Source organism: Marmota monax, unplaced genomic scaffold, assembly GCF_021218885.2.
Source record: "Marmota monax isolate L192 unplaced genomic scaffold, Marmota_monax_Labrador192_F-V1.1 WCK01_AAM20220418_F8-fsc00022, whole genome shotgun sequence".
NCBI lineage: Eukaryota > Metazoa > Chordata > Mammalia > Rodentia > Sciuridae > Marmota > Marmota monax.
In genome coordinates, this window is record NW_026695215.1 from 3,318,882 (window position 1) to 3,463,060 (window position 144,179).

At 39.3% G+C, this 144,179-nt stretch overlaps 1 protein-coding gene across 1 annotated transcript; it reads right to left on the reverse strand.

The window, feature by feature from the left end:
* Positions 1–5,050: 5,050 nt before the first annotated feature.
* Positions 5,051–84,270, reverse strand: Gpr149 (G protein-coupled receptor 149). Its single transcript, XM_046431968.2, has 4 exons — positions 82,828–84,270; positions 81,737–81,929; positions 75,376–75,824; positions 5,051–11,199 (listed from the first exon to the last, which is right to left on the reverse strand). Exons 1-4 carry the CDS (start codon positions 83,806–83,808, stop codon positions 10,627–10,629), a joined length of 2,196 nt encoding a protein of 731 aa, XP_046287924.1. The 5' UTR covers positions 83,809–84,270; the 3' UTR covers positions 5,051–10,626.
* Positions 84,271–144,179: the final 59,909 nt, after the last annotated feature.

The window sequence follows — 144,179 nt, forward strand, 5'->3', positions numbered from 1 at the left end:
TAGAAATGGGCACTACAAGGTGAGCAAACTTCCCTGGTAATAAGTTAGAAGTGAGCATAGAACAGACCTTCATCAGGCAGGAATGGGCCCAGTTATGGGAAGATGCCTCAAGAAGCACTCTAAGTCCGAATTCAAATCAAAAGAGAGTTTTATTTACTTGGCCAGGGATTGTCACTCACTGCAGAGACAAGATCTGTGGGAGGACAGCAGCTTTCTGGTCCATCGAAGGAGAATATAAGCACAAGAACCACAACTCAGTGACTTGCTTATTGTCATGTAAGCTAGCCAATCATAGACTTAATCACTAAATTAAAACATTAATAAGTGGGACCTGTGGGCTCTAGGCAGGAATGGAATTTACCAATCAGCAAGTGAGAAACTGATGTGACTCCATTTTTTAAAATAAATAAATAACAGCAGCTTCTACCTCAAGGCCTGTCCTAAGGAAGGGGGCGTGACCCTTACCTTGGAAAAACCCACAGAGCACTCTTAAGCACATACCCACCCTGCTAAGTTGTTTGTCTGTAAATAACAGGAGAGGTCTGCAGCACCAGGTGTCCCTGACTCAGTTAGGCTAGGTGAGGACCCATAGCAATCCCCCTAGCAACCTCCAATCAGCATGAGACAGGGAAAATACCTGGAATGCCAGATGACCCCCAAGTAGTTTATGGTGGTTGATATGTTGGGAAACCATGTAGTTTAGCATGCCTCTTGGCCTAAACCAATCAGTTCAAACAAATCCCCCTATTGTACTAACCAATCACACCTACCCAACTTGTTCCCGCCATTGAATGTGCTAATCAATGTTAAGAGTTGTTGTTTGATTTTCCCGCGGTATGGAATGATTTGCTGTGTGATGTTGTGACTCATAGAGTATTCCCCCCAAACCTATAAAATCTCACTGAACAAAGGACCAGGACTCACTCCCTGGTATCGCTGCATCAAGAATGGTTGTGAGTCCAGGCTCAAGCTTGCAATAAAGACTCTGTGTGATTGCATCGGATTCGGCTCCTGGAGGTCTATTGGGGGTCCCACGAATCTGGCATAACACAAGCAAGCGATAAAACAGAAGCAAAAAAAAAAAAAAAAAGCATTAGCTTTGCAGTTCAGTTGACCACAGTCCTGGGTTCAAGCAGGTGTTAGACAGTCGCATCCTGAATTTGGGTCAGGGTTGGTTGGGGGCGGGGGGTGAGAATCTACTTCAAAGTCATGTAGACCAACAAGGGCATTCAAACCCAGGACATAGCTCACTAGGACCACCTCTGCATCCTGAGTAGGGTACAATTTGTGGGGTACAAAGTACAGAAAGATAATTTTTTTATAAGAAAATAGCTTTCATTTCAGTTTCTCAGAAACAGCTCTTTTAACAGTTTTTAAAATAAAGAATGCAGCAAAATGGAGTCTTAGGCCTGTCTATGACAGTTCTTGCTTTATAATTGTCTTATCTCATTTATCAAAATCTTATATCTATAATCTATATCTTTTGTTAATCTATAACCTATAACTTACACTCTTATTGATTGTATTTATCAGATCACACTACAACATCCAGGTAATGGTGTAATCACTTAACCATAAGATATAGGATGTAAGCCCCAGGAAACAAGATCTAAAACACGATAAGGTTTAGATAAGTAGGCCAGTGGTTGTAGATAAGTACAGGCTAACAGGCTAACATGGTATGAATAAGGTTAAGTCAATGTAGCCATAGTAACCCCTCTATGAACTTGTTATGTAAGCATTTTTTAAGATTAATTAATTTTTAATTAATTAAAATTAAATTAATTAAAATTTTAAAAATTGTTTGTTTGTACTTCATGTGCTTGCCCACCAATGTACCAGGATGTATGCCCACAAATGTGGTCAAACCCAGCATGTGGTTGTCTGTTTTTATTTTGTTAACTGCTTTCTTAGCCCCTGTATTCGGCTTGCTTGCAACTTGCAGAGTCCATAGGATGTGGTTTTCTTCCTTAAATACTCTGGCCACAGACAGCATGAGGTTGTTCTCCCTTAGGGTCCCTTGGACTCTGTGAGGGACAGTCTTTGGCCAGATAATAAAAATTCTTAAATTGGCTTTTAATTTGGACTTCAGAGTGTTTTCTGAGCAGGCACCCCATAACATTCTTGAGTTTGTTTCCAACATCAGTTCAAGAAGAAGAACCTGTGATTCAGTGCGTGGTACTAAAAGTGAAGAAATGAGTTCATCATCTGTCACGAACAGCCTGGACCGCATTTACGTATGTAATTAATTTTACGCTTCATCAAAGCACTATCTTTATTTGCCACCTTTTTCCAGTAGTCTAAGAGCAGCATGTGTACCCACCTGCAGTGCATGGCACCTGGGAACGTAAATGAACAGCACTTTTAAGATCTGGACACTCACTTGAAATCATATACTATCAACCAGGACACTGGGGATTGGTACAAACTATTCTGGACTGATAGATTGGCTCACACAGGCTTTCTGCTTACTGGAGAATATCCAGTTCATTCATAAGTCTAACTGATCCACAAGTGCTGGAGATACCCACTGAACAAGGCAAGTGTGATGAGCTTTCATTTCTTAGTGCTGAGTGGGAGGTATGGGCAGAAACCATTGTGCTATGAACTAAAGGGAAATGCTGTAGGCCATCCAGAAGGCCAGATCACTCTGCTCAGTACTGAAGCTACCTTGAATAGATGATATTTGAGTTCCTGAAGTCTTATCTATCCCCAAACTGAGTCTCAAAAGAACTAAAGAGAGCTCAGTTGTTGTAAATCCCTTGGCTAAGAAAGGAACCAGAAAAGACCAGAGTCTCCTTGTTGTAGAGCTGAGATTTTCTGAGAAACAGGCAGCTTGAAGACAACCCCTTCTTCAAACCCTGAATCTTATGGTCAATTCAGAAAGATTTCAGACCTGCTACTCAGAGTATTAGGAATGAGTTTATTGAAGGAATAGGGGAAGAGGACACTTAAGGAAAAGAGTGGATACTCTCAGAGAGGAGGACAGCATGCCTCTCCTGCACTCCAGTTTTACTGGGAATCTCAGAGAAGTTTCCAGAGAGTCCTGCCCAGGACCACCTCTTGGCTTTTGGCTGATAGCAGCATGATATCAGGTTGTCAAGTACCCACTGCCATGGCAACTCTAGGTCATCTTGGCCCATGCTGACCAGTTTTAATTGGAGTCTTAACCTACATTCTTACATATTATATTATTGGGAAAAATTATCCCCAGCTTCCTGAGTTTCAGGATCTGGTCACAAGAGTCTCCTGGGTTTCTCCCATTGGCGTTGGGGCTGCATTTTCTCCTGCAGATTAGTTTGCTGAGGAATGTGACCTGTCCTGTCTACTTAGGCCAGACCAGGCTGCAGGTAAAGTGCTTCTTGGAAAAGAAAGCATGTGGGGATCAGCACAATGTTTTATAGAATTATTGTCTTAATCTCATGTTCCCATATTTGCATCTATCTGTCCACAAACATCACTAGAGACTAGGAGTCAATACTGCCTAAGTATAAAACTATCATAGCTCCCATCTATCCTGTGGACCCTTTTATCCTCCCTAAAATTATTCATTTTCCCTAAAGTGTCCTGTCCTTCTTCCCTTTCCCCTCCCTTATCAGACAGGAAAAAGTTGGCCCACTTTATGCATATTTTCACTTTCATGGTTCAGTTACCTGTGGTCAACTATAGTCTAAAAATATCAAAATAGAAAATTCCAGATAAACAGTTCTTGAGTTTTAAATTGTATGATAGTCTTACCAAAATGCTGGAATCTCTTACTGTTCTACTCTGTCCTGCTGGGAATATGAGTCACCCCTGTGATGTATCCACATAGTGTAGGCTGCCGGCCCTGTACTTAGTTAATTGATCCAGCGTGGTGGTATTGGAGTGCTTGTGTTTATGTAACCTTTTGTTTTGTTTTGTTTTTTACTTAATAATGGCCCCCAAAGTGTAAGAGTAGTGCTTCTGGCACTTCAGATGTGCCAAAAAAGAAGCCATAAATGAAAAGATGAAAGTTCTCAGCTTAATCAGAGAAGGGAAAAAAATCTTGTTGAGGTTGCTGAGCTATATGGTAAGAACAAATCCGTCTCTAAAATTGTGAAGAAGGAAAAAGAAACTCATGCTAATTTTGCTGTTGCACCTCATACTACAAAAATTACTGCCACAGTGCAGGATATGTGCTTAGTTAAGATGGAAAAGTGGTTGCGTTTTAGGTGAAGGACATGCACAGAAAACATGTTCCTGTTGATAGCAACAGGTTGCACCCAAAAGCACCGCGTCTGGCTTCACCTCACAATGTGGGAGTGTTTCATCTCAACATCATTAGAAAGGTAAGTTCAGAACAATGAGATAGTCTAAGAGGGGAAAGAAAAAGAAGAGAGATACCACATTCATATCACTTTTATTACAGTATATTTCATAATTATTTTATTAGTAATTAATGTTAATAACTTAATTACCTAATTTATGAATTAAATGTTATCATAAATATGTTTGGATAGGTAAAACATTCTTTATCTTGACATGGTGACATTTGGGTCTGATATTTATGAAGGTCTAGGAGTAGGTTTATTGTTCCCTTTGGAAGATAAAACCCTTATTTGACCCCTGCCTCCACTTGGAGATAAGGATGATGGGAAGACATGGTGATGAATGTGACCCTAGCTCTGTATAGATTATAAAAGTATGGATATTTGTGAGGAAGGGAAAAGGGGGAAAAAGGGAGAAAATGTTTCTGTGTCACATCAGGAAGAATATGGAAAAAACTTTTAAAATAAATTAGTAGATTCCCATGTTCAATTTTGGAACAAACTGGACATTTTAATTACCTTGAAAATGAATTTGTAGAGAACAGCTCTTCCTAACTACAACTGGTACAGTAAAATCATAACTAACTTAAAATCAGCTGGGCAAAGAAATTGACCGATTTAAAAAGTATTACTATGGTTTTTACTAATTTGTTCTCCAAGTTCCCTTCTTGCTAGGCAAAAAGGGAATAGTGGGAACCTCTTAAAATTGCTAGCTAATGTTTGTCGATTTCTTCAAACCAATCTTTTTGTTGTCATTACTGTTTTTGGTTTTTTTTTTTTTTTTTTTTTGTACTGGGGACCAAACCCAGGGGCACCTTACCACTGAACTACATTCCCAGCCTTTTTATTTTCCATTTTGAGACATGGTCTTGCTAAGTTGCTGAGGGCCTCCCTAAGTTGCTGAGACTGGCTTTGAACTTGCAGTCCTCTGCCTCAGCCTCTTGAGCTGTGGGATTACAGGTATGTGCTACTGTACCCAGCCTCTTTAGACAGTCTTGTTTCAGGTAATTTTGAAGTTCCACTTCCTATTAGGCTTTTTTCTCTCTGTTCCCTTTCTCTAAGAAGGGGCATGATTGAGATGTCTGGCATCCCTGGCCCTGTCATTGACTGCTCTTCTGAGGCTGCTGGTTTGATCTGGTGCTTTGGCCTGTGCTCATTAATGAAGTTTCTACTAATGTACTCATACCCATCATTGCCTGGTGGTTGGCCCTGGCTAATTTAGTCTTGCTTCAGGAGTTGTGTCCTGGGCCCCCTGCAGTGGGCTTTCCCTTCCAGTTGGTTCACTGGCAGGTAGTCCACCTGAGACTTTCAGCTTCTGGCTCACTTTGCTTCATCTCAGCAATCTCTCTGGCAAAAACACTAGCTAGATCATCACCTGCCTCCTCATCTCTTGAGCAGTAGTAAGCAGCAGCTTCTGCATCTCTTCTAAGCTACATGTGTGGGGAGGAAGGTTCTAAAGTGCAGTTACAAGTATTTTTTTTTTTTTTTGTACAGTGAGCCACCTGAAAATTCGGTGTAAAAACAATCATTATGCTTATGTAGTTTATGCATCAGGAATTTGGACAAGGCATAGAGAAGAGAGTTTTTCCTTGCTGCAAGACAGGTGGTATCTCTTCTGGAAGGCTTGCTAGTTTGCATCTAGAATCATTTGGAGTCATCTTCCCTGGAATATCTGCTGGTGCCTGCAGGCTTTGGCTGGAGCTTGGTTGGCTGTGGGCTGGAAGGCCTCCTTGTAGACCTTCCCTTGGCTTCCCTGTGTGACCTCCTTTGAGCCTTGCAGCATGAGAGCTGGGTTCTAAGAGCAGGTGTCACAGAGCAAGGAGGAAATGTTTGGCATTAACTAACCTCAGAAGTCACACAGCATTTTACTAGTTGAGACGGTTACAGATGTCCATCTGGGACCACATCTGGAATAAGACCCAAGGTCCATACCTAGCCTACAGGGCGCTACTGACCTGCCTTTCCCTTCCTCACCAGTCTGCCTCCACCTTCCAGAACTCTCTCCCTCTCTCACTTATCTATATTTGTGTTGACCTCCTGGATGGTTCCACAGCATCCACAAGCACCCTCCTGCTTCCAGAAACTTGTGGCTCTCTTTGCTGGGCTAGGATTTCCCGAGAGAATCATAGTATGCATCCTATTTTGAGTCTCTTATTCATGAACCTTTCCTGACTGAATTATTAGAAAATGCACTCAGTATTTTCCTTTACTCTAATTTTTTTCCTCAGCACTTACTACCTGATTCTGCTTTTAGTTGGTCTCCTTGGTACTTAACACATGCATGCATGCTCACATGCATACACACATACACATTCACTACTCTTGATGGTGTTATATCCAAATAAATCCATCAGAAATTGAGTGTATCCTAAGCTGAAAATGTGTTTGATGCTCCTAACTTGCCAAACGTCATAGCTTAGCAACACGACCCTCCAAGTCCCGTTGTCTGCCTGAGGATCCTGAGGCTAACTGGGCACTCCAGCACAGTGATGCCTCCCAGCTTCTCAAGAGATTAACCTACCATGTTTCACTAGCCTGGAGAAAGGTCAGAAAATTAGAAGTATAGTTTCTGCTGAATGTGTATGGATTTTGCATATTTTTCATAAAGTCAAAATTTTTAAATGGGATCACTATATGTTGGTACCATTTATATATGTATATATGTAATGTGTAGTAAAGAACCTGATCTTATCCAGAGAGATGTAGTCTCTAATGCCCTGCAATGTCATGCTTGATCAGGCTATCTTTGAGGGCCTTGGCCCAGACAGACAGTAATGATGTGATTGATAGTGGGGGCTTTGGGCAACTTTTTGCTGGCTTGACCTTCAAAGGGGCTGGAAACTAGCATCAGTCTGGTGAGCAGTCCATCGTGCTTACCTCTGCCCCTACTGTGATGAAGCCCATTAAAGACACTGGACTCAGTTTCAGATGGCTTTCCTGGTTGGCAGTATTCTGCATATGTTGTCGCACACCGATGCCAGGGAAGTATTGCTGTCCATGACACCACAGGAAAAGTGCAACACAGATTCCACACTTAGTTTTCCTAGATTCTGCTCTATAAAACTTCTAACCTTGGCAGATTTCAATTTGTAATCTTTTGCCCATAATAAACCATAACCATGAATGTAGTTTCCCATGAGTTCTATGACTCCATCAAGTGAATATTCAAACAGAACCCTGTGAACTTGCAGTTGTGTCAAGAGGGAGGCAGGCTTATGTGGTCTGTGTTCACCAACTGCAGTTCCTCGACTCACAGAATATGTATATTTATGTATGTATTTTGTTTTTCTTCCCAGTTACAATTCCAAGTAACTAGAATAATTTGTAATGTGTACTAGTCATCTATTGTAGTGAAGAAATGAATGGAATTAATGGAAAAGTACAGAAATTAAGAGGAAATCTGTGAAATCCAACCCTGTAGGATCATGTTAAGAAAGCCTCCAAGAGATGCATAACCAAGTTCTCCTTTATTATATTCTGAAAAATTCTGTCTTCAGAATGAGTTGCCTCTGACAGTCACAACTTTTGGAAGTTTGGAAGATTATGTGTTTTTATTATTCAAGAGGTGTAGGAATTATGTTTGCAGTTTGTAATGTCGCCACCAGATGGTGACATTTTTATTAGGTAGCAAGTTGTTTTTATCCTCAGATACATCAATTTATGGAGAAAAGAGATAAGCTATCCAAAGTACTTCCTAATAAGAGCAACTATGTGATCATATTTTACAAGAGTAAGAGATCGGAATATATCTATCACAAGATATCAGTAAGGGTAGTTCCTGTGCCAGGAACACGTTTTGATCATTAGAATCACTCTAAGGAGTAAACAAGCCTGAGCAGACTGTGTAGTGAACTTCCCTCTCCACTGTCCATGTGGGTCTGGAGGAGCCACATGTGCTTGCTCACAGATCTGCCTGGTCTTTCTTGCAGACCCAGCCGCTGTTGGTTTAGGGGTCGAGGTGTCACAGCTTAGCCTTATGCTGTGATGAGCAGGTTTCTTTGGGCTACATCATCCCAGTACTGCTGCAGTACAGCAGAATTTTGAAATGTGCCTCTTGTGTCATTCAGTACCAAGGGCTGTTCAGGGTATATCCTAGTGGGTTTCGTTTTATCAGTCCCCAGCTGTGTTCTTCTCCAGTGAAAAGAACGTGGAAGACAGCAGGGAAGTGGGTGCTGTCTTCTAGCCCAGTTCCTCTGCTCTTCTGACCTGATTTCTATCGTCTTTCCATTCATTGTGCCCAGTTAAAAGGGGTTTGTTTGCATTCTTTACTGTCTCTTCAGTTTTATTATGATCCTGTTTCTAATTTCCTTGTTGCCCAAAACTGCATTTTTAAGTAGCAGTATCATATACCTCTTCTTTAGAAAATGATATGTCTACATTTATCAGTCTGTCTTTTAAGCATTATTGGAATATTCCATTAACCTTTATTTTTAAAAGACATTTGATGTTAATGATTGATAACATTAGACTGATTTGACATTTGTCATTGTGTTAAAATTTGAGGTATGCCTTATTTAAGACTTGATTGCAAACATTACTAATGGCATTGCATTTGCTTCCCAAATTTAGATAACAAGATATTGAGTAGTTATGTAAAACATGGAGAAAGTCCACTGAGATCATCATTTTGAAAATTATTTTTTCTTGGTGGCAAAAAAATGCCTTCTGAAAATGAAGTCATCTGAAAGCCCATTTGAATCAGTTTGGGATTTCAGTTGGTATAATTAAATCACCAAAACAAGCTGCTCCAGGGAACAATTCACTCAATCTATAAGTTAATAAATGAGGTGTAAGTGAGGTGGGCCACAAAAATGTCATTTCAGTAATTTTGGGAAGTAAGTATTTAAGTGACATATTTAATATCTGCATACAGAAGAGAAGGATAAAGCAGTTTGAGGAAAAATCACTTCATAATGTTTGAAATATACATCATAATAAACTGACAAAGGAGATTTTGCAACTTAATGTATTTTGAAATTAATCTTGAAAAGTCTACCTTAAAGTCATTTAATAGAACATATTTTGAATCATTTCTTTGGGAGAACATATCTTTGGGGAAGAAAGAAAACAGTGCTTCAACTTAAAGTAATATTTGAAATAAAACTGTGCTTCAAGAATGTCTAAGTAATTCACCCAACTTGCACCTTAGGGACACTTTGTTTTAGACTTAGAGGGTTTCCCTCTACTTTATCCTGCACCTCTTAGGACTTAATCTGGAAGTTTTCCCAAAAAAATTCCATTCAAATAAACCAGACAGTTCAGGATGAAGTGTACAATTACAGCCTTGTTGAAGCTTGGATCTTAAAAATTCAGGTAGTAGGGTCTTGTCCCAAGGAAGGTGCTGTTGGGAGGAAAGGGTGACTCTGTAGGGTCTGGTGGAGGGCCTTGGGTGGTTGGGACATGCCCTTGAAGGGGAGTGTGGGATGGGTCCTTCCTCTGTCCCTTGCGCCCTGGCTCACCCTGACCTGAGTGGCTTTGCCACATGCTGCTACCATGATGTGCTGCCCAGCACATCTTTAAATACAATTGGGCCAACCAGTCATGGACTGGAGTCCCTGAAATTGTGAGCCAAATAGACCTTTTCTCTCTGTAAGTTGATTATGTCAGGTATGTATTATAGTAAAGGAAAGCTAACACAAACTTTTACAATAATATTTGAATTAGAGACTACCTTGAATTACACCTGTAACATACGACATACTAGTTTTATAGGCTAGCTGTTACATTTGAGAGAGAGAGAAAAATAAGAACCAGCATTTATAGAAATGAAAGAAACAACTATTTATAAACTAGAGACATGCGTATTTCCAAGATGGAAGCTAATTTGCTTTTAAACACAAGAATGTATTTCCTAGACACAGGTGTAAAGATAACACAGTAATTGGAATAAGCTTGCTTTGCTAACCACATTTAGGCAAGGCTCTTCAAATATAACTTGAAGTTTTGCTACATTGCTTCCATTGTCAAAATGCCTCTTTCCCCCTTTCTGTGAAGGCCAACACTGGGTGTAGAAACATGTGCGTGGGATCAGTATATGCACATGACAAACACAGGCAAACACATTAGTAAACTAGGCCAGGATTTGACTTAGAAAAGATTTTTTTAGAAATCAGATAAGACAGGAAATCATTTAATTACCACAGTGTGTGATCTTAGGTAGCACATAAGATGCACTCAGTGTCTTCACTGGTTCCAGTTCCTCACACTGAGCATAATCAACTAGTAGAGCAGTGAAGCTCACACCCACGGGAGATGGCAGGACCTCAGCCCTGGAAGGAGGGCTGGTGCGCAGTGTATGGTGGCAAGGTCCCCTCTGCCTGTTAGAGAAGGCCCATTGCTAAGTCCCCTTGCCTTCCTCCTCCCTCTTCCTGTAAGCTTGATTGAGCAGCTGGATTTCCTCCTGGTAGCCCTCCCTTTCCTGGTGCTGCCTCTTGCTGTTCTGTCTGTGAGCTTCCACAGTGTCTGGAATGGAGATGTTGATGTCTCCGTCGGGATTGCTGGTGGGTAAAAAAAGGGAGTAGGAAGCCGACTCCCCTAGATCACATGAAACAAATCTGTTCTCTTTCCGTGAGTAGCGCAGCGACGGGGATCTGACTTGGGTGGAGGACTGGCTGATGTTGCTGATGATTGACACAGTGTCCAGGGCCTCCTCATTGTCGCAAATTTCAAGAACCTCGAGGTGTATTTTCACACTGGTGTCCGCAAATGTGGAGTGAGACTCCTCTGAGTTTGGTTCATGGCCAACGCTTTTAGATCGATAGACTTCTATTTTCTTAGAGGCCGGGGTTATTTTTTGCCCTTCTGCGCTTACCTCGTATGTAGAAAGAGAGAGGGTTTTCCCCGTAGGTGCCTGGAGAGATACCGTCCCCTGGAATGCACACAAGGGAATGGCGAGCCCACCACCAGCACGCTGCGGACAGAAACAACATGTTGTTATGGAAAATGAGTCTCTGAGAGTGGCATATTTACAAATTCATTTTATGCATCAGAATAGTAAAATTTTTCTCTTTCAGAACCATTTCCCTAGAAACTGTTTATAGATGTAGGAATCATGTCACAAAAGTACCAAGCTCAGTTTCTCCAAGTTCAAATACAGCCTCTAAATGAGCACAGTCAGGAACCTTTCTTTGAAGATAAGAAGCATATTTCCACAGTTGAAGGCAAAATGAATGTACTGATGGGAAGGAATAGACGTTTCTAAGCGAAGAATTTGGGCATAAAATTGAATGCATATTTACAATATGGAGTTGCTTTTATATGTTTGTTACATATTCATTTACATTTAAAAGTTTGCATAGGTTGAAAGAAATGCCAACTGCATTATCAGCCTGTACTTTTTTTCTAATTAGTATGCCTGAGAGAATGATAATTGTACAATGGTGACTCAATTAAGTACAAAAGCTATTTCAACTTTTTGGTTTGAACATTCCTAAGAGGAACTAAATGTCATCAGAACTATGCTGCAGTGGCTTTCTTTCCAGAGAAACCACAGTCATTAAAGTAACCCAACAATGGAAAACCCCTCTACATCACTGCAAAATCTTTCATAGAAGTTTAAACCTTCTCTATTATACTTTGTATATTGTTATTTTTCAAACCATACTCACCACTGAGATATGCTTAAGAAAGGAGAAGAAAATTAATTCTTGTGAAAGTCTGTGCTTCATATTGCTAATTCATCCCTTTATACTTTCAACTGACCCTTTTTTTCCTGCATGTTAATTAGTCTCACAAGCAGATGGCAATATGCAAAATTTCCCTGTGCAATGGTTCTCAAAACCGAGTCCCTAGACCATCATCATCACCATCATCTGATAACTTGTAAGAAATGCAAGTGTTAAAGCTGAATGCTAGACTTCCTAAATTAAGACACTCTGAACACAGGGTCTAGCAGTCTGTTTTAACAAGCCCTCTGGGTGATGCAGTTCCCTAGTAAAGTTTGAGATACATTGCTCTAACTACAGAAATGTCACAGTTCAGTAAAAGAAGGGTGTGTTGGTCTGACATTCTATACATGTGCTTACTACCCCAAAGGCCTGGATTTACCTAACTGTTTCTGTCTACCAGGGGAATTGATAGGTAGCTACTGGTGTTTTACCTATTTGGGATGGCCAGCCTTCCCAATTTCCCTAGGACTGTTATAGCATTGAAATTTCTGCATTTCCAGAAATCCCTCAGTCTTTGGCAAATTGTTGTTGGGCGGTGGAGAGTGGGAGCTTGGTTACCTGTTTTCCATGGACATTTTGTATCTAGACCCAAGAAGAGTGACTGGAGGAAGCACAGGATCAGGTCCCACTTTTGGAGAGCAGCTTGGGTTCTCTTCTGTTCAGAGAAGTCTGTATGACAAAGTGTACCACAAACTTCTTGGGTGCTTTTACACTGTGCTCGTTCAGTGAATTTCGGGACTATGAAGAATGCATTCTGGTATGTGTATGGCATGTCTCCAGATTTTCCTAGTTACTCCCTGTGGAGAAGTTTTGAATTCCATTTATCTATAAATGGACCTGGGAACCTGATTTCAGGGCCTTGTACTCCAAGGGGCCAAAAACTTTAACAGCATATTCTATAAAGTTCAGTTTGGCCTTCTGCCGAGGCCGAGGACTTCATCAGCTCCACTGAATGATGTGGCTGAAGCTGGAAACAACACTGAGTTTCACAGCTGTACATAGTGGTGTTTGGTGGCAGCTTTTGGCAAAGAGAAAATGGCCTCCATGTTTATTAATCTATTCATTGAACATTTGCTAATTGTTATATGCCAGAATCTTAGCAAGCATTGGGAGTGCAGAGATCCCACAGATGGTTGAACAAGTAAGACATGTCAAGATAAAACATTTTTAGCTTTAGGTGTAGTAACTGAGTTACAAACCAAGTTCTATGGGATCCAAAGAATGATTACCTCTGATGGAGAGATTAAATGTAGGGGTGGCACTTGAAATTGACCTTAAGAATTAAAAGATTTGTAGTTTTAAAAGCCAGCCAGCCAGCGAGCCTGCCTGCCTGCCTGCCTATCTGCTTCCTTCCAATACAAAATGTAACAGGATATTGAGCCATTTTAGCTTATTTACATACATGTTACACTTCTGGCTGACTATGAAGAAGAATTTACAGCATCACATTGTGAAGCTAGTTTACATATATCCTTTTAAAATGACATAAACATCAGTGTTACCGTCCTTAGTATCAGACTTTACAGGCCTTGATTTCTGAGTGACATCTCATAAGTTGAAGGACTATCCTAAAAAATGTCCCAAAACACTTTTGTTATCAAAGACAGAAACTACTGTATTATTTTTTAAATCAAACTTGAATGAAACATTACTCAATCAGAAAATCCAACTGTCATGTAGTAAAACTTATAAATACAGCTTTCTTTCTTTATTCTGAGAGTAAATCTGAAAACTGAACTCCCTTACATGACACTTGGTTATGAGAAAAAAAAATCTACCTCAGTGCTTCATAAATAATTTCTAATATTTTTTACATGATGTGATACATTATGTAAACAAAGTGCTATGGACTATACTAGCTTAAGACAAAAATATGCTACAGAAACTTAGTTACTAGGCAGTCCTCAGTGGTTTAGACATGTCTGTCTAGGGAGAATTTTCACTAGATCATTTACCATGTAATCACTTACCATGTTCTTATGTGTACCAACTTGTACCACCGATAAGCCATTAATATAAACCAAATGATATGATGAATTTCTGTGCATCTGATTTTATATTTCCACATAATGCACTTTGCAATAACTCCCCCAAGATAACCTTCCCTTCAAAGGAATAAACCAACCTCACTAAGGTAGCAAATGACAGCTCATTAAAATTGGCATTTCAGAATTGCATAGAGCCGGGGTTTGGTTAAGTATAAAGCCTGATTTTCCTGAAATAACACACAAAGACCTAAGTTATTAAAATCATTCTGAAGCATTCTCAATCAAATGGATGGTCTCCATTTAAAAGACATAGGGGCAAGAACACAAAGACGACAACAAAACAGCAGCCTGGTTAAAAATGTGCAAAAAACTTTCATAGATAACTTCTCTAAAGAAGATCTACAAATGGCCAAGAAGCATAGAGAAAATGCTCAACATCACTTCTTACTAGGAAAATGCAAATGAAGACTGCAGTGTGATACCACATGGCACCTGTTGGTCTGACTGTTATTTTAAAAAATAAACAATAAATGAGGAGGATGTGTAGAAATTGAAACTCTTGCACACTGTTGATAGGAATGTAAAATGTGGTAATTGCTACAGAAAACAGAATATAAGTTCCTCAAAAAGTTGAAAATTGGAATTATCGCATGATCTGGCAATTCCACTTCTGGGAATATACTGCAAAAGAATTTAAAATGGTCTTAAAGGAATATATGCACACTGATGTTCATGGCTACATTATCTGCAATAGCTAATGTGGGAGCCATCTAAGTGTCCACTTGTTGATGGGTGGTTAAGGAAAATATGATATATACATATAATGGGATATAATTCAGGATTAGAAAGGAAATTCTGCCATATATTACAGCATGGATGAACCTCAAAGACATTATACTAAGTGAAATAAGCCTATCGTGGGAAAATAAATACTGTATGATTCCAGTTCTATGAGGTAATTAGAATAGTCAAAATGTAAAGATAGGAAGTAAAATAATAGATTCTAGGGACTGGGGAGAAAGAGTAATGGCAGAAGAGGCAGGGGGTAATTGTTTAATGCACATAGAGTTTTAGTTTCACTAAATGAACAGAGTACTAGAGATAGATGGTGATGGTCATGGCATCGTTATATAAATATACTTAGTACCACGGAACTATACATTTAAAATTGATTAAGATAGTAAATTTTACGTGTATTTTACCACAATTCAAAAATTAGGGGGAAAATTAGAGACAGATTATATAGAAACAGATATGAGCATCCATTTATACTATTAATCCAAAATTGGCAACTTAATTTCAGCAAAACAGTATTACCTGTCATTTTAAGCCAATTTATTAATTACAATCATGCTGGGGTGTAAATATTTAATGTATAAATTTGCTTTGGTTATAGAGTTCATAAACAGTTACTCCATGTGATTCATGCCGCAATATACCCATGCTGAGTTATTATGAAAATATTGGAGAAAAAGTTCCTTAACCTGGATAGATCAAGGGATAAGAAAATCCAGGAAACTTCCTATGTCATGACTCAGTTTTTACAGATGAGTAGAAATATCTGATATAAATGCTTTTGTGTAACATTCTTCTAGAGGTCCTAGCTGGGCAAAAATCAAGAAAAAGAAATAAGGAGCATAAATGTTGAGTAGAAAAAGACAAGAATATCTTACAGACGAAATAATTTACAGATGAAAATATTGTAGAAAATTCTAGAGAAGCAAATCCAAAAAAGAACTCATTAGGGAGTTTAGTAAGGTGACTGAGTGCTAGATAAATAAACATAGCTTTTGCCAACAAAAAGCATATTTTAAGTTGGTCCTATTCAGAAATAACAAAGCTATAAAAGTGTGTGACACTTTATGAAGAAAACACTACAATAATGAGAAATCCAGAAGAAATAAGAAACAATGTTTTCTCATCAGAAAACTATATTTAGATACAAAAATTTGATTGAAATAAATTTTAATCAAAAATCCCAAAGAAATTTTATTTTGGAACTTAAAAAATTCTGCTTAAGAATTATTTGCTGGAATAAATATGCTTGCAAATAACCAAGAAAATTGGAAGCAGACTAATGAGGTGGATTTCCAAATAGAAAATGAAGTTATAGTAGCTAATAGAGGGTGTTAATGGCAAGATTTGATAAATATGTAAAAGAGGCTAGACAGTCAGGAAGCTAGTTTAGTATATAATGAAAACGGCAGTTCAACGTATGTGGGGTAATTGTCCTTTAAACAACAAACCCCAAAATCAAAATAAATAGGAGAAGGATTCAAATGAACTTTTTACATGTCATCAGCTGTACATTACAAAATTAGATCCCTTTTCATTTCACGTGAACATTTTTAAAAATTGTTAATTCTTTTAAAAGCCTAGGTCAATGAAAACTTTTCAGATCTAGACTGAAAACTGGGAGTCATGAAGTAAAAGATCGACAGATTTGATTGCCAAAAAAGAACAAAAATTGAATTTCCCCTGTAGAATATATAGTATAAACAAAGGCAGAAGGGCCACCGGGAAGATACCTGTAGCCTAGGTAAGAGAGCATTTACTAGTTAAAATATAGAGTTACTCTGAATCAATGATAAATCTCCAGCAGGAAAGTGGAAAGGGAAATTAAGAGTAAGTTTAAAGAAAGAACAAAACATTCAAATACACAAAAAGATTATCAATTTCACCAACAATAAAAAGCAAGTAGAAACAATGAATCATCTTAATTTCTCAGATTGCCCTCCATGAAAAACAAAACAACAACGACAACAACAACAAAAAAAAAACTCAGAAGAAATAAAAAGATTGATGTTATCTTTAGGGTACATTTTTGACCATATTTGACTGCAAAACAAAACTACATATACTTACCAGCAATCTTATTTTTGTGAGTCTATTCCACCAAATGTCAGCACATGGTAGTGTTTATTTCAGCACTTTTGTAAGCCCCTGGTCAGAAACAACCTAAGTATCCATGGTTTGGGAAATAATTTAATACATTGTGGTAGAGTTATATACTGGGAACTCTGCTGAATGAATGAGGTAAGGCTGTACAGGCTGCATGGGTAAAACCACTTCCATACAATTTACATTGTAAAAGCCAACTGCAAATCTATATTATAGTTTTCTTGTAGAAAAATACCCACCAGAAATCAAGCCAGAAAATTATTCACGTATAGGAATAAAGTAGATACACAGTACATCTATACAATAGGCCTAGAAAAATTTTTGAAAGACTACCAGACAATTGTTTTCAACATTACTTTATGATTTTTTTCATCTCTTAAATTGTATCATTTTTTCTTTGTTACTGTGTTTATTATTTCAGTTATGGAAATGTATTGGGTAGTGGAGGAGGCAGAGACTCTTACTCATGATAGTGTCAGCCCCAGGCCTCCAGAGCTGGATTCTGAACTGCATTTGGAGTTTGCTTTCTTATTAGGTTAGGAAACAGAAGATACTCTGGATGGAAGGTATGTCTCAAAATCTTGCCCTCATGGTTCGGTTGATTGGAATAAGAGTCCAAGTTGGGGTATATAGCTAATTTCTTATTCACATTTTAAAGAATAGAAAATGCCACTAAAATAGTTGAATTATCACAATCTATTAAAATAATCTTCTAGCTCTAGTTAGACAAAAAGTTACAGCATTCTCAGAGCGCCAGAGTCTATAATAAGTCAGAATCTCCTCCCTAATTTTACTGGAAAAACTGTTTTATAAATATTCAAGTTCAGTGTCCGTCATTGTAAATGTAAGAGTTCTGCCTGGGGAAAAATAGAGAAGGAACATGAATCACAACCATAGTGCCCTGCTGTCCACGGATCTGCAACTCATTCAGAAGTTCAAGAACAATTTTGAAAAGACACAACAGCAAATGGCAATAAAGCTTTATAAGAAAATGAACATTAATTGTGTGAAGTAAGAGATAATACAAAAACCTACCAATACTGGCTTAATTTATCTTTACACTGGTGCTGAGCTGAATAGTGTCCCCCCAAAATTTGTGTCTACCCACCTCTGTGAATATGAACTTTTTTGAAAATAGGGTTTTTGCAGGTGCAATGAAATTGAGATGAAGTCATTGAATTCAAATGGGCCCTCACACAGCTATTGGTATCCTTAGGAGAAGAGGAAAATTTGGACACACACACAGAGAAGTTGGCCATGCGAGGATGCAGATAGTGGTTGGATTTATGTAACCACAAGCCAAAGAACACAAAGGATTACTGGGAGATACAGAGAAGCATGAAAGGGTCACCCCTAGGACCTCAGGAGAGTGCACAGCCCTGCTGACACCTGGATTTCAGATTTCTGGGCCTCCGAACACAGATTTCTATTATTTTAAGCCACCCAAGTTTGTGGTGATTTGTCTAGCAAAAATGCAATACAATGTTTTATGCAAATAGGTACAAAAATTTATAGTAAATGACTTTATTTTGCAAAGTCCTACAACTGCCCACTTTTTCTTGGAGACAGGCTATGTGGTTGCTTTTCTCCATTTCACAGAAAATATAATCTCCTCAAGGGAAAAGAACATTTCCAGTTGATCTTTATTTTCTCTGACATTTGTAACAGTACCTAGCACATAGCAGGCCCTCAAAAAATATTTGTTGAATGATTATAATTATGCATGAATAAATGCATCTGTAACATTGACCTTACATGATTTTTAGATTCCATATTTTAACTTTCTAAAGCACAAAAAAATAGGATCATTTTTTAAAATATTGCATTTACAACTTTATTTTTGTATTTTGACAGTCCTATGTAATATGTATTGGCAGTCATAAGTGCATCAGAATGTTATATTAGAATGTATTCTTTTTAAAAATAAAATATATAGAACTTAATTGCATGTGAAAATGTATTGCATGATAAAGAATGATAGATTCAGAGAACATAAAATGATTCATTTCATAGTCTCTGTTTTCTTTCCATCAAAAAGTCAATGAATTAGCATATGCTGTCAGAAATAATGATGATCCATTATCGCTGTAATCCTGAGTGGGTGGCAGGGAGCTTTTTTATTTGGAAATGAAAAGCAGTGTCTAAACCTCACAAATACTTCAGGAGGGGGAACATGCCATGTGAGCACATTAGCACAAATAATCTACTGCGTTATTTGACTCAGACTTACTGACCTTGGGTACATTGAATACTTTTTATTTCTTTGCTATACACCTCTAGGTGAATTCAGGGTGAAATTACAATATAAAAAGAGTTGCTTTTAATTTCGCTCCTAACAAGGTGAAATATTCTGTTGATCTGAATCACTCAACTTCAGAAAGATATAATATAGCAGGTAACATCATACCCATTTTCAATGATCTGGGAGGTGGTCATGGGTTTTCTGCCCTGGAAAGGAGAACTGTATCATTAACTCATGAATAATCCAAGTGATTGACAACGCAAATATAAATAAACTCATGTAGATGACCTATAGGTGATTTAGATGACTTTTAGTCTCTAAAAGTGTACAAACTGAGAAATTTAAATCAAGCAAGACCACCTAAAATGGTTTTGGGGAAAAGGGATAGAGACACTAAAAGGAAAAAAGTAGAGTGAGAACGTGGTGAGGAAAGGAAAAGCCAATGTTTAATCATTTGCTCTTTGGAGTTTTACTTAGTAAGTAAAATTATGTGGTTGCTGTCTTTCTATTTACTTATTTATTCAACTCCCAAAGTTTCTTTGGAGTATACTGTCATATTCATGTAAATATTTGGTAAACCCAAGTAAGAGCACACAAGAGCTACTCGAGGCAGGATAGGACAGCTTTGATCAAAGGCCACCACTGGCATGGAAAGGGCCAGGCATGTGAACACACTTCACCATTAGTTCTCCCAGGCCTTAGGCCCATAAATTAAGCCTTTTCTTTATAATGATACAAAGCCTATAACTGATTTAAGATTGATATTCTCATAGAAAGTACTTATTGATACTGCTAAACACAAGCCACAGGTTAGACTTCTTGCTGAGCACCTCCACTCTCATAGTTAATATTCACATTAATCTTATGAGAGACATTGATTGTCACCATCACACACACAGATGATATAACTGAGTTGTAGGTGGTAAAACAAATCATTTCTTGGCAGAGTCAAATCTAAATCCAAAGTCACTTTCTCAGATCCTCTACTGTTAGCCATTATGCTATTTCAAGGTGTAGTGAAAATATGGGTGGCCTCTCACTCTCCCACTGCAGCTAGAAGCCTGAGATAAAGATGGAAGACATACCACTCTCTAATTCCTGCAGTGTCTTGTGGATATAGGAGAGAGAAAGCATTTATTCACATTAGGATGTGAGGGCATATTCAGAGAAGAACCATAAGAAAATGGCCTTTAAAAGGTAGTTTTAATAGGCAGAAAAGTGAGACAAGCATGTTCTAGGCAATTGGAAGTTGGGAAAATCACATAGGAAGTGAAAAGTGGGTCAGGACAGGTTTGACTCAGTGATGAGAAGCTGAACACAGATGTGAATTTGTTTGTAACCCACAGACAAGGAAGAACCTCTGTTTCTTATTTCTATAATTGTGGAAACAAGTCAGATACACTACTACCAGGTGCTGCCCTAGGCACTTTGCATGTAAATCCTCATTTAATGTAATTGTAAGCATGGTAAAAGCATTTTCATTTTACAGATCAGAAGGTCAGGTGTGAAGAGGTAACTAACTTGCAGGGTTCCATAGGAAATTGAGGTTGAGTGGACTGGGGATATAGCTCAGTTAGTAGAGTGCTTGCCTCATATGCACAAGGCCTTGGGTTCAATCCCCAGCAAAATAAATAAATAAATAAAACACAGAAGGAAAGTGAGGTTGGAACTCTGATCTAAACTAAACTCAGATTCCAAAACCTTTCCAGTGTGCCTCTCGGGACCTAAGAAGACAACTGAGGATCCTGTGAGGGGTGGATTGGAGGAAGGACAGTGGGCTGGCAGGGGGAGCTATTAGAGATTTTAAAAATCTCATGTGCAGAGAAAGGATCTGGACTTCAGTACTGGAAGTAGAAGTGGCAAACCTGGTGAGGACTTGAAAGGCAGTAGAACTCTTGGGATTGTGGACTGTGGAGTCACGTGCACTGGGCATTAAACCCCATGGTCACTATCTCTGTAATCCTCAACTTTCTAAGCCTCAGCCATCTCATGTGCAGAACGTGAATGTTAAGCGAGTGAATGCACCTGCAACAGTAGTGGGACACCTCACACATAGCAAGTGCTCCAAAGACGTTAGTTGTTTTTGGAAGGTGAAGAGAGAGGAATCCAAGATGGCTTCCAGACTTCTTTCCCCATGCCTGGTACCAGTGGTTGAGATGAGGTGCTCAGGAAGAAGTAGGTAAGTCAATGCTATAAAACAATGTTTTATCTCCTGTTTAGCATGTTCCTTTTATTCTTAGGATCTAAATAAACCAAGTAAAAATCAGAGATTAGCAGAATGGATTGAAATCATGTCCAAACTATGTATCATTGTAATAATGAGTTGGTAGAATATAGAAGAGTAGGAACAGACATATTATGCAGAAATCAATCAAAGGAAACAAGAGTGTCCATATTAATATGAGAAAAAAAGAGACTTCAGAACAAAGAAAATTATCAGCAATTAGGAAGATTATCATGGAGTAGCAAAAGGATCAATGCACCAGGAAGACATAGTGATCCTAAATGTACATATAGTAGACAACAGGGCTGTAAAATAATAAGACAAGATGGTAGAACTGAAAGGAGAAAGAATCAAGCTTGCAATAAAAGAGACTTCGACACTCCCTGTGGACAACTGATAGACTACATGGATTGAAGATTAACACCATCCACCAGTATGATCTGATCACCATCTGTAGAAAATTTTATAAAAGAAAATTCCACCTAACAACAGCAGGATACACTGTATTTTCAAGTATTCTTGAAACATAAACTAATATAGACCATGTCTGGGCCATAGAACAAACCCAGATAAATTTAAAAGAAATTAAATTATACAGACTATTGTTCTCTGGTCATAATGGAATCATGGTAGTAAAAAATAGCAGAAAGATAACAGGTAAATCTTCAGACTCTTAGAAACTAAACAAAACACCTATAAATAACCCATGAGTCAAAGTGTAAGTCATGAGGGAAATTAAGAAATTCACTGAACTGAATTAAAATAAACACGTCAAAATTCATGCTAATGCAGTTCTGACAAGGAAATTTAAAGCATTCAATCCACATACTAGGAAAGAGAAATGGTCCCAAGTCAGTAATCTAAGCTCTTACTTCAATACATTGTTTAGAAAAAGGACAAAATATACCAAGCAAATATCAAGGAGGAAATATAAAGATAAGGGAAGAAAACAATGAAATTGTAAACAGAAAAACAACAGGGGAAAAAAATCCATGAAAAATAAAGTTGCTTTTTTTAAACAGATTAATAAAATTCACAAACCTTTAGCAACATAGATTAAAAAAAAAAAAGGAAGACACAAATTTCCGGTATTAGGAATGAAACAGAAGAAGTCAACACAGAATCTGCAGACATTGAAAAGATAGGAAATATTATAAACAATGTTGTACATTTAAATTTGACAACTTAGATGAAATGGACTGATTCCTTTAAAAACACAAAAACTACCACAACGTTCACACTATGAAATAGGTAGTCTGAATTTCCTTATACCTATTAAGACCACAGCAATCATTATTTTAAAATGCCAAAAAAGAAGTATATTCAGGCCCAGGTAGTTTCACCGGAGAAATCTATCAAACATTTAGGGAAGGACTAATATAAATTCTGTAGTCTCTTGCAGAAAATAGAAAAATACTTCTTCATCTATCTAATAAACCAAGGCTTGCCCTGATACCAAAACTACAAAAACAATAAAAAATAAATAAAACTACAGATTGATTTGATTTATGAATATAGATGCAAGCATCCTTAACAAGTACTAACAAATGGAATTCAGAAATCTATAAAAATAATTATACACCATGACCACATGGAGATTATTAAAAAATGCAAGGTGGGTTCAATACTCAAAACTTGATTGATGTGATCAATTAGTAGGCTAAAGAAGAAAAATTACAAGATCTTATCAATTGATGCAGAAAAGTATTTAGCAAGATCCAATATCCATTTGTGACAAAAACAAACTCAGAAAACTGGGCATAGAAAAACAACTTCCTCGCTTTTATAAAGACATCCATAAAACTCTAGAGCTAACGTTATATTTTATGTTGAAAGACTACAATCTTCCTAAGACCATATCAAGTCGAGGATGTAGGTGCTCATCGATTTTATTTAACACACTGCTGGGAGTTCCAGCCAGTGCAGAAAGTTAAGAAAAGGAAACGGGTTATACAACAGGAAAGGAAGAAAGAAAATTGTCACTATGTGGAGATGACATGATTAGTCTAGGTAGAAAATCCTGAGTAATCTACAAAATACTCTTAGAACTAATGATTAGACTACGCAGGATTGTAGGATACAAAGTGTATGTACAAAATCATTGGTATTTATATGCACCAATAATGAACATGCGAACATAAACAGTTGAATATATGGCGCCATTTACAATTGCTGAAAAAAGTTACTTTGATGTCAATCATACAAAACACATATGTACTTACATATTGGAAACTACATGGCATTCTTAAATCAATGATATGAATAAAAGAAGACACCTATAGTGTTCATGAACTGGAAGATTCAACTAATAAAGATGCCAATTCTCTCCAAATCAAAACATAAGTTTGATGTAATTCCTATCAGAATCCCAGCAAGACATTTTTGCAGATATTAGACAAGAGTCTTTTAAAATTTATATGGAAAGGCAAATTAACTAGCTAAAACTTACTCTTAAAAAGAATGAATATGGTGGTAGGAATCAGTGTTCCTGTTCCTAATTCCGGTAAAGGTACAATAATCGACACTATGTTGTTGATAGAGGGCTAAACACACAGATCAGTGGGATGGAATGGAGAATCCAAATGTAGATTCACATACATACGCAGCTGATTTTCTACAAAGATAAAGAAACAATTCGGTGGAAGAAAAAGAGCCTTTCTTACAGACAGTGCTGGAGCAATTGGACATAAATAGAGGAAAAATTAACCTATATCTATCTCATACTTTATTCAAAATTTACTGCTGAAGTCAACAAAATGTAAATATACAACTTCTGTTTTAAAATGTAGCAGAAAATCTTTGAGATCTAAGGCCGGGCAAAATGTTGTATTAAGACTGGAAACCAAAATCATGATTCATAAAAGGAAACTCAATAAGTTGGACTTCATCAAAATTAAAGACTTGGGTTTTGTGTTAGAATTTGATGCAGTAATTCTGTGGTTGGACCTGAGATTCTGCACTTATTAAAAGCTCTCAGCTGATGATGCTAAGGCTGTGTTTCACATGCCAAACTTGAATATCAGGAGACAATAAAATGCTTGGCTCCTTACAGCTCCAAAATTACATGACTTCACAGCTAAGTAGTTTTTGTTATTTTATAGTATAAGCAATGTACAGAAGTAAAAGAGAATTCAATTTCAATTTAGGGAATAATAGAAATCCCCTAAATGCCTGCTTTATAGCTAAATAGAATACAAAACAAAATCTTACCTTTTCAAATACCTTTAATATGTTCTAAAGCTTTTTTCAAATTTTTATGGCAAGTGATGAACCTCTCTGATGAAAAACTGGTCAAGTGCAGCATGAAACCATTCTACACTGACCTTGTAGGCACAATACGCGCTGCCAAAACCATTCTACACTGACTGTATAAGCACAATAAGCGCTGCTGAAATGGATGTGTCATTTCATTCACTTTACTTCACATTTATGGGAATTGTGTTCTCATATTTTCAATTCATACTTTTAAACTTGTCTGAGTCCACAAGCACAGCCATCACAGGCTATAGAAAATCCTACAGAAGTTTTGAATTGTAGTATGTCATTACTCTTGGGATTATTAGATATGTTTTTTTCCCTTTCTCTGGTCTAATAGAAACTAAATCTCTTGCCGCTAAAAGTGACATTTCAACTCAAATGTGGTATATATTCAAGTTTATTTCCATATACTATCAGGTTTTTTTCCGATTTTCTGAGATAATTGAGTAACTTGAAAGGAAGGGCACACTAATTTAGAAAAATAAGATGTCATCAGAAATAAGTGGATCCTAAGAATTAGAATGATTTTGATTTTCCTTCCTGCCTTTCTTTTCTTTCTTTCTTTCTTTCTTTCTTTCTTTCTTTCTTTCTTTCTTTCTTTCTTTCTTTCTTTCTTTCTTTCTTTCTTTCTTTTCTCTCTCTCTTTCTCCCTCCCTCCCTCCCTCCCTCCCTTCCTTCCTTCCTTCCTTCCTTCCTTCCTTCCTTCCTTCCTTTTTCTCTTTTGGTCCTAGGGAGTGAACCTAAGGGCACTTTACCACCGAATCATACCTCAACCCTTTTTATTTTTTACATAGAATTTTTATGTGTTCTTGTTAGTTACAAATAATAGTAGAATTTATTTTGACAATATTATACATAATATCATATATACATGGAGCATAACTTCTAATTCTTGTGGTTGGACATGCTATGGAGTTCCACTGGTTATGTATTCATATGTTAACATAGGAAAGTTATGTCCTATTAATTCTGCTGTCTTCCCCATTCCCATCTCCCTCCCTTCCAGCCATTCCCCCCACCCAATCTAATTTAGTGAACCTCCACTCCTCCCTCCCTGCTGTCTATTTTGAGTCAGCATCTGCATATCAGAGAGAACATTTGGCCTTTGGTTTGAGGGGATTGGCTTAATTCTCATATTATCATAGCCTCCAGTTCTATCCATTTATGAGCAAATACCATAATTTCATTCTTTTTTATGGCTGAATAATATTCCACTGTGTTTTATTTTTTATACTTAGATAGGGTCTTACTAAGTTGTTTAAGGCCTCGCTAAATTGCTAAGGCTGGCCTTGAACTTATATCCTCTTGTACCAGCCTTCTGAATTATCAGAATTATATGCATATGCCACTGTGCCCAGCCAATTTCCCATATTTTAATGATACACATTCACTTAATAGGGGTGTTGTATCAGTTGTAAATATTCTACTAAAAACGACTATAAGAAAAAATATTCTTATATCTTTTTGGCTAGATTAGATGAGGAATAAAGATATATTTTTATTTGTAAGACATTTTAAAAAGATAAAAACATTGATTTGGATAAGACTTCTATGCCAGAAAAGGTTCATTGATGGTGTTTGTGAAAGATGATGAGAATGTTTGTGTCAGCATATTGTAGCAAAAAAAGCATCAAAGTAAAAAACACACCTACGGAGATTAGGGATGTCTTGGGACAAGGGAATGGTGACAGGGACTGAGTAAATGGGCACACTAGATGTTGGAGTGATGAACATGTCCTAAAATGGATCCACAGGGATGTTTACAACCCAGTAACACTAGAAATCACTAAGCTGTGTGCTTGAAATGTGTAAATTATACAATATGCAAATATTCTTTGATAAGTTGTTTTTTTTTTTTTTTTTAAACTGCAGTGACATTCAGGAGACCCTGAAATACAACACTGTTCCACCACTAAATAGGTGCATGACTGTGCAAACAGTATTCTCACTAAAGGTCTCTGTCTCATTATCTATGAGGATGGGGTAGGGTTAGGTGAATCCCAAAGTATTTTTTTAATGTAGTTTAGTCAATATAAAAGAAAGCACTTTCATTTCTTGACAAATATCCAAGGGATGCTCCTCTAAAGGAAACTGCAATCACAAAATTTCTATTAATGATTGCCAAGAGATATTATGGAACTAAGACTTCTGAGGACCCTATTTTAATTAATGAAACACTTTGGCTTATGGAATGTTGTTATGCTTTCAAAATTTCTGAAATCCAAGCCACTATGCATGCCACAGTGAAAACGTGTGGTGAGAAAGCATAATAGGGGAGAAAGTGAAGCTGATTATAAACAATGTTTTATGTGTGACAAAGACCTTTGTAAACCTAAAAAGAAATCAATAAGCAGGACTTACTAATGCTTATGCTGTCTTAACTTAAACCCTCCACCAATAGGACACATTTATTGGGCACTGGATACTGCTAAGAGACCTTGTGGGATTCTGAAAATATGGGTACCTATTGGTATGCATACGTGTGTGTGATATATCTGTGTGTTTGTATGTGTGTGCATATAAAATAATTTTAGTTAACTTTTTGGATGATAAAATAATATGTTACTGATTAATTTTTGAAACCGATACAGTATTTGAAGAATATGAATATGCACCAAGCATTCTTTAGGTTATAGCAAATTAAGAATGACTTTTATGTGATTTTAATGTTAAAAATTCTTAATCCTTATAAAAAAAGGATTCATCTTATATAGTTTATATGGATCCTACATGTTAATCTGAATAAATGCAATTTGCTTTAAAAATTTTGCAAAATGGAGGAAAATTCTCTAGAAAAGTCTTTGATATTTATTTTTTCGACAGCTATTTGATAAATCTAATATTTATACCAAAAAAAAAAAAAACAAAAAACAAAGGACAATACTTGGCGTTATCCTCTGTGGTTTTTACCTGTTGGTGCAACTAACCTGGGAATCACCATGATGCCCTCCCTGTGTGCCAGACTGGAGCTGGCCAAGAGAAGAACTAGGATGGAATATGGAAAGTGGAACCAAGGCAGTGACCATGACATCGATGGTCTTCTCACAGGCAGGCAGAGACAGAAGAAGAGCTGCCTACTGGAGGCCAGTTTGTCATCTTCTTTCTGCTCTGCAGTTCTTCTTCCTGACTGTGGCACTGAGACTGTCAGTGGCCACGGATGCACCCCCAGAAGCTTGGCTATGGACACACAGTGACAATAGCTTCTCATGGACAGCTCTAAAACCTTTTCTTCCTTATGCTCCTTCCGTGACAAGACATATTTGGCTTCTCACACTGAATAGGTGGGGCTCCACCTCTAATCCTCCAACTTGTCCTCATGACCTTCACTTGACTTCCCCCAAACTCTCAGATCAATTTCTTATCCTATAATACTCAGTGCTTCTGTTCTAACAGGAATTCCTATTTGCAAGGAAAAGGAAAATCCAAGCACAATAGTTTAAAACAGTGATGATTTTTAACTAATTCGAAACTCCAAACACACTCTGCATGAAGGTGGAAAAACATGTTCCAATCACAGGATCTCCCTCCGCCAGTCATAAAATGAAGAATAAAGGAACGGCCATGGATTTACTAGCAACAATACAATAAGGCAGAGTTGGGTCCCAAGCATAGACCTCTAGAAGTAGTGGTTACAGAAAGAGGCAAAGCATGCATCCACCTCCACAAGCAGCTGTACATAAAGAAGATGACTTCCAAGGGCTCCAAGAGTTTAGACCATAGCCTCTACTTTGGCAAGAGGTGATTTGAAGTGCTTGGTTGTTCTGCAGACTGTTTCTGCACACAGTTCCAGAGATCTATGCAGTCAGAACTATTTTCATAACACTGCTAAGGCTCTCTTTGCCGTTTTCCCTGTGTTGACATTTTAATTGATGTTGCAAAAACAGTAATGGATAAAACTTCCGGAACTTCAACATGAAGCAAGGCACTGATCCCAAGTGTTATTGGTAATCATTGTATATTTCATAACTAAAACACAGAATAAAAAATAAACCAAGGATTTCTTTGATGAAGGAGAATATCATCTCCCATTTTGCAAATGAGGACACTGAGATACTTTTTAAAGGTCAAACAGACAGTAAGCAGTAGAACTGGGATACTAATCTGGGCAGTATGACTCCAGAAAAAAATAGTACAATCTGATTCATCCATTCACTGTATTTTTAACAGAGTACTTAATCAGAACCAGGCCCTGTTCCAGGAACTGAAGACAAAGAATAATTATCCATCTATCCATCCCTTATTCTCTCTGTGCATGCAGAGAAATCTATGTTTTCTTTTTTTGCCAGTAGTATGATTTTTAGTTCAGTTGCCTCCCTCCTCTGAGTACTTTTTGGTGTTGCTTGAATTTTAAAAATAATGAGGATATGCTATTTTGTAGAAACAATAAAGTAATTATTCTTAAGACAAAATGGAATGCAACTCGTTTTTTTTTTCTTTTGAAGAAAATACAAAGTAAAATTTCAGGTCTCAATTCAAAGAGTATAAAAAGGAAGCTTCATTCTTTCTTCTCACTCTTAAATTTTCTTTACTCCCACTACTTTCATAGCAATAGAACACAGTGCATGGAAAAATTATTTTTGAAAACTAATTTGGAAGACAAGGTCTACAAAATCTACCCATCCTACTTAGCAAATATTAAAGCAATCTTTTTAAATACAGTATTAAAAAGATTCTTTAGAAAAAAATTAACTTAAAATCCTACTAACATTATTGGATCTCAAAAATGGAGAATGCTAATGACGAATGTGCACCTGTATGCACATGTCTTAGAAAGTAACCACTTCCCTTCAGAGGAAGGGAGGCCTGTGAAGGTGAAATGCCATCTTGGACTGTGGTAGTCCCTCTATACACAGGGTACATGTTCCCAGATCCCACTGGATGCCTGAGACCATAGGTAGTACCAAACCCAAAACTTACACCATGACTTCTCCGAAATATGCATACAAATGTAATACCGGTGCCATCTAAAGTTAACTTATGACTTAGTTTGGATGCGGGGACAGTGGTAGTGGCCCCTTGAGGCCTCGGAGTAAAAGCATGGATTTCTTTTTCCCTTCCTCACAATTTCACAATTTTACCTCAGAGCCTCGCGGATTCAGCATGTGATTTATTCATTTTTTAGATTTGGAACTTCAGTCTTCTCACTTAAAGGAACTATTTTATGACTTCTCTGTCTTATTCAAATGGCCAGCATGACTACTCTTGTGCATTGAACCAATATTAAGTAAAATAAGGATTGCTTGAACAGAAGCACTGTGATACCAAGACAGTACCTCTGTCACTAAGAGAGCTCCTAAATGACTAGTGAGCATGGATGAGGAGGGACAGGGCGGGTTTGCACAAGATCCCATTTCTACTCAAAATGGCACATCACTTAAAATCTATAAATGTATTCATTGCTTGAATTTCTATTTAATATTTTTAGACTATGGTTGATTGCAGGTAATTAAAATTGTGGAAAGCAAATTTGCAGATAAGTGGTGACTGCTGGATTCTTCTTATTCCTTAATAGAGAACAGCATATACAACATCAGGAACATATTCAAGTCCTTGACCTAAAATATCTGTATGGTTTCCTCGGAACATGTTTGCTAGTTTTTTTTTAATTGATGAAATTACTAAGATTTCTGTGTTAATATTTTCTGTTAAATTTGTTTTAATTCACATTAGTTATTTGCATAGTGGACCTATGCATAAATGCATGTTTTAGTTTCATGAGGTAAATACTGTTGCTGCTCCAAAATCTGTTTTTTTAAAGTTCTGAGAAGTTCATAGCAGGTTTTTCTCTGTTAAACTGGTAGGGTTTCTGCACAAATGGAATGTGCTAATGAGACAGTCTTATGAATCTAACATAGGGCATCTAAGTTCTTAGGACCAGTGATCTCTGTATTACAAAAGTGTTTGAAGAAAATTAAAGGAGCTGATTGGAACTATTTGTTCTTCTGGGATCCAAGCTTACATCTGTCCTTCAATCTTTTAATCCAGTATTTTCCAAATTTGAATCTTAATTTGGTGGCAAACTGACCAAATAAGAATTACCTGAAGGGCTAGATAATAACACAGGTTTTCTTACCTAATTTTGTAGTTATGATTTGTATGCTTTTTTTTTTAATCTCATGAAAAGTACAGTATTCAAGTCCCATGCATCCTGGATCCATTCCTTTCTAATGTGTCAATATTAAGAAAGGAGCAGGAATATCAGGCCCATTTAAAGACACTCCACTGGAGAAGTATTACACATGGGATCACTTGATGATTCACATTATCAGATAATCTGTGAAAAGTCCCTTATAAGAACGTTGTGGATGGAGAATGCAAAGGTCTTGTGAAGCATAAAAGCATGACATGTTCAAGGAACCCAAATTAACAGAGCAGGGTGTTCAAGAAGAAGGAGTCGAGGGGGAGAAGAAGCTAGAGGACCAATCAGGTAAGCCACATTAAGGAGTTTTAACCTTTGTCAGGGGTTGACACAAAGAAAGTCACATTTTTTTTGCAATTTTTTTTCTGGGCTGTGATGTGTAGAATAGACACCAGGGATTCAAATAAAGAGATAGTAGGAGATACAGAGTAAGGAGGGCAGTGAGAAAGAATGGTGAGTAGAAGAGCCACCAACAATGGTAAGACACTGGCATGAAAAGATGTATTTAAGGTACAGAATTTGATGTGAGTTGCAACAGAGAAAGAAGAGAAAAGAATGTTCACTAAATATCTAGCTTGGGAAACTGGATTGATGATGGGTTTCAGTTCTTAAGAGAAGGAACACAGGTGAGAGGCAAGTTTGGGGGGTGCGGTAATTGAATCAAGGGAGCTCAGGAGTTCAGCACTGAAGAGCTGAAATTGAAATGCCTGTGGATCTCCAGCTGGGTAAATAGCAGGAGGTTGGATATTGGAGCCTGAGGCTCAGGAGAGAATTGACCTGGAGTATGTATTTGAAATGAAATTGCATCAGAGGAGTGTGTGAGTGGGAATCAGGTCCGAAAGGACACAGACATTGAAAAAATGAGCAAGAGATGGGTGAGACCACAAAGGAGCCTGGGAAGGAGTCCCTGAAGTAGGAGGGAGAAACATAGGGAGGTGTGACGTCACAGAAGCTCCTGAAATGCATAGGATGTCAGGGTGGGACAGCTCATCGGTTCCTGACTACACAGGCATGCAGATGAAAATCTGGCCACGGCCATGGGATCACTGCCAAGGTGAACGTGTGGGTTCTTCCTTCAGGGTTGGCTAATGAAACCAACACTGAAATGCCCCTGGGAGATTTCAGAAGAAATCCGTGAGCCTTCATCAGTGTTTACCAAGGACTCCAATTAAATAGCCTCAGTTTTAACTGTCAGTTCCAGTTTTATCAAGCCCTCTTTTATAACATATGTTGGAACTGGTCATTCCATTTTCTGAGGTTCAGGAAATGACAGAGCTATAGCTCATCCTGCCTCCTCCCCTCTTTACACTGAAGACCTAGACAAGGACCTACGTGAATTGGATCCAGAACTCTTTTGTCCTTTTCTACCTTCCCAGAAATGCTTGGTCCAGGCTAATATCAACCCCTGTCCATCAGACTGATGTGTGGGATTTTAGGTAAGGTAAAATACCATGAAGAGAGAAGATGGTTATTCATTTTATATTTTCAGTGCATTAGTGAGTGTCTGGAACACAGTTGGGCCTTAATAAATATTTATCCAATTAACAGATAAAAGGAAGAGGAAAAGAGCATTCATAATCCTTATGTTGATAAAAAGGATTGGTGTGGGGAAAACCCATAAAAAAAAAAACTATTAAGAAAATCCCTTTGGGTGCTTGGAGTTGGTTGTTTGACCAACTTTAAAGAAAAGAAAAGAACTCTGAGAGAGAGAGAGAGAGAGAGAGAGAGAGAGAGAGAGAGAGAGAGAGAGAGAAAGAGAGAGCAATCACATATTTAAGGTGGCACACACATGTCTTAACATCCCTGAGTCCCCAGAGGGCAGGTGGTTGGGGTGAGGACTCTAGTCCCTCTTGCTGCCCAGGATTAGAGGGATGGTCCGACTCTCAAACTGGGATTGGTCAGAATGTATGAAAAGGAATGCCCCAGTGTTTCGCTAGCAAGAAGGAAACACTGCCATCTCTAATTTATTTTAATTAGTATGTGTAGGCCTACTGGGGATATTTTAAGGAAGAAATCATTCTTGGCACACCTGGAGGAAGCAAGGGAAGGTTGAAAAGTGTTGAGGGATAACATCATCAGAGAAGTTGAGCTTGGTCCTCAGAGAAGCACAAGAGTGGGCTGTGCAAACTCACTGCGGTCCAGCCCTCACCCACCATCCTAAAGCCTGTCGTGCAGGGGCTTCGTAGGCTGTTTCTCTGGCTATCCCTCCAGGCTATTGGATGTGGTACAGTTGGAAAAGATGTAAATATTAGAAACTAGCTGTGTGGCAGCTTTGACAGAGGTTTGTTCCTTGAAATTTAAATATCATATGCTCCCTGGGAAATATTTAATATAAAATTTTAATTCACCCAAGAGCTAGTTTTTAATATTGCTTGCTTGCTTGTTTTTTTTCTTTTCCTACTAATGTACTCTCTCTTTTAAAATGCAACTTAGAGTTAAATAGGAAATGTAACCTTACAGCATTTAATAAATGATTTGAGAATATTTCACCCTCAATAATACCATGGAAAACATTACAGTTAGTAAAGATTGTGTTTTTTTCAAATGATGTTCTTCTTTTTAAACAGATTTTTTTTCTCCCCATTGAACTTATATTCAATACCATTATCATCACTTACTACAGGGTAGTTTTGTCAGTATTAACTCTGTATAAATTCTGGCCTGAAATACCTTTAGGTTATTTTGTTAACTTCAAACTGGAACACTATTTTCACTCGGGGACCACAGGTATCAAAATATTAGCTGTTAATATGCTAAATGTATCCTAATACTGAAAGTTATTATGCAATAAATTATAGTCCTCAGTGGCAGTCAGGCTTAGCAAAAATCATAATAGATGAATTATGCTGAAAATGGATGGATATTCTTGTCCCTGATTGTGAAAAGTGTACAGTTAATTATATGTGTCGACTTGAGTGGACTTGGCCAGGCATGGTATCTCCCTGAAATCCCGGGAACCTGAGAGGCTAAGGCAGGAGGAGAGCAAGTTTGAGGCCAGCCTGGGCAACTTAGTGAGAAGCTATCTCAGAATAAACCAATCCTCAGTATCGGGAAAAACAACCAACCACTCCACAAAACCACTACCAACAACAACAAAAGGAGTGACTGGATTAATGAATGCCCAGATGGCTGGTAAACATTATTTATGGGTGGTAAATTAAGTATGAATAACCCAAAAGGTGGCTCCCAATGGTGGCACCAGAACTGTTGCTTTGTCTAGATGCCTGTCTTTATGGCTATTCCAGGTGTCCAAGCAACCGTGCCACACCTCTTGCCCCATCTTCATGAAGCACTTTGTGATTCTCTTGTGCCTTAATTTAACTAAAATGTGGAGAGAGCTGCTTATGAAAGATAAACTAAAATAAACATTTGTGCTGATGAGAATCAGTAGACCCTAATGTGGCATAGGAAAATATTCCTTCCTAATGTGTTTGTGTAAATAGCCTCTTTTACTCTTCAAGAAGCCCTTCAATGCCAGATTAAATTTGAAATGCATTCATGAATTGCTCCCCCTACTTTTAGAAATAAATACATTCCAAATTTAATATTTGGAGCTAATATGTAACACAAATTAATTAATTTAGGGTCAAAATTTTGTGTCTAGATAAATTAAATTCAAACTGCCAAAATGTGATCCTATAAAAGCATTTACGAGTTTGTTATTCATACAGAGAGTTTTGCTGTGTGAGTGTTTTTTATTTTCTTTTTTTAAAAGAAAATTCACTTGCTATTAGGCCAGGTATCCAAATAAATCTCAAGTAAACCCAAGCCCAGCTTCTCCTGAGCTAAGGCAATGTCAAGTATAGGATTTAAGAAATGGGAACAGCAAAGCCAATGACCAGGCTCTAGGGACAGAAAACTGAAGCAGACTTCCTACAGCTATTCTGTTCTTTAATCTCACAGGTATTATGTTCCAAACCAGTGTTTTCCAAATCTGAGTGCATACAAAGATCGCTTGGGGAATGATTTAAAAATGCAAATACCAGGATTCCACACTCGGAGATTTGAGTTAGTTTATGCAGACATCGTTAGGTAATCCTAATGTGCAGCTAGAATCACATGCAGTTTGAAGGGCCACTTTTGTAAACAAAAACTGGAAAAGGCAGTTCAGTGTGATGTCATGATTGATGCAAGTGAGGCTTTCCTCCAGTTAAAATATTGAAACTACTTGGCTTCCTTGAAAGGCCACTGTGAGCATCAGAGCCAGCTATGGACACCAGCACTTGCTGTCATTCCCATGAACTTATCTATTCCATCCACTCTGCCACAACCTGACAGAAAAGAACCCTTGAATGGATGTGCCCTGGATGCTCTCTGTGCAGTTTTCCAGGTAACAAAGCATCTCAATGCTGCCAACCGACAATTGCTGGATTACTTTGATCTGAGAAGTCAAGATTTTTCACTTAATATTTTCCTTGAGTGTCAACAAAATAAAGTTTTAATCTTTGATGTGCTATATTTAGAAACTAATTCAGCTCTGTTCTTCAAATATTTCAGGGTTAGTTTTTCTTATAACTAACAATTATTTTGAAATATTCCATACCATAACAGAAATATCTGATTGCTTTAAGTTATTGAAAGTCTTTTTATTTGGCAGTGGTAGGAGTGAGGCTATGCCACATAAAAGGATATGTGGCAGAACTCACTTAATTTATCTAGGTTTAGTTGAAGAAATAAAAGTAATGATTTGAAGCCCACCTAAGAGAGAGCAGAGAAGTCCTCCTGAATATATTTAGTAAATGTATTTTACTCTAGGTGTAATATAAATAATCTTCAATTTATTAAATGACAAATCATAAGGATCATTTAGATTTCTTAAATTTTCCTAAGAAAAAGGTTCATAGGAATATTCATATTAATTAAATCTATTCAAAGAATATATTTTTGATTATATTGAAGTAAAAGGTATCCTTCCATATATTGTCAGTAAGAATATATACAAATTCATTTAGTATATGTAAAGCAATTTATTAATAAAAATAATTTATGGGGAAATTAAAGTATATGTATTTTGTGTATATATAAATTATATATGTTATGCCTATTAAGAACTATGACTGTATTGTAACAGTACTGCAAAGTATATTTAATAAACTGAGTCTCTCAATGAAAATAATTGGAGCCCATAATAATTAAAGAATTGAAAAAATGAAATACAGCTGTGAAACTTAAATTCTGGGGGCTTAAGAAAAGCTTTTAAACTAAATAATTGATAAACCAATTCCAATCAGAAAAATATTTACACAATAAAAATAAAATTAACAAAATTTTCCTTTAAAATTGCTGATATATTGGTATATATATTCAATTCAGTCATTAAAAATTTCTCCTTCAGGGAATTGACTTTAGATGAATTGTTCTGTTTTCTATCTGGGCTGGAATTAGTGGGTAGGCTTAGGTCTGGGATGGGGGTTGCAAGATCTGAAAGAGGAAGAAAAGCTCTGGCTGGGACTACAGTGAGTGTGACGCAGGACCTGTGCGCCTGGGGCCAGCCTACAGGAAAGGGGACACTGCAATAAGCCTGGACAAGTGGTGGCCCTGTGCCTCAGGCCACTTCTCTATGTCCTGCTGAATCCCAAATTGCTTTAAAAACAGTGAGGTGGACCTGCAGAAGATTAAGTGAGTTGACCCAGCCTGGAAGAACTGGGGACGGTAGGGACTGAAAACCAGGGGAGGCTGAGGAGGCCACACTAAGCTCAGTCAGATCACACACTGCTTCTTGGCTTCTTTGAAGCCAAGAAGGCCACACACAGGAGATGCTTGAGCAGTGCTTGAACACAGGTTTCTCTCCCAGGAAGGAAGCAGGATTTCTCCTTCTGATTTTGCCTGAGCCATCCACAGCTGTTCTGGAATACTCAAGAAACATTCCTTGGCTTGGTACCATTAAGTGTGGACTCTTGAAAACTCTTGTCAAGTCACTCATGGCCTCTCTTGTGCCAAGTTCTGACTGATGCTATGTGTGGCAGATCCCCCAGGACTCAGTCCCCTGGGGGACTGGTACATGCTGGGCACACAGAGGTACAATGACGTCCCTTGTTCCTGGAAGAGATGCTACGGCCTAAATGTCTGTGCCCCCCAACTCATGTGTCTAAATCCTTATCCCCTGGTTGATGGCGTTAGAAGGTGCAGCCTTTTGGGGGCAGTTCTGCCCCTATGAATGGGATTAGTGCCCTTATAAAGTAGGCCCCCAGGAGCTGGTTTGCCTCTTGTACCACAAGTGGACACAGCAAGAAGTGGGCCACCTGTGAAGCAAAAGGCAGTCCCTTACCAGGTGCTGGGTCTGCTGGCGCCTTGACCTGAGGCTGCACAGACTCCAAAACTGTGAGAAAAATGTGGTTATTTATGGCATTTTGTTACAGCAGCCCAAGCAGGCTAAGAGAGGAAGAAAGAAAGAAAGCCACGTATAAGAGAGTCATGGAAGTAAGGGCCTTTCCTCTCCGAGTGCTGGAAGTTCGACAGGGACAGAGAACTCTGAAGATTAAAAATCTGCAGGCATTTTCCTAAAGCTTTCCATGAGGCTTTATTTCCAGTAAATTAAAATTAAAAAGCAAACTTATAAATAGCTTTAACTAGTAAAGAAAACTGTTTTGTTATTGTTTCTATATTTTCAGGCTCTTTTAATTATGTAAAACAGGAATGCCTTAAACATAAAAAAGGATTATTCAAAAGTAACGCCTACTTGATTCATTAATAATCACAAGTGTGTAGCTCTGCAACAGATATAAACAACATGGAAAAGAAATACCAGCTGAGGTGATCACATAGCTGTCGTGGAACATAAAGCTGGGATGTAACTGGGCTGGGGAAGCCCTAATACTATGAAGAGAGAAACTCTTCGAAGTGGAATCTGGGGACTGTCCAGAGTATGAAAGAGAGCTAAAGACCATAGCATTTTAGGGTGGAAAAAAACCTGGGCTCATCTAGTTCCAGGCTTTGTCTTTTCTCAAATGCCTCATTTTATAAGAGGGAAAACAGAGAGAAAGCCTGCCCTATGTCCCAGCACCAGAGCCAGAGTCCAAATTCTGCCCAGCAACAGGAAAGCCACCCTTGATTCCAGGGTTTATGTGCCTTAGCTAAACTGCTCTGTGCCAAGCCAGGGCTAATTCAGGTGTCTTTCACTGGAATTCCATTCTCAGGCTGACCACTCTCTATGGAAAAAATGTAGAATCATTATTTGTGCTTCTTTTAAGCAGAAGGTAATATGTGAGCCATTGCTATCTCTTCTTTGGCTCTCCTGAAAACTTCTGTGGACTGAATTGATATGTAAGTTGACACGGCCTTGAATGCATGTTTCTTATCTTATTGTGAGTATGGGTGAGTACATGCTTGTGTTTGGGAAATATATATTATGAAGATATGAATACTTTTTTTTGTGGGGGGGAGATGGGGATCCTCCAGCCTCCACCACCCAAAGAGCTGGAATCATAGGTGTGTGCCACTGTGCCCAGCTGTTTCTCAGTTCAAGTGGGTCATGCACATTTGAGTTTCTGAGTTATATCTGGGCCATTTGTTGTCTGGAGACTTGATTCTTATGTGTTGTTAGCCAGAGGCATAATTTGCTGAAAAGAAACTCACAGTATGTCTGGTATGAGGCAGGCCAAAAGTAATGAATTTAGAAGTTATCCTACCTGATTACCATCTCCTATCCCAGGAGACCCTGGAGATGTAAAATCCAGAATGGGTACCTACTTTTTGTACTGTGTGTGAGCACTTAGAAGCTTAAAACTCAAAAGAAGCAGTACAGCTACAGTCCCCTTGGGTAAAACTCTTTGTATAATTTCCAAAATTCAATCCTTGTCTTCTTTGTGAATAACTGCCTACTATTTCCACAGTTTCTTGGAAGAGTAAATAGGTAAAACAGTTGAAAGTGAATTCTGGAAACTGTCACTCTGGGTAGAATCTTGACCATACTATTCATTAGCTGTGTGGTTTTAGTGGGCTTTTTGTTGTTTCTTTATTATCAAGTCTAAACTTGGACTCTACCCTTAGGAACTGGTAATTGGCCTGGAAAAATACAAATAGCTCTGACATGTCCATTGCAATAACTTTGACAAATTTCTGTAATTATCTGTAATTATCTGATTCTTCAGGTGCAGATAAGGGGAATGATTAGTGACTCCTAACAAATATTAGTTGAACGTGAATAAATACATATTTAAGCTGCTTCATATTTTCAGCTTGTTTTACCTCAATTGTTATCCTTCTTTTCAGTTGATAGAGCTGAGATCCAAAAAGAGATCTCATAGTAGCTGAGACTCAGAAGTTGAAAGTTCCAGTTTTGAGGCACCTGAGTCTAACTCTAAAGACCCAGAATCACAACTTATATAGTAGCAAAGAGCTAGATATCTTTTCTGAGGATCCAAGAATGCCTGTCTGCCTTTGTTTACAACAGTGTCAGTGTTGTACCTGATGAGGTACAGGCCTGACCTCAAGGGTATACCCTGCTGAGGGGTGGGAGGTGCTGACTCACAGTGGGACTCTATGATCATAACAAAGAGCCATATACAGATGTTTTAAAAGAAGAGGAGCTCCAAAACCAAGCCTGTGTCCTTGTACAGGAAGCTCTTAATGGTGTAAAGCAATTCCCTAAAGCAGCGTGCATCTTATTCTCAGGAAGGGACGACCTCCCACTTTTTGATTCCACTAGGATTTGCCTTAGAGAGACTGTGTTCTGTAAATAAGTTATTCCTGTGAAAGATGTTACTAAAACCCACAAAATTAGGAAGCTGGTAGAGTCTAAACCATTTCCCTAGTTCAATCATCTGCTATCTCCAGGTGTCTCATTAAACTTCAAAAGTTGTGACTTTTCCTTCCTCATAGGATTGGTGGAAAACAAATGAACCATATCTAAAGAGCTAGAATTTCCTTTTTTTTTAAAGTTGTTCATGGACCTTTATTTAATTTATTTATATGCAGTGCTGAGAATCAAACCCAGTGCTTCACACATCCTAGGCAAGAGCTCTACCTCTGAGCTACAGCCCCAGCCCTAAAATTTCTTATAGTACCATATTATCTTTACATCATGGAAGTTCTAGGCACTTTCCAGAGTACTAAAACATCTATCCTGAAAATAAAAAACAAAACAAAATTAGAAATGGTTTTGCTCAGCCTGTATTTCAGGCCTATGCTCTATGATTACATTTGATAAAGCTTAAGAGCAGACACAACTAAATTAAGTGGTTTAGGGGTATACACAAAAGTGTTAAAAGCCTAAAAAAAGAGGTGGGAGATGATTGTCCCAGGAGTTTGAGCACCATTTACCTTTAGAAGGGCTTATGGGGGCATGGGGGTCAACTCACCAGGATGATTTAACAATCATAAATATATATGCATCACACATCATAGCACCTAAATACATAAAGAAAACTGTAGCAGAACTCAAGACAGGATTAGACTGCAAACAAAAGTAGCAGGGAACCATGATGTCTTACTTTCAATAATGGGTAGAATATTTGGATAATAAGATCAGTAAGAAAACTGAGGAACCAAACTACGAATCAGGGAGCTGATTCCATGGAGCGGTCACACAGAATAAATTCTTCTCAAGTGCCTTTGGGACATTCTTCAGGATGAATAATATTTTAGGCTGCAAGACAAGTTTTAACAAATTGAAAATGATCAAAATCATGCTGTGTCCTTTCCAATCACAGTGGAATAAAACTAGAAATCAACAGCAGAAGAAAGATTGGAAAATTCACAAAATTTGGAAATTAAACACCACCTACTGTTCCAGTAGCAGATGAGAAGATAGAACTAGATTTCAGCTACTGAAATGAGAGTTAAGATGAAAAAACTATCAAGCCGCTCTATTCAAAAAAATTTATTAATATGTATTTTTTAGTTATAGTTGGACACAATATCTTTATTTTATATATTTATTTTTATGTAGTGCCGAGGGCCTTGCATGTGCTAGGCAAGCGCTGTACTGCTGAGCCACAACCCTAACCCTCAAGTTTTGTAGCGATGGAAACATTCTATGTCCTTATTGTCTAGTGAGGCAGCCACAAGGCATGTGTAGCTACTGAGTACCTGAAATGTGGCTATTATTACTACAAAACATATTTTAAAATTTTATTTAATCTTATTAAATTAAAAAAGCCACATGTGGCCAGTGGCTACATTATTAAGAAGTGTAGGCTAGGTCCCAGAAATCTGAGAAGAAATGGCCAATTTAGATTAATTAGGTTAACTCCTTTAGACCTAAGAGAGGGATAGCTGGGTCAAATGGTGGTTCCATTCCTAGATTTCCAAGGAATCTCCATACTGCTTTTCATGAGTGTGCCTTTTCCCCCACATCCCCACCAACACTTATTATTGCTTGTATTCATAATAGCTGCCGTTCTGACAGGAGTGAGATGAAATCTTAGAGTAGTTTTGATTTGCATTTCTCTAACTGCTAGAGATGTTGAACATTTTTTCATACATTTGTTGATTGATTGTATATACTCTTCTGAGAAGTGTCTGTTCAGGTCTTTGGCCCATTTATTGATTGGGTTATTTAATTTTTTGGTGGTTAGCTTTTTGAGTTCTTTATATAACCTAGAGAATAGTGCTCTATCTGATGTATGAGGGGTAAAACATTTGCTCCTAAGATGTAGGCTCTCTATTCACCTCACAGATTGTTTCTTTTGCTGAGAAGAAACTTTTTAGTTTGAATCCATCCAATTCACAATAGCTAAACTGTGGGACCAACCTAGATACTCCCAGTAGATGAATGGATTAAAAAAATGTGGCATATATACACAATGGAATATTACTCAGCAATAAAAGAGAATAAAATCATGGCATTTGCAGGTAAATGGATGGAGTTGGAGAAGATAATGCTAAGTGAAGTTATCTAATCCCCCAAAACCAAATGCCAAATGTTTTCTCTGATATAAGGTGACTGACTCATAGTGGGGTAGGGAAGGGGAGCCTGGGAGAAATAGACGAACTCTAGATCATAGGAGGGAAAGGGAGGGGCAGGGGGTTAGCAATGATGGTGGAATGTGATGGACATTATTATCCAAAGTACATGTATGAAGACACAAATTGGTGTGAACATATGAATATGAAAAATTATGCTCTATTGAAATGAAAAATTGTGCTCTACATGTGTAGAAGGAATTGTAATGCATTCAGCTGTCATTTATTTAAAAAAATAAAGAAAAAAGTAAGCTAAAAAATAGATTAACTAGGTTAACAACTATGAGTTATGCCAGAACAAAATTGAGAATAGTTTTAAATACTGTAAGACTTAAACAGAAACCTAAAAGTCTTCAATGCAGTATACAGATGTGTGGATGTTGATTGAATGGCATGAATCTGTAGCTGCCCAAGGCCTGAAGGTAACTGTCTTCTAAGTGGAATTCCATCTCTCAATAGCTTCTGTCCACTGTCTATTATGCAAGGTGACTTCTCCCTTCTTGTTTTGTAAAAGAATAATTTTTTTTTCTCACAGATTGCAAGACTGACATACAATGCCTCACATGAGGAAGTCTACAATTCGAAGAGCAGGAAGAAAAGATTATCATTAAACAGATACATGAGGTGGGAGGGAAAGGGAGAGAAAAGGGAAATTGCATGGTAATGGAGGGAGACCCTCAGTGTTATACAAAATTACATATAAGAGGGGAATGGGAAAATAAACAAGGAGAGAAATGAATTACAGTAGATGGGGTAGAGAGAGAAGATGGGAGGGGAGGGGAGGGGGGATAGTTGAGGATAGGAAAGGTAGCAGAATACAACAGTTACTAATAGGGCATTATGTAAAAATGTGGGTGTGTAATCGATATGATTCTGCAATCTGTATTTGGGGTAAAATTGGGAGTTCATAACCCACTTGAATCTAATGTATGAAATATGATATGTCAAGAGCTTTGTAATGTTTTGAACAACCAATAAAAAAAAACTATAATAAGGAAGATTGTTTTAAGCTGGAATGTTTTTGAAAAAAAAAAATGAGTGCTAGGATACTAACCAGCTGGGAAGCCAAAACAGGCTTGAAGTTTAACACACCAGCCTAAAAAATGCGATGAGTAAGACTCCCAGGAAGAATTACATTCTTACAATGTAAGCAGAAAGTTAAGGAGGTAGATTTGGGTAACTAACTTTAAAAATCAGGTTTTATAGTAACTTTGAGAGTGGGACTAATCTACGGTTGCCCTAAAAAAGCCCACACTCTGATAAGTAAAGGTGATATTCTCCAAACTTTGATGTACATAGCCAAAAAAAACCCCAAAAGAGCTGGGGATGTGGCTCAAGCAGTAGTGCGCTCGCCTGGCATGCGTGCGGCCTGGGTTCAATCCTTAGCACCACATACAAACAAAGATGTTGTGTCTGCCAAAAACTAAAAAATAAATATTAGAAAAATTCTCTCTATCTCTCTCTCTTAAAAAAAAAACCCAAAAAACAAAATCATGGGAATCATTTAAAAGTTCTTTTTTTTTTTTGATAGGAAAACACATCCAGAGGCTTCAGAATGTTTAATATTTGAAAAGTATTTATCAACTAATGCTTTCCCAGATCCTTAGGCTTAGATAGTGACAGCAGCTAGCAAGAATTATAAATATGCTTGTGATTCTAATTTTGAATCTAAGGTACTGAGGTCATTTAAATTCTGAAAGACTCTCACTGGAACATTTTGTACCAAGCAAAACTTTTTACATTCCCCTAATGAGCTTTAATTTATTCAGATCAAGCTTTTTATTTATTAGGGAATATTTGTAGAGTGAGGGATCAGTGTAACTACTCTCATTTAATAAGACAGAAAACAGACACTAAGTAAGAAAGGCAAGCTTCTAAGTAATTGTTGAACAAGATTCATACTCTTTTTTTTTGGGGGGGGGTAGGTACCAGGGATTGAACTCAGGGGTATTCGACCATTGAGCCACATTCTTAGCCCTATTTTATATTTTATTAGAGACAGGATCTCACTGAGTTGCTTAGGACCTTGCTAAATTGCTGAGGCTAGCTTTGAACTTGCGATCCTCCTGCATCAACCTTTTAAGCCATTGGGATTGCAGGCATTTGTCACTGGGCCCAGGTCAAAGATTTATACTCTTAAGAGGCAGGGTTAGAAAAGGTCATGGTAAGAGAAACCAGGCAAGGGAGAGGTCCAGGTGGGGCTTGGAGGAGGACAGCTTGTGTTCAGACACTGGATGCTACCATGTGTATTTTATACTGGATCTCAGAGACTGCACTACACCAGTCATGTGCTGCAGCTGGCTTGTTCTGGCTCATGAAATATTCAGGAATCTTGTGAGCCAGTGTTTAAAAATTAAATTATATAAACCTATGATATACTATAAAATATATGATACACATTAAATTATAAATTAAAAAGCTACATTTAAAACAAAGGTAATAAATATCAAAACTCACCACTCCACATTGATTCTAATTTGCTGTTATCTGTGATCTTGGGATGACATGCTCTTTTTATCTTGGAAACACTGTAATATGCTTGTCTCTTCCAACTCTGACTCAGTGATGTCCCTTTGGTAACGTGAAGCCAATCACAGTGAGAGCATTTATTCCAAGACACTCAGCAAGTGCTATAAATCAGAACCTGACTTATTGTTTTATTGATTGTCTAGACTTAAGAGAGTAATGGGAAAAAGTTAATAATACATGTTAAGATTAATACTTTGTCCTGCTTGTAGTTATTACATTGTAACCAGCATAGAAAATTATGTATATGAAAACTATTATTTGATTCAATAAGAGAGTAACTTACATTATTGAAAAACGAGTTTAACAAAAGTCTTTGTTGTCTCACTTTCATCTTGCTCATTGTTGTGTGGAAATGTAACCAGCATCATGCTATCAGTTGCAACTATAATCTGACTTTGGATATAAAATTTTGCTAAAAATCAACCAAAGTATTCTGAGTATGAAGTGGCTATATGGAAGAATCAAGTGGCTATTTGTAGTTAATGATATGTAGTTAATGATACATTAGTAGTTAATGATATGTAGTTAATGATACAGTATATGTTATATGTACATATGCTTTATATAGTTAATACACACTTTAATATCATTTGTAAATTGTGTGCTATGCATCCTTTATATCAGTTAAATTTGTCATAAATGAATATATTTGCATCTACATGCATAAATGAATAAATGTGTGCGTAGACACACAAGTGCACACACACATTTTGCCTACAGAGCCAGTTAAATAATTGCTACACACCCCTGAAATGTTAATCTTAGTTCAATTTACTTATCTATTAAAACAAAAATAAACATCTTCTGTGACTAGGAAGAGAAAGAATAAGACCAGGCAATGAATGTCTAAAGTTTCTTTCTACATTGTTAAGTAATCATGAATAAAAATTAAAACAGTATTAGGTCAAATAAAAGACCTACTTTCTTGTAGTCCTGACTTTCTTCAAGACTTAAAAAGGAAAGAATGTTCTAAATGTAGAAAAATTGAAAGAATTCCTGCTAAAAACTGGAACAAGACAGAGATGCCCTCTTTTACCACTTCTATTTAACATAGTTCTTGAAACTCTAGACAGAGCAATTAGACAGATGAAAGAAATTAAAGGGATATAAATTGGTAAAGAAGAACTCAAATTATCACTATTTGCTGATGACATGATTCTATACATAGAAGACCCAAAAAAATTCCACCAGAAATTTTCCAGAACTGATAAATGAATTCAGCAAAGTAGCAGGATATAAAATCAACACCCATAAATCAAAGACATTTCTGTACATCTGCGACAAATCCTCAGAAAGAGAAACTAGGAAAACCATCACATTTACAATAGCCTCAAACACACAAACAAAAAACCTTGGAAATCAACTTAACGAAAGAGGTGAAAGACCTCCACAGTGAAAACTACAGAACACTAAAGAAAGAAATTAAAGAAGACCTTAGAAGATGGAAAGATCTCCTTTGTTCTTGGATAGGTAGAATTAATATTGTCAAAATGACCATACTACCAAAAGCACTATATAGATTCAATGCAATCCCAATCAAAATCCCAATGACATTCCTCACAGAAATAGAAAAACAATCACGAAACTCATCTGGAAAAACAAGAGACACAGAATAGCCAAAGCAATCCTTAGCAAGAAGAGTGAAGCTGGTGTCATTACTATTCCAGACCTTAAACTATATTACAGAGCAACAAAAACAGCATGGTATTGGCACCAAAATAGACCTGTAGATCAATGTTATAGAATAGAGGACACAGAGTCAAACCCATATAATTACAGTTATCTAATATTAGACAAAGGTGCCAAAAACATATAGTGGAGAAAAGATAGCCTCTTCAACAAATGGTGCTAGGAAAATTGGAAATCCACGTGGTGTAACAAAATGAAATTAAATCTCTCTCTCGCCATGCACAAAACTCAACTCAAAGCAGATCAAGAACCTAGAAATTAAATCAGAGACTTTGCACATAATAGAAAAAAAAAAAAGTAGGCTCAAATCTCCATCATGTCAGATTAGGCCTTGGCTTCCTTCATAAGACTCCTATAGCACAAGAATTAAAACCAAAAATCAATAAATAGGAGATGACACTCCATGCCCGGAGATCTCTTCTCTGGACACAGCCTTGGTTACGTCAGACATGAATTCCCAAGCTACCTCCAAGGTCGCTGCCACTGAACCAGAAGTCTCCTGTCAATCAACAGCCACCTCACCACTACTGCCATTGTTGCTGTCTCTGATTCCTCTGCTGCCAGCCTGAGATAGCCTGGAGGTCTTCTTTCACAAAAGAAACTGCTGCCCCGGATGCATCTGAAGCCAACACTGCTGCTGACCGCTGGAGATTGCCTGGTGACACTGCCCCCACAGCTGCAGCTGCACTACTGCTGACACACTGCCTGCTGCCCAAAACCACCGTCACTACCACTGCTACTACGGCTAGAGGACTGCTTCAGAGAGATTCCAGGTTTGGTTGCACATGGCTGCACCCAGCTGCACCCATTTGGGGCCACCAGCCAAGGCCTGGGACCCGGATGCTAGCAGGTTTACCACCACAAGAGTCTCTTTCTGGGGATTCCAGCTGGGACCTACAGGTCCAGTGCGGGGGTGCCTGTGGGTTGGAGGAGCCTGGGGTCTTCCTGCTGAGAGTGCTGTTGGCCTTTGTCTTCCTGCTGCATATTGAGGTTGCTCCTTTGCAGGAGTCTATCCCTGGTGGTCTCTCTGCAAGTGGGAGCAGCACTGAGATCTTGGGACTGCAGTGTGACTGAGCCTGAGGTATCTGAAGCCCAGATCAATGAGATAGAGACTGGGTTTGTGAGCACTGATGTAGGTTTGGTGAGAATCTATTGAACACTGACAGAGACAGTTCCACTTTCCAGCAAGATTTATTTTATTTTTATTTTTTGATTCACTAATCTCTCTACCATATTTGGAACAGAATGTTTTTTATCCATCAGGTGTGGAGGACAATGATATATGAGTGGTGTTTTGTATTCTTGTTGTGTTCTTATGTCTTTAAATTTTTTCTGTGTTCATATTCTTCCTCTCTCTTGTCTATTTTCTTTCCAACTTTCCCCCATCCAACAGCCAATCTGTTGGCCCTTTTTCCACTCTTCCTGTGAAATTTTATTTCTAGCTTCTCTCTTCCTCCATAGCGAATATTGCATACTACACTACCTCTGTTCTCTCATCCACCATTTGAAATTGTAAATCATTTAAACAAATATTCTGTTTGTACTATAGATAGTTATTGAACTCACCATTTTGATTTAATATGAGAAAGCAGTAGACACCTTAGTGGGAGCTATTAGGTTTAAGGCTATATATTGTGTACACTGGGTGCTATTGATATTGATCTCACCAGTAAAGGCGAAGAGCTGAAAACCTTCAGGGACACTATAGGTCTACAGGGTAGAATTTATCCTGCTTTAGATCCATACTTTTAGATGGGAAAACACATTAACAGTATGAAAAAACAAGGGAATAAAGCACCCCAAGCAAACCAAGATGCTTCAACAACAGAAGCCACTGATTACTCAGTAGAAGAAATGTCCAAGAAGGAGTTCAGATTATATATAGTTAAATTGATATGTGAAGTAAAGGATACTATAAGGAGTGAAATCAAAGAAAAAATACAGGAAGTGAAAGATCACTTCAATAAAGAGTTAGAGATTGTGAAAAAAAATGAGCAGAAATCCTTGAAATGAAAGAATCAGAAAAACAAATTATAAATTCAATAGAAAGCATCACCAAAATACTAGACCACTTGGAAGACAGAACCTCAGACAATAAAGACAAAATGTATAATCTTAAAAGTGGAGTTGAATATGCGGAGAAGATGGTAAGAAACCATGAACAGAACATCCAAGAATTATGGGATAACATGAAAAGACCAAATTTAAGGGTAATTGGAATAGATGAAGGAGTAGAGATACAAACCAAAGAAATGCACAATCTTTTCAATGGTATACTAGCAGAAAATTTCCCAAACCTAAAGAATGGAATGGAAAATCAAGTACAAGATTCTTACAGGACCCCAAATGTACAAAATTACAGAAGACCCACACCAAGACACATTGTAATGAGAATGACTAACACAGAGAATAAAGATAAAATCTTATAGGCTGCGAGAGAAAAAAAAATCAAATTACATATAGGGGGAAACCAATTTGGATCTCAACTAATTTCTCAACCCAGACCCTCAAAGCTAAGAGATCCTGGAATATTGTATTTCAAGCTCTGAAAGAAAATGGATGCCAACCAAGAATTTTGTATCTAGCAAAATTAAGTTTCAGATTTGAAAATGAAATTAAAACATTCCATGATGAACAAAAATCAAAAGAATTCACAACTAGAAAGCCTACACTACAGAGCATTCTCAACAAAATATTCAATGAGGATGAAGTGATAAAAAAAGTGAAAACCAGAGAAGGGAGGATCTACACTAAAGGGACATTCAACCAAATGGGACACTAAGACACATCAAAAACCAGAAATAAATCAAAATGACAGGGAATACAAATCATATCTCAATAATAATCTTGAATGTTAATGGCCAACTCATCAACCAAAAGACACAGACCGGCAAATTGGATTAAAAAGCAAGACCCAACAATATGCTGTCTTAAAGAGACTCACCTCATAGGCAGAGACATCCACAGGCTGAAGGTGAAAGGATGGGAAAAAAACTTATCACTCATATGGATTGCATAAACAAGCAGGGGTTTCCATTCTCATCTTGGATAAGGTAGACTTCAAACCAAAGTTAATCAGAAGACACAAAGAAGGACATTTCATACTTCTCAAGGGAAGTATATATAAGCATGACATAACAATTATAAATATTTATGCCCCAAACAATGGAGAATCTATGAACATCAAACAAACTCTTCTCAATTTCAAGAGTCAAATAGACCACAATACAATAATACTGGGTGACTTTAACACACCTCTCTCCTACTTGTCAGATCTCCCAAACAAAAACTAAATAAGAAAACTATAGAACTAAATAATATAATCAGTAATTTAGACTTAACAACATATATAGAATATTTAAACCATCAAATTAGCAAATATACTTTCTTCTCAGAAGCACATGGCTCTTTCTCTAAAATAGGCCTTATCTTAAGCCACAAAGCAACTCTTAGTTAACACAAAAAATCAGAGATAATACCCTGCGTTCTTTCAGACCACAATAGAATGAAATTAGAAATCAACAATAAAATAAAAATAGAGGCTACTGTAACAAATAGAGACTAAATAATACACTATTGAATGATGAACGGTCAGTAGAAGAAATCAAGGATGAAATAAAAAAAATTCTTAGAAGTAAATGAGAACACAGAAACAACATATCAAAATCTCTGAGACACTATGAAGGCAGTACTAACAGGAAAGTTTATTGCATTGAGCTCATTCATTAAAATAATAAAAAGTCAACAAATAAATGACCTAACACTACATCTCAAAGCCCTAGAAAAAGAAGAACAAATCAACATCAAAAGAAGTAGAAAACAAGAAATAATTAAAATCAGAGCTGAAATCAAAACAAAAGACACAATTGAAAAAACAAAACCTTGGTTATTTGAAAAAATAAATAAAATAGATAAACTCCTGGCCATGGGTTTATCTCAAATTACTAAACTCAAATTACTAAAATACAATATGAAGAAGGAAATATCACAACGGACACATCTGAAATACAGAAGATAATTAGAAACTATTTTGAAAATTTATACTCTAATAAAATAGAAAATATAGAAGACATAGACAAACATCTAGAGACATATGACCTATACAAACTGAATGAGGAGGTCATACATGATTTAAACAGATCAATTTCAAGTAATGAAATAGAAAATGCCATCAAAAGCCTCCCAACCAAGAAAAGCCCAGGACCAGATGGATTCTCAACTGAGATCTATAAGACTTTCAAAGAAGAATTAACACCAATACTCCTCAAAGTATTCCATGAAATAGAAAAGGAGAGAACCCTTCCAAACTCATTTTATGAGGCTAATATCACCCTGATAACAAAATCAGACAAACACACATCAAGGGAAAAAAAACCTTCAGATCACTATCCCTGATGAACATAGATGCAAAAATTCTCAATAAAATTCTGGCAAATCACATACAAAAGCATATTAAAAACATAGTGCACCACGACCAAGTGGGATTCATCCCAGGGATGCAGGGTTGGCTCAATATACGGAAATCAATATATATCAACATAATTCATCATTTTAATAGACGTAAAAACAAGTATCATATGATCATCTCAATAGATGAAGAAAAAAGAGTTTGACAAAATACAGCACACCTTCACGTTGAAAACACTAGAAAAACTAGGGATAGTAGAAACATACTTCAACATTGTAAAAGCTATATATGCTAAACCAAAGGCCAGAATTATTCTAAATGGAGAAAAATTGAAGGTATTTCTAGTAAAAACTGTAACAAGACAAGGATGTCCTCTTTCACTACTTGTATTTAATATCATCCTTGAAACTCTAGCCAGAGCATTAGACAAAGGAAAAAAAATTATAGGGACACAAATAAGCAAAGAAGTCAAACTACCACTATTTGCTGATGATATGATTCTGTATCTAGAAGACCTAAAAAATTCCACCAGAAAACTCCTAGAACTAATAAATCAATTCAGCAAAATAATAAGATATAAAATCAACACCCATAAATCAAACACCTTCCTATACATCAGCGATGAATCCACTGAAAGAGAAGTTAGGAAAATTCTATTTGCAATATCCTCAAAACCAAACCAAACAACAACAACAAAAACAAAAATACTGGGAATCAATCTAACAAAAGAGGTGAAAGATCACTACAATGAAAACTACAGAATACTAAAATTGAAACACGGAAATTGAAGAAAATCTCAAAAGATGGAAAGATCTCCCAAGCTCCTGGTAGGGAGAATTAATATTGTCAAAATGGTCATACTACCAAAAGCATTATACAGATTTAATACAATTCCTATTAAACTCCCAATGACATTCTTCATAGAAATAGAAAAAGCAGTCATGAAATTTATTTGAAAAATAAGAGACCCAGAAAAGTAATCCTTAGCAAGAAAAGTGAAGCAGGAGGCATCACAATACCAGAACTTAAACTATACTACAGAGCTATAGTAAAATAAACAAACAAACAAACATGGTATTGGCACCAAAATAGACTTGTAGACCAATAATACAGAATAGAGGACACAGAGACAAACCCACATAAACACAGTTATCTCATACTAGACAAGGGTTCATTCACTGAATCCTAATCCTAACCCTACATTCACTGGAGAAAAGATAGCATATGCAACAAATGGTGCAGTGAAACTGGAAATTGTTACATAGCAAAATGAAATTAAACCTCTATCTCTCACCCTGCAGAAAAATCAACTCAAAGTGGATCAAAGACTTAGGCACTAGAACTGAGATCCTGTGTCTAATAAAAGAAAAAATAGGCCCAACTCTCCATGTTGGTCTGAGATCTGACTTCCTTAATAAGATTCCTAAAGTGCAAGAAGTAAAATCAAGAATCAATAAATCTGATGGATTCAAATTAAAAAGATTCTTTTCAGCAAAGGAAACAATTAATAATGTGAGGAAAAAGCCTACAGATTAGGAGAAAATCCTTACCACATGCACCTCTGATAAAGCATTAATCCCTAGGATATATAAAGAACTCAAAAAACTTAACACCGAAAAAACAAATAACCCAATCAATAAATGGGCTAAGAAACTGAACAGATACTTCACAGAAGAAGAAATACAATTGATCAAAAAGTATATGAAAAAGTGTTCAACATCTCTAACAATTAGAGAAATGCAAATCAAAACTACTCTAAGATTTCATTTCATTCCTGTCAGAAGGGCAATCATCAAGAATACAGGCAACATTAAATGTTGGCAAAGAAGTGGTGAAAACTGTACACTCATACATTGCTGGTGGGACTGTAAATTTGTGCAACCACTGTGGAAAGCAGTATGAAGATTCCTCAGAAAACTGGGAATGGAACCACCAATTGACCCAGATATCCAACTCCTCAGTTTACACCCAAAGGACTTAAAATCAGCATACTACAGTAATGCAGCCAGGTCAATGTTTATAGCAACTCAATTCACAATAGCTAGACTATGGAACCAACCTATGTGTCCCCCAGTAGATAAATGGATAAAGAAAATGTGGCATATATATTCAATGGGATATTACTCATCTTTAAAAAAGAGTGAAATTATGGCATTTGCTAGTAAATGGTTGGAATTGGAGAATATCATGCTAAATGAAATAAGCCAATCCCATAAAACCAAAGGCTGAATGTGTTCTTTTATATGCAGATGCTAATTCACAATACAGCAGAAAAGAATAGTGCTACCTTAGATTAGAGAGAAGGAAGTGATGGGAGGGCAGGGGAGGAGATGTGGGGATAGGAAAGATAGTAGAATGAAACAGACATTATTACTGTATGTATATATGTGACTATATGACCAATGATTCTGCAACACGTACACTCAGAAGAATGAGAAATTATACCCCATCTATGTATGATATATCAAAGTGCATAAATGCATTCCACTGGCTGGTATAACTAATTAAGACAAATAAAAAATATAAAAAAGGAAAATGTTATTAAAAATTTTTTCCTAGAGAAAAAAAGAATCAACAAATGGGATGGATTCAAATTTCAAAACTTCTTCTCAGCAAAAAAAAAAAAAAACAATCAGTGAGGTGAATAGAGAACCTACAGAATGGGAACAAATCTTTACCACAAGCACATCAGACAGAGCACTAATCTCTAGGATATATAAAGCACTCAAAAATCTTAACACAAAAAACCCCACAAATAACCCAATCAATAAATGGGCCAGACTCTTCTCAGAAGAGGATAAATAATCAATCAGCAAATATATGAAAAAATGTTCAACATCTCTAGCAATTAGAGAAATGCAAATCAAAACTATTCTAAGTTTTCATCTGACCCCCATCAGAATGGCAGCTATCAATAATACAAACAACAATAAGTTTTGGCGAGGATATGGGGGAAAAGGCATACTCATACACTGCTGGTGGGACTGCAAATTGGTGCAGCCAATTGGAAACCAATATGGAGATTCCTTGGAAAACTGTGAATGGAACCACCATTTGACGAAGCTATCCTACTCCTTGGTTTATAGACAAAGGACTTAAAAACAGTATAGTACAGGGACACAGCCACATTAATGTTTATAGCAGCACAATTCACAATAGCTAAATTGTGGAACCAACATAGATGCCCTTCAGTAGATGAATGGATAGGGAAACTTTGATATATATACACAATATTATTCAGCATTAAAAGAGAATAAAATAAGAGTATTTGCAGGTAAATGGATGGAGTTAGAGAATATAATGCTAGGTGAAGTAAGCCAATCTCAAAAAGACAAAGGCTGAATATTTTCTTTGATATGAGGATGCTGACTCATAATGGTGATGGGCAGAGGGAGCATGGGAGAAATGGAGGAACTTTAGATAGGACAAAGGAGAGGTAATGGAAGGGAAGGGGCTTGGGGGTAGAAAAGACAGTGGAATGAGTTAGACATCATTACCCTAAGTACATGTATGAAGAAATGAGTGATATGAAAATACTTTGTGTACAACCAGTGACTTGAAAAATTGTGCTCTAAATGTGTAATATGAAATGAATTGCATTCTGATGTCACATATAACAAATTAGAATAAATAATAATTTAATTAAAAAGACTATAAGCAACAATAATTGTTGGCAAGGATGTGGAGGAAAAGGCACACTCTTACATTGCTGATAGGACTGCAAATTGGTGCAACCAATCTGGAAAGCAATATGGAGAATCCTTAGAAATCCACCTTAGAATCCTTAGAAACCACCATTCGAACCAGCTATCCCACTCCTTGGTTTATACCCAAAGGACTTAAAAACAGCATACTACAGTAACATAGCCACATCAATGCTTATAGCTAAAATGTGGCACCAACCTATATGTCCTTCAATATATGAATGGATAAAGAAACTGTGGTATAAATACACAATGGAATATTACTCAGTGTTAGAAGAGAAAAAAAAAATCATGGCATTTGCAGGTAAATTGGTGAAGTTGGAAAATATCATGCTAAGTGAAGTAAGCCAATTCCAAAAAACCAAAGCTAAATGTTTTCTCTAATGGGGGGTGGGGTGGGGGAGCATGGGAGAAATGGAGGAACTTTGGATAGGCCAAAGGGGAGGGAGAAAAAGGGAGAGGGCATGAGGTCAGGAAAGATAGTGGAATGAGATGGACATCATTACCCTAGGTGAAGACACGAATGGTGTGACTCTACTTTGTGTACAACCAGAGAAATGAAAAACTGTGCTCCACTTGTGTACTATAAACTGAAATGCATTCTGCTGTCATGTAAACAAATTAGAACAAATTTGAAAAGGCTAGGTATGGAGCTCAGTGGTAAAGCACACTAGATTCAGTACCAAAAAATACATAAAATTTCTCTTTAAAAAATGATTGTCATGTTTATCTCCTTGTAAAATACCTCACAGATTATAATTAAAATGTTCAGCTGTTAGCCTTAAAAAAAAGGAAAGAATGTTGACTCTAAAGTGAAGAACTTGCTGGGAAAGAAACTTCCTTCATGGAGTGGATAAAATTGTGTGGATTTCATCTATCTCTATTTTTCTTGATTTTATCAATTATTTTTTCTTTAAGCTACAAAATAGATTCTTCAGAATGATTATTTCCATCTGTATCTGAATTGAAACCAATATGATCTCCCAATATACACAGCTGAGTGCAGGAAGCTGAGAGGACAATTTATAAAGAAAGAAAGAAACAGCAAAAGCCCTGTAGTCACCATGAGAGGAGGCAAGCAGAATAATTTCCAGAATTGGAATTTGGCTAGAATGGCACATCCAAGCCCAACCACCTCCATATGTCCTCCTGGATCTGAAGTGATCGGCAATGGCCATGACGCATTGTTCCGTGTGGGACTGACTCAAGGGAAGCAGTGTCCCCGTCCAGGGAAGCTTCTTCCATCCTCACCACCAGTGGCTTGGCAGGCTGGAGAAAGGCTGGGTAAAGGTGACCTGATCCGTTTTCACCATCTGTTCAAGTGTGGAATTGTGCCTCCTCCCAGTGACAGAGCTAAATGTGACTCCGTTAAAGATGAGAGGAGGAGGAAGGGATCTAATTACTTGGTAACTTTGGTCTATAAAATACGTAGGAGTGGTGCTCCAGCTGGGTTGCTCAATGGAACCACTTGTTTAGGAATCATCAATGCCAGCGACAACCTGCTGAGATGCTCCTTTGATTGGTCTGAAATGGGGCCTTTCTAAGGTACCTTGTATGATTTTAATACCCAGATGGGGCTGTGGACCACTGGCTGGACACAGAGTGTTTTCCTTTAGCAGGTGCTCTCCAGAGCTCAGGCTCGTGAAGGACAAGTCAGAGCTCACATCTGCAATGTGACTATCTTGTCAGAGATTCAGGATATAATGATTTTCTTACCATCTTTGTAAAATAAGACAAAACAAAGCTAAATCTCATGTAAAAGACCTATTTACAATAATATTAAAAAGCCAGCAAATTTTATGAAACTAATATTTTATACATAAGAACAGCCAGGTCTGGTAACCTCTTTTCCTGCAAATATTTTAAAATCTTCACATCATTTTTTACAATGAATGTTATCATCTTCAACTTCAGAGTAGGCTTGGAATCCTCCTTTCTAATCTCTGCATCCTTTCTTGGAACTAAAATTCTCTTGGACTTGCATCTCTGCATTGGAATCTGAATTCCCTGAGCGTGTTTCCTGAGCTGTCGGCAGCAGCTTTCCTCTGCTCCAGAGATTGATGATGCAGTTACTCAGCTAAGACTGTTGGAAGTGTTTAAGGGAATGGCCTGAGGTGTTACGTTGGCACTATTATTAGGAAGTATCTGACACCCTGGGTGTTCTTCACAAAGAGCAGAAAAACAGTTCTGTTACTGAAACCTAAGTTACCTCCATGCTGGAGACTGAACTGCACATTGCTTTCACTGACAAGTGTTAATTTATTCGAAAGCATGTAACTGATTCCCACTGCATGCAGACATACAAAACCTCAGGCTTCCCTTCCTGATGCTTCTTTGTTATTGTAGTCACGTGTACATGTCAATTAGTACTGAATCTTCATAGCAGTCCTGGGAGCTTACTAAGGGACAGAGGGGTAATATTCCTTGCCTTAGATGTGATTCACAGGGGTTGTACAACCTGGGGGAGGCTCTTGTGTCCTGCTCAGTATAACTCACTTGTGTTCTCAAAGCCACTCCAATAAACGTGTCCTCTAGTGGAAACCAGTGAGCCTCCTATGCAAACAAAACCAGGATTTTCTTTTTAATGCTATCATTCCCTAGTAAAGTTGTCTTTTGTTTTCTATAGGGGATTGGTTCTAGGACCCAAGAAAACAACTGGTAAGTTTGGTGATTGGTAAATTCAGCTAATTAGTAATTGGTTTCTGTAGGGATTAGTTCCAGGAGGTTGATTCTTATGTAAGGTTGAGTTGAAGTAATATTAGAAAGCAAATAAAATCTATGAGATTAATATTCTGCAGATAAAAATAGCTGGATTCAACCTATCTTTTCCCATAAAGATTGAAAAATTTGTCAGTCATCCTTTGGGAAGTCCTCTAGGAATCCCTTCTGCAGGATTGTCTTTCCGATTGCTCTTTCTACCTGTAGGTTCCAGGGCCCTTCCTGCCATACTGCACTGTGTTCTATTGAGTTAGACAATGTAATTTCTGAGTGGGTCCTGCCTCATCTTCACTACAATAAATTGGAAATTGCAAAATTACCTTCCTACGGTCACAGAAGTAAGTTATATATAGTTGATAGGAGTTTTCTAGGTGAGCTTAAAACATCTGAGGGAAATTTAAAGCAACTCAGTAGATTTGGGGAAACTACCTGGAATGTCCATCTGTCCTCTTCCTTCCTTTGTAACCATATTATAGTGATAAAAGAACATACAGAGGAGATAGGCTTCTCTGCATGGGTCCAAGAGAGAGAAGTTGGGCATGGTAAAAGGCCAGAGGCAGAAGATGCTCACTAGAAGCATTTGGATACATTTTACTGATTTATTTCTAACTTCTTTAAATTATGAGATGAACACACACACACACACACACACACACACACACACACACCCAATAGTGCACTAAGGGTGCACATGCAGTGTGAGGGAGCATACTCACTCCCTGAGGTGGCCATAGAACCCTGTGAGCACCTCAGGCCCAGGTGGGCCTCTCCCACATGCCCAGGCTCCTGGGACAGGCAGCCACAGCTCTCCTCGCTTTGATCCCTTTTGAGGTATCCCTGAACTAGTGGATGTGACTCTATCTGCTTCCAGGCTTTGTTAACTGTAGCAAAGTTTCTGTGATTTTTATTTCATTTTGTTACTGAAGCTCATTGACATTTTGTGCAGATTTAATTTGTTCAGTTTCATTGCTTTTTAGTTAGGAGTGGAACTAGCTTTTAAGGGGCTTGAAGTTTACATGACTTGTATTCTTTAAGAAAAAGAATAGGTAAATCTCCTTTGTTGCTAACTTAACAGATGCATTTGCTCTTGTGAGTACATTCTAGGAGGATTCTAGGAGCCTAGGAGGAGCTCAGACCAGCAGGAGGCCACCAGCTTTGGTCTCACAGGCTTCATAGTAAACACTCTTCTGTGGGCACTCTTCCATGACCAAAAAATCCAACGGCTTATCAATTCTCATTGCTGTTTCTAAACATTTTGACCATTAAAAACCGAGCTATCAGCTATGTAAGCATGCTCTATGGAGCACTGGCCAAGAGAACTCTGAAGATTGGAACACTCTGTGGTTCAGCAAGGGAGCCACGAGCCACACGCGGATTGTGAGCACTGGAGCTATGGCAAGGGCAACTGAGTTAAGTGTGGCTATTTAACTTTTTGAGAGGTTTTAGTTAATTTAGATTAAAATAACCACATGTGACTCAGGGCCACCATACTGGATAATGCAGTTCTAGGCTGTGTAACTGAAAGTGGCCGAATGAGGCATGCATGTATTTAACTTTGAGACCCTAATAGTCTGTTTTCCAATGTGATTTTAAGAATTTAAAACAAAATAGTTTATATGAATTCCTATTTTCACACATTCTCATCAACTCCTGAAATTGTCAGACTTGAATTTTAGCTCTTCCTGTGGGTGTGCAGTGGTGTGATCTCTCATTGCCATTTCAATGAAGATTTCCTGATTGTTAAAGCTTTATTTAATAAAGGTTATTTTTATGCATTTATGACTATTTGGATTTTCTCTTACATGAAGTACCTGCTTACATCTTTTGTTCTTATTCTATTGGTTTGTCTGCTGCTTTCTTGTTGATTTATTGGTGTTCTACGTAAATGATATATTTTAGATACAAAATCTTTGTTGATTATATTTTTGGCAAATATCCATCTATGGGGAGCTTTTAAAAAATACTCATACACAAATCTCACTAGGGCAATTAAATCAGGCTTTCTGTGAAAGGGATTATGCCATTTTAAAAGTGCTATTAACTTGCCCCTATGAAGGGAATGGAGCTGAACCCAGGGTAAGAAAGCACTCTCCAGCCGTCAAAACTGTCTCTCTGATGCAGTATATGGTAGTGGATATGTGACCATCTCTGCAGTCAGATGATTTAAATTTGCTCCTAGGCTCTGAGAACTTTAAGCTTAATTTATTATGCCTCAACATTTCCATCTGTAAAATTGGGTGACAGCGTCTACCAATCAAATCAATACAAAATAAGCAATTATACGTAAAGTGCTTAAGTTCTCATGTGAAGCACAGCAAGTGCTCAGTAAGTACTGGCAGTCACATCATCCTTTAATCATTGTGTCATCACCGTCATTACCACTGTCATTGTCATTGTCCTCTTGTCATTGTTATCATATCATCGTCATAGTCATTGTCATCAACATCAATGTCATTATTGTCATCATCATCATTATCACTGTCATCCTCATCATCATGTCATCATTGTCATCATCACTGTCATTGTTGTCATCATCTCTGTCAGTGTAATCCTTGTCATCATCATCGTCATCACCATCATCATCCAAATTTCTAATCAGCCTCTCCACAAACTGGCAGCTAGCAGCTTCCTTAATGGGAGACCCAAGAAACCTTTCCACTGAGGTCAGGAACAAAGTAAGGATGGAGACTCACTCCTCTGACACCATTCACTGTTGTTTCAAAAGTATCAGCCAATGGAGTCAGACAAAAACATTAAGCAGGTAAAAGAACAGAAAAAAAAGAAATAAAACAGTCTCTATAATGACATAACAATGATATGATGTTATACTTAGAAACCCCAGAGAGTGGTAACACTAATTTAAGCAATAATAATTCAGTTAGGTTGCAGATGTAAAATTAAGTCAGAGCAAGATGCAGTGGCCCATGCCTGTAATACCAGAGACATTGAAGACTGAGGCAGAAAGATCAAAAGTTTGAGGCCAGCGTGGGCAACCTAGTGGAACCCTGTCTTAAAAATAGAAATAAAAAGGGCTGGGGCTATATCTCAGTGGTAGAAAGCCCCTGGGTTCAATCCCCAATACCACCAAAAAATTTAAGGAAAAAAATAAAATTAACTGGCAATAGTACCCTTACTATACCTACACACTAATCAGGTATGGGACGTGGTGGTAGAGAAAAAAACAACAGAAACAAAGAAGAATGGATGCTTAGAAGAATGGATTTTGTTAAATTTGGTATTTAACAAAAACATGTAAAATTTATAGGAAGCAAACTTAAAAATGTTTCAGGAGAAAGGCACAAGTACAGAGTAAAACAGTGGCAAGACATGCCTGGCTCTTGGATAGGACAGCTAGAAATTAAAACACACCCATGGGTTAATTCACATGTTTAACACAATCCTGATTAAATTTTTTTAATGGAGTGAGACAAGTTGAAATTAGATTTGATATGAAAAACAAATATGCAAGACAAGGACTGAAAAAGAAAAACACGCAGGTGACCAGCTTGTCCAGGCATGAAAACTCACTGCACCCACCTCTCTAGTTGGAGCGGTGAAACATCAGTAACAAACAGATGAATACATCGGAACAGAACAGAAAGACCAGAAATAGACCCAAGTAAATATGGATAAGATGAGATCTCAGCTCACTCTGGGTAATGATTGACTTTTAAATAATGGCACTTTCTAATAAATGCTAAACCACCAATGGGAAAAAAGAGAAAATTATATCCATATCTTACACCAAGTACAAAAGCAAAGTCCAAATGAATCTGGAATCCAAATGCAAAAAGTTAAGACTACACAAACACCAGAAGAAAACATGGTAAATTCCTTTTAAGATGGCAATTTTTTTTCTTCTTTCCACATCTTTTATTGGTACATTGTGATTTTACTTGATGATGGGATTTGTTGTTGCACATACGTCCATGCACACAATACAACAAAAAAAAATTGGGTCAATATCACTCCCCAGCAGTTTCCCCCTCCCTCCCTCCCTTCCTCCCACTCCTCGTCCCTTTGTGCTACTGATTTCCCTTTTATTTTTAGGAGATTCCTGACCCCCCCCCCATTTTTCTTTTCTTTTTTTCTCTCTAGCTTCCACATATAAGAGAAAACATATGACCCTTGACCTTGTGAATCTGGCTTATTTCGCTTAACATAATGGTCTCTAATTCTATCCATTTTCCTGCAAATGACATAATTTCATTCTTTTTAATGGCTGAATAAAAGTCCATTGTGTACATATGCCACATTTTCTTTAGCCATTCATCCACTGATGGACACCTAGGCTGGTTCCATAGATTGTCTGTTGTGAATTATGCTGCTATAAACATGGAAATGCAGGTACCAGTACAGTATGATGACTTTAATTCGTTAGGATAAATACCTAGGAATGGGATAGCTGGGTCTTGGGGTAGTTCCATGCCTAGTCTTTTGAGGAACCTCCATACTGATTTCCATAATGGTTGCACTATTTTGCAATCCCACCAATAGTTGTAAAAGTGTTCCTTTTTCTCCACATCCTCTCCAGCATTTATTATTATTTATATTCTTTTTTTTAAATTTTTTTATTGTTGGCTGTTCAAAACATTACATAGTTCTTGATATATCATATTTCACACTTTGATTCAAGTGGGTTATGAGCTCCCATTTTTACCCCATATACAGATTGCAGAATCACATCAGTTACACATCCATTGATTTACATATTGCCATACTAGTGTCTGTTGTGTTCTGCTGCCTTTCCTATCCTCTACTATGCCCTCTCCCCTCCCCTCCCCTCCCCTCTTCTCTCTCTGCCCCCTCTACTGACATTCATTTGTCCCCCTTGTATTATTTTTCCCTTTCCCCTCACTTCCTCTTGTATGTACTTTTGTATAATTCTGAGGGTCTCCTTCCATTTCCATGCAATTTCCCTTCTCTCTCCCTTTCCCTCCCACCTCTCATCCCTGTTTAATGTTAATCTTCTTCTCATGCTCTTCAACCCTACTCTGTTCTTAGTTACTCTCCTTATATCAAAGAAGACATTTGGCATTTGTTTTTTAGGGATTGGCTAGCTTCACTTAGCATAATCTGCTCTAATGCCATCCATTTCCCTGTAAATTCTATGATTTTGTCATTTTTTAATGCAGAGTAATACTCCATTGTGTATAAATGCCACATTTTTTTTATCCATTCATCTATTGAAGGGCATCTAGGTTGGTTCCACAGTCTTGCTATTGTGAACTGTGCTGCTATGAACATTGATGTAGCAGTGTCCCTGTAGCATGCTCTTTTTAGGTCTTTAGGGAATAGACCAAGAAGGGGAATAGCTGGGTCAAATGGTGGCTCCATTCCCAGCTTTCCAAGAAATCTCCATACTGCTTTCCAAATTGGCTGCACCAATTTGCAGTCCCACCAGCAATGTACAAGTGTACCCTTTTCCCCACATCCTCGCCAGCACTTGTTGTTGTTTGACTTCATAATGGCTGCCAATCTAACTGGAGTGAGATGGTATCTTAGGGTGGTTTTGATTTGCATTTCTCTGACTGCTAGAGATGGTGAGCATTTTTTCATGTACTTGTTGATTGATTGTATGTCCTCCTCTGAGAAGTGTCTGTTCAGGTCCTTGGCCCATTTGTTGATTGGGTTGTTTGTTCTCTTATTGTCTAATTTTTTGAGTTCTTTGTATACTCTGGATATTAGGGCTCTATCTGAAGTGTGAGGAGTAAAGATTTGATCCCAGGATGTAGGCTCTCTATTTACCTCTCTTATTGTTTCTTTTGCTGAGAAAAAAACTTTTTAGTTTGAGTAAGTCCCATTTGTTGATTCTAGTTATTAACTTTCGTGCTATGGGTGTCCTATTGAGGAATTTGGAGCCCAACCCCACCGACTGTAGATCATAGCCAACTTTTTCTTCTATCAGACGGCGTGTCTCTGATTTGATATCAAGCTCCTTGATCCATTTTGAATTCACTTTTGTGCATGGCGAGAGAAAGGAATTCAGTTTCATTTTGTTGCATATGGATTTCCAGTTTTCCCAGCACCATTTGTTGAAGATGCTATCCTTCCTCCATTGCATGCTTTTAGCCCCTTTATCAAATATAAGGTAGTTGTAGTTTTGTGGATTGGTTTCTGTGTCCTCTATTCTGTACCATTGGTCCACCCGCCTGTTTTGGTACCAGTACCATGCTGTTTTTGTTACTATTGCTCTGTAGTATAGTTTGAAGTCTGGTATCGCTATACCGCCTGATTCACACTTCCTGCTTAGAGTTGTTTTTGCTATTCTGGGTCTTTTATTTTTCCATATGAATTTCATGATTGCTTTCTCTATTTCTACAAGAAATGCCGTTGGGATTTTGATTGGCATTGCATTAAACCTATAGAGAACTTTTGGTAATATCGCCATTTTGATGATGTTAGTTCTGCCTATCCATGAACAGGGTATATTTTTCCATCTTCTAAGATCTTCTTCTATTTCTCTCTTTAGGGTTCTGTAGTTTTCATTGTATAAGTCTTTCACCTCTTTTGTTAGGTTGATTCCCAAGTATTTTATTTTTTTTGAAGATATTGTGAATGGAGTGGTTGTCCTCATTTCCATTTCAGAGGATTTGTCGCTGACATACAGGAATGCCTTTGATTTATGCGTGTTGATTTTATATCCTGCCACTTTGCTGAATTCATTTATTAGCTCTAATAGTTTCTTTGTAGACCCTTTTGGGTCTGCTAGGTATAGAATCATGTCATCTGCAAATAGTGATAATTTAAGTTCTTCTTTTCCTATTTTGATGCCTTTAATTTCTTTCGTCTGTCTAATTGCTCTGGCCAGTGTTTCGAGAACTATGTTGAAGAGAAGTGGTGAGAGAGGGCATCCCTGTCTTGTTCCAGATTTTAGAGGGAATGCCTTCAGTTTTTCTCCATTCAGAATGATGCTAGCCTGAGGCTTAGCATAGATTGCTTTTACAATATTGAGGTATGTTCCTGTTATCCCTAGTTTTTCTAGAGTTTTGAACATAAAGGGATGCTGTACTTTGTCGAATGCTTTTTCTGCATCTATCGAGATGATCATATGGTTCTTATTTTTAAGTCTATTGATGTGGTGAATAACATTTATTGATTTCCGTATATTGAACCAGCCTTGCATCCCAGGGATGAATCCTACTTGATCATGGTGCACAATTTTTTTGATATGTTTTTGTATCCGATTCGCCAGAATTTTATTGAGGATTTTTGCATCTAGGTTCATTAGAGATATTGGTCTGTAGTTTTCTTTCTTTGAAGTGTCTTTGTCTGGTTTAGGTATCAGGGTGATGTTGGCCTCGTAGAATGAATTTGGAAGTTCTCCCTCTTTTTCTATTTCCTGAAGTAGCTTGAAAAGTATTGGTATTAGTTCCTCTTTAAAGGTTTTGTAAAACTCTGCTGTATACCCATCCGGTCCTGGGCTTTTCTTAGTTGGTAGTCTTTTGATGGTTTCTTCTATTTCCTCAATTGATAATGGTCTGTTTAGGTTGTCTATATCCTCCTGACTCAATCTGGGCAGATCATGTGACTTAAGAAATTTATCGATGCCTTCACTATCTTCTAATTTATTGGAGTATAAGGATTCAAAATAATTTTTGATTATCTTCTGTATATCTGAAGTGTCTGTTGTGATATTGCCTTTTTCATCCCGTATGCTAGTAATTTGAGTTCTCTCTCTTCTTCTCTTCGCTAGCATCGCTAAGGGTCTGTCGATTTTGTTTATTTTTTCAAAGAACCAACTTTTAGTTTTGTCAATTTTTTCAATTGTTTCTTTTGTTTTGATTTCATTAATTTCAGCTCTGATTTTCATTATTTCTTGCCTTCTACTTCTTTTGCTGTTGTTTTGCTCTTCTTTTTCTAGGATTTTGAGATGAAGTATGAGATCATTTATTTGTTGTTTTTTTTTTTTAAGGAATGAACTCCAAGCAATGCATTTTCCTCTTAGAACTGCTTTCAATGTGTCCCATAGATTCCGATATGTTGTGTCAGTGTTTTCATTAATCTCTAAGAATTTTTTAATTTCCTCCTTGATGTCTTCTATAACCCATTGATCATTCAGTAACCTATTGTTCATTCTCCAAGTGATGTATGCTTTTTCCTTCCTTCTTTTATCGTTGATTTTCAGTTCCATTCCATTATGATCAGATAGGATGCATGGTATTACCTCTACTCCTTTGTATTGTCTAAGAGTTGCCCTGTGACATAATATATGATCTATTTTTGAGAAGGATCCATGTGCTGCTGAGAAAAAAGTGTAATTGCTTGATGTTGGGTGGGATATTCTATATATGTCAATTAAGTCTAGGTTATTAATTGTGTTACTGAGTTCTATAGTTTCCTTATTCAACTTTTGTTTGGAAGATCTGTCCAGTGGCGAGAGAGGTGTGTTGAAGTCTCCCATGATTATTGTATGGTGGTCTATTAGACTCTTGAACTTGAGAAGAGTTTGTTTGATGAACATAGCTGCACCATTGTTTGGGGCATATATATTTATGATTGTTATGTCTTGTTGGTGCATGGTTCCCTTAAGCAGTATGTAGTGTCCCTCTTTATCCCTTTTGATTAACTTTGGCTTGAAATCTATTTTATTTGATATGAGTATGTACACTCCTGCTTGTTTCCGAAGTCCATATGAGTGATATGATTTTTCCCAACCTTTCACCTTCAGCCTATGTATGTCTTTTCCTATCAAATGCGTCTCCTGTAGGCAGCATATTGTTGGGTCTTGTTTTGTGATCCATTCTACTAGCCTGTGTCTCTTGATTGGTGAGTTTAAGCCATTAACATTTAGGGTTATTATTGAGATATGGGTTGTTCTTCCAGCCATATTTGTTTATTTCTGTTACTAAACATGGTTTGTTTTCCTCTTTGATTATTTTCCCCCCTTTACTGTCCTACCTCCCACTGTTGGTTTTCATTGTTATTTTCCATTTCCTCTTCCTGTAATGTTTTGCCAAGGATGTTTAGAAGAGATGGTTTTCTAGCTGCAAATTCTTTTAACTTTTGTTTATCGTGGAAGGTTTTAATTTCATCTTCCATCCTGAAGCTTAATTTCGCTGGAAACACAATTCTTGGTTAGAACCCACTTTCTTTCAGTGTTTGAAATATGTTATTCCAGGATCTTCTAGCTTTCAGAGTCTGTGTTGAAAGATCAGCTATTATCCTGATTGGCTTACCCCTAAATGTGATCTGCTTCCTTTCTCTTGTAGCTTTTAAAATTCTCTCCTTATTCTGTATGTTGGGCATCTTCATTATAATGTGTCTAGGTGTGGGTCTCTTATGATTTTGCACATTCGGCGTCCTGTAGGCTTCTAGGATTTGGGATTCTGTCTCATTCTTCAAGTCTGGGAAGTTTTCTTGTATTATTTCATTGAATAGATTGCTCATTCCTTTGGTTTGAAACTCTGTCCCTTCCTGTATCCCAATGACTCTTAAATTTGGTCTCTTGATGTTATCCCATATTTCTTGGATGTTCTGCTCATGGTTTCTTAACAGTCTTGCTGAGCTGTCTATGTTCTTTTCAAGTTGAAATACTTTATCTTCATTGTCTGATGTTCTATCTTCTAAGTGTTCTACTCTGCTGGTAGTATTCTCAATTGAGTTTTTAAGTTGGTTTATTGCTTCCTGCATTTCTAGGATTTCTGTTTGTTTGTTTTTTATAACCTCTATCTCCCTGTATAGTTGATCTTTTGCTTCTTGGATTTGTTTATGTAATTCATTGTTGAAGTGATCTTTTATTGTCTGATTTTGCTGTCTGATGTCTTCCTTGAGACTCCAGATCATCTGAAGCATGTATATCCTGAATTCTTTATCTGACATTCCATCTGCTGCAGCTATTACCTCTTCTAACATTGAGTTGACCTGCATTGCTTGTGGTCCTTTCTTTCCTTGTCTCTTCATACTGTTCGCGTTCCTTTCTACTTGGTGAAACTGTTGTGCTATTGAATTTTCCCCCTATATATTTATATTGGTCTTGTATAGTTGCAAAGTCTCCCTCGCAGGCGCGGGCGGCGGCTCTGCCCCTCCTCCAATTGGGGCAATGTGCCTACCACGCCGGCAAGCCTCTGGGCCTGCTCTGCCGGTCGGTAGCAGGTCCACCTACCTTGCAGGCGCGGGCGGCGGCTCTGTCCCTCTGCGGGCCGCTAGGCTTGTTCTGTCGGTGGTCGCAGTTCTGCCTACTTTGCAGGCGCAGGCAGCGGCACTACCCCTCTGCAGGCCTCTGGGGCTGTTCTGCCAGTGGGTCGCAGGTCCGCCTACCTTGCAGGCGCGGGGGGCGGGGCAGTTCTACCCTTCCTCAGGCCACTGGGCCTGTTCTGTCTGTCGGTTGCAGGTCTGGCCTGTTCTGATGGTGGTCACAGTTCCGTCTACCTTGCAGGCGCGGGGGGAGGGGGCGGCTCTGCCTCTCAGCAGGCCGCTGCTCCTCTTCTGCTGGTGGGTTGCAGGCCCGCCTACCTTGCAGGAGTGATTGGAAGCTCTGCCCCTCCACGGGCCACTGGGCCTTTTCTGTCGGTGGTCACAGTTCTGCCTACCTGGCAGGCACAGGGGGTGGGGGGCGGCTCTGCCCCTCAGCAGGCTGCTGGGCCTGCTCTGTGGGTGGTCACAGTTCCCTCTACCTTGCTGGCGCAGGGGGAGGGGGCGGCTCTGCCTCTCAGCAGGCTGCTGCTCCTCTTCTGCCGGTGGGTCGCAGGCCCGCCTACCTTGCAGGAGTGATTGGAAGCTCTGTCCCGCCGCGGGCCACTGGGCCTTTTCTGTCAGTGGTCACAGTTTGCCTACCTGGCAGGCGCGGGGGGTGGTGGGCGGCTCTGCCCCTCAGCAGGCCACTGGGCCTGCTCTGTGGGTGGTCACAGTTCCCTCTACCTTGCCGGCGCAGGGGGAGGGGGCGGCTCTGCCTCTCAGCAGGCCGCTGCTCCTCTTCTATTATTTATATTCTTGAGTGTTGCCATTCTCACTTGAAATTAGATTTGATATATAAAATGAAGTCTCAGTGTAATTTTGATTTTCATTTCCCTAATTGCTAATGATGTTGAAATATTTTCATATATTTGGTAGATATTTGTATTTCTTCTTTTGAGAGGTGTCTGTTGTATATTTGTCATTTGTACATTTATTAGTTGCGTTATTTTTTTTAGTGTAAAATCTTTTGAGTCCTTTATATATTCTAGATATTAATCCTCTGTCAGAAGAGTAGCTAGTAAACATTTTCTACCATTCTATAGGTTCTCTCTTCACATTCTTAATTGTTTCCTTTGCTTTGCAGAAGCTTTTTAATTGGATTAAACTGGCTTTCCAATAAGGACTCAAAATGCAGAGCCAGTTAAAGAAAATATTAATAGTTGAGAATCATCAAAAAACCAAATAACAAGGATGTGGGGGAAGAGGTATACTTTTGCTTTGTTGGTGGGACTGCAAATTAGTATAATCACTGAAAAACAGTATGGAGATTTCTTAAAAGACAAAAATGGAACCACCATGTGTCCCAGCTATGCCATTCTTTGGTGTTGATCCAAAAGAACTAAAAATCAGCATACGATAGTGATGCTTGAGTCCCAACATTTATAGCAGTGCAATTCACAGGAGCTAAGTTATGGAACCAGCCCAGGTGCTGGATGAGGCCAGCTATCTTATCTCGTTCACAAATGAATGGATAAAAAAAATGAGATACACACACACACTGGAGTTTTACTCAGATATAAAAAAGAATAAAATTATGACATTTTCTAGTAAATGGATGAAACTGGAGAACATTATGCTAAATGAAATCAGCCAGACTTAGAAAGTCAAGGTCAAATGTTTTCTCTCATATACAAAAGCTAGTGGAAAAAAAAGGAATAAAAAAGGGATATTGCAAAAAGAGAAGGGATACTAATAGAGTAGAGGAAGGGGGTTGAGAGGAAGGGAGGACGGGAAGACTTGGGAAGCACCGGGGAACTAAATCTACCAAATTATGTGACATCCATGTACAACTATATCCCGAGTCCTGCTTTTATGTATAATTATCACACACAACTCAAATAACAATAGTGATAATATATGAAAAACAAAAAGAAATGAAAAATTGTGCAGAGTTTAAAAAAACATTTCATAAAAGAGAAAAAGATTTTAAAAGTCCTTAAGCATATAAAAACATTTCAAATTTATAAGTGAAATTTAAAACAACCCTGAGCTGTCATTTCTCTCCTGTCAAAATAGATAAATTAGAAAGTATGACAGTATTATCGTGTTACACAGATGAGGGTTAAGGACCTCATCACAAATTGCTGGGGGGAATACAAACTGGCATGACCTTCCTGGAAGGGAATCTGGCAATTCCTAACAAAACTGAACTTACTCTTCAACCCAGAAATCTTAATTATAAGAATTATCCTGAAGGTTAGCTTCCAACAGTGTGAAAATGCTTATGCACAAAGATAGTCGTTGTGATACTTTTTTTAATTGCAAAATATTGCAAGCAACCTAAAGAGAGTGGTTGAATGGATTGCATCATATCACTTTGGATTATTTTATCGCTATAAAGAATAGTGGGGAAGGTCTCTGAACTGGTGTGGAGTGATTTCTTGGATATATTGTTAAGTGGAAAAAGCAAGCTGCAAAAACATGTCTATGTGTAAGAAGGATACACATGTATTTGTAAGGGGAACAGAAAATGTTATTCAAAACGAAGGGTATGGAGTAGAAAACAACTGACCTAAATAACTTTGGAAGATAATGTTTTGGCTATAAGCTATGAAAGATAAAAAAAAATATACACAACTATAATTCTCTAGTTAATATTTTCTCCAGGGGTGTGGGTTAGCTATTCTAGAACTACTTTTTGTGTTTGCCAGAATTATGCAGGTAAGTAAGAGTTTTCTAAGAATCAGAATAAGAAGTCACAAATAAGAAAAAGGAAATATTTAGGTGAACCCAGCACTGTGCAATGACAGGCTCTGGAAGCAAGAGACTTCAGGGACAGTGAGCACACCTGCAATCCAGACCTTGGTTTCTCAACATAATCTCCCAACAAAAGAGATCCCTGGAGACGTGGTTAATTCTAGGTCTGGGTTAAGGAAAATACTAGATGTGGCTTTTCTTACCTGCCAGCAAGTAAAGAAATGGTCAAAAGATGATAATGGCTTACTGAAGGCCATTAGAAACCAACATGAAAGACTTCCCTGTGGCTAGATGTAGGAAAACTGGGGTAACAAAAGAATAGTAACAGCATGACTTACATCTTATAGATTAGAACAAATGCCTGTGGGTACATACTGACAAATAACTAAGAGAAGAAGAAAAGACAGCTTTTCCTTACAGTAGAATTCTAACAATCAATCAGCACAGAAGGAATGATAGAAATAGGAAATTACTCTCATAATTGTTGCAGAAAAGATTCATCAATGAATGGGCAAAAGTTAGTAGGCAAGAGTATGATATGAAACAATATTTGCACCTTATCAAAATATTTCCCCACAAGAGATTTATAAATTTAAAAGGAAAAAAATAACATGGAGGAATCTGGCAGACACCACCTTTATACAGTGATCAAAGCTTATGGAATCATTGTAAGACATACCAGCATCATGTACTTCTTGATAGGACACACCAGTTAAGGCTAACATATTTATGTTATTCTTACCCCAAATGCACAAGCTCAATTTGATCAATAGAAAACAAATAACAGTCACAAATTGATGAATGATCCTAAAACTGACCAACAAAACAAACTGGCCAGTGGTCCTCCAGAGCATCAAAGCCATGCATGACAGACAGACTGGGGAGCTCTTATAGGCTGGGGAGAACAAGGAGCCATAAGAACATAAGGATATGTGATGAGGGATTAGATCCTGGGCCAGAAAGAGACATCAGCAGGACAATGGCAAAACTGAAATAAAGCCTGTAGTTAATTTTCTGATAATTGCGTTGTTATTTTGTAACAAATTAACAATTAACTAACAATTAGTGGAAACTAGATGATGAATATGTTGGAACTTTTTGTACTATTTTTTGCAACTTTTTTGTTGAGTCTGAAATTAGTTCACAGTAAAAGTATTTAAAAATATAGCAAGTTCCCTGTCACTTGAGTTCAAATAGGAGGTAACCAATCAATAGAGGGTTGTAGAAGAAATTCAAGGCATAGCCCGGTGGTTTGTTAGACTTTAAGTTCTCCTTAAGCCATGAGATTTCTTCAAGAACATTAACAGAATTCTTGGTTTATAAGGGCAAATAGAGGGTTCTATATGAGCTTTGATCCAGTGCTAATCCCTTGACTATAGAAAGTGAGCTGCTAGCTCATCACAGCCAATGGTACACAATCTGAGGATCACAACATGCATTATGAAATAGTTCAGAATAAAATTATCTTAGTTTTCACTTCCAAGACGTTACATACTTGAGAACAAATACACATTTATTGACGAGTGTTCAGTCTTATACAAGATAATGACACAAAGCATTTCAACAGGGCCAGGGTTGTGGCTCAGTGGTAGAGCACTTGCCTCGTATATGAGACGCTGGGTTCCATTCTTAGCACTGCATACAAATAAATGATTAAAATAAGGGTCCATCAACAACTAAAAATATTTTTTAAAATGGGATTTCAACAATTTAAATGAGGTGAAAATTAAACTACTGAGTGTAGATAGGACATACCTGTTAAGGCTAACATTCCAAAATAGTATTTGCAGTATGGTCCCATTTTTGTCAAAGTTAAAATACATGTATAAGAAACAGCCTCATGTTTTATAGGACAAAATATAAACAGTGGTTAAGTCTGTGCAGTGGAAGAAAGTGATTTTCTCTTTGCTTATCAATGATTTCTAAAATTTCCCCAATAAAAGTGAAAATAATAAAAATTATTAATGTTTTGAAAGAAAGCAGCACGACAATTTTTTACTTCTCTGGATAGTGAGTAATGAACTAAGCACTTCAGATGAGTAGAGGTAGCTAAGAATAACACGTCTATACTCTGGATCATCACTTGTGTTAGGATGACTTGGTAGAAACTACAAATGGGAGATGATAAGAGAACTTTTCTGACTGTGACCATTTCAGTTGAAATAATGTCAATAATCACTCAGAGACAATTTCAAGCACTGGTAATTATTAATGTAATAATGTCACAGGAAACACTAACATCCTATGCCTGATTCATTTTATTAGTAGTTTTCTTTTAAAAGTGAAAAGAGAGGAAGTACTTTTATAAGGGGGAGGAAAAAGAACTATCCACTGGGATTTTTTTTGGTCTTATTTTATGGTCATATATGAAATGGAAAGAATTAATTTTGTCCTGCTCTTTAAACTGACATCCATTCTCCAGGGATCAGAATATAACACAGTGCTCCTTAAATTTTCCTGTGTGAACCAGCTTGGGAATTTTGATGACACTGGTCTTGGGTGGAAGCACAACTTTGCACAGGAATCCTCTGGATGTTTTCTAGCACTCTGGATCTTGGGCCTAATCTATACTTACTGAATCACAATCTACATTTTTCCTAGGATCTCCATCTGACCTGCATGCACATTAAAACTTGAGAGGCTCTGGTCTAAAGAACTCAGACAGTCCAGCTGACTTTGGGTCTCTCTCTAGTTTCCTATGAAAATTAGTTCACAAAATACTGGTACTTTTAAAAGATCTCAGAACCTGAAGCTGGCACTGAACTCTACTAGCAAATGAGAAAGCTTAGCTTCGCCTTGTAAAAATGTTTTCAGATAGTTAAAACATTTCCCCTAAAATAAAAATAAAATTTTCCTTGATTTTCAGGTGGCTTTCATATTTGTTTTTATTGGCTTTAATTGGCTGAATTAAAATTTTTGTGGTGAATTCAAAGCCCATCATTTATTGGCACATCCTGTCTCACTTGAGGACTGCTTCAGAATCTGCTTTTTAACCCTCCTGGTGACCTTTTGTCTCTCAGATACTGTGATGGTAGGATTAAGAACAGCTTTAGGTGGCATAACTGCTTTAGGTGGCATAATATAACTGCCACCTAAAGATTAGATTTTCAGGGCCTTGAACATGGTAGGCAAGTGTTCTACCTCTGAGCCACACCCTCACCCCACATTAAAACTTTCTCACAGAAGGATGGGGCAACCTGACTATTCTTCCTGAACATTTTAGTGGTGAACCACTTCTGATTATACCTACTAGAAGGCCAAAAAGAAGCCAATTGTGTGCCAGGTTTAATACTGAATTTCAGTCTTACAGACACCCTCATATTGGATCATATTTAAATCCATGAAGGCCATTCTACTACTATCAGTTTTATACAGTAACTTTCACCTGATATTCTCACTTCTACTATGAGTTCCAACAAGATTTGCTGAGAATTTACTTACTAACATAAAAATTAAGCAAAGTATATTGCAAAAATAAAGCTCATGAAATACATTTAAAATCAAATACACTATTCATTGTAGTAACATTAGATACAAGCTGAAAATTTGAGCCTAAATATTTGAAAGTTACAAATACAGAAAATCAATAGGTAGTGTTTTTTCATGGAGTAAATGCAGTGCCTGCTAAAGCTTGATCTATCATTCCATGTACTATGTATGTTGTTTTCAGAGCAAAGAAGCCACTTGGAAGAAAAGCTAAAAATGAAAGTGCTGACTCACCATGTACTCTCTCTCACCTGAGATCAGCTGCTCAAAATTATGTAAGAGTTAAGTTTTCTTTTCCTTTTTTTTTTCATCCTTAGGAAAAGTTCTCATAAGTTTTGAAAATGTTTGGTAAAATTTATAAAATTTTTAAACATTTTATAATTTGATTTAATGCTAACCTTAAAGATCATAGGCAATTTTGATAAGGGAGTCATCCATGAGCTTGTAGTTTAAGGATTTCTTACTATTGTAAAATCTATGATAATATTCCATCTAACTTCATCAAGACTTCTACAGAGATTTTTTTTTTTTTTATTTTTTGGATATTGCATTATCTATTTACCACTAGTCATTTTTTTTCCTATAGGCACCATTTTTGGATAAATTTCTTGTTTATCACTGATGTTAAAATATTAATTATTTAGTAAACAAATCATTAAAGTTGTAAGATTATATATATTGAGCAAAGTTTTCTATTTCCACACATCATTTTATATTTTGATTTAAAGAGGGTTTGGGGTGAGTTGTACTTCATTATTCTCATAGAACAATATACTTTCACGTAAACAGGATTTGACTGTTTCACATTTTTCTAGGTATAGTTGATTGTTTATAATTTCCAAACTATAAATAAGATTTTAAAATGAGGATTATGTATTGTGATCTTTGACATGATAATTTCTAATTTTTAAATTTTGTTTGTTTTGGTATGAGAGATTGAATCCTGGAGCAGTTTACCACTGAACTACATCCTCAGCCCTTTTTATATTTTGATACAGGGCCTCAATAAGTTGCTAATACTGGCCTCAAACTTGGGATACTTCTGCCTCAGCCACCCGAGTCACTGGAATCACAGGTGCCTGTCTAAACCCCAATGTTCTGAAAAAATATAAATTGAGTTGTTTAAAGTAACGTCAACTGAAAAAAAAGTCCCAGCAGACTGTATATAGTATACTATCACCTTTAGAAGGCTAAAACTTAGAAAATCTAAACACTGTATTGTGCTAGAAGTACAAACATGTGTGATAAAATAAGCAGGAAAAAAAAGTATGAGCAAGATCCATGAGTGCTGTAACCTCTAAGGGGTCTGCATGAGAATGGTTATAGGGGAACAGCTCACAAGGTAGCTGCAAATTATTGGAACACACACACACACACACACACACACTTCATCATGAATATCACTTAATTTTTAAGTGCTAGAAAACCAGCAGGTTTAGATTCTTCAGGAACAAATTACTGATGAGAATGTAGGAATCCCCTCTGAGTTGAGGGACTGTATGGAGCACTGTATTCTTTGACTACCATTTTCCAATATATATTTCAATTTATGACAAATATTTACTGATTTCTTCTGAGATTCCTACTGGCTAAACAGTGTGCATGATCATCTTTTCTAATAATGTGTTTTGTGTAGTTTGTTTTACTATTCCACTGACTTCTTAAATAGTGATATCAGAACAATAACAGTTCTGCTTACACTGCAGGAGAAAAGGAAATCTTAGATCATCCTGCTCATATTCATAGTCAATGAGATGTGGTCACAATTTAGATCAATGAATGTGTTATTCCTAGCAGAATATTTCTGGAATTATATTTTTGATTATGGAGACTCAGTGCAAGTAGACACTTGGCAAGGCTTACAATGGCTCAGAAGAATGTTCTGGAATAAATCATTTTGTTCATGCTGGGTACTGGATAGACTAGTTTTTGCAAGACTTAGAGGCAAGCTATGTTATTACTCAGATCAGTAAGGACAAGCCTCCATATTACTAGTTGCATAAATATTTTCCTTCAGAGAAAAAAGAAAACCTCTCCTGGGATTTGTGAGGCAGCTTTGGGATGGAGAAGAGAAAAATAAACCCTACAAGTTAACTAATTTAACTAATTAACTCAGAAGCATGAGTTCTGAGAGTCTAGTCTGAATTTAAGCAGATCACTTGGGGTTAAGGTAAAATGCTTCACCCTTCTCGAAGCACCTTGAACTCTGTTTATTCCAAAGGTATAGATTTTGAATGAAAATGTAAAACTAACTTAAAAAAATTAAAGACTCTTTGAATGAAAGCAGATCTAATGATTTTCACATCTCTTGTATTCGGTTTCTTTTTAACACCTCAGGAAGAACATCTACTGTACCTGGCGAGGAGTCCTCTCTGATTTGCTTCTGCACCACTCCCAGTCTGAGAGGTCTGGCTTCTGATTCTCTTCATGAGAAAGTCTTCTTTCTGGGCCTTCAGAAAAGGTGGTTTCTTCATCGTCAACACCACCTCCTGATCTCTCAGAAAATGCCCCCTTTCCTTGGTCAGAACCTCCCTGGGCCTCTGCAAGGTCAGCACTGCTGCATTTCTCCAAACTGCTGACTCTGTCGCTGTCCAGAGAGGGTGTGGTGCTGATCTGCACTTTGATGGCATTGAAGATCCTGGGGTTGTCTCTCTGAGAGTCTAGCACAGTCGTGCACTCAGGGTTCATCAGGTGGTGACAGGATGTGGAATTTTCATCATCGTCATAGTAATCCCCACGTGCTAGCTTATAGATCCCATAGCTTTGTTGGAATGACAGATTGAATTCAAAGCCTCTCCTCTTGGCTAGGTGAAAATGAGAAAAAAAATCCCACAGTTAGGTGGATATAAACAACCCTTGGGTGTACATGGTGAGTAACAATAGGAAGTGCTTTCAACAAGATTGCTATCTAACTGACTATTTTCAGTTACTTCTTGTCAATTATGTGAAACAATTATTCCTTACAAAATGCAGCCGTCTTATCTCTGGTCTAATTTTCCTCCATTGCACATGAAGGGGCTTGAATTACATACAATCTGAAGAACTCCTTTATTCTTTAGGATAATCCACATAGCAAAAATTTAGCCATAAATTAAGAATCTCTCAAATAGATTCAGTTTTAGGTTTTTGGTCCATCAATTCTGAAATTCATTTATTTTGGAATATAACATATTGTGTTAATTATCAAGTAACATTAAGATTACATGTTATTCAGTTAAGAATGCCACAAACAGATATAATTGCTTTAAAACTTTTGCTGTATAACACTTCTGACATTTGTGTGACTATGAATGCCTGTATTAAAAATTATACCATGCTGCCATGTGGCTTTTAAACTTTTTTAAAATAGCGAGTACATTTCTTATACAAATCAGTTTGGAATAGTTGGCTAAAAAAGTGAATGGATGTATATCTCTGTGACCTGAAGCATTTAACAGTATGTACAGAGCTGATTAATTAGCAGGAATGTAGAAAATCTAAATAATGATTTAAATAAGGTAAAATATTCTAGAATTTTAGACATAATGCTGTTAGTGAGTACGATGCAAAATCTTAGCAGAATAACAAGACTGTGGCAGAAAGTGATAAAATGTTTGTGTGTGAATGCCATTCAATATTAGGTAATATATTTTAAGAAAAAAGTTTTAGCCAAGTGGTAGACAAAATGCAATTTAATACTTTAGTTGTCATCTTTGAAAACATTGCTTGTTTCAAAGAAATTTTCTACTTCGATAGTTCTGTGTTTTATAGTCCGACATATTGCTATCTTTGGTGGCAAAAGTTATGAAAAGCTATAAAGTTTCTATGGGAGTCATATGAAATATTTGATTCACTTTCTAATACACTCCAGTGTCATTCACATGCTGATTCTATTACTGAAATGTTCCCAGAACCAGAGATTTACAAGCCAATTTTGCTGACTGAAAAATAGAATTTATCAGTATAATTCATTGTCATTTGAGCCAGAACACAAACAAATAAAAAATTCTATTCAGAGAAAATGGAAAAACAGAAACAGATGATCATATTTTATACACTGCCTCATTTGTGTTTCTCCTTAGGATTCCTATTAATCTAGTCCAGGAAAATTAAATTAGGATTTTAGACCTACTTTAAGAACATCAAAGGTGAGGGGAACTGAAAAGATTATTTAATTATTGATGGGCTTCCTTTTCTCCAAAAAAAAAAAAAAAGGGTATGGAGTGACAAATTGGTAATTCAGGAACATTAAGAAAACAAAAATGTCATAAAATGCCAACTTCTTGATTAATACTTGATAAAACTGATGTCTGACTAGATAGCTTATTAGCTGTCATAATTTTGAACTACGTAAAAATGAGCAATATTTTGAAGGCATTGTAGAATATGTTAATGGAGACTCTGACTTGAGCCAGGACATGATGAGATAGTCCCAGGCAGGCTCTGAGGAGCAGCTGGACTGCCAGAGAGACTACAATGTGGCGGAACCTTCCAGGGCCAAGCTGTTCATGTAGACCACATCATTTGGCACACCAGCAGCCCTGCATGACAAAAAGTTTTATTGGTCCTGCTTTACAGTTGAGAAAACTGAGGCTCATAGAGGAAATCCAGCTAAGATGATTTATCTGTCAAAAAGATTTGACTTTGATGCTGATTCCAGAATTGAAGTAATTATCCTACATAGGAAAAAATTTCTCTACTGCCAATCAGACCCATGAGGAAAATATGTTAGCCTAAGCAAAATGACCCGGACATGCTATTTGTAGGTCAGAGGAAGAACTTTATTTATAAAGTGTAACCCACAAAAACTTTTTTTCTGTTTTATTTTGTTTTATTACTGACTTTCCTTAACGCTAAAGGTAAAATCTGAGTGAGGTCACCAATGGACATAACAAAATATAATGACATCACAGAGCTGACAGTGTTTGAGGAAGGCTAGAAAAATATGTTAGAAATCAAAGCACTTAATAATCAAAACAGTATTGAAGGAGATGTTAGTATCAGAGTCAAACCTGAACGTCCCTAAGTTCCTTGAGGACAAAGACTACATCTCTTTAACATTATTAATAACAAACAGCAGAAAGTCCACAAGACTAAGGGGCCAGTCAGGCAACAGTAATAACTGACAGGGGCCTGTGTATTCAGCAAGTGGGGGAATGACCTTCCATCTTGGTCCCTTCCAGTGAAGCCACTAAGGGGGCTGGGGTGGACTGTACAATCTTGATTTTTTTTTAATTTTAATATTTATTTTTTAGTTATCGGCGGATACAACATCTTTGTTTGTATGTGGTGCTGAGGATCGAACCCGGGCTGCACGCATGCCAAGTGAGCGCGCTACCACTTGAGCCACATCCCCAGCCCTGCAATCTTGATTTTTAAAAAATGAAGCTGAAGCATTGAGTTTGATCTTAAAATTTTGGCCCATAATTAAAATTGGTTAAAAATAAGTATCAAGAGTCAGGTGTGGTGGCACAAGCCTGTAATTCCAGTGGCTCAGAGGCTGAGACAGGAGGATCCTGACTTCAAAGCTGGCCTCAGCAACTTAATAAGGCCCTTAGTGACTCTGCCTCTAAATAAATAAATAAATAAATAAATAAAGGGCTGGGGATGTGGCTCAGTGGTTAAGTGCTCCTGGGTTCAATTCCTGGCACCCCCTGCCCACAACAAATAAATAGTATAAAGATAGGTTCAAAATAAAACATGTCTTTGAGTCAAAATCAGCTCAGGCCAGGAATGACTTATCGGTGCCTTGCTGGACAGGCAGTGACTTCCCTGTAGGAAGGAAGTGGCTGAGAGAGTGAATAAATGAAATGACCCATGGTAACTACCCAGCTGTGTGTGGCAGGGTATTTGTCAGGACAGCCTGACTCTGTGAGGCAAGCTGAATGGCACACATGTTAATAGAAATGATATCTTTAAAAATTGGTATCTTTATGTATATTTTAAAATTGATTGATTTGGGTTGAGGGTATTAAAGTTTCTGAATCTTGTGTTTATGCTGCTTAAAAAATATTGAGCTGTTTTTAAAACTTTTTCTGTACTGAGAAGTCTTTCATTGATTAGTAGCTTTCAAGAAACTTAAAGACCAATAGAATACAGTCCATTATTTTCTGAAACCTTATATCATGCTTTAAAAAAATAAATATAATTTATTTGTTCTGCAAAGCAAGAGCTTCTAGGATCACTAACCTTGGCTAAAACATTTAGTAGTTCTAGTCTTTTTTCTTTTAATCACATTTTGTCAACTATAATTTTAAAGTAATTATAGCAGTTTATAAAATGAATAATTTTTGAGGTTAATACATCCCTTAACAGATACTCTGATTTTGTGAAAGAATAAAGGCCAAATATATCTGCTCTTTATATGAAGTATATGATTTTTAGCTGTTTACATACAGAAAGAAAATATGTCAGGCAAACAAAAGGAATCTCAAGGCTATATCCATCTCCTATGTCGACCATCTGAGATCTCTGTGTTAAAAAATCACTTAAAAACACTTTTTGCTTGGAGATCCTAGTAATGCTAGATGATTGTCAGAAACCAAAGTTAATTCTTATTTCTGTAAATTAATTCCCAGTACTGACAATCTTTTCTCTGCTTTGCACGTCTCTTTATTACCATTCCATGAAGCTGAAATGGCAAATTGTATGTGCTTACATCTGAAAGGTAAACCTATAGGAAATGTGAGTCAGAACAATTATTTTCCCTTCTTTGCTTCTGTGTCCTTCACGGAAAAAGAATGTAAAGAAAAGGGATCTTAGTTTGTTAAGGAGAAAAATTGAACATGAAACTTTTAAAGAATTAAGTCATACAGCTGATAAACCCCTGGCCTTCTTGGGGATGAGCCACCTTTGGGTGCTTAGAATGTCATTGTGTCACTTTAGCAATAGAAAAATTCATGCTGGCTCTTCATACAGTGAAAACACACTCTTGTTATCAGATTTCCCTATGGCATAACCTGAATCCTAAGAGGGAGTGGATCCTCTAAAGATCCTAAACTATCATTTGGCACAATGTTTTATGTTTGAAAACACCTTTTTTTTTTTAAAAAAAAAATAAGCTTTTATATTTCAAGTCCTCCTTTGAAATTTTTAAATAAATGCAAATAAAATTCTGGCAATTTTAGAGGAAAATGTTACTCTGAAAGACATGTTTTTAATTTCAAATTCGATAGTGATGTGATCATTGACTGTGCTAACCAGGCTGTGGGCTGTTCTGTCTTGAGCAGTACCCAGGATGGAACATTGAGGAGGTCACTTCAGTGACAGGTCATTGTCTTACTTTCGGCTCTGGTATGGGGGCTCCCCACTTCTTAAGAAAGCCTGCACTCAAACACTTCACCAAGGCTTCACATTGTCACCAGCACTGGACTCTCATCTCTATCACAATAGTAAATGTTGTGAGACTGAGAGGATTGATTCACTGTTAGAGCAGGCTTGTAAATGAGTTCCTATTTTATGTTTTTTTTTTTAAGTGAAGCATAAAAATTCATTATTAATTTTTTCTGTTGTTGCTCTGCATATTAAGCTCCAAAAGAACATCATTATTATATGTCCCATGGTCATTTCACAGACAAAATGAACTTGGCATCTGTTAACAATAAAACTTTATGATATTCTTAACAATGAAAAATCATTTTTGTCTGTTGAAAAATATCTAACTGTTACCAATACCTGATAAATGGCCAGCTCATGACTGATATTTATAAAATAACTCTGTTGTAGAATTGATTCAGAGTATACTTTGATATTTTCCAATTTCTACAACCCCAAAATAGTGTAATACAAACTGCATTTATTTAACTTAATTTTCTATCGAAGAATAACACACTTGTCTATTCTGAAAAAGAACAATTAATGGGACCATTAATTCAGTGTATACTTAGATTTATTAAGTGGCAGAACATTGTATCTTCTGTCTGGAATGACAAAATAATGTCATTTTTTTTTTCTTCCTGGCAGATCAAAATATGCAGCTCATTCTTCTGTTTTTCCTGTTTTATGATATGGAGCAACTACTCTGGAGAGAGCTTTACCCTTACATCTGCCTCCCACCCACAACCTACCTGTGCCTATCCCCTATGCTTATCCTTGGGACATATTTTTTTTTAAAAAAAGTCAGTAGCAAAGCCAGATTCATATATGCATACACAATGACAAAGTCTGCCACCTTCCTCCCTTCTTGGAACCGAGGGGTTTTGCTTCCTGGTTGGGGCTGAGCAGGTTTATGTTGCTAATAGCAGAGAATCATTTGGGGACTGTTTCAGGGACTCTGCAAAATAGTAAAGATGTGTTTCTTACTGTTCCGATGACTAAGTGTGGGCTCTAGCATAATCAGTGTTTGATTCTTTCCAGAGTGTTAATACTCTCTTACCAGATGCAGGATTCTCAGCAATGTTGCTGCTGATACATAGTCCTGGCAGGGGATTTATTTTCCACTGAGAACTTTCCTAGATAAAACATCTAAGAGCCTTTGTTGACATCCTTGAGTCCTCTCTTCCTTTTTTACCTTGAAAAGTCATCATTGCACAAGTACTTCTATGGTTGCTTAAAACCTGCTGGTTGAAAAGCTACTCCAACACTGAGATGAGAATTGTTTCACATAATTGTTTTTCTATTTGCCATTTACATTTGTCCTTGACTCTTCATCCTCTACTAGGCAACTTTCTCAAGGGCCGCTTTTCTGCATCAGAGGGAATGATTATTGCTCCCAACAGCCACATTGTAGGGGACTTACTTTTTTTGCCATCTGATGCCACTGAGTAAGCACTCTGCCTGCAGTTGATGATGCAGCCACAAGGCAAGTGGGTCCAACGTTTGGACAAGACAAACACCGGGGTTACAGTGGTGGCCAGCAGGGTTAGTAGAAAGCCGAGTGTCTCAAAAGGAAGGCTCTGAAGCCCCACCGCGTGCTTGACCACCATGTGGATCTGCAAAGGGGAGAGAACTTCAGACCTAACTCCAATCCCATTTCACTTCCCAAGCCTTTCCCGCAAGCCCACGGCCCCAGTCTCCCGCTCCTGCCTCCTTCCCTGGTTGAGAAAGTTCTGCTTCTGGGCTGCCTTGCTAGGCTTTGGTGGTGGGCTCTTGGGATACACCCTACTGCGCCAGACTCCAGGGTTTGGTGAATTCTGCTCTTGGATGCTGAGCTCGCTGCCTGTTGAAATCTCCACCAGGGAAGCACAGTCTACAACACGCGGTCGCTGCCCAGGCAAACGGGCAGCATCTGTGGGACCTGTACCCTGCAAGCAGAATGATCTTTGTCACCCCCCCCCCCCACCCCAGCCTCATCTCCACCCAGGAGCGCTTGTCAGAGCAAGGCGACACTGACACTTCTCCCTCGGCCTCGACCCGGAGGCCAGAACAAAAGCCTGGTTGGCCCCCTCTCTTGTCGCTCTACAGCACAAGCGCTCCTCCTTGGTCTCCCTGCTGGGCCTGGGCGCGGTCCTCACCTGGCAGGAAAGGAGCACAGAGAAAGGGGCGACAGAAGGCGGAAAAAACCTTTCTTTCTGTTCTGAATATTCCAAATTTTGCTGGGAATTTGATCATAACACAGAAAAACTAAGTCTCCCGTTACGGAAAGTGCTCCTCAAGCCCCTCAGTTTTGAAAGGAGAGTAATGCTTGGCTGGAAAGGTTCGGTGGCGGACTGCTCCCAGCGGGAAGCCGCCCTCCTTCCAGGGACTGTCTAAAACCTGGCGAGGCACCTCTCTGGGAAAAGGACTTCACTGCACATCTTTTGGTGGCTCCCCAAACCCGCGACGCTGGCCTCAACATGCACTCACACTGCCTGGCCCATACGCGCGCATTAGGAGCAAGTGCACTTTTACCATTAAAGGCAGCCAGAGAACGACTTTTGTCAGCGCTAAGATCAAAGCGAAGCGCTTCTGCGCAACGCTCCTGGTGAAGCTCCGGGTGCCGTACGGTGTCCCCCGGTTCTCACGCCTGCAGGCTCCCGCCCCTGAGGTCGCCGGCGGACCGGGTCCAAAGGCAGTGTCCGGACTCCGGGAACATCCCCCAGCGCAGCGCAGAGCGGGGCCCGGAGCATCCTCAGGAGACAACGAAAGCTCTCTCCCCGCAGCAGAAGGGGTCTCAGGAGTGGAAGCCCCACGGGAAATTTCCTGGTAGTTGGCATGGAGTCTCGGCGGCTCTTCCGAACACAGCAACTGGTGAGTGAGCGGGACCGAGAGGCCCGCCAGGAGCCCGAAGGCCGAGGCGTACACGGAGAAGAGCAGCAGCACGTAGGAGCTGGAGCAATCGGCCAGGCAGCCCCAGGGCGTGCGCACGAAGGCGCCCCAGCCGCACAGCGGGAGCGCGGAGAGCAGCAGGCTGGCTGCCCACACCGTGAGCGCCACGCCGAGCACCCGGCCAGGTCTGCCAGAGGCCGCCGGGCTCCCCTCAGCCCGGTGCATGGTGTAAAAGTTGTAGGAGACCAGGAGAGTCGCTTTCAAGTTGCTGGAGAGGCCCTGGCATAAGTACAGCAAGGCGGACGTGGTGCACAGAGACTGGAAGTAGCCCGGGAGCTCTTTTGGCCACTGCAAAAACATGAAGATGGTCACTGACAGGACACTCAGGAGATCATCCACAGACCAGGAAGCCACGAGCATGGACACGACTGTTCTGTTCCGCATTCCCAGCAGGGTCACGAGTGAAAAAATGCTGCCCGCTAGGGCTGCAAGAGCCATCAAAAATGTCAGGCAAAAAAGATAGATATTCAGAGTTCCTGGTGAATTTAAAAGGTCCGTAGAATTATGATTTTCTTTCCACAGGCTAGAGTCATTTGCTAGTAAGTTACTGAGGAAGAAAGACATTGTCCTTGATCAATATTTAATTTCCCTTCTCAATGAGTCTGATGATTTTCTCAAAATAAAGCATGGTTGTTGCCAATCGGATGTCATTTCTCCTACCAAGTTTCCCTCTAGGTGTCCCTCAGTCCTGCAGGAAACGGTCAGGCATGGCTTCTTTAGATCTGACTTAACCCATATCTAAAAACTGAGTTCCATTTCAGGCATCAATAAGCAACTTTTCAACATTCCAATTAAAGACAAACTCCAAACTCCTTTCCACAACCAAATTTCCATCAAGAAAGCAAAAACTCCTCAGGTAGATTGACAATCAATGATGTCTAGGTCCTTTTGGGTCCTTCTTATGGAGGAAAGCAGGGCGTAGCTGGATGTAATCAAACTATTCACTTTTTAGAGCAATAAAAGGATGCATTTGGTTCCAGAGCTGGATTCAGAAGCAGAGAGACTGTCAGGTAGGTTTCAGCTTTTATGGGGGAGAGAGAGAGAGAGAGAGAGAGAGAATATGAATATGAGCAAGCAGAGCCAGCCTGTACTCAGGCTCCCATCGGAACCTTTGTGTTCTTCAATCAGCCTGTGATCCTCTGAGCTGCAGGAAGGAGGAGTCAGCTCCAAGCAGGAAAGAAGCAGGGAAAAAAGGGAGGGGAGTTCTGTGTGAACAAAATGATGTGTATCTTCTCAGCCTGCCTCACTTGAAGCAAAACCAGTGCCCTTGCCAAGACTTCCCCTTCGGTTTTGACACATGAAACTAGCCCAGATACTGGATCAGGCTGGATGTGAAGTACAAATGTCGCCTCTGAGAGGGCTAAAGGACTCCAGTAGGTACAGGGCTCCTTTTATCTCATCTCCACTTTCCTGCTCCATAACCCACTGGAAGAAGAAAGAACATCATCCATACCATTTACGAGAGTAGGATGTAACAGGTTTCTCTTTACAAACATATTGTACAGAAAGACAAATGCCTCAGGTCCTACTCTGTGGAAACTGAAAGAGTTGATCTAAGGAGTAGAATAGTGGTTACTAGAGACTAGGAAGGGAGGGAGGGATGGGAAGGTACCAAAATACAGTTAGATAGGAGTAATTATCACGTTCTGTAGCATAGTAGGGTAATTATGGTCTATAAGAATTTCTTGTGTATTTAAAAATAAGTAGAAGAGTCCAAAAGTTCCCAACACACAGAAATGATAAATATTTGAGAAGATAGAAATGCTGATCATATACATTGTACACATAAATTAAGTTATCATACTGTACACCATAAATATGTATAGGTATTTTGTGCCAACCATATATAAAATTGTATTTCAGGATGTCACATGGCCCTCATTACAATTAACAAGACTCTGGAGGACTTGGGGTAGAGTTATATGAGCTTTAGGCTTCATTTTCTACCAATGTCATTAAGTAAGCAAGCGGTCATTTGAATCAATGACATTTCTAGATGTTCATAAGGTCAGATGACATTATAAAGGGTCTGAAGGAAGGTCACTACACACAAAAAATTTTAAGTAGAGTATTTGGGGCACTGGGGTACAATGGTGGCAACTTTATAAGATGAAAAGTGTAGCCAAGAAGTGACTGACAGCTGTCATCCTGGCTGGGTGTTCATTACCTGGGTACTTGACAGTGGCATGCCTCCTTGGCTCTGCCTGTGATCCAATAGCTGCATTTCTGGGCTCAGTGCTGGAGGGCTCCCTTGGTATGGCGATGATCTAAATGAATGGAAATGGTGATAGAACTGCAATCATTCCTTTCATTTTTAAAATAACTGAAGTTCCTTTTTGAACCTGAACCTGTTCAAGTGGAAAATGACTGTGTTAGTCACTGTTGGCCACGCCCTTCAGTGACACTAGGCAGTTCACTCAGCTTGGCTCACTGATTGTTTGGTTTTCCTCTCCACTCAACAAATAGAAACAAAACCCACAAGTGACATCTAGCTCAGCAGTCTAGCTCTCCCTGTTGTTAGGAATGCACACACCTTGCTGAGCTGTGTGAGTAAGACACGGCCAGGGGTATGATCATTTTAAAATGATTCAGAAAGCGCAATGATCAACAGACCTTATTTTGAATGCTTTCAGAGTTCTGACGCATGCCATGTCACTTCTTCTTGCAGATCTTATTCCTTTTTCAAAAAAATTTTTATTTGTTTTAATTAGTTATACATGACGGTAGAGTGCACTTTGATACATCATATATAATGGAGTATAATTTCTCATTCTTCTGGTTGTATATGATGTAGAATCACACCAGTCCTACAGTTGCATATACACATAGGGTAATAGGTCTGATTCATTCTACTGTCCTTCCTACCCCCAAACCCCCTCCCCTCCCTTCACTCCCCTCTACCTAAAGTAACTCTATTCTTTTCTAGCTTCCCCCTTATTGTGAATTAACATTCACATACCAGAGAAAACATTCGGCCATTGGTTTTTTTGGCATTGGCTTATTTTGCTTAGCCTGATATTCTCTATCTCCATCCATTTACCAGCAAATGCCATAATTTCATTCTTTAAGGCTGAGTAATACTCCATCATATATATATATATGTGTGTGTGTGTGTATTATATATAATTTATTTTTATCCATTCATCTGTGGAAGGAACCTTGGTTCCATAATTAAGCTATTGTGAGTTGAGCTGCTATAAACATTGATGTGGCTGCATCATGTAATATGCTGATTTTAAGTCCTCTGAGTGTAAACTGAGAAGTGGAATAGCTGGATCAAATGGTGGTTCCATTCCAAGTTTTCTGAGAAATCTCCATGCCACTTTCCATTCTTATTCCTTCTTGTCAGAGCAAAACTATCTTTTTTCAGGATGGTATTTAATCTGGAATCTTCAATTGGTTTGGATAATAAATATCATGTTGTTGTTAAGATATAATTAGTTAATCGTTAAAATTAGTTAAAATAAGATATAATTAGTTAATAGTGGCTGCAGTATAATTTCTGATCTGGAAGACCCTCTCCATTATTACCATTATTTCTAGATTTTCTTTTAAATATAAATTTGGAGTAGACACCTAACTACCATGCTGCTCTGGTCTCCACGATATTCCAGAAGAGTCAAGAATGCTGAACACACCTGCAAAGTTTGGCCGCGGAACTGCAGCCAGGAGGGAGTTAGAACAGATAGCAGAGTTTGACTTCAGGCCTGCCCTTGCTGGGTGGGAAACTAAGGTAAAAATTCTCATATTTTCTCTGACCTTTTCTGCATTACAAGGGGTTTACTTTTAGAGAGCTTTCTAGTTCTGAATTGGATGATGTTTTTTTTAAGTTCAGGTTAACCTTATCTTAATTTTCTTTCTGTATACTTCACAATAATCAAAACTGTCATCTAATAGGAGGTGGAGCTTAGGAGCCAGTGCTCTGCGTCTGCATGTCTTCTCTTTCTCTTTCCCTGCTCTGACCCCATGGGTGCCTGTCAGGGTAGAGTGCCTGTCAGGTAGGAGTCAAGCAGCCTGCTGTGTTGGCCAGCTCAGGGATCTCGGCCACCCTGAGAATCTGTGTGGACCTGGGAAGGCTCTGTATGAGTGGGAATCACATGTGGTATGTTACCACTGAGCTTGGGCGGTGGCTCTTATTGGTGGTTATTACTGGCGTCCTAGCTTATCCTAGTATAATTAGGTGCCCCTGTTGCATAGGTGAGGAAACGGAGGAAAGAAAAGGCTAATTAATTTGTCCCCAGTCACATAGTTAGTCAAGTGGTGTAGCCAGATTTTAGAACTGTGGTTGGGCTTTACATTCTTAATTACAACAGATGCATTTCCTAATAGTTTCTTCTTAGTGCTGCCTCCTCAGAGATACATCCAGTGGATGCTGATTATCATCTGCTTTGTTGCAAAGCATGTTTGCAATGTTTAATTTTCCAGAATTTTAATTTATAATGATTTACCAACCTTTATAATTTATAATGCATTATGTTTATATAATACATAAATGTATATGTTTTATAATGTATTATATATATTATAACGATTTATATGCATTAGAAAAATGATGCATTATAAAACTTTTATGCTTAGCTTTACATAATTTTATACTTCATGTATTATAAAACATAAAAGTTTGAAGTTAATCATGAAAGTACAACACTTGTCTATTTCTAGAAATATAGCACTATGCAGTCAAAGCATTTTATAATACTGGTCCAATTTAAGACTCATACTAACTTACCCGCAACATTCAATGAAAGATCTCATAAATTATCATGAGATAATTATCTACATATGTACAATTATCTACATGTTTACATATGTACAGATAACATCAAATACAAGTATATAATAAACATAAGTAATATACAGTTGTATATGCAATGATATATAACATCATATAGAGTTTTATGTAAAGAAGGTATAACTGTGTACCTATCTGGATCATATAACAGGCGCTCTTGCTCTGCTGCCAAAGAAGTGACTGGCACTTTGCATAAGAGAGCCCAAATGCTGTAATTTATTTTATTACCCTTCAACATCTTATTAGAAACCTACAGTTTCTTAATACTGTGTAATTACCACAAGGCCATGATTTAACTTGGCTCTGAGTCAGAGAGACTAACTTTGTGAATATAACCTATAGTGAAGTGATAAATTCATTGTCAAGCCAAAATAGCCCTTGACATTTATGGGGATTGTTTCAAAGGTCTCAAAGTGGAAATTCCATATTTTTAGCCTATTTCATGGAAAAGACACACAAAAAGTCAGAGGCATGTATGTATGTACGCATGTGTGTGTGCATGCATGTAAATGTGGAAGGGCTGTTGCTGGTGGTCTGTTTTACTTACTCTAGACCTAGACCTTGACTATAGTAGTTAATGTTGACTAGCCATATGTTAAAGACAATTATCTAGAGGAGAATTTTTTTAGAGATCTGTTATGAAGCCATTGAATGGATTAGGAGTGGCAGAACCCATCCCATGGATTGAAAATATAAATAATATACATTTATCCTATACATAATTATATACAATAATTATGTATAGGATAAATTTGTATCTAAATTTCAGAAATGTGCATTAATGGCAAACAGAATACTACAGTTCCCACCCTTATGAATCTTGTAGTCTAATAGTTTTGTGAGCTATCTTCTTCCTTCAGTTCTGTCTTTGAAAATTACCTTTCTTCCAAGGGATCCAATACAATAAATGTTTAATGCTTGGGATGCAATCATTCTGGGAAAAATGGAAGGACTGAGCTTTAAATTAGTAATGAGGCACTGCAGGTGAGATCTCTGCCCCTGACTTTGACAAGGTGCATTGGAGTCACAAAGTTTCAAAGAAATGCTCCCTATGTCTCTGTATCTAAAGGATAGAATGCATCTGAAGGATAGAATGCTACTGTGAACTACTTTCTATCACTGTAAATGATGTGCAAGGGATTCTCATTTTTTTTTATTTCTTCTTATTAGGGAGCTTGTGAAAATTCTCAGAGCTGGGAGAACAGTTCTTGGCTCTGGTCTGATTTAACTTTCTCTTTGTCTTGCATGGTCCATGTTACCCTGCTTCTTGGTTATTGGGGGACATTCCTACTCATTGTTCCTGTCTCATTCCAGGGATGCGAGGTATCACTTCCTTTTAAATGAAGTAATTTTTTTTAGCATTTTCAGATATATCTCAGTTGATAATCTGTAATTGCTCAAAGTTAGCTCCAGGTATCAAACCTTCATCAGCCGCATTCTCAAAGACAGTGGGTGCTCTGATTTTTTGTGGAAGGAATGTACCTCATTACCCTGGAAAGCAGCTGGTTTGCATTCAGTGCTGTAGCTTTGTTTCCTATGCCCTCTTGGAACATCCTCATCTTGACCTGGGGACCGCAGTAACTGGAAATACATTTTATCTGATGTCTTTTGGCAGGATAAGTAATTTTCTTATTGAGGTTCCAGCTTCTCTGGCTAAGTATAAACAACAATGACTTTGAAAGGTTTTCTTGGTTTTATTTTAGGGCTTGTCAAACTACAGTCTGTTTGGGTAAGTAAGATTTTAAGGGGACACAGTCACACCCATTCATTTACCTCTTTCAATGGCTGCTTTAAGTTACAACAGAATTCAACTATGAATGGTTTTAAAAGAGTCTGTGTGAGCCAGGGAGCCAAAAGCACTTACTATGTAAAAGCATGTAGTAGCTGGCCCGTTGAAAAGACCCTTGGTTTACCTGGAAGAGAATTTCAGAGTTAACTCATTTCTGAATGGTAGAATGTTTGGGTCATTTGTGAGATTTAGATGCATCTTGTATCTCTTTAATTTAAGTAGTATATTGTATTATATAACCAATGATATGTTATACTTATAAAAATGATATATAATTATTGATAATAACATTAATAGCAACAACAATTACAGCAGCTAGATTTATTTAGTGTTTATAATGTCCTGGGAATTCTCCTAAGCTATGTAATTTTTCAACCTACCACATGAATACGAGGTTTGGCTGGTTTTCCAGACATAAGACATGACGTAGAGAGAAAGTAAATAACGTACCTCACTTCACACTGCCAGGGTGGAGGGACTGGGCTTTGAGCCTGGTGATCCAGGAGGCAGATCTCAGCTCACAGAGGCAGGGTGCATGTGCCATATGGTCTACCCTGGTCTCCAGATCTCTTGAGAAGGCAGAGGCAAACATCCCATCAGCCTCAACAAATCAGAGGAAGTGCTGGGAAAGAGAATTTGTGGAGACTATACACATCCTTTATCAGGAACCCTGAGATGCAGACGGCCTCCCATTGCACTTTTTCTTTTCCCTATTGAGTATCATTGAGCTCCAAAGACTATAGAAATTACCTCCGAAGCTTCTACATCCCCAGGGGAAGTAAAAGTTCCCTCCCAACCCTACAGCTGAGAAGCCAGAGCATGAAAACAAAATCACTTCTTGAAGAAGAGCCTAGAGGCAGCCACTGGGGTGGAAATGGGAGTCCTCTTTGCTCTCCTTGTTCCTTATCTGCTCACCCAGGAAGGAGCTTCTCTGGGATATGCTGAGAAGTGCCCGGGATTGGGGTGTGGAATGTGATTTATTTATGAAGGATTTTAGAATCTTGAATGAAAGAGAAATTTGCTAGGGGCCCAGAGAAAGAGCCCTGCAGAGAGGAGGCGCCCAGTAGTCATCCTCCAGTCACTGGGCGGAGATGGCGTCTGCCCGCCTGAGGATGTTTCCAGTCTCCTCTGGCTTGCTCTCGGCCCATCCCCAAGCCACTTCACCTCACCTGTGGTCCAGTTCCTCCCTTCCATACACTGGAAAATAACAACCATCCTGAGGCACTTTAAAGGGCTACTAGGAACCTTCCTAAGAGCCTAGGAGAAGTAACCCCAATTTCTGGCTCATTTGTCTCTGTTAGCAGCAGTTGGGCTTCTGAGTGCCCAGTTGGCGACAAGGAGAGACCCGCTGTCTTGTACTGAGTGCTCCCTTTCTCCACCTCTGGTGAGTATCAGAGTCCCAGAGTCACTGTCCCTCCCTCACCAGTTTTCTTCAGATGCTCAGATTTACAGACTGCAATGAAAAGGAGCCGGCGGGGCCCAAGAAACAGCCCCAGAGCTTCTGACAAAACCCAAACTCTCTGCCTGTGGAACGGCATCTGTCAGCCTCCCCCAGCACCTGACAGCCATGCTCTTCTTGCTTTCCAGGAATGCGGCTCTCTTAGATCCCCGTGTCAATGACATCATACAGCCTGTGTCATCACTGAGCTGATGTCCTTGAAGCCCATCCGTGTTGCAGCACGTGACTGCATTCCTCCATTGCAAGACGAAATGATGTTCCACCACGTGTCCACGCCATGCTTTGCTGGTCCACTTGTCTGTGATGGACACTGGCTCATGTCCCTTTCTTGGTTGCTGGGCACTATGCTGTCAGGAAGGCGCAGATATCACTTCCTGGCTGGGCTTCCGCTGGTTTTGCATCTACACACGGAAGTGAGATTGCTGGACCGTGGGTCCTGCTTCTCTCTTTCTGATGAGCTGTCCTCATGTTTTCTCTAATGGCACCACTGGGACTCACACCAGCGGCGGACGGGGACACCAGGTCATCCTCACCCTCACCAACACTTCTTTTCTGAAAATAGAAGACATTGATATTACTTTTACATTTAGATTTTTACCTGCTGAATTTATTGTGGCATAAGAAATTTAAAAAGAAGGTCACTTTACTTTTATTGCCCAAATAACTGTCCAGTTGCTCCAATGTAAATTACATGTCATCTGTTGTTTCCCAACTGCTTTGATATGATGCCTTCAATATAGTACAATTTTCCAAATTAATTATGTTTATTTGCAAGTCTCACTTCTGACTCAAAGATCATTTTCTATTACTTCCTTTCTAATGAAACAAGACTTCAATAAATCCCACTGAAATACAGTATGAATATCAGAAAAATGTAGAAATGACAAGAACGTACACATCAATAAATTTCGTAGAGTGAATTTACCTGTTTCAACAGCATTTGATGAAAAGAAACACAAGGTTAGAGTGTCATATGTCCTTTCTGTCCCTTCCAGGTACTACCTCTCTCCGCTCAGAAAGACAAAGAATGGACAACAGTCATGTTTTTTAATATAGCAGCTTGTTCTTTGTCTTCAGTGTATATAGCATTCAAGTTCATTAACACTTCACTTTTTATCAATTCTACCACGGATGAACATTTGTGTTGTTTCCACTGTAGGGCTATTACAAACAAATGCTTGTAAATTTTATCCTGCTTGCAAAGTAATTCCTTTCTTGACAGAACACATGAGATTCCTGGTTTAGAAAGAAGAATGCAACCACAGTATCCAGAGAACTATTATTTCATATTGCTAATATCCCAAGCCCGAATTCCACATGCAGAGGGTCAGGTAACACCTGCACAAATGGTGGCTGTGTTAGAAGAGAGAATCCTGAGCTGAGGGAATGCAAATAATTCACGAGGGGCATAGATCTTCGTGTTCTGGACTGTGGAGGGAGAAGCTCTCTGTCCCCCTAGGCTGTGAGCAACCGTGTCCTTTACCTTGGAAGAAGATAGTTTCTTTATTTTCCAAAGCTGTTTGCTATAAAAACAACAGTGAAAAGAGAATCTGGACATGAGATACCCATGGAGAACTCCTGTCCCCAGGAACAGGACATGGCATCTACCATTACTATTAAGAGTTTAACATGTTCCTGGAGGTCTTAGCCAGGGCTGCGAGGAAAATAGAAACAAGAGCTTGGAAGCCATAGAAGTAAAGAAAGAAATCCATCATAATGTGTAGATGATATGATCATACACATAAGAGCAAAAAGAATCTACAGACAAATGATTACACCCCAAACAAATTTCAATTCTAGGGCATAAGATGAATTTTAAAAATCAGTAGCAGAAACAACCTACTAGAAAATCTAATAAAAATACTATTTTTCATGATTTTATTCCTTGAAGCATTAAAAATTACAAAGAATCCGAGGAATTAATTTAATCAGGAACCTCAATACTTCCTTTGAATAATAAAAGTGCATAAAAATGATCTAAGTAAATGGAGAGATATTCCATGGTTCTAGGTAAAGTAACTTAATAAAGAAGTAATATTATTTCTAAGTTTATCCATATATCTCAATCAAAATTCTAGTTTAATTTCTTGAAGAATACAATAAATTTAAAATTTATTTGGAAGAACTGACCTCCATGCAGAGCTGATCCAGTGCTGTGGTTTGGATATGAGGAGTCCCCCCAAAGCTCCTGATAACGCAGGCTTGTTCAGAGGTGAGACAACTAGGTTAGGAATGAACTAACCTGATCAGTCCGTCCTCATTTGAAAGGACTACATGCTGGGTGGCAGTTCTGGGCAGGTGGGGCATGTCTGGATGAGGTGGGTCACTAGGGGCATGCCCTGGAGGGGTGCATGTTCCCTGTGGCCCTTCCTCCCTTCGCTGTTTCCTGACTGCTGTGAGGTGAGCAGCACTTCTCCACCATGCTCTTCCCCATGATGCTCTGCTTCCCTTGGGCACAGAGCAGTGCAGGGGCCCATCTGTAACTGTGAGCTCCAAATAAACTTTCCATCCTCCAAGTTTCTCTTGGTAGGTTTTTGGTCACAGTGATGAAAAGCTGACAAAAACTGTCAGCGTCATAGAAAAGTAACAACACATAAAACAAAGCAATCATTACACATGTAGTGAGATATTAGCACATGAAATGTGGCGTGCCATGCAACAGAATGGAGAGAGTTCAGAGACAGGCCTTGTGCATATTCTCACAATCGTGCTGCATGAAGCACTGGCCGTAGCATAGGTAGCGATCGAACCTCACTTACTTTATGGAGAACCATAAAAATGATCTTGACCACTACCGCGTCAGAGTGATTCTAGATGGATTAAATATCTAAACACAAAATGACCAAATCATAATTTCATTGTGATCTGAAACTATGAAGCTCTTACTTATTAATTAAAGCTTGAAACATAAACTATAACACAAGATTATTAATGAGGCTTTTTACATCAAAATTTTTAAGAATTTCTGCCCAAAAAAACCATGAACAAGGTTTAGGGAGATATGACAAAAAGAAATGTCAAATGATATGAAGGCAACTTACCAAGGAGTACCTTTAAAAGGGAAGAAGTACAGAAAGGCATCTTCGTGCTAGGGCAACCCAAATTGACATGAGCCACACAGCTTTGAGACTGAAAAAGATGAAGTTCAATAATGCCAAGATTTAGAGGACACACAGGAACATTTTTGCACTGCTGGTGGGAGAATCTGGAGGTGCGATCACCTTGGGAAAGCACTTCTCAGGGAAGTTAGGGAAACTAATTTCCTAAGTCCACACCCAGAATCTGGTAGTAGTGTGAAGCCGTCCTATGGATTCTCCAGGGGACGTTTAATGGGTGTTCATGATAGCTGTGGCCATGTGGGTGGTGAGCTGAAGGCACTGGAGGAGGGGTGGGCACAAGTGGGGAAAGTGCTGGCGAGGTGTGCTCTAGGCAACAGGGGTGCATTTTAGAAACTTGGTGTTAACAGAAGCAAAGATCCTTAAGAAGCAGAAACAACCATAGAGCATGAATCCACACCTTGTAGAGACTTAGACAAAGGTGTAAATATGGAACAAGATGAATCGGGTGCCTAAGGGAGTGGAATAGAGTCTAGAAACAAAGGGAGAAGAGGAAAAATTGTTCATTTCATCTGGGATTTCAAACTTATTTGTGCAGAGTTGCACAAATCATTCTCTAACAGTCCCTAAGATTTTTCTGTATCTTGGCTATTTCTCTCTTTCTAAATTCCATTTTAGTTATTTGTGGTTTTGCCCTTTCTTTTCTGGATTAGAGAGTAGTGAATCATCTATTTTATTGTTTTATTTAAAATACCAGCTTCTGAAATTATTTATTCTGTTTTTCTTCAACTTCTTATATTAATTTTCTTATTTTTAACTTCTTAGATTGCATATTCAATGTTCTTGTTTAGGAATGTGAGTGCTTATAGTTATTTTTAAATTTATGGCTGCATCCCATTGGTTCTGACTGGGAGTGAGAGCAGAAATGTTAAGCTGTGTGTGCTTAAACTAGATGGGAGTTTCCAATTATGAATATTGGATCAATAGCATTTTCCCTTTGGAGTTCAAATTAATCTCACTATTCCATTTCCAACTGTGTGGGTATGTTTATTTCATTGAATGACTGATCATCATTAATACTTTTCTAATCTCAAAGACAAACCCTGACACTCACAACAGGAGTTGTGTGCTGCTTGATAAAGGGTACCTTTCTGTTTTCAGGTTTCTTTGATTCCCAGGGATTTTCCCTGGCCATGGTGCATTCTTTTTAGATGGCTTCCTCATAAAGCACAGTACAGATTTGCACAGAATGAACACGACCCGGAAGGCAGAGGATAAAGTAGGGGCATCGTAAGGATTCCATTATCATCAGTTAAAAAATTATATGCAGTAAGAACTGCTTTTTACTCAGACTGAAAATCATTTGATGGAATTTTCATTTGAAATTCCAGGTGGGAGAATATTTTTCATGTTTTTATATAATTTCTTGTTTTATTTTATTAAATGAGAAAAATGATCCACATTATTGCTCAATTTTGTAATGGATTTAAGTATTCTAGATGATCTAATATTTGGTTCATTATTATGAAAAATCCATGAGCACTTGAAAAGAAGATATATTCTCTACTTTAAGAAATGGCTGTGGGCCCTGAATTCTGGATAGCTCTGTTCCTGGATGACACCGAAGACCTGTGATTACTCTTGGAATCTTCCAGTGCCTTCATACAAGGCTCATTGCACCAGATGACTGTTTCAAGGGTGGAATTTTCTTATATGTTTTTAATTTTCTTTTTTGGGGGTGGGGCTTGTTCGTATTATAGAGAATGTTATATAAAAATCCATTTTTAAACTATTGTTGATCAGAGGTTCCCCTAAATATTTGAAATAACCATTTCAAGATAACAATAAAGCCCAAGTTAAACATCTGGAAACCAAGGATTTAGTTACTACAAATCAAAGATCCTATGGTGAAACAGTTACGTTCTACAATAAAATTATTAGTACAATAAAATTGTGATAATATTTCACAGGAATTTTCCAGTCCCGTTTATGGTGGGATTTTATTATCCCAAAGATTCCTAGGATCTTCTTAGAGTATGTTTAGAATGAAGCTTGATTGATTTTATAGACTTTGATTGTCATAGGACTTGGCTTTTAATAAATGAGTACCCATTTATATATTTTATAAATATCTTAAATATTTGAATATTATAGCCAAAATTTTGAAATAAAGCCAATGACAGAAACAGTTGGTAAGATAAGTGATCAATATTATGAAAATTAATTTTAATGTATTTTGATAATGGGTAAAAGTTCTATAAATAATGATTTTGAAGGAGCAAAGGGAAACTTGCATGATAAATTCTCTCAGAGCCACAGTGCAGGGAGCTTCAGACTGGGTGAAAGAGCAGTCTTACCAGAAATACTTATTTCACTGAGTCGAACTAAACTGTTTTTGTATAAAAGATTATGAAAGAATAAAAGGTGAATACAGAGCCCACCATCTTCTTACCTTAGCCAAGTGTTCAAGCTCTCTGGAAAGAATCCCAGCATCCTAAACACAGCTTGATTTTGATGTAGATTGGGGTCTTTCAAGCCTTCTAAATAATGGAATTTTGAAGAAGCTTTGTGTGGAATATCTAAGAAAGAAAAAGTTTAGGTGTTGATAAAAATAATACTAACTCGTTCACTGCATGGTCGAAATGCACTAGACAAAGTCCCTTCTCAGGGCTTCACTTAAGATAGCTGTTTCCACAGTTGTGGGCTTTCATATGAAATATGAATTAGATTTACTCTTTGAATCTCCAAATGGAGAAATTAGGACTAAGTGGTAGCCATTAGAAATGGATGATATAAGGCCAACGTAAGAATTTTTTAAAACACTAGAACTCTCGAAATTCAAATAAAGATCTCCAGATGCAGTGAGATTCCCTAGCACGGAAGATGTCCTAAGAACATGAGGGTGGGTTTAGAGATAATTCATGATTTCAGCTGAAGATCAGTCTGGCCACAAAAAAAAAAAATGCCTCTTTCAATTCTGAAAATCTGAGATGCAGAAATACATTTTTTGGATCTTATTAAAGTAAAGTACTTTTAGAAATAAAAATACAGGCTTTGGTAACAAGATGTGGAAATTATCACTAGAGTTCAACTTCTTCTACAAGATTCTGAGGTAATAAAATCCTAGGCTAGTTAATATTTGATTGATAAAACCAGTAAGACCCACTTGTGTCTTACAAAGCTGGAAGGGGGTTGACGCAGCAGATAACCAACACACAGCTCCTATCACCTTATTTTAGGGTCAACAAGCATAATGTGAAAGTTTAAAATGTTATTTTTATTATTCCACTTAAATACATAGTGTGATTAAATATGTACAATCCATGACTTTTCTAGCCCTTTTCTTTAGTTTTTTATTCTTTCCCAAACAATTCCCTTTTAGAAACCTGTGGAAACATGAAGGCCAGAGAGGCAGAATGTAACTGGGACTTTTTTTGTTTTATCAGAAAGATTACAAAAAGGGTCTTTTATCTTTTGTTACACTCTAGCACCCTTGGATAAGGTTGCATCTTGGTATTTTTCTTTGCACAGCTATTGATATTTTTACACTTGCAAAGTGATTTATAATGCATTAAACTGTTTCATTGACATACAGTTTACATACAGTGCTAAATATAGATTTAGCACGTACCTACATAGCATTCATTATCATTTGTCTTTTGTGTCTGACAGTAGACTTTTAACATCTGCAATAGCTATGTTCTAAATTTGGGGGAGTGTATATAATGATTTATTAGGGCATATAGCTTCCCCCACTCTCTCTTCTTGGAAAGCTTATGAACCTCTGCGTTATAATCACTGTCACAAGCATTTGACACTTTTCTGAGGTCATCTTTAATAAAGAACAATGTTTTTTGATTTCGTAAGAATTGCAAGAAGGTAACTTCAAAACCGTGTAGACACTGAGGTGTTGGGTGTTTATCTAGATTCTCTCACTGGCTACATGTCTCACACATATTCAAAATGCCAGTCATGTATGAAGTGGGGAAAACTATTGATAAATTAAAACATGCGTGAGCCTTTTGTAATTGCTTAGACTTATTCAAAATGATGGATGTTTCACTGGGAATGACAAGCTCCAAGTGACCTGGTTCCACAGCCAGCCTACTGGTCCCTGCTGAGAAGTGCAGAGGAAGTGGTAGACTGGCTGGGTTGGAGCATGGGTAACAACCACAGTCCATGCTTCAAGCCCACCAAGCAGGTATGGAGGTCCTGACGTGCTGTGAGTCACGCTGTCACGCCTTGGCAGCCAGGCCTGGGCATGGTGGAGACTCCTGCTGCATAGCCAGTGCGGCAGCAGGAACCTAGGAGCATAGCCCATCCACAGACCTCAGCCTCCAGCTTTCTGACCTCCAGGAGGAAACAGAAGTGGGCGGACCTGATTGGAAGTTGGGACTCAAGAGTTGACTAATAGCATTGGTGCTTTTCCCTAACCCTAATTAGCATAATTTGCACCAATAGCAGTCATCGATGCTATACAAACCCGTAGACTAGTACCCTTGGAAGGAGAAAATCTGCTGTAGGGTCCCCTTTTGCACTGTTTCTATTTTTCAGTAAATCCTACTCTTACATGCGCTCTTCTTGGTTTGTGGATTTCATTCTTCAAATTCAGGAGCCAAGAAGCCAGAAAGAAGAAACTAACAGTGAGCCGCTTGGGTCTGCGACACCTCTTGGCTACAGAGGCCTGCAACCTTAGGCAGACCACACCTGCTAGCAGAAGCAGGGGATCACAACCCGATGTGAAAAAAGTCTTATTTTCTATTGCTGGGAACTGATTTCAGGTTTGGAGTATATAAAGTTGATGTTGACAGGATCATCATATTTTATGGGGCTTTAGAAATCTTAACAACATGAGAAACATTCCCCATGGAGTTAGCAGAATAAAGCACTGGTTTCTGCCTGAATTCTGTGGTTCTGAGGCTGTGCCTTTGGTAGCCCCAGGAGCAGCGGCACTGTGAGCAAGGGTGGAAGGTACTCTGGGGTCTGCCTGTGGTTTGCAGGAATGGCCTCTGGAATGTGATGGAGCTTCTCTGAGGCTACCACAAGCCCTTATGTGGTGAACTTTTCTGCCAATTAAGATTCAATTTAGAGATAACTAGAGATGGCACATCCTGGGGGTTAGTAGGTCTGGTAGTGAAAACCTCAAGTCTAGTGTGGGAGCCCCTGTGAATCAGGTAAACATAGATAACTGTTTCCACCATTTCAACTCAAGCTTGACACCAATTCCTAGATGTATAATTTGCATGTAAACATCAATCATCTAACTGGGACTCATTGTTCTTATCTACTCACCTCATAGTGGTTGACTTTGTTTTGTTTTTGTTTTTGTATTTCTAAAGAGGAACCACACTCAAATGAGGGGTGCAGCCTTTCAAGTTTTAATAAGAAATGTTCAAGAACTAAATTAGCATTATAATATTTTCAGAATGATTTTTACAAAGAATTTTCAGAGACTTTTAGGATTATCATGGTATTATGCTATTATAGAATTGTGGTGAGTGGGTCAAAATTAAAATTAAATTTGGCCAAGTGCATTAAGCTGAATTTGGGGGGTAATTATCCCAAACTGGGATCTGTCACTCTCATAAGTAAAAGCCCAAAACAGAATTAATTTTAAGGGGAATGGTAATATTTCACACAGATTGAGATAGGTCTCTGAATAGCTCAATAAATTAAAAAGAAAGCATTTTATTTGTCCTTGGAAGAGCTTAAATTCTCAATCTTCTGCTAGAATCAAAGACCTGCCTCGCTGAAAGGACTCTGAATCATTAGTCAGTGCCTGGTTTGGAGAGGAGGAAGCCGAGGCTCAGATGGGTGAAGTGACTCACAGGGGCCAGGAGCTCGCTAATGACAGAGCTGGCCCAGAGTCCAGCTCCACTGAGCCTTAGATAATGCTTTAACTTCTGGGAAGCATTTTTGAGATTATGAAGTTTCTTTCTTCTGATGGGCCCATGAAAAGTGGTTCGGTAATGACCTGCTGGTGATTTAGGACTTTTCCCCTCCACTGTCAATCCCAGCCTCATCTCCCTCTCTCTGCCTCCCTCAGCATCTCTGACAGGTCCTTCCCAGGCTCTGCTCTCCTCCCCAGGGCAATTGTTGCGTCAGGAAGTGGGAATACAGACTGGTAAGCCATGCACCTGCCTCCAAGACCTCTGCCATCTAGTTCAAATGTCACATCTATCCCCTGCAGGCACATGTGAGGCTTGCCTGGTGCAACTTGTATCCCTCAAACTAGAGAATCCCTGAGTGGCCTCTTGGTTCATGCTCAGTGTTTCTCACTGAATATCTCACTGTATTGATTTTCTCTTAAGCCTGCTTCCTTTCCTTGGTGAGTATCAGTACTGTCCACTGAACCTCCTAGCCAGCATCAGTGGTCCACCATGATTTCCACTTGGATGTACCTTGATGCTTTCTGGGGAAACTTTTGAAACTTCAGAGACTTTCTGAGGGCCATGATGCGTGCCTATCATCCCAGCAGCTTGGGAGGCTGAGGCAGGAGGATTGCAAGTTTGAGATCAGCCCCAGCAATTTAGTGGGACTCTCCCTCAAAATAAAAATTAAAAAAGGACCAGAGATGTACTTCTGAGGTAAAGTGCCCCTGGGGTTCGATCCCCAGTACCAAAATATAGATAGATAGATAGATAGATAGATAGATAGATAGATGCATCCATCCTGATGCCTGAGTCAGTCTACCCAGTTAAATCACATTCTCTGGGCGCGGTGTTTTCTTTTCCTGAGCTGCCCGACTCATTCCAATATTCAAATATGCCTAGAGACCAATGGTTGCAAGTGCATTTCAGTGGAGCATGTGGTGGGCAAACTGCTCATTTCCTGGCAGCAGGGAAGCAAAAAGAGGGTGAGAGGAAGGGGGAAGGTACAAAGACACACCCCCAGTGACCTGCTTCCTCCAGTTGGCACCTCCCAGCATCCCTGAAGCTAGGAATCCATCCGTGGGTCAGAGTCCTTGTGATCAAGTCACTTCCTGTGGCTTCACCTCTCAACCTCGCTGCCCTGGGGACCAAGCCTTCAACACAAGAGCTGTCAAGGGACATTTCAGATCCAAACCACAACAACTTTTTAAACATAGCTTTCTGGGCCCAGAGTTTCTGATGAAGACAGTGTGGGGTGGGCCTGCAAATTTGTATTCTAATAGGTGCCCCAGGTGGTTAGGAATATCTCAGGTCCTGTCCCCCTCTCCTTCCTCTCTCTCCACTTCCCACTTGCTAACCACCCACAGTCCTCTGAATCCTGCCTTCACTTTAGCACCCACCCCCTCCCCTGCATTCCTTCGATTTTGTCCTGCTTCTCCCCTCTTGACATCCTTCTTCCAGTGTCCTTCCTTCCAGTCTTACCCCCACTTCAATATTTTTCCACAGGGTAAATTTTTTTTCTTTTTTTTTAATTCTCCCAACTGTGGTAAAGCACCCCACATTTCCTTTTGCTTGTAGAGAATTCCTACACTGATGATGGTATTAACACTCATGGCCTATGTCCCCCTCTGTTATTCAGTGGGTGGGTGTATGGACCCAGGGAAACCCCCTGACTGCTGCCTGTGGATTCTGGAATCCAATGTTGCAAAAGGGGGCACCACATGGCTGAGCCTGTCTTGTCTAAGCAGTGGTGCCCAGGGTAGTTAACCAGTGGAATGCCTTCCATCAAGGATCTAGGGATCTCCCTGCTCCAGGTCTGCTCTCAACAGTGCACAGATTCTCTGAGCTGGGTTTACCTCATGGTCTCAAGATGACTGCCCTGCACTCTACTGATAGAAGACAACAGAAAATTAAAGCTTCCTCTGCAAAATCAAAGAACACCTTAAAAAAATATATCAATAGTAAATTTTCTCTAACATATCATTGGCCAAAATTGCCTTAAAGGTTCATTCCTAAAGTTTCCTTAAAGGTTCATTCCATGGGCAGTGCAAATGGGATTTCTATGACTGGCTTTGTTGGACATTACACATGATTGATTCTAATGGAGCCTCAGTATTTCCAGTACCTATTTTCACTGTTGGAAAAATACCCCAATTCAGCATAATGTGAAACCATTTCTGATGTTCACTCAATTATATTCTGATTGCTTCAGGTACACTCCCATAACAGAGGCAAGAAAGGTCAAGGACATTAGTTCTCAATCTCTCTGCACTGCATTCCCGAGCAGCCTCTCAGTGTTGTCAGCCCTGGAGGAGGCGACCATGACTACTGGCCTCGCAGTTATTTGGGACAGTGAGTATTTAGAGCAGTGTTGGGCACAGAGCAGTCTCTCAATACATGCTGACGAGTATCATCAGCTGAGAAGCAGGGGGCAGAGAGCAGAGCTTCTGGCTGCATCTCACTTGACCACGTCACCAAGAAGGCTCTGCTGTGTCTTTTCAGTGGCACTCATCTTGGTCCAACAGATGACAGTAATGACCATATTGTTTTGAACAGATTTTATGTGAACGGCAGTGGTTAGGCATGTTTTTTTTTTTTATTTGTGTTATTCATAACTGCATGAAGGGTCATAAAAGTATTCTTTCCTTTTAATAGATTTTAACCTGTTTAGAATCGTGATTTTAACCATAAAAATTAATCCAGAAAAGAATATCAACAAGGTCATGGGTTTTTAATGCAAATAGTTTTTTTTTTTTTTTTTTTGGAGGGGGTTAGTACAGGGGATTGAACTCAAGGGCACTCAACCACTGAGCCACATCTCCAGCCCTATTTTGTATTTTATTTAGAGACAGGGTCTCACTGAGTTGCTCAGTGACTCACTGTTGCTAAGGCTGGCTTTGAACTTGTAATCCTCCTGCCTCAGCCTCCCAAGGCATTGGGGTAACAGGCATGTGCCACTGCACCTGGCATGAAAACAGTTTTCATTAAGCACATTTTATACATTAAAAAGTGGACAGAAGATCATGAGCCTCCATCTTCTAACATCAGCCACGATCAACACTGCAAAACCTGCTGCTGTTCTCAGCTGGGAAAATGATATAAAGAAAGACTCCCTCATCAACTTTACAGTGACCATGAAGTCTAGTATAGATGCTTTGAAACTGCAGAAACAAATCTTTGATTCTTTCCCTTTCTTTACCAGTTTTCAAAATGAATTGATTCCCTAAGATTCTCCAAAGGTGGCTAATTATTATTATCCTCAAAGTATTTTAATGAACTTGCAGATATAAATATATTGATGTTTTATGTTGGTTACAGTTATTTTCTTTATACTTACATTACTTAAAGTTTTGCATCTTTGGCTAGTGAGAATTTTATTTTATTTATTTATTTATTTATTTATTTATTTATTTTTGGTACTGGTGATTGAATCTAGGGGTGCTCTACTACTGAGCTATCTCCAGACCTTTTTACTTCTTCTTTTGAGACTGTGTCTCACTAAGTCATTGAGGCTAGCCTTGAACTTTGATCCTCCTGCCTCAACTTCCTGAGTTGCTGGAGTTACAGATGTGTGCCACTGTACTTGCCTAGTAAGAGCTTCTTAAAGTTGGTGCCTGGATCCTTTGGACACAACTATGGTAGTCTTCGATAGCTTCGTAGCATTTTGGTGTGATAACAAGTAGTATGCAAGGTTTATCTTTGGTGTTTTCTGCTCCAGAACTGGCAGTGAATTATTTTGCAGTGGAGGAAAGTTTCAGTGTCAGCTTGAAGTGATTTATCAAAGTCACTGAGTAGATGATCCTGTAACACAGGGGCTGGGAGAGCTTAAGATGAAGCAGCACAGAGCTGGAAACCCCTTCTAAACCAAAATTTGGAAACTGAACTGTGAAAGAGCAAAAGTCCCTCCTGACTGTGTTCCTGGACTGACTTGACACTTTGAATGTCTTCATTCAGGTCCATAGGAGATGTCACATGGCCCCTGGCGGCACCTATGAGAGCCCCGTCAGATCTGCCTCCTCTGTCATCTTTATGTTTAACTGCTGACCTGGTGCCTTGGATCAACGCTCACCTCTTTGCCTGACCCCTCTGGGGATTGGTTCTCTTTGTAGGCAGCTTTCTGGGGTCTGAGCTGCCCTTCTGTGGGAAAGGCCTCCACCTCTGCCTGGCTCCTTGCCACAGAGGTGGGCTGGTTCTACCTCACTTCCCATCTGGAAGAGTCTCCAGAAGCCCCTCTGATTCCTAAAGATGACTTCAGAGCTGTCAGTGTTATGGCTTGACAACAGTCATACACCTGAAGAAACCACTTCACAGGCCCTTGCTTTCTGTGAGAGGAAAGATACCACCTTTAGCATAATTGGATATTTTTCAAAATAACTTTTTAAGCCTAAGAAAGCAGGAAATCCTCCAAACTTAAAACCTGCAAGCTATTTCCAAGTCTTGCAAAAGAGCCAAGTCTCTCATTCCCCTGGTGAGGCCTCTGTTGTACTCTGCGTTGGCTAACTATCCCCTCAGGAAGCTTGAGTCTTCTTATCTAGACAAATAATTAAGAAGCCAAGTGATAATGACACAGCCAGTTGCCTGAGACAGATCTTAAAGTGCTGATCTGCTCTTCATAATTGATCCTACAAACAATAAGGCAATTTTCCAAGAAATGGTAGCCAGGTCCAAGAAGACTGGCTAAAAGAAAAAGTGATATCATGTCTAGGAAGACTTCAAATCCTGTAGCTGTCCTTGGGCTGCTTCATATCCTAAAGATGGAGTTGCAACATCAATCACGTAGTGACTATTTACTACTATCTGTCACACGCTATTAGGTGTCCTACTTACTTATTTTATTTAATCTTCACAATGGCCCAGAGGAGTAGATATTCTCCCATTATGAGATACGAATAACTTCTCAAAGAGGTCAGTTATCATGTGCTGTACCATCCCGCTGTGAGCGTGCAGAAGAAATTCAAAGCCATATCTGCTGGAGAGGAGCATCACAGTCTCTGCATTCATGCTACATTTCCTTGAAATTGCTGTCAGAGTGTAAAAATGCACTTTATTTCTCATCCCCTAACCTCATTCCCATACCTGTTTATTTTGCATTGATCCCCAGTGAAGCATGGTCAACTACAGATAATTTCCAAGATTATCTCATTAGTTGTTGAAAACTAATATAACATAACTAATCTTTAAAATAACTTCTTTTATATTTGCTGTAATGTGTGTGTCATTAGCAGTAAAAAACCCATCAGTTTTAATATTATCTGTGCTTTGCCTGAAGCAGTATTAATGAAATTAATACATTTATTTATGAGTATTTATCCTGTGGATGCTTTCAGATTACAAGAACATAACACATGTAGCAGGCTATGAAATAGGGCATAGTTATATTGAGTGAGTTATGCTACTTAACATTAGGTAAGAAAAGAAGATAAAACCAAATGTACAATGCAAAAGTCATCATCCTTTAGGAATCTGGAGAAGGAGTGTTGTGAATATAAAGGGTTTGCATTGTCTTTGGTGCCTTATTAATAGAAACATGCCTACTGGCACAGAAAATGAAAAATGAAGCCTTGAAAAACTAAAAATGGACACTACCATTGTGGGCTGAGAAACTTGGATTTGACTCACTGGGAAAACACCAGCTGGGGATCACACATGCTGCTTCCTGTGGCATCTCCATTCTTTCTAAAAGCCAAACTAAGGGCAGTTTACCTGATGCTAGGACATCTCAATAGTCTTAAAATAAATGATTTTTTTTCTGGAAAAGTTTTGGTTAGATATGATACAAAAAAATAGAAAAATATATGCTTGATTACTTCTATAAACTATTGAAATATTAGAAGAAAACATTCTGTTTATTCAAAGGCATTTTTATAAATGACAATCAAAAGCTTTAGTTCAAAGCCATTGTTTGAATGGCTTATTATGAAATTTTGCTGCACCAGTGACAGATGTTAAGTTCAAATAAGAAAAGCATTTTTGACCCTCTAAAACATATGCATAGTAACAGTCCTTTAACTAGCATTAATCAGGAAGTTTTTATTTAACAGTGGCTCATCTGATTAATCAAATTCCTTTTTCTTAGGAAAATCTTTTACAATGTGCTGGGGGCAGGGCACCTTCACCAGCAATATGAGCTTCTAGGGCTGCCTTAAGAGATCACCACTAATGTGGTTTTACAAAAACAGAAGTTCATTCTCACAGTTCTGGAGGGTAAAAGTGAAACAAAGGTAGAGGCTGGGCCATACTCTTTCTGATGGCTCTTGAGAAGACTCCTTCCCTGCCTTTCAAGCTTTGGATAGGGCCATGAAATGGCTTGTAGCCACGTCACTCCAGTACCTACCACCATCTTCATGTGGCTTTGTCCTCTTCTCCTTGTCTATCCAATTGGCATTGGACTTAAGGCCCACCCAGGTAATCTAGGATGAGTTCATCTTGAGATTCTCTTCTAATTATACCTTCCAAGACCTTTTGTCCAAATAAGGTCACATCCACAGGTTCAGAGGATTAGAACCTAGAAATATCTTTTTGGAGGTCACCATTCAACCCGTTACACTTCTTTATCCAAACTTTATGAAGAGTTCAAGAATGGGTTCTGGATCTGAAAGCTGTGGGATCAACTTTTGCTCCCACCATCTATAACTACCGTATGTGGCCCAGTACTTAGCTTTGCTAGGATTATTGAATCTGGAAACCATACTGACCATAAGTTGATGGACAAAGGAATTTAGTATTAATTGAGAATTGACCCTTTTCTTCCTGCCTGCTTAGGTAGATTTCTTTTGACAATCTGCATTCCATATGGTCACTTATATTTGCCTCCTCTGAGTGTAATTGTGCTTTTGGCCTCTCTCTTCTTTTTGAACATCTTCACCGCATTAGTTTCTAAGACACCTTGCTTTCTCGATGATCCTTTTGGTCCACTGAGTGCTCATTCCCATTCTTATGCTCTTATCCTGCCCCTTAATCATTGGTTTCCTAAGGTTCCCAGCACAGGACTCTTCCATAATATCCTATATAGCTTCTCCAGGTAACTTAATCTATTCCCAGAATTTTAATCAGCACCTGGTTGCTGATGATTCTGAAGTCAACATCTCCAACTCAAATAGCCTCTTCAGCTACAAGCACGCACATCCGCGCCTCCTGTGCTTCTTCACCTAGATGTCCCGCTTCTAATCTTCACATCCATATACAAAGCTAAACATAATTCTTTGACATCTGGAAATCTATACCTTCTGTTATGGTCGATATGAAGTGACCTTCAGAATCCTGTGGAAGTCATGTGTTGATTCTAGAGGAGCAATGCTCAGAGCTGAGACCTTTGGACAGTGATTGCCTCTCAAGGGGCTTCCCTCTTCAGTGGGTTAATCCATTGATGGTGATGAGCTGATGGCATCCTTGGGAGGAGATGGGCTTTAGGAGGTGAGGCCTACTTAGAGGAACTGGGTACCAGCCGTGTACCTTGGAGGGGTATATCTTGCCTCCAGTTCTTTCTCTCTTTCTCCCTGCTTCCTGGCTGTCATGAGATGAGCGTTCTTCCTCCGCCATGATGTTTCTGTCTTGCCATAGACATAAAAGCAAGGGAGCCAGCATAGCATGGACCTAAGCCTCTGAATCTGTGAGAGGAAGTAATTGTCTCCTCCTTTGTTTTTGCAAGCATGCTGTCACAGTTACTTGCTTGAAGAGGCAGGTTATTACTGTACCTCCCCAGCCACCCTGGTTCACGGGTGGTTCCTGAAATATGCCATATTCTCTGGCCCTTCCTCTCTTTATCCACAGCTTCCCTTGGTCTGCACCATCTTGTGGACAACTCTTTATTTTTCAAGACTGAGCTCAAACATTGTCCTACCCATAAGATGCCCATCCTCTTACTTCTTTGAATCCTGTTGAATCCTACCTACTTCCATCACATCAAATGACATTTTTGAGGGCTCATTCCCTGCCCCACCCCGTCCCACTCAACCATGAGCTCTCTAAAAGGAAACTATCCATACCTCATTTTTTTTTTTTTAGCAATCTTACATTTCCAGATAGTATCTGGCACAGGGTACTTAATAAATACTCACTAAAATAGTTCCAAGCCTACCCAAAGGACATTTTGCCATTGGTATTATCATTATTATTTGTGTTCAACTTTTTTATTTTTTTGATGCTGGGGATTGAACACAGGGGCACTCTACCACTGAGCCACATCTCAGACCCTTTTTATTTTTTATTTTGAGATACAGTCTTGCTAAGTTTCCTGAACTGGCTTCTAACTCGCAATTCTCCTGCTCGGCCTTCCAAGTTTCTGGGATTATAAGCATGTGCTACTGTACCCAGCCCGGGCTTATTATTTTTCTTTTCTTTTTTTTTTTTTTTAAGAACATTTATTTTTTAGTTGTAGGTGGACACAATACCTTTATTTTATGCCGCAGCCCGGCTGGCTGGGCAAAATAACCGGGGGGTGATGAGCAACTTGTGTACATTGATACAGCAGGAGTGGAAGCCGTTTATTGTAGGACAGCAGAGGTATTTATACATTCCACACAGCTTATCTTTATTAGCATAAACTAGATACATCAGTCAACCAATAAGAAATCTCCACACTTAATGGCTCACTGGAGTTACTTCACAAACCACTCCCTCTGGCATTTTGCCAGGCGCCATCCAGACTTGTTTACAGATCCTAACAATTTTATTTTTATGTGGTGCTAAGGATCGAACCCAGTGCCTCACACATGCTAGGTGAGTGCTCTTCCTCTGAGTCACAACCCCAGCTCCCTGCCCAGCTTATTCTTAAAGGCATTTAGTGGTAGTAATGGTGGTGAGCATTTATTGAGACCTACTGTATAGGGTGTTTGATGGCTTTCAGTGAGTCCTGCTCAGTGTTCATGCCCTAGAGTGCTCCCTCCCATTGCTCTGGCCTGAACTTGGTAACCTACTCCTCATGAATGGAGTGCAGCAGACGTGACTGGATGTCACTTCTGAGTGCGGGTTACAAAGGGACAATGACTTCCATCTTCCTGTTCTCTCACTTGCTTTCTCTGATGAAACAAGCTGCTCTATGCCAGATGAAGAGGAGCCCAGGGTGACCACTAGCTAACAGTCAGTATTGAAAGGTATTCTCAAGCAGTCTGAGAGGAACCGAAGCCAGCAGACAAGCACTGGAGTGAACTTCTGCATTCAGACTTGACTGCAGCCCCAGATAGTATCTGGCACACGGTACTTAATAAATGTGCCAGATACAATTATTAAGTACCATGTGCCAGATACTGAGTCTTTCCCATCCCACATGCAGCCCCAGCATGTGGGATGGGAGACACTCAGCCTGAGGACCAGGTACACTGTACCCAGCTTCCTGACCCAGAACTGGAAAGTGATAGATATTGGACATTTCAAGTTGGGGGGGGGTAGTTTTTACATAATAATAATTAGCAAAAACTCAATGTTTCAAGCAATGCACAAGAATTGACTCATTGATCCTCTGACAACTTTTCTGTTATTTAAAATACCATGTTACAGGTGAGAAAACTGAGGCATAGTTTTGGCTTTGGGCATTATTTAGCGTCTCCTGTCTTCCTGCCCCAGAAGGCTGCCATCAGGGTTGTGGGCCAGAGTTGCAGTTCATCTTGGGCTAAAGTTCTCCAGTTGTCAGAATTCAGGTCCCTGTGGCTACACAAATAACAGCCCCATCTTCTTACTAGCTATGAGACGGGGACCCCTCTGCTCCTAGATGGTACCCTGTGGCCTCCATGGGAGTTCACACAGGGCATCTGCTCTATTCCATCTGCATCTCGGGAGCATCTCTGACCTCTAGACCCCTTCTCAGGGGGGTTATTTGATTGGAGTGATTAGAATAATCTTGCTTTTGATGGTCTCAGCTGATTAAGAACCTCAATCACCTCAGCAAAATTCCCTTTGTCATATGGAGTAACAGTAACAGGAGCCAGAGCCTGTCACACACCCAGGACTCATTGAGGGCATGGGTCAGCGGAAGGCATTTGACAATTCTGCTTCCCACATGTGTTTTGAAAACACGGTTGTAATAAGAAAGCTCATTCAAATAAGCGTATGAAGTTTTTAACTCTATCATATCACTAGCATTTTCTATGTTATTTTATAGGCTTTATAATTTTAACAGGTTTATAATACACTATATAAAATTAAATTTGATGAAAATGTCCCACACATGGTTATGTTTCATCTTGAGAAGATGACATAGAATTGTGGTCCAGATATTAAACTTGGAGGGAGACAATTTTCTTAACATTTTGTCTCTGTTAATTTAAAAAATAATGTTCCTAATATTGTGTGAGATGCTATATATGTGCATATATATATATAAAATATACATACACTTACAAATATACATATTTTTGCACATTATATATAGTACATCATAACCATTAAAATTAGATCAGCATTAGCATTTATTCTGACCCCATTTACATTTTAGTACTAATTCTTATGTTTATTTGGTAAAAGGTTTCTTCCTGATATCTGTGCAAATCAGAAACATCTGATATTTGAGGAAGTTTGAGGCAAAAGGTAATGAGTTTTTATTTAGTAGCTGTGAGACTTTGGGTAGTTCCTCATTTTTCTCAGCTATAACTGGAGGTCACAATTGGCTTCGCACAGCTTCTTTGATAGTGTATAAAAGAATAGTATGATTGATACATAATGGGGTCTCAAAATGTTTGTCAATTCACCTTGAAATCTCACTAAAATCTTGCAAACACTTTATCCACACAGTGTCTATCAAAATCCTTAGAATCTATGGTAAAATCCCAGGTTGTAAAATATGGATTATATAATTAAAGGAAGCCTGATTTGAAAGGAATCAAATAATGAGATGCTTTAAATTAGTTTTTTAAAAAATAGCTTTATTTTATTCGTTTTATTTTATGTGGTGCTGAGGTTTGAACCCAGGGCCTCACACATGCTAGGCAAATGCTCTACCACTGAGCCACAATCCAGCCCCTTAAACTGGTTTTTATTCTGGCAATTAGATGTGTAAATAAAATGGATATTCATAATTCCATAGTCTCCACGATTCTTTAGGATAACTGAACTAGTTAATATACATGTATTCCTAAACACTAACTTTGGTGAATAATGTATTTTTGTCATTTTTCCTACAGATTTATTAAAAAATCCATTTAAAAATTATGATTCTGAAGAGTTTCTTTAATCATCATTTGCTATGTGTAAATCAATTGATTGTTGTACTTTGAGAAGATTATCTTTATTTTCTATTGAGGTTTTGTCATACTCCAACCTGAAATATTCACAGGGAAGCCTCGTGGGCTTAATGCTGAAATGTACTCTGGATCACTGCGTGCTAATTCAATTCAGTATTGTTGAGATATTTTAGTTCCCTTTTTGTAGGAAGATATCTAAGAATAATGGATGGAAATATTGCAATCAGAGAAACATTCAGGCCTTTGTGCAATATAAAAACAAAATATGTAGCACTGATGCTGAATTGGGCAAAAAAAAAACAAAACAGCTGCCATTGGTATATAGAGTGGGTAATTTAATTGAAACTGTTTTATTGTTGTGAGACTTGATAAAACAGGGTGTCTCAAGCATCTCTGCTAATGATGTTGGACTTTTCCACTAGACAAGTGGTCGCTGCAGAAGACAGTGTTTGGCAGACTGGGGAGCCACCCCGTGTGATGGGCAGAAGCAGACGGCAGACTGGCCCTCTGTGAGCTCACCTCTTGGTACCTCAGCTTCCTTATCTGGAAAATGGGAAATACATTGACACTTATCCTAAAAGGGTTTTGTAAGAAAACAATGAAATCATCGTACTGAGTGCTGAGGCCTGGGGTATCAGAAATGCTCACAGTTCACTTTTGTTCCATTACCATGATTTATAGGGCCATTTTCACAGACAGTTTCTGGAATGCCATGCTTTCCTAATGCCTCCCTAATGGCATTTCTTTCAAGAAAACCTGATAATGTCAAAGCATTAAATTGAACTGAGGCAGCCAGGGCTGGGTTCCAGTGGGACTTCACTATGTTTCAGTGCCCTCATTCTACACGGGCATGGGAGAAGGGTTTGGCTATCCACAGAAGGGGATTTAAAGCTGTTTGCTTTCAAAAGTCAGAAACCTAAACCTCCCCAAAACCATTTAAGAAAGAGTTAAAAAAAGGAAAAACCTTTCATGATGTCCATTATGGAGAGCTGGCCCGGGAGTAAGTGGTCTGCCCTTTTCCCACCTTCTGTCTTATAAAACTAGATCAGAAATGTATTCAACTTAGAGCAAACTCGTATGATTTCAATGTGGGAGTGTTTGTTACACCGTCTTCTCTCACAAAATCTTGGCTACTTTTAAAGTCCTAGGGTCACATCTCCCAGCTCTGGGAACCCCTGTCTGTCCAACCTCCCACCTTCTGCTCCCATAGTTGTGGTTGGTGTCTCTCTTTTGTAACCTCTCTGATGGTTTATACTTGTATTTTTTATCCTGATTCTGGCTTTGTCCTTAGTGGTCTTTCTTTTAGTTCTTTCCTGCTGTCTCATAGAACCTTGGCTGTGGTGAGTCACTTCAGACCTGGCTTTTCTGAAGATGAAGAAGAAGAACCCAAGTCTTGGATCTTCCCAGTCTGGAGATTTTCCTGGAGAACTAGAGCCCATGACCATTTTGACACAGGGTGACTCAAGGTTGTTTGAATGGGGCCTCTGGGGTCAACTTAGACCTTGGTGTTAATCAGTTTTCTGTAATTGGAATGAATACCTGAGATAATAAACTTATAAAGAGAAAAGGTTCATTTTGGCTCACAGTTTCAGAGGTTTCAGTCCACGATTAGCTAGTCCCCTTGCTTTGGCCTGTAGTGGCTCTTCATGGTGGGAGTGAGTGGTAGAGTAAAACTGTAACCCTCTAGGATGGGACTCGAAAGGAAGAGCCTCCACTGTCCCCTTCAGGGCATACCCCCAGTGACCTGCCAGTCTCCCCCTAGGCCCCACTTCTTAAAGGCTCCTCACACCACTCTGGGGACTAAGCCTTTATCACCTGGGCCTTGGGATCCAAACAGCAGCCTCCAACCAGGACTAAGCTGGAGCTGACCCCAGGATGCTGGATACCTTGCTCAGTTCATGCTAACTAAAGCATTACAAACTCTGCAAAAGTCTCAGGCGAACTCACCCTGGGTCTACGCCTTGGGGTTTTAGTTTGGTAGTGTTTGTGTCTCTTGGCACAGTGAAACATATTTTGGTAGGTATTTCCGGGGAGCAGACTTACAGGAGTGGGAGATAGAGCCTCTTGCTCAGAGTTGCCTCTTCTCTTCAGTCACTAGATGGGTCTGTCTGGCACCAGGCAATTTTCTGGACTAGTCGTCTCACACTCAGGAGAACTCATGGCTCAGAGGTGAACCTCTAGGGGACTTTCCTAGCCCAGTGGTAACCAGCTTCTGTGGGCTGTGAAACCGTGGTCCACTAAGGCAATGCCAAAGCCACGTACTATAACTCTGCAGTCCCAGTCTAATTTGCCAAGGTCAATTACTTAACTAGTGGTTTCTTAGGTAAGACATTGTTTACCCCACACACTGCATTGTTAGGTTTGGTGGGAATTACAGAAGATGTGTCAACAGTTCTTTTGGGTTTTTTTTTTTGTTGTTGTTGTTTCTTTTGTATTTGGTACTAAGGATCAAATCTGATAGGTAGGAGATAGGGCATGGGGAAGGGCCAGGGCCCTCAGCCCCACCTAACGCTACACATCATACTTCCTGTGAGGAGAACTGGACTTTCTTGTGCTTAATGAGAGAAACTTAGAAGACCACAAGAGGAATTCAAGACCCTGAAGGGAAAGTCCCCAATCTTGGGCACGAGCAATAGCTCAAGGGACTGACCTAAAGTTAATGTATCATTAGCATTGAGGTTTGCTGCCTTCTGTGTCTTTTCTTGGGGGGAAAGAAACTTACATGCACAATAGAAACTATGTCAGGTTCAGCTGTCAGTCTAGGTGTCAGTCAACCCCAGATCTATCCAGGAAAGAAGGGGTAGAACTAGCACAGCAATAAAAGTGAGTTTCACTGTGTAGACTTGAACTACTTCATCAGCTGGGCCTACTCTGCTCTCCAAGAGTACTTTCACTTTCAATAAACCTTTGTTTTACTTGCAAATGTCCCACATCTCTTTCAATTCTGTGTGTAGGTCACCAAGAACCTAGACCTGGAACCTCCTGAGGACCCCTGCCTAGTGCGGGGGTAACAAACACTGAGGTGCACCCTCAGTCTCTCCCTGCACCTCTCACCCCCCACCCTTTTTTTTCCCTTAACTTTTGAGACAGGGTACAATTAAGTTGCAGAGGCTTGCCTCAAACTTGTGATTCTCTTGCCTCAATCTCCCAAGTCACTGGGGTTACAGCATGTGCCACTGTGCCTGGCTGTATAAACAGTTCTGATCCTTCAACAGATTTTCACCTATGAAAGTCAGAGAAACAAATAACTTATAAAACCTGCTTTTGTAGTGTAAGAGTTCAGAGAAGGAAGTGATCATTTCAGGTTGGTGGTAAATGGTTTCATGGATCAGGGATATCTGAGCGGTGCTTGAACAGGTAGACAGTCGGCTGATATGGGAGGTATTGGTGGGGAAAATTCAGAAAGACTCCATCTGCAGGCTGAATGATTATGTTGTTCCTGGACTAAAGCCCTCAGTTCTGTTCCCTTGGCTTCTCCAACTTCAGTGAGCACATGCACTTAAACCAGTGACCTTGTTAAGTGCAGATTCAGATTGAGTAAGTCTGCAGTGAGGTCTGAGATTCTGCATTTCTCACAAGTTCTTAACTTCTGCTGCAGCTGCAAATCTCAGGTAAAACTTCGGAAAGCAAGAGTAGGTGTGGGGAGCAGAACATACCACCTGGGCCATATCTAGTCTGCTACTTGCTTTTCAATAAAGTTTTATTGGAACGGGGGCACATCTCCTTGCTTACCAATTGTGTAATACAGCTTTGACACTATACTGGCAGCATTAAGTAGTTGTGATAGAGACCATGTGGCCCACCAAGCCTAAAATACCTGCTATCTTATCCTTTATAGAAAGAGTTTGCCAACCCATGACATACAATGTCTAAGTACTTTAGGGCTGTGTTGGGAATGGTGAATGAATCACAGGTCTCTGTGAACCATTTCTATGCAGAAGTAATGCCCTCTGAGAATTCTTCTCAGGAATGTACTGATTGAGGCTGCTCAGTTGCTGGTGGCTGTTTGCTTAAAGAAGTTTTGTGTGTCACAGAAATTATTGGTTCAAATAGCTTTAGGTTCAAATGCCAGCGGTCCAGGGGGTAGAAGAGACATGGGTTTAAGTTGATAAGCTATATTGGGCTGTTCCCCTCACATGCCTCATTTTCGTTTTTCTTGGAGAAGCTTTCTCACAGCAAATCCTTTTGGTGTTTAATCCTGTATAATCAACGTAGGGAAGCCTGCTCTGGGTTAGTCACGCCTCATCAGGGCTGGCTTTCCCAGTGAGTCCTGCTTTCCTCTATCATTGTTGGTCTGACTTATTTCCAATTCTCTCACCGTCTACATCTGGCGATGGTTCAGGGGTCACACAGGTTGTGACAGAGCTGTGTTTGAGGCCCAGCAAGTCTGACCTTCAGCCTTTTTGTTCCCCGTCTGTTCTGCCTTCCCAGGTGCTCGGCTGCCTTGTGACCAACTGGCTCCTGCCCAGATCCCACACTGTCTTGCACATTGCTTTGCATGAGCCCTCTTCTGGGAACAGCCCTCCAGCTCTCCTACCTTGCTTACTCACCAATATATTCTCATCTCATGATGGCTCTCCTGAGAAGCTTTCTCAAGGCTGCGACCCATCTTCCCTGGCATTTGTCATTGTGTCCACTGCCACCTTCTGTCAACATGGGTGCCTATCAGTGTGCACTTCTTCCATCGGTCTGTCTCCTTCTCTTGAAGGCTGGGATGGTATCACAGTGCATAACTCATAACAGATGTTCCATAAGTATTTAGTGAATGAATAAACAGCTAATAAATATTGCTCATTGTGGGTAGGGTGAGGAGACGGGTAGAGGGGAGGAAGGTATGATGCCTTTCTCATCCCTCTCAGGGTACGGCTAACCCTCCCATAGCAAGAGGTAGGCAGCAAGAGAAAAGCATAACAAATCTGCTTCATAAAAGCATTTATTTGGGGGGTGGGGGAGTGCAGGAATAAAGACTGAAAAGACCCAGGGAAAACTATCCATTTTATGTTTAGGCTCAGTGAAAAATGGACAGTTATCAGAAATGTGATTGGACAGAAAGGTTGTTATCTGATGTGGTAGACTAGATGGGGAAAACCCCACAATGCCTGCCTGTTGAAATTCTTCTATAGCATTCTTTCCTCCTGGGTATAGGGCAGGACCCCCTGGGATGAGGGTCTTCAGGCTTTTTATTGGACAAGATAGGATGGAGAATTTCTTCATGCCAGCTCCTAGACAGAACATGGGGAAAGGCTAAGGTAATGCTTTAGGTTTTATGACTTGCTTTGGAGAAAGTATGTGTGGGGGTGTCTATTTCATGACTGACCTGGAAGAGAGGTATTCTGGTTTTTGCATCTTGCTTCAGGGGAGGATGAGGGGTCAAAGACAGGAGGGCAGGGCAAGGTTACAGAGACCTTGGTCCTGAGGTTGCATCTAAGGCCTTCCCATGTGCTTTAGGGTAAAATGCTCAGCATGTCCAGCATGTATTCTGGGATGGTGTTTTCTGGACCCCATGCAGGCTTAACACAAGGCTCATTAAGGAGAGTGGTGGAAGCAAGGTCAGAGAGAATGGATGTGGCCAACAACAAAGGCCTGAAAGCCAGGCTCAAGAACTTGCTTTTCTTATTCTGGGTCAGCCATTCTCCAAATGACTTCTAAGAAGCATTAGGCCAGTGAGATGTTCTTTGATAAAAGGTCTCCATGGTCAAGCAGGTTTTAGGAACTTGCACCGAACGCCCTCCCTTACAGATTCACAGGGCAGAGCTGTATGCCAGGGAAGCCAGTGTCTCCTGTTTAACCCAGGACAGTCGCGCTTTCCTGACTGGAATCTTCCCCTCCTTGGAATAGTTGGCTCAAAGTTTGAGGAATGGATACTGTGTGGAGTCTGCGCTGGGAAAGGTCAGTGTGGCAACCAGCCTGGCGGTCCACCTCCAAGGAAATACTCTAGCAAGAAGCTCTCTGCAGAGGAGGCACATGCCTTGGAAGTGAGGGCAATGGAGCTGCAAAACTTCCCCTGAAGCTGGGCACAGGGTGACAAAGGCTTAGCAGAAGGAGGAAGGAGGGGTGTACACAAGCTGATGCAGGATAAAGAAAGAATCCTGGAGCTAGTGAGACTCCCTAGTTTGATCTCCCAACTGAGTTGGCCCTCTGGAGCACCAGCTCTAACAGGCAGGGACAACTTTCTAAAGTACTTGCTGCAACGGGGAATTAGCTGATACAAATTACAACTCACTCACATACTGGAAAAAAGTTTTGCTTTGAAAAAGTTGTTTTTTACCGTTTTTCTGCACTGGCAGAAATTCTCAGGTTAGAGTAATCGGACATGAAGTCGCAATGCAGGGTCCAAAAGCCTACCCATTCCAAGAAGCAGTGTTTCCTTTATGCTCCTCTAAATTGACAATCAGATTCCTGACCTTAACTTCAGGAATACACCACATGAGGATATATTGAGCACATTATTTGAAAATGAAACTTTTATTGATTAGCAACAAATTTGTCTTATGTTTCACAGTTTTGCAGGTTACCTGTGAAGCCCCTGTGTCCCTGTGTATGGGTGCTGGCTAGTGGGCACAGAGGATGCAGGAGCGACAGCTGGGGTGCAAGACAGTGGGAGATGCCATGACATTTTTTAAAGACAGTTTTGACCTCTACTCATGTGAAGTTGAATTCTTACCCTGAGTTTACGAGAACATACTTGCATATTGGTAAAATGAGTGTTGCCTTTTTCCCAAACTAGGTATTATTAAGATTTTATCAAGTATTATAATGCACAGACAAACCCATTTTTGGAAAAATACTCATTCAACACATTTTTTTTAGAAGCAAGAATTCTGAGTTCTTATTTAATAATATGCTTTGTGCTTGTGTAAGCTGAAGATTTTACATGAAGGGCTTCTTAAGATTATTTGACTATGAAATCTTTATGATATGAGATACATGTACTCTATATTAGTATTTTATGGGATGCTGATAGACAACAGCTTGCTAGGATGTGTGAGCATGTGTACACAAATGCTATATGTGCATTACTGAATGCTATAAGATTACTACAAAGGACGACCTCAGAGTCAGACCCTCTGCCTGGTAGCTTACCTCTATGCTAGACTGGTCCTTGGCACATTATAACTAGTATACTATATATTTACTGCTAGTAAATAACTGTCCTTTCTTTTAACACTATTATCATTAAAATGTGCACCAACTGTCTGATTTTTATCACCTCTGACCTTTGTCATTACCCCTGTTTTTTTCTGCCTTATGCTCTGAGGAATGGATACTGTGTGGAGTTCTGCTCTGGGAAAGGTCAGTGTGGAGTTTTTCTCCAAAGCCTACAAGATACACATTGGCTCACTATGTACTATTATAGATCACTGTGATAAAATCAGCTTCAGTGTTAAATTAATTTTTTTAATTTTTATTTCCAAATATAATGTTTCAGTACATTTTATGAACATAATTGTGGTATGAGTAGTTGAATATATTTTTGTAGTCTTCTGGGATCCATGAGACAAAGAATAAATTCTCATTTGATGCGACAAGACTATATCTTCAGTTTGTTTTCCAACACAGAAATAAACCCACATAGCTACAACCATCTGATTCTTCACAAAGGTGCCAAAAACATGTGTTGGAGGAAAGACATCTCTTTAACAAATGGTGCTGGGAAAACTGGACATCCATGTGTTCAAGAATGAAATTAGAACCCTGTCTCTTGCCCTACAAAAATATCTGCTCAAAATGGATCAAAGACCCAAGTATAAGAGCCGGAACTTTGAAATGTCTAGAAGAAAACATAGGGGAAACACTTTGATATATCGGCACAGTCAAGGACTCCCTGAATAGGATTCCTAAAGCTCAGGAAACAATAGCAAGAATTGACAGATGGGTTGGCATCAAAGTAAAAAACTGCACAGCAAAGGGAATGATTAACAGAGTGAAGAGGAGCCTCCAGAATGGGTAAGCTCTTTGCAGGCTTCTCTTCTGACAGAGGATTAATATCCAGAATAAATAAAGAACTCACAAAACTTAACACCAAAAAGCCAAATAACCCAGTTAATAAATGAGCAAAAGGAATGCACAGACACATCTCAAAAGAAGAAGTGCAAGTGGTGAATAATTAAATACAAAATGTTCAATCTCTTTAATCATCAGGGAAATGCAAATCAAAACTGCATTGAGATTTCATCTCACACCAATCAGAATTGTCAAGAATACAAATGACAATTTCTGGTGAGGAGGTGGAGAAAAAGAAGCACATACATTCTTGGCGGGGAGGTCTATTAGTAGAGTCACTTTGGAAATCAGAATGAAGGTTCTGGAAGAAATTAAAAATAGGGTGATCATTGGATCTAGCTGTGGCATTACTCAGCCTATATATGAAGAAATTAAAGTCAGTCTACCGTGGAGGTTCCTGCAGACCTGTGTTTATCACGGCACTATTCATAGCAGCCAAGTTAAGGAGTCAGCCTAGGTGTCCAGAGACAGGAAGGGGTAAAGAAAACATGGTGTATACACACAATGGAGCATCATCCAACTATAGGGAGAATGAAATCACATCCTGTGCAGAAAATGCATGGAACTGGGACATCGTGTGAAGCTCATGTTAGCTCAGGCTCAGAAAGACAGATATATCCCATATTTACTCTCACACGTACAATCTAGAAAACAGGATGATACGAATGTAAAATGAAGACTATTAGTGAAGATAAAGGGGTTAGGTAGAGGGTGAAGCGCAAGTATGGCAGAGAAGATCAAAACATCTTATGTGCCTTTAGGAAGACACCACAACGAAGCCCTCTCTTCCTTATAATTGATATGCCTAATTTAAAAATGTTCCCTGAAATTTATCATGATGAAACACCAAAAAGGACTATATAATTACAGAATACCTAAGGGAAAACTTCTTATTTATGTAGTTGATGTTATAATTCTAGAGAATAAAATAATCCTGATAAAAAAAATAGCCTCCCTATGTTATAGACATTTAGGAAATGAAGGAAAATTTACCCTAACATGGACCTGAATACCAGAATCAGTCATGGAGATAGCAGGGAGTAGGGAATGCCTGGAGTTCCAGCCACCTGGGGGCTGAGGCAAGAGGATCCCTTAAGCCCAGAAGTTCAGGCCAGCCTGGGTAACACAGCAAGATCCTATACTCCTAAATCCTCTGCCCCCCCTCCCCAAAAGGAAATAAAAGGAAGGAAGGAAGGAAGGAAGGAAGGAAGGAAGGAAGGAAGGAAGGAAGGAAGGAAGGAAGGAAGGGCACTGCAGATCATAACTCATCCAAATTGGTTTTGGTCCCAGATCTTTGCAAGGCTGGCTTCTTCTCAGCACTGAGACCCTTGGAAAGGGACCCCTGACCATAATCTAGCCTGGAGAGCCATACCACTGCCAGTCACCCCTTCCCCTGCTGCCCTTTTCCTGCACTCCTGGCTGTCAGGAGCGAGCCTGGTCATTGTCTATGTGCGATTTTGTCCCCGGCACTGTAGGGTCTGGTGGATGCTATCAGCAGTGTTCCATGCTGACTCCCACCGTGCAGGGACAGCATGACCACCCCGTCTTAGGGTGATGTTAGGCCTCAGCACTGCCTCAAGCTGGATGTCTCCAGATAATTCTCTGTGTGCTTGGCATCAGAAGATCTTCAGACATTACTCCTGTGTTCTCTGAACACAGTGATACATTTACCCGAAGAGAACTGCTTTCCCTCTGTAATCATCTTCTCCCTTCACATGAAGTCCCCTTACCCAAAATGCCACATGGAATTCATCTATCTGCAGCGAACCAGAAGAAAGGTTTACTTCTTGATTCCCCCTTTAAAGTACTTCAGCTCATTCAGGACACTGTTTGGGCTCCTCTTTCACCAGGGCTGGCTATGAAGTCCTTCTGATAGTCTCTAATAGCATAGCAGATCTTCACATCCGTGGTTACAAAGCTAAGGAGTTTATTTGATTAAATAAAGAATCCCAAAACTTTGTGACTGAGGAACTAAGGTATCTGTGTCTTGCAAAGCTCATGTATCACATACCGGGTCTTTGCAGCCATGAAGGCCCCTATCAGCCTCTCTGGCTCAGTGCTGCTGTCTCCCCATCCTTCCTTAAGCTCCAGCCACACTGACCTCCTGGCTGCCCCTATAATCCTGGAGACTTCCCTTCCCCAAGTAGACACAAACCAGATGTCACTTTAGTGGAGACGTCTTTCTGACCACCCTAATTAAAATCACAAAACTTGGCTCTGCATTCCCTACCACCTTGGCATTAGCCAAGGATGTTTTGTAGTATCGGTTTCCTAGCTATAAATTCTTTTAACTTTTGTTTATCATGGAAGGTTTTTATTTCATCTTCAAATCTAAAGCTTAACTTTGCTGGATACAAGATTCTTGGTTGGCACCCATTATCTTTCAGAGCTTGAAATATGTTGTTCCAGGATCTTCTAGCTTTCTGGATCTGTGTTGAAAAATCTGTCGTTATCCTAATTGGTTTTCACCTATATGTAATATGATTCCTTTCTCCTGTGGCTTTTAGAATTCTCTCCTTATTCTGTACGTTGGGCATTTTCATTATAGTGTGCTTTGGTGTGGATCTGTTGTGATTTTGTACATTCAGTGTCCTGTAGGCTTCTTCTTTTTTTTTTTTAAGAGAGAGAAGAGAGAGAGAATTTTTTAATATTTATTTTTCAGTTTTTGGTGGACACAACATCTTTATTTTATTTGTATGTGGTGCTGAGGATCGAACCCAGCGCCCCCTGCATGCCAGGCGAGCGCATTACCGCTTGAGCCACAACCCCAGCCCACTGTAGGCTTCTTGAATTTGGATTTCCGATTCATTCTTTATATTTGGAATTTTTCTGCTATTATTTAATTGAATAGTTTGTTCACTCCTTTGGTTTGGACCTCTATGCCTTTCTCTATCCCAATAACCCTTAAATTTGGACTTTTTATGCTATCCCATATTTCTTAAATTTTCTGCTTGTGGTGTCTTACCATTATCACTGTGTGCTCTATGTTCTTTTTAAGATTATATATTTTATCTTCATTGTCTGATGTCCTATCTTCCAAGTGGTCTACTCTGTTGGTGATGCTTTCATTTGAGCTTTTAATTTGGTTTATTACTTCTTTCATTTCAAGAATTTCTGTTTGGTTATTTTTTAGAACCTCTATCTCCCTGTTGTGGTGATCTTTTGCTTCCTGTATTTGTTTGTGTAGCTTCTTGTCGAAGTTATCTTTCACTGCCTGTATTTGCTCTCTTATATCTTCCTTGAGTTCATAGAACATTTTAACCATGTATCCTCAACTCCTTCTCTGTCATTCCTCCTGCTGTGGCTGCCAATGAGTCTAATGATGTGGTGTCTTCATTTGTTTGGGGCACTTTCTTCCCTTGTCTTTTCATGTTGCTTGTGTGTCTTCCTTCCCAGCTCTGTGGGTCTAGATTGTTATTGTTTTTACCCTATAGCTTTGTAGTGCTCTTGTAGGGTTCCAAGACCTCTCCTTTGTGGGGAAGAACAATGTTAACAGATACCAGTATCAACAATATACCACTTATGAACAATTTGTTGTTATTTAGATGTTTATTGTTTAGTCTTGATGTACAGAAATGTTGGATTCAATTATTATCTAAAATATAATCAGTAGTTTTGTAAAAAGGTTTACAGTTTCTGACGGTGGACTGGGGGTGGGCATAGGATGATATGCTGAGGAGGTTGGATGTGAGGATATAGAGTTAATATATCTTAGGAAGTGTGAAGGAGAAATCTAGTGAAGAGGGTTAGTAGCAAGAGAATAGACAGGAAGTAAGTTAGGGTAAACAAGTACGTGAGATGACAGTGGAGTACATAAGACAAACACACATATGTATTTAGAAAAATACAGATTTAAAACAGTAAAATTTGGAGGGGGAAAGAAAAATGAAAGAATAAAAAAGAAAAGAAGAAAAGGGCATATACAACACCTCTATATTATATATTCAGATGACTCAGTCCTCAAAGTCCTATTTCATGCAAAGTTCTTGGTTTTATATATGTTGGGGATGTGAGGGCCAGAGGATGGAGGGGTAGAAGAGAAAAAACCAACCAACCAACCAATCAACAAAAAACTCGAAGGAAGAAACCAGGGTTATAGCTAGCTTTAGAGATCCCTATCTTTCTTGCTTCTCTTCTCATCCAACAGGAGGGGTGGCTATTGTAAGCTGGTGTCTCTGCCCTCTGGATGGTGGAGGTAACAAGGGTGGGAAGACTGGTCCTGGCTCAGGGTGCTTGGATGTGAGAAGTGACACCCACCAGTCCCTGCAGAAAGACAGCACCTCACGGGTATCTTTTTGGGACCACTCATATGACTTGAGCGTCCGGTACTATCTCCCTCTCTTGCCTGGAGATTTCCCAGTTTGTGGTCTCTCCCTCTCCCCCAGCAGTTCCAAATTGAGAAAACTCTCACCCCAGGGCTCCTGAGGGCAGCTCCCTGGTCACACTGCACACCTGTGTTGGGCAGCTGCTGTTTGAGTTACCTCCACTGGAGAGGAGGGAAGGTTGGAAACCTGGTACCTGGCCATTGGAGATTAGCTCTGGGAGCTGCCCCCAGCTGAATAGTGAGAATGTTGAGCCAAGATGGCAGCCGTCTGCTTTCAGCGCGGGGTGTCTGGTGAGGTGAGGGGAGCCTGGGATTGCGTGTGCTGTGGGTAGGTAGCAGCTGAGTGACTCGCATGGGAGCAGAGTGAAGACTTGGCAGTCTCCAGATGTGTTGATGGGTGATTCTGCTAAAGTGCCCGCCTGAGTCTTGCGTGGGCTAAAACTTGGGGCTTTGGGTCCAACACCAGGCGTCCTACTCTAAGGCTAAGGCCTGGAGCCCCGCACGGCATCACAGCACTGGTGATTTCTGCAGACAGCAGCTATGTAGGGGTCCTCTAACACTCTCAGAGATGCAGTATTCCGACTGGTGAGATCTGCAGGTGTGGCGGCGCTGGCACGGGGTGGCTCACTCCCTTCCCACCGCCATGTTTTCTCCAGTCTAATATGGATTTTATACAACTCTCCAACCCTGGAATCTGAGTTTCAATTAAATTCCTGCAAAGAACAGAAGCCACAGGGTTACTCCAGGAAGTAGGATTTTATTTTAAAGGATTTTTGGGAAAGATAGACAGGAGGAGCTCATGGAAAGGGAATGTCTTTCAAACTGCCATGCAGCACATAGTCCTTGATCAGTATTGAGATTCTTAAAAAGCCATTATTAGAATCCCCTGGGGTGCTGGGCCTCACTCCACCTTGGGTCCTGCTAGTCTGGGTAGGCTTTGAGAGTCTGCATTTCTAACTGTTCCCAGATGATCTGGTTACCCTGCCAATCTAGTAGTGTAAAAGCTACTCTGTGGACCCTGAGGAGTCTTAGAATACAGATTTGGTCCTTCAACTTGGTTTCCATGTTGCTGATTGATTCTATTCTGATTCAGTTACCATTTGAAATCTCAAATCCTTAACTCACTTCTTCAATCTGGTACATCACAGCATCTGCTTTTTGCTTTGGTATCTGCAACTTTCTGTCTTGGTGCCACTTTCTTCCTGCCGACCATGTTGGCATCTCTCACTTGAGGTCTCTGGGGGGTTAAATGGATTGACCAGATATTCTGCTCCCCCTTCTGTAGAGCTCAGGGCCATGTGGGCACCTTTGGTCACACACAGGTGCTGGGCTTGCAAGATCATGGGGGTAAAGCATCATCACCTGTGTGGGGGAATCCCACTGCGAGGTCATTCAGAGGGGCTGTGAGAAGGAAGGCATCCAGGTTTTCAGAGGAGAACAGGGTACAAGACAGGCGACTGGCTTACAGAATCAGCCTGTAGGTGACTAAGGATATTTTGAAATGGAGTGGGAGACGATGCCTGCATTTTGCTGCCAGGTCAGCCATAAGTCAGCCAGGGAATGCTGGACAAACCTGTTTTCCTCCAGGCCTTAATTTCTGCAGGGACAGAGTGAGGGGATTAGACAGGATGAGCTGTAGGTTTCTTGCCACGGGCAGTTGCTGCCCTTTGATTAATGTGTTAGTTTACTACACAGGGGAAAGACTGGAGAACAGTTCGTCTCTATTTCCAGTTTGCTGTGATCCAGCCTGTTCTAGTTGAATCTTATATTCTGTTTATCTTGAGTGAGAGGATACAGAATCAACTTGCTGGTCTTGGATCCCGGTTCTGCTGTTTACTAATTATATCACCTTGGGCAGACTATTTTGTCAAGCCTTAACTTCCTCATTGATAAAATGAGGATTTTAATAATTTTCTTATAGTTCTGTTGCACTAAATGAATTATTATATGTGAACGAATTTATAGTTGCTGAAAGTGAAAAGAGTTGATATATGTTAAAATGTTTAGAAAAAGTATCAGCACATAGAAAAGACTATGTTTAAAATTATTTTATGAATTTTTATCAGTGCTATAATTTTTCGGCTTTAATAATATGACTACATGTACATGGGATTTATATTTAGCAATGTGGTTAGAATAGTAAGTCGTCAGACATTCCTATGGTAAATGCTGCTGTAATGAAGAGATTTTGAAGTATTTTAGAAATACCAGTATTATTTCAAAGATATTTTTAGAAGCAAAGAACATGACATTCTTTAAAACACAAAATCATAAGAGCATAAATCATAGCAACCTTAGCCAATGGCTAGGAGCGAGTGAGGAGGAGGGAGGATCAACTGTGAGACCAGTGGAAATTTCTGGGGTGGTGACAGTATTCTCTACCTTGCTATGCTAGTTATTTGACTGAGCATGTTTTTCAAAACTCATATTCAAAAGAAAGTTCAATCTTTCTGCACCTATGCTATAGCTAAGTCATTATCTCCAGTATTTGAATATAACCTGAAATGTCAATAGCAATTCTGCCAAACCTGCCGCCATATTGGATAGGCTTCCTCTGTACTCATATTGGTCTTTCAGTCCAGGGTACTTTCTCATTACCCCCAGCACCCTGCCTCCCTCCTCTGCTCCTTACACGACATCCCCTGCTCCCCCTCCATCTCCTCCCACTCCTGCCCCCTGGCGTTCCTTAGGATATTTTCCCTCACTCAGGAAATGGGAACAGAGGATCTGAGTGATAACTGTTGATGCTACTGTGACTGGTCGTGCTTTGTAAATGGTTGCTGCTGGCATTGTGTGGGAGAAAAGAGGCTTTTTGAAATTTGATCTCCTATTCACTAACCAAAGTAAATTTATTTAATATTTTGTGGACTATTTTTTTGCACAATAAAATCTTAATAAGGAAGCTTCTATTTTGCTGAATATTTTAAATTATTATAAATGTATATCACATTTTGTGAAACTTTTTTTCTGTATTTCCAAGATCACATGCTTTTCCCCTTCATTTCATAAATATATTGAATTTACACAAACATATTTTTCAAGCATTAAAAGAATTTATCTTCCCTGGAATAAACCCACATAAATGTGACATAAATCACTTTAATTAATTCATTTACTTGTGAATCAATGAATCACTTATTCACTCCATGTTTGTTGAATTTGGTTTGCTAGCATCTTGATGAGGAGTTTCCTGTCTATGTTTGTGGCTGAGGCTGGGTGTGATTTTTCTCCTGTTTCCTTTCCTACACAGGTTTTGGCATTGAGAGTACAATTGCTTCTTCAAACCAGGTCGGGGACTGGTTTTCCTGTGTTCTAAGGGGTCCCTAAGACCAGGGAGAACCTACCTTAACTGCTTCCCTTGAGAAGAATTCACCAAGGAGGCCACCATGGCCTGAAGCTTTCTCTGAGAGAGGTTTTCTGTAGTGGATTTAAGAACCCACAGGACGACACTTTAAAGCTTCTTCTTTGTTCATGATGGTAAATGCTGGATACTAGAATTTAGTCCACACGACTTAAGTTTTCAATATTTTCTGACTATAAATGCACTTATAACATGCTCTCATGTATTTTCCATTTCTGACAGATCTATAGTGAGCTTCCCTTAGTTATGTGTATTATCTTTTAGGGTTTTAAAAATTGTTAATATAATAATGTTACCAACTTATTCGTCACTTCAAAGTATTGATCTGTGACTTTGTCAGTTTCTCTAATGTGTATTTATTTCATTAATTTCTGCTCTTTCTTCCATTTTCTTTAGGTTGCTGTGTTTTCCTTACATCTTTAGATCATGCCTAATTTATTAATTTTCAAGACCTCTTTCTTGATATATGCATAGAAGACTATGAATTTCCTTTAACACTTCTTTATGTCACATTAATTTTGATGTATATTTTGTTATAATTTTATTATAATTCAGATAAATATTTAAATTTTTAAATTATAGTTCATTATTTGATATGTCAGTTATTTAGTATTGATTGCCAAATACAGAAGTATTTTCTAATTATCTTGCTATTGATTTCTATCTTAACTGCCTTCAAGCCAGATTTTAATCTCTTGAAATTTGCCTTAAGGTCCAGCATATGATCAATTTAGATACGTGATTTGCCTGTTTAAAATATGTTTTCTGCAACTCTGTTTCTGATCTTATGTCTCTTGTGTATTAAGCACTGAGGCAGAAGGATTAAATATTCTGTTAAATTTGAACTAGTGTTTATGACTGTTTATTTTTGTGGTGCTGTCAATATCTGTCAATATCTACGCACATTTTGAAACCTCCCATCTTCTTGATGGATTGAATATTTTATGATGCTGTGTCTCTTAGTAATGCTTCTGCCTCCATAGCTGCATGGCCTAATACTCAATGATTAATGATTGCCATCATACAGCTTTTCATCCCATTAACCCAGCTGTTACATATCTTTGCATCTTGCGTGCCTCTCTGATGAACACCTGCTGCATTTGGTCTGGAATGTGCCCCTTAGGCCCATGTGTTAAAGACTTGGTCCCCGGGGTAGTACCACTGGAATGTGGAACCTGTGGGAGAAGGGGCCTCGTGGGAGAAAGTTAGGTCATTAGGGAGGAGCCCTTGAAGGAGATATTTAAACTCTTGTCCCTCCTCTTTCTCTCTTGTCTCCCTGGTGGCCACCATGATGTGAGCAGCTTTCTCCATGGTTCCCACTTTGATGTGCTGCCTCCCTACAGACCCAAAAGCCAACCATGGTCTGAAGCCTCCAAAACTGTGAGATGAAATACACCTTCCCCTTATGTAAGTTGACTCTCTTACGTGTTTAGTTACAGTGATAGAAACTGACCAACACAACAACATTGATGTGTGCATGTGTGAACTTGTGTCATCCAGTCTGAAAATCTTTCAGCTGTTTCCAAAGCTTTTTAATAAAAAAAATTTTAGTCATGCAGATTGTTTACATTTTTATGCACACAGAGACACATAACACCTATCCACGTGTGGTTAAATATTTACTACTAGAATTTTATTTCAAACTACTTCAAAATAATGATTGCAGACACGGTGCTCTTTCATCCCCAATTACAAAAAGAACATTTTCCTACTTAAGCACAATGTTATCACAGCTAAGAAGTATGACATGGTTTTCTAGTATTGTTTATCTAGTCCATATCCAAATCTCTGCCAAAGTCCCCAAAACTTCTCTTATGCCTTTTCTGTACCCATCAGAACTCTGCATTTGTTATGTCTCTTTATTCTCTGAAATTTAGAACGACCCTCCCTACACCCATCTTTTCCCTTATGATGTGAATTTTTGAAGAGATCAGGCCACTTGTCCCATTTGCTGGGTTTGTCTCTGATATCGTGTAAGTTGTTCCCCTAGGTACTGCATTTCATGGAAATTAAGACCTTGCTTAGATTCCTGCTAAATATTCCATTGTCTTCAGATTTCATTGTTGTGTTAAGAAGTGGTTACTAGGGGCTGGGGATGTGGCTCAGGCGGTGGCGCGCTCGCCTGGCATGCATGCGGCCCGGGTTCGATCCTCAGCACCACATACAAACAAGGATGTTGTGTCCACTGAAAACTAAAAAATAAATATTAAAAACACTCTCTCTCTCTCTTTAAAAAAAATAAAAGAAGTGGTTACTAGTCAATTTTTGCTCTTTTCAGAGGAGTGGCTTTCAACGAAGTGTGCTCTCCCCTGAGTACATTAGGCAATGTCTGGTGACATTTTTAGTTACTTAGTTAGCTTGGGGGGAAGGGTACATGAACATTAGGAGCATAGAAATTCTATACTCTCTACTTTAGCATCTTTAGATTCTTTAGATTCTTCCACACTTTTATTTTTCTATAGTCTCACTACAACTTTTAATGCTGCTCAGGGTTTGCTTGTCTTTGGGGCTGTATCGATTGATATCTATCACCAGTTTGGAAAATTCTCAGCCATTATTTCTGTAAATATCACTTCTTTTTTTAAAGACCTGACCTAGGTTCTTAGGACCTGAAGTTTTAAAAATTTTGCCATTACCACTTTTGAAAGAATGTAAAGTTACAAATAATGGTATTACTTAGCATTGTAAAATACATCTAAAAATTGAAAAAATTCCAAATACAACAAAAATTTTGAAATAAAACATTCATAATATATTAATTTATTAACTATCTGAATTCTTCCTACTACATTAGTTCACTTTCTGATACTATAACACAATGTCTGAGATACTCAACTTAAAAAGCAGGAAGTTTTATACTGGTTAAGAGTTTTGGAGGTTTCAATCCATGGTTGGTGGCCACACTGCTTTTGGGCCTGTTGTGAGGCAGCACAACATGGTGGAGTCTGTGGTAGAGGAAGCTGCTCACCACATGGCAGCCAGCAGACAGAGGAAGGAACTGGGGTCCCAGTCCCCTCCAGGGTGCCTCCCTGTGACCTCACTTCCTTCCTCTAGGCCCCACCTTATCTCCACCATATCCCAATAGTTGCAGATTAACTTTGCAGGCCTTGGGTCTTTGGAGCACATTCCAGAGCCAAACTAGCACTTCTGTACAATATGTCTCCACCATGCACGTTGGCTGTAGACTCATTTTCATTCATATAGTGACAGCTTGGAAGCAACATTTCTGATTGAGACAGAAAGCAACATTGCTGGGCACAGTGGTGCACACCTATAATCCCAGCGACTCGGGAGGCTGAGGCAGGAGGATCACAAGTTCAAAGCCAGCCTCAGCAATGGTGAGGTGCTAAACACTTAGTGAGACCCTGTTTCTAAATAAAATACAAAATAGGGCTGGGGATGTGGCTCAGTGTTTGAGTTTTGAGTGCCCTTGAATTCAATCCCTGGAACCATCCCCCCCCAAAAAAAATAAAAATAAAAAATATATATATATATATAATATTTTGACATATTTGATAAAAATTTAACTTATTAATATTTAGAAAAGTTAATCTTAACTTTAATGTGAAAGACAAAGAAGTTGAGCCAATGATTGTAACAGTTTCTTTTGAGAAGATTTGTTAAAACAGGGAACAGAAAAGTGAGAGACACAAAATTGTAGCGTTTTTGTTTTGTTCTGTTTTAAGATGGGAGACATTAGAAATGTCTTCATGCTAATGGTGATGATTAAGTAGAGAGTGGAGAAGCTGAGGATTCTTTAAGGACTATATTCCTTAAGTAGGTGTGTAAAGAATCAGAATTTAAGGGATAAAAGGAGGGGTTTGCCTGACCTGGGATTTTTAACCTGGAATCCATAGATTTCCAAGGATCCCACAGGTAGAATAAAATTTGTGAACTTGAATGGGAAAAAAACCCCTACATCTTTATTGTTAGTAATAATTTTAATGGTAGAAAATGAAATTCAACATTTTCTTCAATAATAAGTATAGTCAACAAATCAGATATTTTCAAATCATACAACAGAATATCAAAATATCATTTAGTGTCCTCACTATATTAAAATGGGTGGTTATTAGACCATCTGCTAGATCATCTTATATAATGCATTAATAAAGAAGCATTTACATTACCATATTACAAATTTAAAATATTTTGGTTTCTGACATGAAATATAATTGGCTTCCTTTGTATTCTTTGGCATTTTATTTTACGCATTGAGAAAATTATTCTTACAAAGAGTCCAGAGGTTTCTTTAGACTGCTAAGGGGTCTCATGAGTGACAGGTGAAGAACACAGGGTGGCAGGCAGGAAGGTGGAGTGTTGGCTGCAGAAGCAAGGGGTTATCAGATGTGTTGTTTGAAGCTGAAGCTTTCCTTTTCCTTATTGCTTACAATTTTCTCAGAGAAATGAGAGGCAAGGTCATCAGAGAGAGTGAGAAAGGTGGGAGGAGATAATGGGAATTTGAGGACAACAACGAAGGTGTGAATTGCTTTTCTAAGAGAGGAGGAAAGCTAATTTCCTAGGAGAAGAAGGCAAGACTGCAGGGGGCTGCTGAGCACCCACTTGTATTTTCAAACTTAAAGGGAGACCACTGTTGTATGTCTTTATTCAGCTAAAAGGGAGAAGGGAGAGTTAACCAGAGTTAGAGCTTTGGGAAGGAGGAGGGAGGAGAGAGGGAGGAGCAGGGAGCTAATGGCCCAAGCAGGAGAGCATTACTAGCCATGGTCCTTTGGTACTCAGCTGGCTAAGAAGGAGACAAGAACCCAGGGGGTCATGGGAGTGGGGCCAAGGGGTTCTGTCTCCAGGAGGTCGAAGAAGAGGTAGTGAACAGAGATGAACCAGAGAGAGAATGGAACACTCTAAACCAGACGGACCCAAATTACAATTTAAGGGCAGAATAAGCAAGTAAATATTTCAGAGGACTGTATAAGCCTGAACTCTGCATTTTGACATTAAAATAAGCCTTTCTTTTCCTGACTCTCTCCCTCCTAAGTTTCCATATCTATCTTCCATATAAGCTCATGTCATTTCTCTGCTTCTGATTCTTCCAGACAGGCGAAGTTGGCTTCCTTACACATCTGGAAGACCTGTTCCCGCTACAGTAGGGAACAGCAATCATTTCAATTAGTGGGACAGTGGATAAGAGTCATATGTTTGTGTTTGCTGTATGCCCTGTACCATTGGGTACTTCCTCTATGTCTTTCAAACACAATTCTATGAAATAGTACAGTTGAATAAACTAATTTTGAAGAAGGAAATTGTGGCAGACATCTTTTCATGGCTGTGACCAAAATGCCCAAGAAAACAACTCAGAGGAGGAAAAGCTATTTTGGCTAACAGTTTTAGGGGTCTAGTTCTTGGTCGGTTGACCCCATTGCTCTGGGCTCAAGGTGACAAAGGGTGCTGTAAAGGAAAGTTTCTCACCCCATGACATTCAGGAAGCAGGGAGAGAGGGAAAGAAAAGGGGACACAGGAAGATGAACTCTTCCAGGGCTTACCCCTGTGGCCCACAACCTCCAACCATACCCACCTAGTTACCACCCAGTTAGTCCACTCAAAATAGGATGGACAGATTGGGTTGCAGTTCTCATAATATGGTCATTTCACCTCTGAATGTTGTTGAATTAACACAGCATTTTGGGGATATACCCCATATCCAAACCTTAACTTCCTCCCCTGGCTTCCAAAAGCTCATTTCCATCTCACAATGCAAAATGCATTTAGCTTACCACCAAGAATCCCCGCAGCCTTAATAGTTCCAGTACTACTCAAAAGTTCAAGTCCAAAGTCTCAGCTGAGACTCAGAGCAAACTCTTTGTTGTGAGCCCCTATCAAGATGAAAAACAAGGTACATATACTCCATAGATAGTGGTACAGAGTAGACATTCCCATTTCAAGGGGGGAGAATAAAGGTAAAACAGCAAGGGAAACAGGTCTCATAACTTTGTGTATAAAATCTAGGACACATGACAGTGAGATGTACTCTCTGAAGGGCTTGGACAGTCCTGTGCCTTTGTCCTTGATGGTTTCAGGGCATATGGCCTCAGTTTTAGCCTGGCTATCTCTACAGCCAGGAGTTTTTCTTGACAGATAGTCCACATCAGTGGCATCTCTTAATACTTGGTGTCTGCATTCCAGCTATAGCTTCACCTTCCCAGCTTCATGCATTAATCTCTCAGGGATAGCCTCCTGGGATTCCAACCCTGCTGCACTTTTCCTGGCCTTACAGGCTTTGTTTTGAAATCTCAGTGGAAGCCTCCACGACCCCCTAACATCTTGCATTTCTGCAGAATCAGCACCACATGGACTGTGCCAAAGTGTGCCATCAGCTCAAGGAGTAGCTGGACCTCTCAGTACCTGCGAAGTTGAGCATGGTGAAACAACTTCCTAGGCTCTTCTATGCAAGCAGAGTGTTCCCGGGGATCTTTTCTTAAAAGTTTTTTCTCTTTTATATCCTTGAGCCTGCAGTGAGTGTTGTCCAGCAAATTCTTGAGATGCCCTCAACCCATTTTTCATATTGTTCTCTGTGAAAAGTACTTAGCATCTATTTAGTGCCTAGAATCTCTTCAACAAGCACAACTTCACTGGCCCCAGATTTATCCACACTTTTCCTGCCAAATTGCAGGTTTTTAAAATCCTTCAGTTCTACTCTCTGCTCCTGATTATCACAGTAAACCTGGCTAAAAGCTTCCAGCAAAATCTGTGCCACTGACTGAATGCTGTAGTGCCTTGAAATTTCCTCTGCTACATTAATTATTCCTTAACTTTCAAATTCAGCTTCATATAACCTTGGAACATGGACAAAATATAGACAAGCAACTTGCCAGAATGTACCACAAATGTCCTCTAGTCCAATTCCCAATAGGGTCTTCCTTTCTATCTGAAAACTCATGAGCACAGTCTTCATTGTCTGCATTCTGGTCTTCTGAGCTCCCTTTTAAGGTATCAGTTGGTTGACTTTGTTGCCTCCTGAATTTAACCTATGTATTCTGAGGATAACGTAATTTAATAAATTTAATTGCCCACTAATTTCTGCTTAAAAATTCTAAGTCTTCTTCAACCTACACCTCCAAACATTTCCAAATTCCTCCCATAAGTCATTTACAAAGTATTCTGAACCACATGGTCAGGTTAATCACAGCAATAACCCTACTTCTCAGTATCAAGTTCTGTGTTAGTCAGTTTTTCACAACTGTGAACAAAGTACCCGATCAGAACAGCTTAGAGGAGAAAAAGTCTGTTTTGGCTCACAGTTTCAGAGGTATAATCCATGGTCAGCTGACTCCATTGCTCTGTGCCCAAGGTGAGGCAGAGCATTGTGGCAGAAGGGTGCTGTGGAGGAAAGCTGATCACCTCATGGTAGCTGGCAAGTGGAGGGGATAGATGGGGCTACAGGGCAGAGGCACCCTTCCAGGGCAACCCCCAGTGCCCCACCTCTCCCAGCCATGCTCACCTGCCTACAGTTACCACCCAGTCATTCCATTCAAAATAGCCTGGACTGATCAGGTGACAGCTCTTTACCACCCAATAATTTTGCCTCCAAACATTCCTGCATTAACACAGGACCTTTTGGGATCCCCTCATATCTAAACCATAACAGAAATTAGCAAATAAGTGAAATACAGATGATACCAGATGAAGCTAGAGATTTCAAACTTACATGAATATAAGTACATGTTTGTCTCATGCTGTCACCTCAGCCCAGAGTCTACCTTGACAGCTACATGAAGGCTGTTGCAAGCCTAGTCATGACCATCGCTGATGGCTTCCTGGGGAAATTCTTCATGCTTTAAATAAGAATTTTTAATTATGTCTATCTTCCCTGAACCAGCAATGTCAGTTTGAAGCAAATGTTCTCCGAGTTTCCCACACTTAAGTATTTGAATGTTATTTGTATTCTTTCTTTCTCAGTGTTATAATTTCTATAAATTGTGATTTAAGTTGTTTCTGCACAATTCCAAAATGACCATTTATTCTGATGGAGAGCAAATCAAATGATTTGTTTAATAATACATCTATCTGTCATGTGGTACAGTGTCTAGACTTTTAAGGTATCAGACGGTTGATTTTGCCACCTGGACTTAACCCATGCTTTCTGAGGATAACAATTTAATACAACTCCTCTGGTTCAGCTGGACATACCCATTCACTCTTCCATGCATCCATCCACCCCATTTATCCATCCATAACAAACATCCATTCAGAAATATTCCTGAATCCATACCACATACAGTCCTAGACACAGATATAATGCAAGATGGACTCCATTTTGTCCTTATGGACTATACTCTGTTCTGCGTGAGAGACAAAGAAAACAAAGACAGCCAAGGTGGGATGAACTTCAGAGTACTCGGGGAGAGAGCTCCAAGTGCTCGGCTTGGGCGACGAGACTTCCTCTCATAGCCCTGATCCGACACACTGAACGGGTTTCGTGCCAGAGTTGCACTGTTTATAAGATCACTCATAGCCACAGAGGGTTGTTGGGCATCACCTGAGGACTTCACAACTAACAGGCAGCACTCCAGGGTGGAGGCAAGTGAGCCCCACCACTGGTCTGCAAGATCTTGGTGGCAAGTAGGGAACAACTTCCCTCTGATGGTCACAGCCATCTGGAGAGCATGGCTTGGCTATCAGCCAACGTGCTGGGGTAGGCAGTGCCATGTCAGGATTTGGATGTGGCCAGCAGTGCACAGGGAGGGTTTTCGCCCTCTTTACCCACGTCGTCAGACATGTTTGTAGAGCTGGGTTTGGAAGCTGGAAGGCTGTCCTTTGTGGAGTGGCAAGTGATATCACTGTTATAAAGGCTTCCTTACGTGAACGTTGCCCTGGGCCTCTACCTCTCTGGCCACTGCGTTTCTGTCGGGGACTTGACCTTCTGGGTTGTTTTTTGCATTGGAGAGTGTGTTCATCTGTGTCCTGCCTCTAATGACACAGTACCACAGGCTGGGAGAGTGATAAAGAAGAGAGGTTTGTTTTGGCTCTTGGTTTTGGGTCACGGTTGAAGAGCTGCATCTAGTGATGGCCTTCTTGCTGGCAGAGTCCCCAATAAGTCAAGGAGTCCCCTGGAGTGAGACAGGGAATGTGAGAGAGGCCTCACCAAATCAGCTCTTATACCAGATCCCCCCTTGAGATGACCTATCGATACGTTAAGCCTTCAGTCACATGAAGGATTAATCATTTCAGGAGGGTACAGCCCTAATCTGCTCTTAAAGGTCCGACTCTTAATGTCTCATCATGGGAATTAAGTTCAACACATTTCATGGGAAAAAAAACATATTCTAACCATCATAGATGTGTTGTTATAGAGGAGTGGGCCCCTTCCCCGCCCTGAGTCTACATGACACCAGACGGCAACAGGGTCCACATCTGTTCTGCTCACGCACTCTGAGCTCCAGATGAGCTAAGGTTTCTGTAGTTGGATGAGTTAATAAGTTTAAGGCTGTAATTACAAAATAAGCAAATTCCTTGCCTATTCTGGATTGATAACTTTTTCTGAGTTCTGCATAAGATCCTATGATCATAATCACCTAGGCGCTCAGGACTAAGAAAGAGTATGATAACAAAGGTCAACCTATCTTTGTATTTTTGAAATTTGCCAAATTATTTCTAGGAAAAATGGTTTAAGTTTAATACTAATGCCAGAAACAGCAAAATGGAGTTGACCAGAGACATTATGAGGTCCCATAGGGCACAGGGTAGAAATGACCTTGAAAGCTCAGAGGAAAAAAAAATTAAGCATTGAGTATGTTTTAGATACATGAGCTATTTTGGAGTTCTCTAAGAGAAAGGTAGTGATTTTGAAAAGTAAATGTAACTGCTCAAAATGCTTCTTTTAAAAAACCATCGAGTGTAATAGTCATGTTTAGGAAGTAGAGATTCTGAACTTTCAAAATGAAACCAGAGTTCCAATGTGGAAGAATAAGGGGAAGAAAAAGTGCTGAGAGCAGTTGAATAACCCTGATGGAAGATAGTTGGAGGATCTGGCATCACAATTAAAAAATGGGCATCAGTGAAATAGATCCTAGGGTCTGAACATCCAATTAGATAGCCACAACACTGCATTACTTTCCCTGGAATCTTGATATTGGTTTTTATTTCTCTACTATCCAAGTCCTGGTGTGCATTTTCTGGTGCTAGGTGGGAGGTGGCTTCTGTGGTACTCCCTGTTGTCCACTACAGCTGTCCCCAGATGACAGAGAGAGGTCATAGAGCATAGGCATGCTTACCCTCCTGTGTGGCTTTCCCTGGTGAAGGCTGCCCAATGAGCAGGCACCTGTTTCAAGATGTTAATTTCAAACGTGAGGCCAAAGGAGCAGTATGACAAGCATCCCTGGTTCTCACAACAAAAATCGTTGACCAGGCTGTGAGTGTCAGCATGAAGCAGGTGTCCCAGGTGGGGGGACTCCTGGCCCATTAAACTGGATCTCAGATGTCGGAGAATGGATTGTCTCTCAGCTGAAGTCACCGAGGTCTCTGTGCAGCCTATGAATCATGCTTTCACTATAAAGTTATTTTAATAATTATAATAAAATACAGTATTTTCTCTTGTATCAATTACATGTTACACTGGATTTTTCAAAGAATCATTTAAAAATAAAATATAGAAAATCTTCGCAAATGGATGGGTAGCTTATTGACATACTAAAGGTGAATGCCTGGCACGTTCACAGAGAGGCTTTTGCCAGCTTCCTGGAAGGCCCTCCATAAGTGTAGTACCCCCAAAGCCTCCACCATCCCAGCTGCTAATGCAATCACTTGGTGTTCTTTATAGTTTTGTTGCTCAAGTGTGAATCCCTGGAAATGCTCTTTAGTCTTGCCATGTAAGATTTTCATCTGAAATGTTTTCTGAGTATTTTTTGGTCTACAGATTCTCTCTCCCATTGTTTCTGTTGGAAGGTTCAGATATGTCCCTGGGGGGTTTCTCTGCCATCTGGGTTTGACTGATTGCATCTTCACTGTGAATTTACTCGTGCTCCTCTGTCCTTTGCAAATTGGTAACTGGAAACATCACACAGTTAAATTCAGGCTGACTCCTCTGGCCAGATGAGGTGGAGGTGTGCTCCTCTGTCAGACACTACGCATCCCGTTTATGATGTTAGGAGCGGTTAACATGTCAGTGATCTTCAGATTGGCACTGTGTCCTTTCAACATGGCCCTGGAAGTCTGAGAGCTTCTTCGCTACATGGTATAACAAGATGTGTCTTGTCATAAGCATTTCCTCTCCCAGCCGCCAGGTTCTAATCAGCTACTGCTCCAGGAAGTTCTGGTTTCTTTTACTGGGGGAAAGACAGTTGAAGACCACATCTGGGTGCAAGGAATGCTCCTTGCTACTGCATGGGTCATTGCTTCTTGACTCCTAATTGGTCAGAGACACACATCATTTATGTAGACAATACTCACTCTTCCATATAGGTACCTGCTGTTCAGACTCACACTACAGGGTTTCTACATGACCTTGTCTGTATTTCTACTTCTCATTTCCTAAAGGGACAGGAGAGAGTCATATTTAAATAGCCATTGACTTTATATTTTTTATAATAGGCATGATAATTCAGGAGGGAGCATTTAGAAGACTCTGCATATGGTCTCCCCACTTAGCACATCTCCTGTCCTGATTACCACTGCACATGTACTCTGCTCTAACCCACATTTAACCACACCTTATGTGTCCACGCTACTGTGTGTCCCCTGAGTTTGACTCTTGTCATTCATTTGGGCTGTGTGAAGCTCATCTCCAGCACCTTCCTTAGGAGGACTTTCAGGATCAGCATTTCCTGCAGTCTTACGTGTTGACAATACTCTATCTGGAATCCTTGGCTTACATTTTCTTTTTCTCCTTTTTGTTTTGGAGGAAAGTGTGACTCTTGAAAAAAGTCTGCTACCAATTTGATATCTAGAAATTATTTGTTATTATTTATTTTTGCTCAAAAGAATATTTTTCTTCATTAAAATCCAATAAGTTCATTAGAATTTGACCTGGTATTGGTTTGTGTAAGTTAAGAGACTCACATATGTGGACTGTTCTTTCAATATAGAGATTCAATTTTTTAAATATAAGGATTTATTTCAATTATGGCTTCTCCTATTTGTTCTGTTTCCTTAGTCCCCCCCCCCCCCGTAGGGATTGCTTTTATTCATTGTTGGATTCTTTTAAACCTATCTGAAATTCTTATCACTTCCCAGTCCTTCTGCCTCTCCCCTGCATTTCAGTTTGACTTAGTTTCCCCTCCTTTCACGGTGTCTCGCGGGAAGTGATCTCATTCTCTCTAGTCTGCTCAATGCTATGTTCTCTCTGGCTCCATCTTCACTTTTCTCCTGAGCTCTGTCCTTTCTCTGAAGTTCTGTGACATGGATTTCCATTATTGTTTCACTGTTCACTGAGAACACTTGGGAGAAAACGCCATCCCTTTCAGGTCATCAGAACATCTTTGGGAAATCACCGGTACTCTTGCTAAAGGTATCATCCCTCCTGAGGATTGTGCAGCTTCTCTGGGAGAGGAGCAGGTGTTACCAGCAAGGGCCTTGGAGAGGTGAGATCTGGCTGCGGTCCTTGGGCCCTTATGTAGGTACTTAGTAATCTTAAGCACCTCAGTTAATTTCTTGGAGTCTTGAATTCTTTGCCTAAAAAGTATGTATAATTTGTGATTGACAGCAAAGTAAAGGACCTTGAGATAATACTATTATCAATGTTGTTACTATGTGAATATGAATTTTATTTTCAGGGAGTGCTTTATATACACAAAAACTGCACTTTCCTAATTTTCCAATCTTTTTTTATTTTTAAATTTTGAGGAGGGAACTCACTAATTTGCCCAGGCTGGCCCTGCTCTGTTCTCCTGCCCCAGGATCCCCAACAACTGGGACGGTAGGTGCATGTCAATGCCTGTTCTTTAATGAGCCACAGCACTGACCAGTTGGCCAGGGCAGAAGTCCTACACATGCCTCCTCCAGACTGCCACATGGCCAGTCACCAGGACCTAGGTGGTCTACTTCGTCACCATTTCTCAAATGCATCTATTTCTCACCACACACAGCCCCATGCCAATCAGTGCCCCACTGTATTTCCTCTGAGTTATCCCTCAGTCATCCTTATGGATTTCCACGGAGCACTTCCCTGGTACAGCAGGAGCCATCACTCAGGGGTGCTCCAGATTATGACATTTTCTTTCTTGAGCCCCTTCAGCAATGACATTCAGACAGACTTCAGCTCGCTCACGTGACTTGCTTGGCCTCCTGACTGCAGCCCATCTGTTACACCTCAGCCTTGCCTCTGTGCTGCGGCCCAGGGGAACTCTTCCCAGTTCCCTGGAAGGGAGGGACTTTCCCTCTGTGGGAGCAGGACTTGTGGCCCTTCCATGTCTCACAAGGCCAACCGCTGGCTGTGGTCTGGTGGGCTGTCCCTTAGGCATCCCAGGACTCTCTGCTCCTGTTTATTTTGCATTACCCACGGCCAAGGCAGGACAGCCTCACTCTGGGGAAGGGGAGGTGCTTTAGATAAAGGACTCATCACCTTCTACTGCCTCCTGTGGACAGAGGACTTCAGATTCACACGCATTTTGACTGGGATCAGATGCAAAGTACTGTTCAGCCACAAGGCATCTTTTTAGTTATTTTACTTTTGTTTTCCAGAAAGACAGCAGGAGTCCTGACCCCTCCAGCTGGCACCTTGGGCGTTGCTTCTTTGGGTGGTGCTGTTAAGTCTTCCAGCTCTGTGGAACCTCGTTCTTGAAACCAGTGTCGCCTGACAGATGTCTAGAGAACTGTCACTCCTAGGCTAAATGTTGTTCTGTAGGAATGTTTATGTCTTCTTGATGCCTGAGTCCCTAAATTGGGATTGTTTATTTACATTTTTTATGTTATGTACATATAGCTGTCTCCTCTATGTTAGGAATAAGTTAAATATCCAACAGGAGAGAAATGATGAAATTATGTCACTCAATTGTTTAATGAAAATAGCTGTGAGGAGTTTATTATAGACAACTTTTTGTGCTAATTCCTATAAATTCAAAATTATGCAATTGTTAATTATAAACCAATAAAAATACCTGAAGCTGAAAAACAGGAAATATGCTTGCTGTTTAGAGTCAAGAATTGCGAGAATTATGAAAGAGAATTAATTGAAAATAGTTGTTATGTAGGCTGAAAAATGGGGTAGAAGAGACTTTCAATTTTCCCCTCAAGTCTTGTAAAACTATCTGACTATAAATTATGTAATGTCTTCCTTTATGGAAACAAAGAATAAGGCTATAAAGAGATTTGGAAGTCCAGAAGAAAAAATTTACAAAGTAAATGTTTGTTTTTTAATTAAACTTACATAAGAAGAATTTATCTCTGCTTGATTTGAAGGGAACTGGCTGAGAAGTACAACTTGGAAATTGCCCCAAGTCTCTCTGAAAGGCTGGGGTCACAAGAAGGAAACCATGTGTCCTGCTCACTTCACTCTTTGGTTTGATCCTATGATGCAGTTACTGAGTCCTGTGTGGTTGGCGACACTTGTGTTTTGGGAGTGAAGCTCCTTCTCTGTGCACAGTGGGTTGTTCACAGGGTCTCTGATTCTTCTGGTTTGGGAGGACTTCCTAGGTACACAGGGACCTGGAGAATCCGCAGAGAAGAAGACATGACTCTTGACATCAGCAGCATCTGAAACTTGTGTGAAGAACCCGGGTCATGATAGAGGTTGCAGAGGACCCAGCCAGGGAATTGTGCAGGGATCCACCTGCAGGTGGATTCCTCGTGCAAGGTCCTCCAAGTAGACCAGAAGCCAAAGTCAAAGTTCAGAAAGCATCAGAGGGGTAGGGCATGACATGCAGAACAGAACCCAGTCTAGTACTAGAAGCCATTCCCCAGGACTTTGCAAGCTGTTGCTCTCAGATTTTAGGCTGGACCATTTTAGTTCAAGGACTCCAGATAGAAGGGTCTTCTATTTTCCTCCAAACTCTCATTTGGAGTTAACTCTTACTGAGGCAGCAAGTCAGTTCTGTTGTTTTTAATGAGATTATATGACTGGGATCAGATGCAAAGTACTGTGCAAATTCTGCTGTAGGAATAGAGGATGAAGTAACTATTAATTATTCTCACAATTTCACAGATGTCTTGTCTAGGTCATTTCCAATCAGCTGGGTCCTAGAGAAGTTCTAGGGACTGCCAAGAGCCCTGTGCCTCTCGGTGGCCTTTCTTCATGTTCCCCACCGTAGAATGCCACATGCTATGGTGTGAGGCCTCGGTACCTGTCATCGAAAGAGCCAGCTGGGCTTGGCAGGTGGTTTTCATAGACTCTACTAGGGTAGGTGGGATTCCCAAGTCAGGGGAACAGAGAGATTCCATTCCTCCAGATGGTCCCTTGCAGACTTGGACCTGGTTGTGCTGGAGTGTGTGCTGAGGTTGCTTTAACAGAGAATACCCTACAATTCTGTTAGATATTGGCTGGGTGTCCACACAAGAATTGGAACTGCTATGATGAAGTGATACCTTAAGTGTATCATATAATCTCATTAAAAACAACAGGCTAAATTCTTGAATCATCCCACTTTTACAGATGAGGAAACTGAGGCACAGATGTGGTGTTGCACATTCACTCTATGAAATAGCTATGTTAAGGCGAGATGGCAATAAATCACTGAGTTGATCTTGGTAAAGAATCTCCATCCCATGGTATAGGGAGCTGGATCACTTCTATTATGCAAAAGCTCAAGAAAATAAATATTTGTTGTTTTGGTGATCCATATCAGATTTCCACATGTGTCATATGTGTGACTGCAAATGTGGAGGGCTTAAAGTAGTGCCCTGTAGATGCAAATTGGAGCCCTCGGGCTAAAGTGCGTCAAGACCTGCTTACCAATGATAGGGGTGAATGAAGCTAAATGCTGGTTCTGCAAATGGTCCTGATGAGTTCAAACTGTCAGGACACATTTTTTGTTTAGCTGAGGAAGAGTTCCTGGTAGATCTGGTTTTGGCACTCAAATCTGATAATAAGAAAGTTACATCTCCACACATCTCCTAAGTATTACATATTAACACAAACAATAGTCACCAGGCAAAACCGTAAACAAACTTCATATGAGATCTATATGTTGAACACTAGGATAAATACCTTAAGTGTATCATATAATCTCATTAAAAACAACAGGCTAAATTCTTGAATCATCCCACTTTTACAGATGAGGAAACTGAGGCACAGATGTGGTGTTGCACATTCACTCTATGAAATAGCTATGTTAAGGCGAGATGGCAATAAATCACTGAGTTGATCTTAAAACAGGAGATCGAAACTTTATTCACCAGTTGGCAGTTTGGATCCACCAGCTGGTGGGCCAAGGGGTAGGCTGAAAGTCTACACCCTTCGATCCCCTCCCGGGGTTTGAGTACATCTTTTATAGTTCAAAACCATATTAAAGCGTAAGTGTCTGTCGCTATGACTCAAAACCGTAAATGAACGTCATATGAGACTCAAAATCATAAGCAGGAAAGGGAGTGGGCCTAAACGTCCCTAGTTGAGTACAAGTTACAGAATGATTACTAACGTTTAGACAATCAATCTCTGACAGGGCACGTTGTCCAAGAAAAATGGGAGCCAAAGAGAGAACACTTTCACACTGTATAAGAATTGCCATTTTGTGTTGCCAAACATGCTAAGCTAAGCAACAGTTGACGGGTACAGAGGCGCGGCTTTCCCTGGGAGAAGCATTCCTTACATATGAAGAGTCTCAGGGCAAAATGGAGTCTGTTTGGTCTCCATATAGCTTGGCCCAAAACAGTGAAGTTGTATGTCAAAAGCTCCATTAACCCAAGGATGGAAAGGAAATGGTGTGGTGGAGGCCTCCCTGACTATGAAAGGTCTACAGTTAGCTTTGGCTCTGGCATGGCTGTTTCAGATACTTAGCAATAAATAAATAAATCTACACTGATTTCCTTTCCTTTTGGTCCCCATAATCGAACTCTGAATATTTTGTTCCGTTGTACTTTCATTAGCTTCTTGTCATGTTACCTTTTAAAATATTAAACAGATGAATAAAAATGTTTCATTTTTTTAAACAGCTCTCTCCTCCCTCCAGCTATTGGAGTCAGCACTAGCTCCACGGATACAGCGAGATGGACTGATTCAGACGT

Excerpts from the sequence above, each read along its gene's own strand:
- Gpr149 (XM_046431968.2), bottom strand. The coding sequence starts at position 83,808 with ATGTCTTTCTTCCTCAGTAACTTACTAGCAAATGACTCTAGCCTGTGG. Across the intron at positions 81,930-82,827 it reads TTCTCTGGCTGCCTTTAATG|ATCCACATGGTGGTCAAGCA; the intron begins GTAAAAGTGCAC and ends TCCCCTTTGCAG. Across the intron at positions 11,200-75,375 it reads CAGAGAGGACTCCTCGCCAG|CGTGCTGGTGGTGGGCTCGC; the intron begins GTACAGTAGATG and ends TTCTGTCCGCAG.